Here is a 144,179-nt window from a genome sequence, read left to right as displayed (position 1 = left end):
GGATGCGCTCAGCCCGAAGTTGTAGGGAAGAAGAAAGAAAAGGATAATAAATTTGAATGCATTGCTAGGGATGAAAAGAGAGGAGGAGGTGGAGAGTATCTTAAATGTATCTATTTTAATGCTAGGAGCATTGTAAGAAAGGTGGATGAGCTTAAAGTGTGGATTGATACCTGGAATTATGATGTTGTAGCTATTAGTGAAACATGGTTGCAGGAAGGGTGTGATTGGCAACTAAATATTCCTGGATTTAGTTGCTTCAGGTGTGATAGAGTAGGAGGGGCCAGAGGAGGAGGTGTTGTATTGCTTGTCCGAGAAAATCTTATGGCGGTGCTTTGGAAGGATAGATTACAGAGCTCCTCTAGGGAGGCTATTTGGGTGGAATTGAGGAATGGGAAAGGTGTAGTAACACTGATAGGAGTGTATTATAGGCCACCTAATGGGGAGCGTGAGTTGGAAGAGCAAATGTGTAAGGAGTTAGCAGATATTTGTAGTAAACACAGGGTGGTGATTGTGGGAGATTTTAATTTTCCACACATAGATTGGGAAGCTTATTCTGTAAAAGGGCTGGATGGTTTAGAGTTTGTGAAATGTGTGCAGGATAGCTTTTTGCAACAATACATAGAAGTACCGACTAGAGATGGGGCAGTGTTGGATCTCCTGTTAGGGAATGCGATAGGTCAGCTGACAGATGTATGTGTTGGGGAGCACTTCGGGTCCAGTGATCACAATAGCATTAGCTTCAATATAATTATGGAGAAGGACAGGACTGGACCTAGAGTTGAGATTTTTGATTGGAGAAAGGCTAACTTTGAGGAGATGCGCAGGGATTTAGAGAGAGTGGAATGGGTCAAGTTGTTTTATGGGAAGGATGTAATAGAGAAATGGAGGTCATTTAAGGGTGAAATTATGAGGGTACAGAATCTTTATGTTCCTGTTCGGTTGAAAGGAAAGGTTAAAGGTTTGAAAGCGCCATGGTTTTCAAGGGATATTAGAAACTTGGTTCGAAAAAAGAGGGATGTCTACAATAGATATAGGCAGCATGGAGTAAAGGAATTGCTCGAGGAATATAAAGAATGTAAAAGGAAACTTAAGAAAGAGATTAGAAAAGCTAAAAGAAGTTACGAGTTTGGTTTGGCAAATAAGGTGGAAGTAAATCCGAAAGGCTTCTACAGTTATATTAAAAGCAAGAGGATAGTGAGGGATAAAATTGGTCCCTTAGAGAATCAGGGTGGTCAGCTATGTGTGGAGCCGAGGGAGATGGGAGAGATTTTGAACGATTTCTTCTCTTCGGTATTCACTAAGGAGAAGGATATTGAATGGTGTAAGGTGTGGGAAACAAGTAAGGAAGTTATGGAACCTATGACAATTAAAGAGGTGGAAGTACTGGCGCTTTTAAGAAATTTAAAAGTGGATAAATCTCCGGGTCCTGACCGGATATTCCCCAGGACCTTGAGGGAAGTTTGTGTAGAGATAGCAGGAGCTCTGACGGAGATCTTTCAGATGTCATTAGAAACAGGGATTGTGCCGGAGGATTGGCGTATTGCTCATGTGGTTCCATTGTTTAAAAAGGGTTCTAGAAGTAAGCCTGGCAATTATAGACCTGTCAGTTTGACATCAGTGGTGGGTAAATTAATGGAAAGTATTCTTAGAGATAGTATTTATAATTATCTGGATAGACAGGATCTGATTAGGAGTAGCCAGCATGGATTTGTGCGTGGAAGGTCATGTTTGACAAACCTTATTGAATTTTTTGAAGTAGTTACGAGGAATGTTGACGAGGGTAAGGCAGTGGATGTAGTCTATATGGACTTCAGCAAGGCCTTTGACAAAGTTCCACATGGAAGGTTAGTTAAGAAGGTTCAGTCGTTAGGTATTAATGCTGGAGTAATAAAATGGATTCAACAGTGGCTAGATGGGAGATGCCAGAGAGTAGTGGTGGATAATTGTTTATCGGGATGGAGGCCGGTGACTAGCGGGGTGCCTCAGGGATCTGTTTTGGGCCCAATGTTGTTTGTAATATACATAATGATCTGGTTGATGGGGTGGTAAATTGGATTAGTAAGTATGCTGATGATACTAAGGTAGGAGGTGTTGTGGATAATGAGGTGGGTTTTCAAAGCTTGCAGGGAGATTTATGTCGGTTAGAAGAATGGGCTGAACGTTGGCAGATGGAGTTTAATGCTGAGAAGTGTGAGGTTCTACATTTTGGCAGGAATAATCCAAATAGAACATACAGGGTAAATGGTAGGGCATTGAGGAATGCAGTGGAACAGAGAGATCTAGGAATAACAGTGCATAGTTCCCTGAAGGTGGAGTCTCATGTAGATAGGGTGGTGAAGAAGGCTTTTGGAACGCTGGCCTTTATAAATCAGAGCATTGAGTACAGAAGTTGGGATGTAATGTTAAAAGTCTACAAGGCATTGGTAAGGCCAAATTTGGAATATTGTGTACAGTTCTGGTCACCGAATTATAGGAAAGATATCAATAAATTAGAGAGAGTGCAGAGACGATTTACTAGGATGTTACCTGGGTTTCAGCACTTAAGTTACAGAGAAAGGTTGAACAAGTTAGGTCTCTATTCATTGGAGCGTAGAAGGTTGAGGGGGGATTTGATCGAGGTATTTAAAATGTTGAGAGGGATAGATAGAGTTGACGTGAATAGGCTGTTTCCTTTGAGAGTAGGGGAGATTCAAACGAGAGGACATGATTTGAGAGTTAGGGGGCAAAAGTTTAAGGGAAACACGAGGGGGTATTTCTTTACTCAGAGAGTGATAGCTGTGTGGAATGAGCTTCCTGTAGAAGTAGTAGAGGCCAGTTCAGTTGTGTCATTTAAGGTAAAATTGGATAGGTATATGGATAGGAAAGGAGTGGAGGGTTATGGGCTGAGTGCGGGTAGGTGGGACTAGGTGAGATTAAGAGTTCGGCACGGACTAGGAGGGCCGGAATGGCCTGTTTCCGTGCTGTGATTGTTATATGGTTATATGGTTATATGGTTATATGGTTATAGTTACTAATATATTGAATCTGTTTATATCATCATTGTTGCAAATTATATTTTCTATTTGCTACGTGTACCTTCCTTTCCAGAATGGTTGTCTATCAGTTTCTAGCTGTGTGTCAATAATTTTCTCATATTTGTGCCAATTTACAGACAAGACACGCATCCGTGGAGAGCCGACTGCCGGGGTTATGAGATATACTTCCAATCTGTTTTTGTATCGCTGCTCTGACGGTCTGCAAACAAACGGTTAAATGCAGCTGTCATTCCATAGAACCTAATTAAGGCAGTGTCCATCGGGATTGTTGACGTCACCGCGGAGGTGTGGCTGCTTGTTACCTGTTCTATTAATATGTATCCCTTACAACGACAGGTTTAGTGAGAGCTGCAACTATCCGCTATCAGAGACCAGCGGGCTCCAGACAGAGAGAGGACAGAGGCTGGATCGGGAACAGCAACCTGGATGTTACCAGCAATGGATCGTTATCTGGGCAATGAATCGCGCAATGCTGCAGGAATTGCGAAGACTGTTTTCTGGGCGTATCAAATTCTTGTTAAACATTATGAAACGCTGGAACTGGATTATCGAATCATATATGTTCTGAAGACTTTCCAACTGGTTTACTACCCTGTACTGGCCATTGTAACTGTTCCTAGTAAGTGTATCGTCTCTTCCTCTAGTTTAACGTTGGAAAAATATGTCAGCCAATATTTTTCATGATTCGGATAAGTCTAAATCATAGAATTAATGAAGCTGCTCCATTATGACATCTGTCATAGTGAGGAGATATATCCGACGAAAAACGACATCGCTTATCCATAGTCATATGAGCTCTCTGTACTACCTTAAACTGCATGACGGAATGACGAGCACATAACGATGAAGTATTAACCAGTTTCAAAAAATCATTCCATGTTTTCTCAGATATTGATGTCCGTAAATCTTGTTCCCAGAGATTTTTAATTTTGTCAAAAGGAACATTCCTCTTCTCCAGCAACATACCGTCAATATTATGTAAAACCATTATGAAAAGTTTTCAGACTAAAAAATTACATCTAGTAGGTTCTCTTCTGAGCTTATAGGAAATATACGTAATTGAGATCTTAAAAATTCTCTGAATTGTAACTATCTAAAATAGTGAGTTTTGTGTAAGCTATATTTACCTGACAATTGCTTAAATGAAAAAAAGTGGCTTCCTCCAGCAAACAGTTCACAAAACACTTAATACCCAATCTGTCGCATTCTTTAAAGACTAAACCTGTCATGGAGTGCTTATTGTATTCTGTATTCTTCTATGTAGAAACTAATAGAAATATTGGAAACGGACAATAGTTCTCACTCTCTCTCTCTCTCTCTCTCTCTCTCTCTCTCTCTCTCTCTCTCTCTCTCTCTCTCTCTCTCTCTCTCTCTCTCTCTCTCTCTCTCTCTCTCTCTCTCTCTCTCTCTCTCTCTGTATATATATATATATAATGATCTGAAAAAACAGGGTGTGATTAAGAATAATCAGCCTGGATTTTTGCGTGGAAGGTCATGTTTGAGAAATCTTTTTAAATTTTTTGAAGAGGTTACGAGAAAGGTTGACGAGGGTAAAGCGGTGGATGTTGTATGTTGTCTGTATGGACTTCAGTAAGGCCTTTGACAAGGTTCCGCACGGAAGGATCAATCGTTATGTATTAATATTGAACTGGTAAAATCGGTTCAACGTGGCTGTATGGGAGATGCCAGAGCGCAGTGGTGGATAACTGTTTGTGGGTTTGGAGGCAGGACTAGTGGTGTGCCTCAGTGATCTGTACTGGGTCCAATGTTGTTTGTCATATACATTAATAATCTCGATGATGGGGTGGTATATCGGATTAATAAGTGTGCAGATGATACTAAGGTAGGTGGCGTTGTGGATACTGAAGTAGGTTTTCAAAGCTTGATAAGATATTTAGGCCAGTTAGAAGAGTGGGCTGAATGATTGTAGATGGAGTTTAATGCTCATAAGTGTGAGGTGTTACCTTTTGTTATGAATAATCCAAATAGTACATGCATGGTAAATGGTAGGGCATTAAAGAATGCAGAATAACAGAATGATCTGGGAATAATGGAGCATTGTTCCTTGAAGGTGGAATATCATTTGGATAGGGTGGTGAAGAAAGGTTTTGTAATGCTGGCCTTTATAAATCAGAACATTGAGTATAGGAGTTGGGATGAAATGTTAAAATTGTACAAGGCATTGGTAAGGCAGAATTTGGAGTGTTGTGTACAGTTCTGATCAACGAGGTATAGGAAAGATGTCAACAAAATAGAGAGAGTACAGAGAAGATTTAGTAGAATTTTACCTGGGTTTCAGCACTTAAGTTACAGGGAAATGTTGAACAAGTTAGGTTTTTATTCTTTGGAGCGTAGAAGTTTGAGGAGGGGTCTTGATAGAGGCATTTAAAATCATGAGGGGGATAGGTAGAGTTGACGTGGGCAGGCTTTTTTTTCCATTGAGAGTAGGGGATATTCAAACAAGAGCACATGAGTTGAGAGTTAAGGGGCAAAAGTTTAAGGGTAACACGAGGGTTGATTTCTTTACTCAGAGAGTGGTAGCTGTGTGGAACGAGCTTCCAGTAGAAGTGGTAGAGGCAGTTTCGGTATTGTCATTTAAAGTAAAATTGAATAGGTATATGGACAGGAAAGGAATGGAGGGTTATGGGCTGAGTGCTGGCCAGTTGGACTAGGTGTGAGTAAGCGTTCGGCACAGACTAGAAGGGCCGAAATGGCCTGTTTCCGTGCGGTAGTTGTTGTATGGTTACATGGCATTTCTGCAGCAAACATCGGTTGAATACATTTGATAAGGTGCCTGATATAAGGCTTCAGAAAGTAAGGCGCCATGGGATCCAAGGGGACATTGCATTATGAATTCAGAACTGGCTTGTCCACAGAAGGGGAAGTGTGTTTGCGGACAGGTCATATTCTGAATGGAGGTTGATGATCTTGGGATCATGGTGATCGTGTGTATAGGACACACGAAGCAACCACGCCGGTTGACAATATGGTTAATTAGGCATACGTTGCATTGACTTTCATCAAACGTGGTGTTGAGTTTCACATCCGAGAGGTAATGTTGCAGCTATATAGGACCCTTATGAGACCACATTCGCAGTACTGTGCTCAGTTCAGTTTGCCTCACTTCAGGGAGGATGTGGAAACCGTAGAAAAGGTGCAGAGGATATTTACAAAGATGTGGCCTGGATTACTGAACATGCCTTATGACAATAGGTTGAGTGAACTGGGCCTATACTCCTTAGAGTGACAGGGGTACGAGAGGTGATATGATAGCGGTGTGCAAGATGACGAGAGGAATTGATCATTTGGATCATCAGAGGCTTTTTTTCCCTCAGAGCGGACATGGCCAGCACAAAAGTTCACAGTCTTCACGTGCGTGGAAGTAGTTACAGAGGAGACGTCAAGAGTAAGTTTTGTACGCAGAGAGTGGTGAGTGCGTGAAATAGGATGCCGGCGACGGTGTTGGAGGCGGACACTATAGGTACTTTTAAGAAGCTCCTGGATAGCTACATGGAACTTAGAAAAATGCAGGGCTATGCCTAACCCTAGCTTATTTCTAAGGGAAGGACATGATTGGAAGAGCATTGTGGAACAAATGGCCTCCATTGTGGCTCAGGATATTTTTTATGAATCTATGTGCCCATGCATTGATGAAAATACCTTCCCAGCGTTCAAGAGTTCGGGATCCCAGTAAATTTTCTGTCAGGCAAATGTCATCTCTGCCTCTTTGCTTTTCAAATACTTGCAGCAGGTGTCCTTTCGTACCCATTAACTCCAAGAGAAGCAACACTGAGCACGCACAACCTCTCCTCACAGGGAATGCTCTGCAGTCCGGTCAGCACTCTGATACATTTCATCTGCACTTCCTGTTATGCTTACACGCCCTTCCTGTACAGAAGTGAACAGAACTTCTGGGCTTTATGGCCCTCATAGTGATGAGTCCAGTTGTGTCAGGGCAGGATTAATCGGCTTTGTAGTAGTTTGGTGGAGAGGGCCGCATAGCTGAAATAAATAGATAAGTATATAGTCTCACCTGTTATAGAGAATGAGGTCACGTGATCGGCATCACAGCCATGATCTATCACAGAGGCGAATAGTGCCTGTGAAGCTTGGAGCATGCAGATGGATATAAATAATTTAAGCGAATGGACTAGGTAGAGTACCGTTGGAAAATTCGAGGTCATCCTCTTGGGAATAACACAGGAAAAAAAAGTGATAAACAACTGTAGAGTGCTGCTGTGCGGAGGGACTTCGGTTGCATCACAAGGAGGTTGGTTTGCAGGTGCAGCAGGCTATCCAGAGGACAAATGGCATGTTCGACTTCGTTGTCAAATGGATAGAATTTTCGAACAGGGAGGTCATGCTGCAATTACACAAGATACTGGTGAGGCGGCGTCCAGGGTCCTGTGCATTGTTTGGTCCCTTGACTTGCGGATGGATAAACTGACTTTGTAGGAGGTTGGCCAGTTGATTCCAGCGATGAGGTGGTTCGGCTATGACGAGAAATGGAGTCGCCTGGGACTGTACTCGCTGGAATTCAGAAGAATGAGAAGAGGTCATATAGAAACATTTAAATTATGAAAGGCCGAGATAAGATGGAGAAGGAAATTTTTTCCACCGGTAGGAGCGACTAGAACCAGAGGAAAAACCCTGAAGATTCTGGCGAATAAATTTAGGACCGTGATACGTGGAACTGCTTCTCCCAGCGGGTGGGGAATCTGTGGAATGCAAGCAGTGGAGGCTACCTCATCTGATATATTTCAAACAGCCTGGGACATCTTTTTGCATAGTGGAAAGATTCAGTGTTGTAAAAAAAGGCAGGTAGGCGGCGATGAGTCCGTGGTCAAGTCAACCATGATCATCTTCATTGCCGGAGCATGGAATACCGAACAAATGGACTATTGCTGCTCCAATTGCTAATAATCTTATGTTCTCATGTTCTCATATGTTTGCAATTTAGGGGAGTTGAACTTCTGTCACCGTGATACTTGGTAAATTATTCTCTTAAAACCTCCCCTTTGCGGCTGTTTCTTCCGGTGCCAAGTATCAGGATACATTCCAGCCAGCGACTGATATCACTGCTTAGCAGCAGAAGGCTTTATCTGAATTCGGCCGTTAGTGCACCGGGCCCTCTCCGCCATTCCATTACAGCTGATTCATTATCCCTCTCAACCACATTCTGGCGCCCACTCCCCGCATCAATTGATGCCTCGACGAATCAAGAGCCTATCACTCAAAAGGTACCATTGAAACGGATAAGGTACCGTTTGCAAAAGGTACCAATGAAACGGACCCCATAGCTGTCTCTAGCGATAAATTCTACACATTCACCAGCACCTGCGTAAACAAATTTCTACCCTTCTCAGTTCCAAAGGGATGTCTTTCCTTTGTGAAATCTCGTCTTCAGGTGCAGACTCCCTCCATACAGAAGCTACCTCACCACCTCCACGATATCTCGGCCTTTCAATATTCGATAGGTTTCAATGAGATTCCCCTCATGGTAATTTCAGAATGTTTCTATCCAAATGTGTGTTAATGATCTTTATCTCCCTCCGCACAGTGAACGTGGTGACAATCGGCATCCTGTCGCGGGGAAAGTGCGGTCTCTCCAAAGGCGTCACAATGTACCTGGTTGCCATGGTAGCAGCGGATCAGCTCGTCGTTTTCTCAGATCTGGTATTGAGCAAGATTCCGGTGACTTACATGCCATCGGAGTTTTTATTCTGGTCAATACGTGTTCCCGTGTGTAATATTCACGCCTGCATACTCTACGCCGCCACGGACTGTTCTGTCTGGTTCACCGTCGCTTTCACCTTTGATCGGTTTGTCGCCATTTCTTTTCAGAACTGGAAACGAAAATACTGCACCGGGAGAGCGGCGGCTCTGGTTCTGGGAACAGTGACTCTGCTGAGCAGCGTAAAGAATATATTCTGGTACTTTTTGCTCGATGGGACATATTCGACGGGAGTTACGTCCACGCTCTGTCGGAGACGTCCCGCCTTATTTTCCCCAACTCAGGAAATAACGTTTCTACTGATTCATTCCCTCCTCACCCCAATATTCCCATTTGCCCTGATTCTCCTGCTCAACAGTTTAACCATCAGACACGTCTTAGTGGCCAGCCGAGCCCGGAGGAGACTCCATGGTTCGCGCGATGGTGAGACGCACGCCGACCCGGAGATGAATAACCGCAGGCAATCCCTCCTGTTACTGCTGGTGATGTCGGGGAATTTCATGCTGCTGTGGGCGCTGCTGACGGTGTATTCCTTATGGGATAGCATATATTATTACATTTACGTGATACCCCCGGATTCTCTGCGGGAGCTGGGCAACATGCTACAACTGTTAAGCTGCTGCACCAACACGGCCCTTTACGCCATGGTCCAGGCCAGGTTCAGGGAGCAGTTGACCGAAACCGCGCAATCGCTCTTAAGTCTCATGGCAAAGTTCACTCCGTGTTGTCAGGACAGCACTACTCGTCGTTGACGCTCCCCCCATACCACCGCAAAATATCCAATCCCGTCTGGTTTGTTAATTTGTCACTGTAAATTGAAGGGTCGCTGGGGCCGTGAAGCATTTTGCCAGCCAAGGCCGGACCTTTGTGAATCGTCTGTTTTCAGACGGACCTGTTGCTGATCCACAAGGCCGAGCTGCATGGAATAGCATGGATTCAAATGGACTGGACAGAGAGGACAGATGTCAGTTGGGAAGCGTCGCCATTCTGCATGTGGGAAATGTTGAGGATATTCTGGCGTTTAATTTGGAAAAACAAAAATGGGATGACTCATAAATATACTCGTCGGCGCCAGAAAAACGTGATGCAGTTGTGGATTTTGAGGGAGCTTGGAAAAAGTGCAGATGGGTTGAAAATGTGGTCATGAAATAATAAAAAATCTTAACGTATTACTATGGCTCGGTCTCTGTTGATTGAAAACGATAGAGAAATACGGGAATAACTTGTAGACAGGTAAGTCTACGACTATGACCCCTCTGCTGTTTGATTCGCTCTGCAAAAATATTTTTAAAAAAGTCCTTTGCATGGCGCCAGAAGGTGGCAGTCGGCAATGCAGAGATTTCAATGTTGTAACTCAGGAATCGCAATTTTATCACAAAAGAGAAGTAACAGTCCATAGGTAATGTTCGGCAGTGAGTTGTTCCGGGGTTTGTGATAGATAGACAGATAGATAGATAGATAGATAGATAGATAGATAGATAGATAGATAGATAGATAGATAGATAGATAGATAGATAGATAGATAGATAGATAGATAGATAGATAGATAGATAGATAGATAGATAGATAGATAGATAGATAGATAGGTAGATAGATAGATACTTTATTCATCCCCATGAGGAAATTCAACTTTTTTCCAATGTCCCATACACTTGTTGTAGCAAAACTAATTACATACAATACTTAACTCAGTAAAAAAAATATGATATGCATCTAAATCACTATCTCAAAAAGCATTAATAATAGCTTGTAAAAAGTTCTTAAGTCCTGGCGGTAGAATTGTAAAGCCTAATGGCATTGGGGAGTATTGACCTCTTCATCCTGTCTGAGGAGCATTGCATCGATAGTAACCTGTCGCTGAAACTGCTTCACTGTCTCTGGATGGTGCTATGTAGAGCATGTTCAGAGTTTTCCATAATTGACCGTAGCCTACTCAGCGCCCTTCGCTCAGCTACCGATGTTAAACTCTCCAGTACTTTGCCCACGACAGAGCCCGCCTTCCTTACCAGCTTCTTAAGACGTGAGGCGTCCCTCTTCTTAATGCTTCCTCCCCAACACGCCACCACAAAGAAGAGGGCGCTCTCCACAACTGACCTATAGAACATCTTCAGCATCTCACTACAGACATTGAATGACGCCAACCTTCTAAGGAAGTACAGTCGACTCTGTGCCTTCCTGCACAAGGCATCTGTGTTGGCAGTCCAGTCTAGCTTCTCGTCTAACTGTACTCCCAGATACTTGTAGGTCTTAACCTGCTCCACACATTCTCCATTAATGATCACTGGCTCCATATGAGGCCTAGATCTCCTAAAGTCCACCACCATCTCCTTGGTCTTGGTGATATTGAGACGCAGGTAGTTTGAGTTGCACCATATCACAAAGTCCTGTATCAGTTTCCTATACTCCTCCTCCTGTCCATTCCTGACACACCCCACTATGGCCGTGTCATCAGCGAACTTCTGCACATGGCAGGACTCCGAGTTATATTGGAAGTCTGATGTGTACAGGGTGAACAGAACCGGAGAGAGTACGGTTCCCTGCGGCGCTCCTGTGCTGCTGACCACCGTGTCAGACCTACAGTCTCCCAACCGCACATACTGAGGTCTATCTGTCAAGTAGTCCACTATCCAATCCACCATGTGATAGTCTACTCCCATCTCCGTTAGTTTGTGCCTTAAGATCTTGGGCTGGATGATGTTAAAGGCACTAGAGAAGTCAAGGAATGTAATCCTCACAGCACAACTTACCCCATCCATGTGAGAGATATTCATAAGTGACTCGAATGTATACAAATAAACTGACTATTAATATTGCAGACGACAGAAATAAAACATTTACTTTGAGACAAACACAAATTGACGGGGGAATCTTCGGGTGGTAATTTCAAATGAACTCTAAAGAGCAAGACCTTCACATGTAGAGTAGTGGGTGCATGGGCGGCACTTCCTGGTGCGGTGGTAGAGGCACAAAGAGGAGTGATTGATCATAACGAGAATCTGAGACAGACATGTGCTTGTGAGGAAAGTGGAAGGATATGCTGACGATGAAAGCATGGAAGATTAGTTAGCGATTATATTTCTAATGCAACTGGTTCAGAACGACTGTGGGACAACGGGACTGTTCTGGTGCTGTAATGTACCAAAGAGGAGAATGAATAACTTATACCTTGGAGACCTTTTTGTTTTCTGGATTAGAAAGCACAAATGGGAACGGAGGAGTGGGAACCTGAGGACACTTGAATGTGGACGAAAGCAAGGAAGGTGGTTCACCGGGGGGAGAAGACGAGTAAGTGAACAGCACAGAGGAGACGGGAGAGGAACCAGAAAAGCGAATGCAACAGGTGAATATAGTGAGTGGGGGCAATTAAGTCGGTGGTAGAGAATTCGATGTTCAATCACTCAGGTAGGAAACTACCTGGACAGAATATCAGCTGTTCCCCTACAATTATCATTCCAGCAGCAAAGACCGTGGCCGGACACTTTGCATAAACGTTAGCATCGGAGTTCTCGGATCACTTCCCGTGTCCTCAGTAAGGACACTCTGCACGTCAGACTCCGGCAATGAACCCGTTTTCCCCACGAGTCCCTCAACAGTCTAAAGAACTGTCCGGTAGGATAATTGGTTATTGCAAATTGTTCCCTGATTAGTTTAGGGTTAAATCGTATTATCAGATTTTTGTTGGCGGCGCTCTATCTTGTAAATATTATAAGTAGTTCAATGATAATCTCTCAGAATGGGAATGGGAAGATGGGGTAGATTTACAGACCAGAAGGCAGTTCTAAATATTGAGCAGGACGATGCCGAGAGCTTGCAGAAACGTTCCCAGAAACTCAGTCGCACCTCACTGAAGAGGTGGAGTCCGCACTGCACTTTCAACAACGGGTACAACAGGCGAAACCAGCAGACTGGCAGGTGAAGTGTCACCTCAGCAGAAAGGCCAGTTTGGGAACCGGACCGTCGGTGCAGGAAACACTGTGCGGGCCGCCGCGGAACTGGTCCCGCTTGCAGGGTTAAGCGCCATAGGAAGCTCAGCGGGGAGTCATTTAAAGCTGCTGGAGCAGCATCAGAACCCGTCCTATGGTCATCGTTATACAACCAGTTCCTGTACCGGCTGTAGAGAAAACATTCTTTTAAAATAAACTGAATGCATCCCAGTCCACAACGTGTAAAGCCCTCCTCATTATTGACTACATTTACAGGGAACGCAGTCAGCAGGGAAGCAACGTCGATCATCAGGGATCCTCACCACCCAGGCCATGCTCTCTTGCCATCTGACTGGAAGACAGTGACTGGAAGAGTCTTGCCATCTTCAGACGTTTTCTGATGACTCAGGCATAGTTGGATGCATCAGCAAGGGAGATGAGGCTGATTACAGGGCTACGGTGGGAAACTTTGTCACATGGTGCGAGCAGAATCATCTGCAGCTTAATGCGAAAATACTAAGGAATTGGTGGTGGACCAGAGGAGGGCTAAGGCACCGGTGACCCCTCTTTTCATCCAAGGGGGTCAGTGTGGACATGGTGGAGGATTAGAAATACCTGGGGATGCGAATTAACAATAAACTGGACTGGTCAAAGAACACTCAGGCTTTCTAAAAAAAGCGTCAGAACCGTCTCTATTTCCTGAGGAGACGGAGGTCCTTTAACATCTGCTGGAAGATGCTGAGAATATTCTACGAGGCTGTGGTGGCCAGTGCTATCATGTTTGCTGTTGTGTGCTGGGGCAGCAGGCTGAGGGGAGCAGACACCAACAGAATCAACAAACTCATTCGTAAGGCCAATGATGTTGTGGGGGTGGAACTGGACTCTGAAGCAGGAGTCTGAAAAGAGGATTATGTCCCATGTGCATGCCATCTTGGACAATGGCTCCCATCCAATTGCTATATTTCTTCACTGTTCCTGGTTGGTGCGGCTGTAACGAAACCCAATTTCCGCTCGGGATCAATAAAGCATGTCTGTCTGTCTGCCTGTCTGTCTGTTCACGCCGCTGCAATCTGGAGGGAGCTGCAGGGGCGTTAACACTCATACGACGGCGATCAAAACAGTTAATACTCGTCAAGAATTCGCGTTTTCTACCAGAGGCGAGAAATTCACCCAACCCCACTAACCCCGACATTGATCCGCACGCACTCATGAGGTATGGACTCAGTAGAACTATCCCGCACATCCCGCTTGAAACTACCTCCTCTCATCTTTGATGCATGCCCACTGCTCTTAGATATTTCAACACCGGGGTACAGATACTCTCTATTTACTCCATCTATGCGCCTCATAAGCTTATAAACCTCCGCTAAATCTCTCCTCAGCCTCCGGCGCTTCAGAGGAAACGACTCGTTTGTCCAGCCTCTAATCATAACACATGTCCTCTGTCCCAGGTAGCGTTCCGACAAATGTCTTCTGCATTATCTCCAAAGCTTCAGTATCCTTCCAATGGTAGGCGATCAGAACTGTGTGCAAAAATTCAGATGCGGCCTGACCAGAGTTTTTATAAGTTGTAACGTAATGTTCTGATTTGAGATCCTTGCTGCGGCTGATATAAGCAGGCATTCCAAAGCCTCTCATTCACCTTGTTGACCTGTGTAGCCACTTTCAAGGAGCTATGAACTTGGATCCCAAGATCGTTCCGCTCAGCAAAACGGTTATGGAGCTTGCCCTAGCAGTGTACTGTGCCCTTGCATTTGCTCGGCACCATGGATAAATCTCAGATTTATCTGGGTTAATTTCTCTCTATCCTGTCGCTGTTATTATCTGCAACTCGTCTGTGCCTCGCTGTTTTCTTTGCTTGTCTTCTACACTGACCACAACTCCAACAACGTTGATGTCATCCGCAAACGTACGAGCCCACCCATGTAGATTGTCATGTCCGACATTTATAGACATCACAAGGAGCAGGGATCCCAGCACAGATCACTACCGAGCATCACGAATTGCAGAACCCCATCTGGGAGAATTCCCTACAGTCATCCCACGCTCCTTTCTATGCGCAACTATGTTCGGAATCCAAAAAGCCAATTCGCCACAGATCCCTTACTCTCAAAGGTTCTGGATCAGGGTCCCTTGAGGGAGCTTATCAAACGCATGACTGAAACCATGTAGACAGCATCCACTGTTCTACCCTCATCAATCCCTTCGTCACATTGTTAAAATACTCATTCAAGTTGTAAGACAAGATCTGCCTCGAACAAAGTTATCCGAGATCTCCCAAATCTCGCTGGGTTTCCAAACTCTCGAAAATCATGTACATGCGAATTTGTACCTCCTCTTTCCGTATAACTGAAATGAGTCTCACTTATCCATATTTTCCGGGACTTTCACCGTTTCCCTTTTTTATAAAGAGATAAAACCGGCCAGTCCTACGGGAGCTCGCCTGTGACCGGTGGGGACATGAGGAAACCGATCAAGGACTCAGCAATATTCCCTCTTGCCTCTGTCAGTAACCGTGGGATACATTCCATCAGGTTCCGTGGAGCAAGCCAACATTTTGGAGGCCCAATCACTCCGCCTCCTTCACTTCAAAACGCTTTAGCGTATTTATACACTGAACACTAATCTCCTGGTCCCCCACATCCTTTTCGTTGGAAATTGTGAAACAAAGTACTCAGTTATTACTTCCCCCTCCCCGCCCCCCATTCTGCGCATCCAAGGATATCATCTCACTTTATCGGTGAGTGGTCCCACCCTCTCTTCCTCTTGAGAAGTATATGAAATGCCTTGTGATTCACCTTATTGATGACTGCCAATGACTTTTCATTGAGCCTTCCGGATTTTCCAGATTATTCCAGATGGGTCCCAGCGAAAGGTTTGCTGTTTCTTTTATTATTTCCATAGAAACTGTGCTTGGAGCTCCTCGAGTATTTGTGTGTTTTCGCCCTGGATTTCCAGCATCTGCACTGTCCTCGTGTTTGTCCTTCCTGGCTTCTTTTTACTGCCCATGTGTTTTGTTGGATCCGAACTTGCGAAGCTTTCCATAATTCACCTCATTTTCCTTGAGTAAATTCATCAAATCGCCTGACGCCTTATTTTCCCATCCCCGTCCTTCCTTCTATCAGGGACTGACCATCCCTGTACCAAGTGACATTGGCCTCACTGACACCTATCTGATGGTGAAATGACTTCACTGATAGGATGTAGTATGGTTGTTTCCTCCGGTGCCAGAGACCAAGACCAGAGGACACAGCCGCAGGATACAGTCCGTTTTAAATCGGAGATGAGGAGAGACTTATTCAAACAACAACTGGTGAAACTGTGTAATTCCTTACCACAGACAGCTGTCGAGGCCATTATGCATATTGAAGGCAAACGTTGATAGGTTCCTGATTGGTCAGGGCATGGAGAGAAACGCGGAGAAAGCAGGACCTGAGAGATTGGTGAAAAATTGTGTCAGTCATGATGAAATGGTAGAGCAGTCTCAATGGGCCAAACTGCCTAATCCTGCTCCGATACTGTACGGCCTCATAAATAGACGCATAGATGAACAGAGAGCAGAGGACGCTGAGACAAAACAGCACTATTAGACCATTAGCCAACATCACGCCTGCTACAGCTTTCCATCAAGCGTCTTTTCAATTCCATCCTTCCGTCTTCTCAACTTCCTTATTAAACTCCGCATTAAATTTACCCAACCAGTTGGGTTCCTCAGCCGTCAGGGCCAGTCAATTCCTGAGATTAGCTACTCTCTAGCTGTTGAAATTCCACCCCATATCGATCTAAATGGACCAGTATGTTCTAAGGTCGTGCCTTCTGTTCCCAGACTCCTCCACATCCACTCTATCTTGGTCCTTTTAACATTCGATAGATTTCAATGAGCTATCCCCAACTCCTGTCATTCTTGTAACCTCCACACAGCACAGGCGCAGATCCTGAATCTTTAACCTTTTAATTCGCGGATCATTATCGTGATCCTTCACTGGGCGCACTATAGCCATTCGAACTGCTTTGGAAGGAGTGGTTGTTGAAGGGAGTGACGTGGGTCGTTGTACAAAGTGCATTGCTCTGAACATTGACATAGCCTACGACAAACTGCTGGTATGATCATGAATTGTGTTAAGCCATCAGTTAAAAAATCAGAGATTTACCTGGACAGTTCCTCACAGCGATGTCGCAGATAGACCAAGATGGGTAATTGATTTAACTGCTAGCCAAATCAAAATTGGTGTCGAATCGGCATATATATCGGGGGGAGATTGAAAATCTCACTGAATAGTTCCACACAACATCCTCTCGCTCGAAGGACCTCCAGACTGATCTCAATCTATTTCATGACGTGGTTATAAGACCCTAAGACCATTCGGCCTATCGTGTCTGCTCCGAAATTTAATCACAGGCTGATCCATTTCTTCCAGTCATTCTGACTCATTGCATTCACCCCGCACCCTGGCTGATGACGAACCTCATTTTCCTGAACAGGGAATGCAGCCGAACAGCTGCCAGCCGTTCCTCATACGGGAAACCTTCCATTCCTTGAATCAATCTGCTGAATCTACTCTGTACACACTCCAATGTCAGTATATCATTTCTAAAATAAGGAGCCCAAAAAAGCACACAGTACTCCAAGCATCGTCGGATGGGTGTCAGACAGAGCCTCTACATCACATCACATAAATAATAGTGTACCCGTTTATTGCTTCCACTAAAGTGCATGACTATACACTTTCCAGCATTGAATGTCACTTGCCACTTCTTTGCCCATTCTGCTAAACTATCTCAGTCTCTCTGCGGGTTTTATGTTTCATCAACACGACACGCTGCTCAACCTCTCTTTCTGTCATCGTCAAATTGAGCTACAAATCCATTAACACCGTTGTATAAGTCATTGTCAAAAGTCAGCTGTTCCAACGCTGACCCCTGTGGAACTCCACTGTTAACCGGCAGCTGGTCTGTACTGGATCCCTTTATTCCCACTCTCTGTTTTCTGCCGATCATCGAATAATCGATATCGTACATCGTTATATGTTATGCAACTTTATAGTATGCAATCTATTTTTTCTGCCACCTCAATATTTCTAAAATCGTTCTATTGTGGCTGGATGGTGTGCAAAATAAACAGAGAGCGAGAGAGAGAGAGAGAGAGAGAGAGAGAGAGAGAGAGAGAGAGAGAGAGAGAGAGAGAGAGAGAGAGAGAGAGAGAGAGAGAGAGAGAGAAAACATCTTCACACTCTTTCACTGTGTCTCCACACCGAAGAACCGATTGCTAACTACCCCAGAACTTATCCTTTACATTATAAACGACGTAGACAATGATTAGCCGCTGGGTCTGAAAGGATTGGATGGTTTAAATATTGGGGAGAGTCAATCGGCACCTGGCGAATTTCCTTGTCCTTCCCTGGAACTAAAGTGGAAAGGGTGCCTTCTTGACAACGGCGCAGCTGGACATTACGGAATTTTTGGTGTGTGGGTGTTTTTTTTCCCCCTTGAACCAGGGACTAGATACAGGGTTCAGGATTCCTAATTCAGGTTTAGGAGCACTTGTGACACGTTGACATCAAGTTCTTGAACGAGAGTGTATAACAGCACTCACCGCATCACTGATAAAGCCTTAACCAAACATGCCCATTTCTCAATTGTTCAAAGCATTCGGCATCTTTAGATGTGCTTAGTGCTGCAGATTTCTTGAAAATTACATACGTATTTTATGTGTAGGGCTAATATTTTAATGCTTTTTTTTTGTAATGTCGGGGATGATACACGTTACAAATATTACTTTTGGGACAATGTTAACCCCGTTCATGTGTCATCCCTTTTCACTTTCCTCTTTTAATTCAGCATATGGTGGTGTTTCTTAAAGCATTGATTTCTGCATGTTATCTGTTCTCAATGGATCTATCTATTGAATAAGTTGTTGTTCTTTGTCTATCCTGTGTTATTTTACCGAGACTGGTCGTATAGATTTCCCTGTCTGAAATCACGGATCAGACTTCATTTAATTTGTAGGGATTTGGCTCTTTTAGTTGTAGTAAGGTGTTGTGCCTTTTGTATTTCTTGGTAGCTGGTGAATCCTCATTTCCGGACCATAGCCACCGTTTCAATCTTCCATCGCCTTTCACTTTCCTCTTTTATTTCAACACATTTCTGTTCTTTGTTCAGATATTGATTTCCGTATGAGCTGAGCATTCCGAAATACAAAATCTTTTAAATAAGTTGTCCCATCTGTAATTACTGCTCTGGAGTCATATGATTTGTAGGAACCTGACTCTTGTATTGATATTAATTTGTCGTGTCTTTTCTGTTTCTCAGCAGCTGGTGAAACCTCATTTACGGACATTGCCAACCACGTTCACCTCTCAGTTGCTCGGAACTTTCCGATGTAAGATATTGTGGTCTTCTAAGATTAGATGAATGAATATCCTATCACCACATCGTGACTTTCACACCGCCGCCACCTAGACCACCCCTACAAAACACACAAGGACACCGTTCAACGTCCACTTCTCCTCGGAGTCACAGAGGGAATCTTGGTGCCTGAGACCCGACCACTTTAACTGAACAATGCCAGGTGATTCTCCTGCACCCCCCCCCAAACTCCGCGACGGTATCCAAAATGTTGAGGGAGATGGCCACATATGAACTCCGCCCTGCACCCTTTAGCCGTTTCTCCTTCCAGACTGTCACACAGTCGGCTATGTCCTCTACCCTGGGTTTAATTCCCTCTCTATATGTCTTGTCCATCACCACTTCAGCCTCCCGAATGATCTGGAGCTCATCCAGTTTCAGGTCCACATCCTTAACGCGGAATATCAGAAGTTGCAGCTGAACGCAGCTCTCGCAGCTGTCGTCGTCAGGGTTATTGGAGTTCTCTATGCCTTCCCAGATCCCGCAAGAGGAGGATTCGACCATCCTGCCTGGCATCTCTCTTAATCTAGCTGATCGGATATAAAGAAGAGAAGGAAGAAAAAGTCTTAGCCAAGTGCTGTTCTTTTCTTTGCCTATTTTGACTGAAGCCTCCCTGAGCTGACAGCTCGGCGAGCAGAAACCTGAAGATCACCTGCTTGACGGTCCACTCAGACGATCGTTACGGCACTTTTCCCTGCTGTCATCTTGCAGATCAACCACAAACGCCGCCTGGCCGCTGGACAAAGCTGCTTTTGACTTTACCCGCCGTCGACTTTTATACCCGTGCTGACTAAAATCTTCTCCTCCCAAAACACCCGAAGACCCGGTTGGCCGCTGGTCAAAACTCTGCTTTTGAAAATCATTATTTTGGAATTATCTAACTCGATATAATTTTCGAATTACCTATGCAACTATATTATTAACAACTATCTATGAAATAATTATTTTGATCTGTTTAATTCATCATTTTTTTTTTTTTATTATTTGCTGCATGTGCCTTTCTTTCCGGTCCCTTTGTATATCCGTGTCTAGCTGTGTGTCAATAGGTTTCTCAATTTTGTGTCCATTTGCGCACATGGCCCAATCCGTGGACAGCCGACTAATGGGACTATTAGATGCATTTCCAATCTGCCTTTTTCTCGCTTCTCTGACGGTCTGAAAAAAAAAGCGTTAACTGCACCTGTTATTGCGTAGAATCTAATTAAAGGTGTGTCCGTGGGGATTGTCGACGTCACCGTGGAGGTGTGGCTACTCGTTGCCTGGTGTATTAATATGTGCAGTAACCCTCACAACAGCAGCTACTGTGAGAGCCGCCAGTCTGCGCTATCAGAGACCAGCGGCTGCAGACAGAGAGAAGACCGAGGCCGGACCGGGAACAGGTACTTGGATCGTAACCAGCAATGGATCATAATCTTCGAAGTACATCGCGCAATGCGACGGGAATGGCGAAGAACATGTTCGGGCACATTCAATATCTTCTTGAAAATTACAAATCGCTGACGTTGGACTCTCGAATCAGTGTGGTGCTTATGATATTCAAACTGGTTTATTACCCTGTACTCGCCATTTTAGCTACTCCTGGTAAGGGCCTGGTCTCTTCCTCATAACTACGTTGAAAAATATAAGTCGGTTTCTCTTTCATTCCTGTCCTCTAACGACATGCTAACTGCAAGGCAGGTCTTTCCAAACGGTATCGCTTCAGCAAACATCGGCTGAGTGTATTTGATAATGTACCCCATACAAGGCTTATTGTGAATGTAAGGAGGCATGTAATCCAAGGAAACATTGCTATGTGGATCCAGAAATGGCTTCCCACAGAAGTCAAAGTGTTGTTTTAGACGGCCATATTCTGCACTGAGCTCCTTGAACAGTCGTGTGCCTGAGGGATCTGTTCTTTCAGCCCTATTCTTCGTGACTTACATAAATGAACTGGATGAGCAAGTGGAGGGATGGGTTGGTAAATATGGTGATGGAAATATAGGTTGGAGGTGCTGTGGATGGTGTGGAAGGCTGTCAGAGGTTACAGAGGGAGACTGACAGGATGCAAAACTGCGCTGTGAAGCGGCAGATGATGCTGAGCACAGATGAGTGTGATGTCGTTAATTCCGGTAGGTCGAACATGATGGCAGAATAGAGGATTAAGGAAATTAAATAAACAAATCAGTAGCTCCAACGTTTACCCAGTTAGAAAGCAGGAGGTCACGTGGGGTTCATCACTGCCTTAATCTGTCGCCGACACGAAGCGTGCGGAGGAAACTGACAGCACGCAGAGGGATATTAATATGCTCAGCGAATGTACCAGCGTCAGGCAGATGGAGTGCAAAGTTAGTAAAAGCCAGGTCATCCACTTGGGAAGAGAAAATGGAAGGACAGTATATTCGTTAAGTGGTAAACGATCGCAGTATGCTGCTGTGCGGAGGGACTTTGGCGTGCTTGTGCATGAATCACAAAAGGTTGGTTTGCAGGTGCAGCAGCCTATCAGGAAGACAAATGGGATGTTCACCTTTGTTGCCAGAGGGATTGAATTTCAGAGCAGTGAGGTCATGCTGCAACTGCACAAGGTACTGGTGAGGCGGCATTTGGAGTACTGGGCAGATCTGGACTCCCGACGGGGATGGATAAACTGTCTGTGTAGGCGGTTCACCAGCTGATTCCAGAGATGAGGTGGTTCGACTATGAGGGACAATTGAGTCGACTGGGATCGTACTCGCTGGAACTCAGAAGGATGACAGGAAACCATCTAGAAACATATGTAATTAGGGAATGAATGGATTAGATAGTGGAAGGACAGTGTTTTCCACTGGCAGGTGAAACAAGAACTACGGGACATAGCCTGAGATCTCTGAGCTGTAAACTGAGCACCGTGATGAGGAGAAACTTCTTCTTTGATGGGTGCTGAATCTGTTGAATTCTCTGCTCAAAAAGCAGTGGAGGCTATCACAATAATAAAAAAAAAATATTTAAGAGTGTCTGGCAGAGTTTTTGCATAGTAGAAGGATCGAGGGCTGTGAGGAAATGGTGGGGATGCAGTGATTAGAATATCGTCAGTCGTACTTCAGTGGTTCATAAGTTGATGGAAAGTTCCTGATAGGCAGAATTAATGAAAACTTAGAAAGGTGTAAAATAGTTAGAAACAGTCAGCATGACTTTGTTAAGGGCAGTTCGTGCCTTATGAGCCTTATTGATTTTTCTGAGGATGTGACTAAACATATTCATGAAGGGAGAACAGTAGGTGTAGTGCATATGGATTTCGGCAAGGCATTTGCTAAGGTAATCCATGCAAGGTTCATTGAGAAAGTAAGGTGGAATGAGATGTCGGCTGACATTTCTCTGCGGATCCAGAACTTGCGTGCCCAGATAAAGCAAAGACTGCTTGTAGACGGGTCATACTCTGCATGGGTGCAGGTAACCAGTGAAGTGCCTCATCGATTTGGTCTGGGGCTGTTGCCCTTCGAGATAATTTTTTTTAATGAACTGGATGAAATCTGAAGGGATGGTTTCGTAAGTTTGCTGATGACACAAAGCTTGAAGGTGTTGTGGATTGTGTAGATGGCCGTCAGTGTTTACAACGAGGCAATGATAAGATGCAAAACTGGGCTGAAAAGTGCCAAATAGAGTTCAAACAAGATAGGTGTGGTGGCTTATTTTGGTAGTTCAAATATGATGATATAATATAGTATTAATTGTAAGACTGTTGGCGGTGTTTGAAAATCAGACTGATCTTGGGGTCCGAGTCTATGGGACGCTCAAAGCTGATACGAAGGTTGACTCTGTGGTTAAGAAGGCATAGTGTATGAACCTTCATCAATCGTGGAATTCCGTTTAGGAGCCGAGAGGAAATATTGAACCTTTATAGGGCACTTCTCAGACCGCACCTGGCGTACTGTGATCAAATCTGGTCGCCTCACTACAGGAAGGATGTGGAAAACATAGAAAATGTACAGAGGAGATTTACAAGGGTGATGCCTGGAATAGAGAATATGCCTTATGAAAACAGGTTGAGTGAACTCGGCCCTCTCGCCAGGGAGCGACGGAGGATGAGAGGTAACCTGATAAAGGTGCATAAGATCATGAGTGTAAATGATCATGTGGATAGTCAGAGGCTATTTCCAAGGGCTGAAATGGGTGCCAGAAGAGGACACAGGTTTAGGGTGCTTGGTAGTAGGTAACAGAGGAGAATTCAGGAGTCTTTTTGTTTATGCAGAGAGCGGCGAGTTCGTGGAATGGGCTGCAGGCAACGGTGGTGGAGGCGGATACGATACGATCTCTGAGGAGACTTTTGGATAGGTACATGGAGCTTGGAAAAATAGAGGGCGATGGGTAAGTCTGGTAATTTCTGAGGCAAGGAAATGTTCGTTATAGTTTTGCGGGCCGAAGGGCCTGTATTGTGGTGTAGGATTTCCAGGTTTCGATGTTTCTAGATCAGCCATGATCATCTTCAGTGCCAGATCATGCCAGTCCGAACAGAAGGAGTATTTCTGCTTCTATTACTAATGTTCTTATATTCCCAATTCCTCTCGTGTTTACAGTTGAGGGGAGTTGAATATCTGTCACACTGATACGTGGTATATTAATCATTTTAATATTCTCTTAACACTTGCCGGTCTCAACTCTTTCTTCTGACGCCAAAGATCAGAATATATTCCAGTCCATTGATATCCGTGCTCAGCACATAGCGTACGGCAGCTGAATTCAGCCATTTGAGCACCGAGCCTTCTCCGCCATTCCAAAATATCTGATTTATTATCCCTCTCAATCACATTCTGGCGCCCTCTCCGCGTATCCACTGCAAAAGGGACCAATGAACTGCCCCCCTCAGCTGTCTGTGGCCATAAATTCTACGCATTCACCAGTCACTGTGTAAAGAAATTTCTCCCCGTCTCTGTTCTAAAGAGATGTCTTTCTATTGCGAAAACTCGTCTTCAGGTGCAGACTCCCCAACTACAGAAGCTACTGCTCCATTTCAACGATATCTAGGAATTTCGATATTCGATAGGTTTCATTGAGATTCCCCTCATTCTCCTGAATTTTAGCAGGTACATTATAAACACTACCGATTTAGTAATGGCTCCCGATAATCTCCTCAGCAGGTACACTAATTTCATTTCATCTTAACAATCGGAAGGGCTGTCGATAAAAATAATAGTTTTCAGAGAATGTTTCCGGCAAAATGTAAGTTAATGGTTTTTATTTCTTTCCGCACAGTTAACATGACAACAATTGTCATCCTGTCGCGGGGAAAGTGCGGTCTCTCCCAAGGCGTCACAAGGTACCTGGTTGCCATGGTAGCAGCGGATCAGCTCGTGGTTCTCTTCGATCTGGTATTGAGCAAGATTCCGATGACTTACATTCCAGTAGATGTCTTCATCTTGTCGCGTCGTGTCCCTGTTTGTAACATTCACGCCCTCGTGTTCTACACCGCCACGGACTGTTCTGTCTGGTTCACTGTCACTTTCACTTTTGATCGACTTGTCGCCATTTGTTTTCAGAAGCTTCAACGAAAATACTGCACTGGGAGAGGGGCGTCTCTGGTTCTGGGGACAGTGACTGTGCTGAGCTGCGTGAAGAACATTTTCTGGTACTTCTTGCTCGATGGGTTATATTCGATGACAATTTCGCCCGTGCTCTGCATGCGTTCTTTTCGTTATTCCCCATCTCAGGAGACAACCTTCAGACTGATCCATTTCCTTCTCACCCCAATATTCCCCTTCGTACTGATTCTCCTGTTGAACAGCTTAACCATCAGGCACGTCTTAGTGGCCAGCCGAGCCCGGAGGAGACTCCGTGGTTCACGCAATAACGAGACGCCCGCCGACCCGGAGATGAAGAACCGCAGGCAATCCCTCCTGTTACTGATGGTGATGTCGGGGAATTTCATCCTGCTGTGGGCGTTGCTCACCGTGCTTTCCGTATGGGATAGCCTATTTTATTACATTAACGTGCTGCGATCGAATTCTCTGCAGGAGCTGGGCTACATGCTGCAACTGCTGAGCTGCTGCACCAACACGGCCCTTTACGCCGTGGTCCAGGCCAGGTTTAGGGTGCAGCTGAAGGAGACGTTGCAATCCCCCTTATATCTCATGGCAAAGTTCACTCGGCGTTGTCGGGACCACATTCATCCTCGATGACGCTTCTCCCATACCAACGCAAAATATCCCATTTCGTCAGTGGCACGTGCAGTCATTGGTGCTGTGAACGTCCCCGATTTTCTCCCGCCCTCCCCCACTCCATGCACGAGCACGATCGGGGACGTGTTCCCAATCTGCCTCCACTCTGTTCCTTCCAGTTTACATTCTTCACGAGTTCCCTGTAATGTCTCCTTCTGTTCCACCAAGTGGGTGATTCTACCGTTATTTATATGCGAACCTTTGACATCACCATTGCAATACGACCCTTGTGCCCTGCGAGTATTCCGTGCGGCCCGAATGCCTTCTCAGATACGCCCGGTGTAGCTCTATCTCTTTCCTCTGGCGAGAGCTTTTGGTTCCAAGTTACCCCAGCTATTGAAAGGTTCGGGAAGACTGGTAACCGTGGACAGACTGCAAATCTCCACTTGTCCGGAGTTCTTTGGAATATGTCTGTCTCCTCGATAATAATTCAGTAACCCGCACTCGTAAAACCACTCGGCCAATCGCCCTTCGTCCGTCTCAAGCAGCAACTGCCATCCCAATCCCTACTGGTAAATAAAATACATTCTTGGACGCTTTGTACAGTAGTGGACTTGTCTGTCTAATTTGATTGAGTACATATGGCGGAAGGTGATTGCTGAGGTAAAGCACCGGATGTCTATGTATTAATTGAGATTGGGCATGGAATGGGAAATGCTGTTAGAAGTATGGCTCTAGCATAAATACCATCAATTGGGCTGGATACATCAGAGCTGGATACATCTCGCAGATCCTTCAGGAACAGCATCTTGCACTGGATTGTTCCTCCTGAGATGCTCATTAAATCCAACATTTTTCCCAACAACTAAGGTCAGGCCATGTGGTCTATAATTTACTTTATGCTCCCTTCCTCCGTTCCTGAAGAGTAGAGTGACATTTACAATGTTTCAATCCCCTGGCACCATGCCAAATCCCACTGATTTTAGAATGATCAATACTAATGCCTCTGCATTCTCTTCCGCTCACTCTTTTGGAACGTGAAGGTACAATTGATCTGACCCGGGTTACCTATGCACCCTGAAGTCTTTCAGGTGCTTGAGCATCTTCTCTCTTGTAACAGTACCTGCACCCACTTCTCTTCCCTCACACAGTACGGCATCAGGCAAACGGCCAGTGTCTTCCACAGTGCAGCTGGATGCCATATACTCATTTACCTCATCTGCCATCTCCTTTTCCCCCGTTGTTATTTTGCCTACCTCATTTTCTAGCAGTCCTACATTCACCGTCATTTCGCTTTGATTTTTTTTATTCACGTAAAAACGCTTTCACGATCCATTTTGATATTGTTTGCTTTCATATTTCAGCTTTTTTCTTCTAATGATTTTATTAATAGCACTCTGAACCTTTTTAAAAGCTTACAAATCTTCCGTCTTCCCATAAATTTTACTTCCCCGTTTGCCCCGATTTTATCAATTTGTCCTTAGAGTAGTTTGTGGTTTTTAAAGTATATGTATTCTGCACGTTCCCCTCTATTGCCAGCTCACCGCATTTCCGCCCTGCAGACAATCCTGACAGCATCTTCTTCAATTTCTTTTAGCCATCACCTTTATCATACCACTGTAATTTCCTTCACTTCACTGAAATACGACAGCGTCGGACTTTAATTTCCCCTTATCATATTTTAAATTGAACACAATTATATTGTAATCACTGCCTCCTAAAGACCCGTTTACTTCAAGCTGTCTAATCATGTCTGATTCATTTCACCGCAGCCAATGCAGTATAGCTGATCCGCAAGTCGGCTTCAGGACAGTCTGCACAAACAGGCCAAACCAATCGAGCTGCACGTAGAAAAATTCCGTGGCTATCATAACATCGACTTTTATGTACACATTTCTTTCCCGTTGAAATCTGTGCTCTGTATTCCAGTTGCTGTTGGGAGGCCTGTATATGTGTCCCATGAGGGTCCATTTACCCTGACAGTTTTTTAACACAACCCACAATGATTCCACAGCTTACGATCCTATCTCACATCTTTCGAGTAAGCTGATCCTATTCTTTACCTGCATAGCCACGCTACCCACTCTGCAAACCTCCTTATCCTTCCGATGCAACATGTAGCCTTGGACAATGTTCGGAAATGCGACCAGCTTTCAGCCACGATTCAGTGATAGCCACTACATCCTACAATCTGTAACGGTGTAACAAGATAATAATTTTTATGTCGTAATCTGGAGCTGTCGGTCAGTGTCATTCGGCTCTTTACGGGAGAGCGAGGTGTTACCGCTCAGTTCCAGGTGCCAGGTAACTGTGTGATCGACAGGAGAGGGAAAAGCAATAAACAGGCAGTGCCGAACACTCTACAGTTATTCCCACCATTAAAAGTTTTATCGTTTTGGATTTTGTTGGCGGGACAACCGACCATGGGTATGCCGCAGCGGCCTGGTCTCCGGAACTGAGTCCAACGCAGTGGCTTGGAATGGAAGGAGATGAGGAGATGCAGGGGATTGCACAGTTGCTGGACCAGGCAGGTGGTTCAGTGGAGACACCTAGATGGTGGAGAAAAAGCCCAGAATATGGCGCAGCGGGATACTGACGCAATGCATAATGGGTTCGCGAAAATGACTCAACACCTTTGTCACAGTACGATCGTACCGTATAATAATATCCATCGCCTCCTGAATTTTTCCTACAGTGTATCCGTTTCCTTATCGAATACCGTTGTTAAATAATCATCAAGGATATTCCGAACAACTTGTCTCCAGGTACCCTTCTTTCCTCCCTAAAAGGCACGCCATTCTCTCGCTCCCTATTAGCTCCACATATACCTTCTCAATATCCGTTGTTTCAACATTCCCGCTTTGTTTGTTAACCTCCACATGTCTGTATCAATATAGCATGACGAAACATTAAACATCATTTGTTTTTCCTGTCCGTATCTACAATGCTTCAAAACATTTAACTTCTCGAACATTGCATTGTCTTTCTTCTAACTTAGCTTCATCTTCATAAAAAAAAAAACATGCTGTTACTAGATCGATATTATAATGTATCCAAATGTCATGTGTGGACGTAGACCCGACGGCGATTCTTAATGAACGTTCCCCAGTTCCTGCCCAATGCATTTGTATGCGGCATTCGGCCAACTGAGCGCTGTCCCGTGAAGATCATTTTAATCACAACCTATAGCAACCTTGAAAGTTCTGCGATTATGGGCACTGTCCCTAAAATGGTCCCCATTGAATTATTGATAATGTGGTTTATATAACTCCATATATTGTTGTTCCTAGCCAGACCTAGGGGCACAGCAATTGAAAGCTAATGTTCTTTATTTACGACTATAAAGCAGCAATGAGGGTTAGGAAATGACCAATGTGCTTAGCGGGTTCTTTGTATAAGTGTTTGCTGTGGAAGGCATTATCAGTATGCTGGAGTTCCGAGAGTGTCAGGGACGGGAAGTGAGTGCCATTGTTGTGCCAAATGAAAGAGTGCTCGGAAAACACAAAGGTCTTAAGGTGGATAAATCCCCTAGGAAATTGTAGGCCATTTAGCTTAATCTAACTGGGAAAGAGTTGGAGTCCATTATTAAGGCTGAGATACAAGGTTCTTTGAAACTAATGAGAAAATAAGCCAAAGTTAGAAGGGTTTCTCTGAATGGAAATCTGGCCTGACAAATCTGTTAGAGTTCTTCCAGGAAGTGACAAACAGCGGGAATAAAGGTGAGGCCGTGGATGTCATTTACCTGGATTTTCAGAAGGTGCTTGATAAGGTGCCACACATCAGGCTGCTTAACAAGGTAAAATCCTATGTAGTTACAGGAAAGATATTGGCTTTGACAGAGGAATGGATGTCAGGCAAGAGGCAACGATTGGGAATAAAGGGGTCCATTTGTGGTTGGCTGTCGGTGACTAGATGTGAGGTTCAGCTTCAGAATGTGGACATGTACTTTTAACCTTGTTTGTCCATGATTTGGATAATGGAATTCATGCCTTTCTGGTAAACTTTGCGGAAGATATGAAGATAGGTGGGGGTGGGCTAGATAGTGCTGAGGAAGCAATGAGTTTGCAGCAAGTCTTAGACAAATTGGAAGAATGGAGAGGGCGGTAGCAGATGGAATACAGTTTTGGAAAATGTACGGAAATGTATTTTGGTAAAATGAAAAAATAGGACAGATTATTACCTAAATGAGTAGAAAATGCAAATACCAGAGGTGCAGGAGGACTCAGGAGTACTCGCTTCAGATTTCCAGAAGAATAGTTTAGTGATTACATCGGTGGTAAAGAAGGGAAATGCAATGTTGATAATTATTTCAAGGGGAATGGGATATAAAAGCAAGGAACTAATGCTGACGGTTTATAAGACAATAGTCAGGCCACACTTGAGAGTATTGCAAACAGTTTGGTGTCCCATATTTCAGAAAGGATTTTTGTTGTTAATTGAAAAGAGTTCAGAGGAGGGTGATGATGACAATTCTCGGAAAAGGGTTAGCATAACAGAAGTATTTGACAGCTCTGGGCCTGTACTCGCTGGACTTTAGAATCATGGGGCTGCATCTCATTGAAACCCGCAGAATGTTGAAAGGACTAGATTGGTTCAATGTGGAGTGACTGTTTCCTATGGTGGAGGTATCATTCACTGGAGGACACAAACTCACAAATGAGGCGCGACACTTCAGAACAGGCTGCTGAGGAGTCCGTGGACGTGCAGATATTGAAGGTGAAAATCGATCGCAGCCTCATGGATCAGGGCATCAAATAATACGGCGTGAAGTTAGAGCGATATGCTTGAGTGAGTTCTGGATCTGCCATGATAGGCTAACTTAGAAGACTCGATAGCTCAATGGGCTATTTCTGCTCCTTCATCTAATGATTTTATGGAATATCTAAATATTCCATTCGCATGTCCTTTATTTACTGTTGTTTTGCTTTTCCCTTTGTCAATAATCCCAGGGCTGGCCACTCTGCCTGACTCATTTACCTTTAGAACATCCTGAAACCCTTCTGCAAATTACTTGTCGGCGGGACGACTGACGAGCACAGCCTACACGTCTTTGGTTTCCTTCAGCTTACCTCAGTGTATTCCTCCCACTGTAGTACTCGCTGCCTCGATTTCCTTCGAGCACGTGATCTTTGCATTGTACTGCATTCTCTCCTCGTGTTACATCAATCCCCACTCCATCAACAGGTTTAACGTTGAATTCCAATCTCTTGAGCTCACTCTCAATCGGGTCAATGAACACGTGGTCACGTCAAAGTCAAAGTAAGTTTATTATCAAACCGTGTTATTTCACCAAATACTACCTTGAGGTTACTTTTCTTGATGGCATCCAGAGTACAAAAGAGAAATGCAACTGAAACATTGAAGTGCCATGCCAAAACTGAGAAAATAAACAATCTGCAATAGATGACAAATTGAGCAAACAGGACATAAATAAATTACTGAACAAAGAATGGATGGATGGATAGATAGGGATACAGTTTGATGGCCAAATAAAAAAAAAATAACACTGAGAACTTGAGTTGTAAAGTCTTTGAAAATGAGTCCATAGCTTGTGGAATAATTTCGGATTTCAGGTTAGTGAGATTATCGAGGCTGGTTCATGAGCCCGATAGTTGCAGGGTAACAACTTTTCGTGAACTGGTTGTGTGGGAACTGCGACCCCCTTTCCTCCTTCCCGATAGCAGCAACCCGTTTGCTCCCTCGTGATGGCAGCATCGAGGAGAGTGTATGTCCCGGTCGGTGGAGGTCCTTTATGATCGGCGTTGCTCTCTTCACTTAACGTTCTTTGAGGATGTGCTGAATGGTGAGGTGGACTGTCCGTTTTGATGGACTGTGCCCGAGGTTTTTCCTGTTCCTGTGCATTGGTCCATAACAGGGTTTGACAGAATCAGTCGGTACTCTCAAAAGCCCATGAATAAAGGTGTGACAAACTTTTACATGCCATCCCGAATCTGCGCAAAGTTCGAAGGATGTGGATGTGCTCTCCTGCCTTCTTTGTCATGGCACTTCCGCGCTTGCCCCAGAACGGATCTTCTGAAACGATGACGGAATTTAAATATAACGACCGTTGGCACCTCTGATGTATCTCGGGATTCCTCTTCCTTTTGTCAATGATCACTTCTTCGATGTTGCTGACTTTGAGCGAGAGGTTGTTGCTGTGGGCCTATTCAGTCAGATTGTCCCACTCCCTCCGGTTTGCCGATTCGACCCCACTTTTGATTTGGCTCACAGCAGCTTCAATTACTCACCCAGCTCTATTTGTGTCGTCGCTGTGAGGAACTGGACAGGTAAATCTCAGATATTCTATCTGATGCTTTTCCCCATTTCATGGCCATTCCAGCAGATTCTCGTAGGCTGTGGCAATGCTCAGAGCAATGCAATTTGTTCATCCACCCTTCCCGCTCCATTCGGCAGCCACCCCTTCCAAAAACAGTTCAAATAGAATTGTAGTAGGCCCAGTGGAGGACACGATAGTAACCGCGGGAATTAAAGGTATAACGAATGAAGATCTGGGCCAGTACTCGCTGGAGATTAGAGGAACGAGGGAAGTTGGAGGAACCTCATTGAAATCTATGAAATATTAAAACGACCAAGATAGAGTGGATGTGGAGGAGTCTGGGAACAGGGGGCACAACCGCAGAAAAGAATGGTCCATTCAGAATAGAGATGAGATGGAATTTCAACAGCGACCGAGTGGCGATGCTAAGGAATTGACTGTACCGGGCATTCAATGTGGAGTTTCATAAAGGAATTCTGATGTCAGACGGATGGAATTGATAAGAGCCTTGTTGTAACGTCCGGTCAGTCGCGATGTTCGCGAATGGTCGAATCCTGCTGTTTTGTGTCAGCCTCCTCTGCTCTCCGTTCCTCTATGTATCCATAAGATATCGGAGTAGAATTAGGCAGTTTCACCCATCGAGTCTGCTCCACCATTTAAACATGACTGGTCCCATTTCCCACTGATCTTTCTGGTCCTGCTCTCTCCCCGTATCTCATCATGCCCTGACCAAGCAGGAACCTATCAAAGTCTGCCTTGAATATACATAAATTCCTCGACAGCTGCCTGGCGATTTGATGAATTTACTCAAGGAAAAAGGGGGAAGTATGTAAAACCTCGCAAGTTTGTGTCGAACGTGACAGAAGAGGAGTGAAAAGAAGCCAGAAATGAACTAAAGGAGGAGAAACACGAGGGAATTGCAGATGTTTGAAAAACACAGGAAATGCTGGAGGAACACAGAAGGACAGGTTGTATCTATGGAAATGAATAAACAGCAGAAGTTTTCGCTGGAGACACATCTGCAGGAAATTAGGAAAACCGGGAGGATCGATGAAAAGTAATTGGCAATCAGGACTTCCTCATAGGCACATGTCTGGCTCAGCATCTCCTCAAGGTCACTGGTACTACTGCCTCTACCACCATCCCAGGAAGTGAACCCCATGCACCCACTACTCTCTGTGTAGAGGTCTTGCTCTGTAGAGTTAATGTGAAATTACTGCCCGATGATGCTCCGTCACTTTGTGTATGTCTCAAAGCAAATGTGTTTTTTGGGTGGGGGGTCGTCTGAAAGTCAACTATTCTGCCTACATCCGAGTCAGTGAAGTATATCACAAACCCCGGAACAACTCACTGTCGAACTTGAACGAAAGATGCGCGTCGGCCTTCCGGGGAGTTTATGTACAAATCAATATCTCAGGAGGAATACTCCAATGCGATATGCTATTCCTGACGAAGCAGTGGGAAAAAGCTCTGATGTAACCAGACCAATTGAGGTATTTATCCTGGAGCCATACTTCTCACAGCATCTCACATTTTTGCCGAATCTCAATAAATAAACTGACATACTGTGTTTTTCCTCAGTAATCCCCTTCCAACCTACCTAATGTACTCAATCCAATTCTATAGTTTGGATCTGTGCTGCACAAAGTGTCCAAGAATTTATTACATTTACCAGAAGGCATTGCGATGACATTTGCTGCTTGAACCGGACGAACGGCGATTGGGCGAGCGGTTTTACGAGTGGGAGTTACTGAATTATTCTCAGGGTGAGAGACAGATTGTAACGAACCCCCGATCAAGAGCAGATTTGCAGTCTGTCCATGGTAACCAGTCTTCCGGAACTGTTCAATACCTGGGGCGCTTTGAACTAAAAGCTCTCGCCAGAGGAAACAGATTGAGCTGCACCGGGCGTACCTGAGCAGGCATTCGGGCCGCACGGAATACGGGCAGGGCACTGCGTTGGTGTTCCGATGTTGATGGCAAGGCATCTCATGCAAATATCGGTCGAATCACCCACTTGGTGGAACGGAAGCAGACATTACAGTGAGAACGTGAAGAAAGTAAACTGGAAAGAGCAAAGTGGAGGCAGATTCGGAACACGTCTCCGATTCTCTCGGGTATAGAGGAGTACGTTAGCTTATCGGGGTTGTTCACAGCCTCAGTGGAAATTCACATGCCACTGACGAAATGGGAATGCTGCCGCGGAATGGGAGAAGCGTCAGCGATGATAAATGCGGTCCTGTCAACGCCGAGTGAACTTTGTCATGAGACTTAAGGACGATTTGAGCGTCTCCTTCAGCTGCACCCTGAACCTGGCCTGGACCACGGCGTAAAGGGCCATGTTGGTGCAGCAGCTCAGCAGTTGCAGCATGCAGCCCAGCTCCCGCAGAGAATCCGGAGGTATCGAGTAAATGTAAAAATACAGACAATCCCATACGGAATACACCGTCAGCAGCGCCCACAGCAGGATGAAATTTCCCGACATCACCAGAAGTAACAGGAGGGATTGCCTGCGGTTCTTCATCTCCGGGTCGACGGGCGCCTCGCCATCGCGAGAAACACGGAGTCTCCTCCGGGCTCGGCTGGCCACTAAGACGTGCCTGATGGTTAAACTGTTGAGTATCAGAACCAGGATAAAGGGAAAGACTGGAGTGAAGAGGTGATGAATCACCTGAAATGTTGACAGCTGAAGTGGGGAAAATAAACGGTCACTACGACTGCAGAGCACGAAAGTAATTAATAATGAATATGACCCTTCGAAAAAAAAGTACCAGAAAATGTTCTTTACGCAGCTCAGTACAGTCACTGTTCCCAGAACCCGAGCCGCCGCTCTCCCGGTGCAGTATTTTCGTTTCAGCTTCTGAAAACAAATGGCGACAAATCGATCAAAGGTGAAAGAGACGGTGAACCAGACAGAACAGTCCGTGGCGGCGTAGAACACGACGGCGTGGATGTTACACACGGGAACACGTGCTAACCAGACTATACCCTCAAATGTCATGAACATCACCAGAATCTTGCTCAATACCAGATCGAAGAGAACGACGAACTGATCCGCAGCGACCATGGCAACCAGGTACATTGTGACGCCTTTGGAGAGACCGCACTTTCTCCTCGACAGGATGAGGATTGTCACCAGGTTCACTATGCGGAGGGAGATAAAGACCATTAACACGCATTTGGGTGGAAACATTCTTTAAAAACAATTATTTTAATCGATAGCACTTTCGAGAGTAGAGATGGCATGGCATGAATGTATCCTCCAAGGAGATTATCGGGAGCCATTATTAAATCGGTTGTGATAATAATGTACCTGCTGAGGTTCAGGAGAATGTGGCGGATCTCACTGAAAATCATTGAATATCGAAATTTTCAGATGTCGTGGATGTGGATTGCGTTGTTTCTGAATTGGGGGAGTCTACAACCCGAGACGAGGTTTTGCAATAGAAAAAAATCACTTTAGAACAGACGTGGGTGGAAATTTCTTTAAACCGAGACTGGTGAATGTGTGGAATTCTTTGTCACCGACGGCTGTGAGATTCAGCTCATTGGAGTCATTTGCAGGAATAGCTCTTGATTCATCAGGGCGTCTATGGATACGGGGAGTGGGCGCCAGAATATGGGTGAGAGGGATAATCAATCAGCTATCACGGAATGGCGGAGAAGGCTCGGTGTTGGAACGGGCGAATTCAGCTCCAGAGCCCGATGGACGAAAGAATGATAGCAATCGATGGCTGGAATGTGTTCTGATCTTTGGCGTCAGGAGAAAGATTTGAAAACAGGACGTGATAATGAACTGTTTAATGTACCGACTATCACAGTGACAGAAATTCAACTTCCTTAAACTGTAAACACGAGAGAACATTAGAGCAGAAGAACTGAAGAAATAGTAGCCGGATTAGTCCATCTGTTCGGACTGACACGCGCCGCCATTGAAGATGATCATGGCTGATCTGACCATGATGTTATTTCCATCTATCTGCTCCCGACCCCCAACAAAACCCTTAATACCCTACTACGCAAAAATCTATCCACACATCTCTGAAATATATTTACGGAGGTAGCCTCCAGTGCTTCATTGGGCAGAGAATTCCTCGGGTTCAACAATTGCATCATCTCGGATCACAAGACCCTGCAGCGGATAGTGAGGTCAGCTGAGAAGATCATCGGGGTCTCTCTTCCCGCCATCACGGACATTTACACTACACGCTGCATCCACAAAGGAAACAACATTATGAAGGACCCCATGCATCCCTCATACAATCTCTTCTCCCTCCTGTCGTCTGGGAAAAAAAGGCACCAAAGCATTCTGTCTCTCCAAACTATGTAACGACCAAACTATGTAACAATTTCTTCCCCCAAGCTATCAGACTCCTCAACACCCAGAGCCTGTGTTTACACCTTACTCCCCTATTGTCCTATTTATTATTTATTGTAATGCCTTCACTGCTTTGTGCACTTTACGCAGTCCTGTACACCACGGTCCTGAAAAACGTTGTCTCAGTTTTTTACTACGTACCGTACCAGCATTAAGGTCGAAATTACAATGAAAATGACTTGACTTGACTTGACTTGACCTCTTTGAAAAGCAGTTTTTCCTCATCTCCTTCCTACGTTGGCTGCCCACAAGCTTCCGTCAATGGCCCATAGTTCTAGACTTGCCTACCAATGGAAACAATTTTCCTGCCCCTGTTTTATCTATCCATTTCATAATTTTATATGTTGACAAAAAATCGTCGCTGATCCTTCTGAAATCCAGTGTGCGCAGTCCCAGGCAGTAAATTCTCTCCTGATAGTCTCGCCACCTCATGTCTGGAATCAAAATTGTGAACACTACAACGCCAGTAAATCCCTCCTCAAGTCAGGAAACCAGACCTGCACGCAATACGTCAGCTGCCGCCTCACCAGTAACTTGTGAGGTTGCATTATAACCTCCCAGCTCTTAAATTCACCCCTGTAGCAAAGAAGGCCAATATCCCATTTGCCTTCTTGTTAGCCTGCTGCTGTTGCAAACCAACTTTTGTGATTGAAGAACAAACACTCCAAAGTATATCCACACGGCAGCATACTGCAATCGTTTACCACTTAATTGTATGCTGTTCTTCCATTTGTTCCTCCCAGGTAGGTGACTTCGCTTTAAGCAACATTGTGCTCATTCCGCTTGGACGCTAGAACTTTCGCATAAACAGTCGATATCCATCTGCAGGCTCACAAATTCCAATGCACTGTTTGTGTAGGCGGTAGATCATGGCAGTAATGATGACCACGTGACCTCATTCTCTTTATCAGGTGGGGCTTTCTAGTACTTATTATATATTACCTGTCTGTCTATCTATCTATCTATCTATCTATCTATCTATCTATCTATCTATCTATCTATCTATCTATCTATCTATCTATCTATCTATCTATCTATCTATCTATTCCTTCATTCATTCCTTCCTTCCTTCCCTCGATGCAGTCCCCTCCAACAAACTGCGAGAAAGTTAAATTATCCCACCACGTCCCAAATGGACTGTGGAACATAAAGCACCGGAAACATGTGTATTCATCACAAAAGGTGCAGATGTAATTTGCCGGAATACTGCCTAGATTGGAGGGTGCGCACTGTGCGGGGAGGTTGGGGGAGCTCGAACTTGCTTCTCTGGGAGTGAATCTGCATGAGAGGTCACTAGGTGGCAGTGTTTGCGAGGAAAAGAGACACAGATAACGTATGCCTGACAGAGAAGTAACCGGGATGCTGACAACCCCAAAGCTGGAGAGCGAACATCCGTAATTCACTCAGCCGGTGTTGCTGAAGCGGTACCGGTTTGAGAGACCTGCCATGCAATTAGCACGTCGTTAGAAGACAGGTAGGAAAGAGAAGCTGACTCATACTTTTCAACGTTAATCACGAGGAATAGACGAGACTCTTACCAGGGACAGCTACAATGGTGAGTACAGGATAGTAAACCATTTTGACGGTCTGAAGCGCCTGATGGATTCGAAAGTCCAACGGAATTCCATTATTTGTTTTAACCATATATGGATACGCCCGGAAAATATTATTTACAGATGCCGCAGTGTTCCGCGATGCATTTTGTAGGTCCATTGCTGGAATAATCCAGATTTCTGCTCCCGATCCAGCCTCTGTCCCCTCTCCCTCTCTCTGAAGCTCTCTGATGTCTGATAGCGTAGATTGACGGCTCTGACGGAGACTGTCGTTGAGAGGGAGACATATTAATAGAACAATTCACCAGCAGCCACACCTCCGCGGTGACGTCGAAAATTCCCACGGACACTTACTTAATTAAGTACTGCGGAATTACTCGTGTAGTTAACTGTTTATTTGCAGACCCTCAGAGAAGCAATACAAATGTAGTTTGGAAAATTTATCTAATAATCCCGGCAGTCGGCTGTCCACCGATGCGTGTCGTGTCAGTAAGTGGACACAAAATTACGAAACTTACTTATTTACACACAGTCAGACACTGGCATACAACTAGTCTGGAAAGGAAGGTACAGGCAGCAAATAATGAACAAAACAAAACAATAATAATGATATTAGCAGATTAAAATAATTACTGCATCGATATTAAATTATAGTTCCATTTTTTTGTGAGTGGTCCGACATGTCCTTCTCACAGCGCACTATTTTTCGTCTTTTTTTGTTTTTTGGCGAGGCCAGGTTGTGAGATCGACCCTCAACCCAGCAGCTGTAGAAATCCTGCCCGGGAACGGATTGACTGGATTCGAACACGGGACCCTTCGTTCCCGTGTCCGGCGCTGATGCCACTGCGCCACAAGCCGGCCTTGTAGATTGTAGATAGGTAGATTGAAAATAAAATCGTGCTAGATAATTTCGTAACAATAATTTTGAGAAAAAGAGCGTTGACCAGCGGCCAATAGGGACGTCGGGTGATTTGGGAGGAGAGGACTTCAATCAGCCGTTGTATTGAAGGCAACACCGGGTCCTTACAGTGAACAAAGATCTTTGGCCAGCGACCAGGCGACGTTTGCGGTTGATTAGCAAGAGGAAGGCAGGGGCAAACGCAATACCCACGTATGAATGGACCGTCAATCATGTGGTCTTCATGCATTTGCTCGCCGATGCCTCAGCTCATGGAGTCTTTAGTCAAAGGAGGCAATGAAAAGAAAAACATTTGGTTAAGATTGTTTTCAATCTCTTCCTTATATCTGTTCAGATAGGATAGCAGAGATACCAGGAAGGATAGTTGAATGCTCCTATTGCGAGATCTGGGAAGGCATAAAGAACTCCAGTAACCCTGACGACGTCATCTGCGAGAGCTGCATTCAGCTGCAGCTTCTGACAATCCGAGTTAAGGTGGTGGAACTGGAAATGGACGAGCTCCAGATCACTCGAGAGGCTGAAGTGGTGATGGACAAGGATATACAGAGAGGGAGTTACACCCAGGGCTGGCAGGGCACAGGAGACTGTGTGACAGTCAGGAAGGGCAAACGGCTGAAAGGGCCAGGGCAGAGTTTCCCTGTGGCCATCTCCTTCAACATTTAGGATAGTGTTGTGGTGATTCGGGGCGGCGGAATGACCTAACAGTCACAGTGACCGCGTCTCGGGCACTCAGTTGACCTCTGTAACTCAGAAGAGAAGCCGGTGGTGGGTGGTGTGATTAGGAGTGCTGAGGTGGCGGGAAAAGGCAGGCTATATTGGTAGTATCCAGTCCTCAGCATTCCTAACTGGGAGGATGAACAACGAGAAATTATGGACTACGTAGGTACCGATGACAGGAGTACGATGAGTGACGATGTACTGCACAGGCGGTTCGGAGAAGCAAGAGCTCAGTTAAAGGCCGGAATCTCCAGGGTTGTGATCTTAAGTTTGCTACCAGTGCCACGGGCTTGTAACGAAGCGAGGAAGGAGTATACAGTTTAAAACGTAGCTAAGGTGTTGCTTTTCTATACGCAGTTCCCTGAATATAAATGGGAACATGCATTTGGCTTCCACAACACGAACTCAAACTGCAGATTTTTCTGCAGGGAATCTTTCCAATTGCTCTTCAGCTGTGATTTTTCAATTCAATTCTTCTTGGATTTTTTTCATTTCAGTCGGTATTCCAATATACGGGATAGTCCACGCCTTTATTCCCTCTGCCAAAGTGTGAGATTACGCAATTCCCTATATTATTTTCCTTCTGCAAATTCTGTGCCTATTCCTGCAGTCCGTCTCACTCCTTCTGCAAACACCGTGGTTGCTCAGTTCCACCTGCACTTCCCTCTGCCTCCGCATGATCCACAAGCCCTCCCATAAAGCAAACATATTTGTCATTCAAATCATTGACGAACAGCGCGATGAGAAGCGGTCCCAGACACCGATTGCTGCGGAACTCCACTGATGACCGCCGTCCAATCAGAAAAATACCTACGCAGTAATCTTTATGGACATCCCCAGAAGGCTACAATATTAAGCAGCACCAGAATAGTCTGAAAGTTCCGAGCAAATGAGAAATAAGCGTGATTGGCTGTGTCCGGACATGAGTTTTTCATCAGCTACCGAGAAGCAGAAAGGACACAACAACTTACTGTAAATACCAAGTCAGATTCCGTCTGTTTATACGGTACGATCAGTAATTACATGACCGTTCCGATATAATAATACAAGATAGAGAAGCAACAACTTATTTAATAGATGCAGTCATTCCTAACACATCTTACTTTCATTATTCAATGCTTAAAATATGCCGCAATATGCTGAATTAAAAGAGGAAAGTGAAAGGAGATGGAACATGAATAAGGTAAATATCGTCACGATACTGTTTGCAACAACTATCATCATAGTCATTACAAATCAGCATTACAATATTAGCCCTGCAGGTAAAATATTGATATCAATCTCTAAATTGCTAAATACCTCTCGAGTAGTCTGAAAGCTCCGAACAGTTGACAAGTGGAGGTGGCTGGTTCTGGTGTTATCCGTGTTGGTGTGAGTGAAGTTCCTCAGTCTCGTTCAGATTATCCACTCTCATTCATCTGGAAACTGCTCCTGAAACTGAATTAAGAATCTCGGATCCTCAATCAAGTTTCTGGTTGAAAGAAAAACAAAAGCTCAAAAACAATAAGACATCAGCCAAGTCCAGCTGCGCCGCAGACAAGAAACCACCCGCACTTCTTCAGTTCCTGAGAGGGACAAAGGAATTGCCTGTTAACTCTCCCCGATATTTAAAACCGCCTTCCCTTCCATTACCAGCGGCTAATTATTGACTAAGCCGTTTATCACATTGCAGTCCTCTTCTCTGGTTAATTGGCAATCTGTTGATCAGTGACGCACAGGGAAACAGTGTCAGGATGATCTCCGCCCCCCTACTCCCTCCCCCCCCCCCTCTCTCTCTCTCTCTCTCTCTCTCTCTCTCGCCAAACAGCCAGCGTAACATTTTTCTTAAATATATTAAGACCACAGGAAATGAATCCCGATTGCATAACCTAACTTTATAGAGAATACAATCACGTGATGAAGAAGATTGAAGTCACTCTGGATGTCCTTTTGTTTAAAGCGGAGGCTGCAGGGATGTCAATTACAAAGGGTTTCGAAAGATATGGGCAGAAGGGAAGCGAACGGGGTTAAGAAGGCGAATTAAATCAGTTGTGATGGAATGGCGGATTAGAATCGGTGGAATGGCCAAATTGTACTCCTACGACCTGTTATTTATGCTTCTATTCTTTCTGTATTCTTCACGGTCAAAACGTTCAGATTTCGTCTGAAACTGCATCGATCTTCAACCGGCCGTTTGCATATGAATTCCAATTTCCTCTGGCCTTGTTTGAGCCGGTCTGAATATGTGATAACGCCATTGATGGCATAAACTCAACAGCCACTTTATTTGGTACACCCGTACACCTGCTCGTTCATGGAAGTATCTAATGAGCCGTGGATGTGGCAGCAGCACATGGTAGAAAAGTCTATTCAGGCATGCTCGAGAGGATCAGTTATTTCCCATCAAATGTCGGAATGGGTTTTGACAGCAGAACGATGGTTGGTGGCCGACGGGGTGATATGATTTTCTCTGAAATAAGTTTTTTTTTCAGTCACAGTACTCCCCAGAGATTAAAGAGAATGTCGCGAGATAATTAAAACAAAATCTTTCAGTGACCGGCAGTTCGATGGCTGAAAACGTTAAAAACAGAGATCAGTTGTGATTAGTGCTTTTACTCTTCCGGTTGAAAGCCTCAGCACCTGCGGTCTTTCATGTCTCTTTTATGGTCGTTATCTCCATTATTGATTTATTGAGTACCCCAGCAAGAAAATGAATCTCGTGGTATACGGAGACGTATATGTACTGAAACCCCCGGTCTCCAGGGCTGTTTAGGTCTATGGAAACCACTCACATGTCCCGCCAACCTCGTGAGATTGAAACGGCTCTCCCGCCTCTGACCCCCGGTTTATATGCATGCTGTGTAATTTACTACACTGTAACAAATTAGTGCCACGAATTAATAGACAGCACAATGCATTCGATTAAATTACATTTAGAATCTTAACATACAAGGGTTAGAAAATAAAAGCAAAGAGAAGAAGGGAGATTTAAATTTAACAGTCAGATGTGCACCAGATGGAGATCAAATTGCACTTCCTTGTCACTCGCGGGCTGGTCCGCGGTCAATGGGAAAGCACGCACCACCTTCCGAACGTCGCTCCCAATCCACCTCGAACAAACGGGTCTCCCACCGGATTGTATCCTTCGACAGTGCATCACATGTTGAGAGCCATCGATCGTGTGGATATTCAGAGGCTTTTTCCCAGGGCTGAAATGGCTAGCACAGGAGGGCACAGTTTTAAGGTGCTTAGAAATCGGTACAGAGGGGATGTCAGGGATAAGTGTTTTACGCAAAGAGTGGAGAGTGCGTAGATTTGGCCGCCGGCGACAGTAGTGCATGCGGATAGAATAGGGTCTTTAAAGAAACTCCTGGATAGGTTAATGGAGCTTAGACGAATAGAGGACCATCGTTACCCATAGGTAATTTCTAAGGTAAGGACTTGTTCTGCATAACTTTGTGGGCCAAAGGGCAGTATTGTGCTATAGGGTTTCTATGTTTCTATGATCGGCTCTCCCAGCATCTTCCTTCCTAATCTGTAGGTAGAACTGAGGAATCAATGAGATTGCAGCAAAACTTAAACAAATTGGCAGGATGGGGGGAAAGTCGCAGATGGAATAAAGTTTTGGAAAATATATAATAATGGATTTTGATACAAGGAAAAAAAGGGTAGACTATTATCTAAATGGGAAGAAGATTCAAACATCGGAGGTGCAGAAGGTGCAAACTCGGGATTCCTCGTGCAAGACTCCCAGAAGGATAATTTACAGGTAGCATCTATGGTAAAGCAGAAAATGCAATGTCGACATTTATTTCAAGGAAATGGAAACAAAAGTAAGGAGATAACGCTGACGGTTTATAAGACGCTAGTCAAGCCACACTTGAGAGTATTGCCAAAAGTTTTGTGCCCCATATTTCAGAAAGTATTTATTTTATTGGACATTTCAGAAGAGGTCCACGACAATGATTCGGTGAATAAAGGTGTTAACATATGGGGAGTGTTTGATAGCGTTGGGCCTGTAATCGCCCGATTTTAGAAGAATGCGGGGGGATCTCACTGAAACCCACAGAATATAGTAAGGATTTGATGGGGTCGAAGTGGAGAGAATGTTTCGTCTGGTGGAGGTATCCATCACTGCAGGACACAATCTCACAAATGAGGTGCGACCCTTTAGAGAATATTGCTGTGCAGCCCAGGTCCGTGTAGATAGATGTGCAAGGTGGAAATCAATCGCACCCTGATCGATCAGGGCATCAAATGATACAGCTTGACAGCTTGATGGTGGATCTATGTGTTTGAGTGAGCTCTGGAATCAGCCATGATAGAATGCCGTAGAAGACTCGACAGCCCAATGGCCTATTTCTGCCCCTCTGTCTAATGGTTTTATGGACTCGCTGAATATTTTATTCGCATATCACTTTTTTTTTACTGTTGTTTTAATTTCCATTTGTCATTCATCCCACGATTTAATTTGAGGACGTGATTTACCCATTACACTGCATATATCAAAGCTCAGTCTATCAACACGGTCTCCGGAGAATGAATGAATGAATGATCTTTATTGTCATTATACAGAGATACAATGAAACTCTGTTCGGCTTCCTCTCAGGCAATTAAACAATGCGGTAGATAACAACAATACAGTAATATAAAAACAGTATTCAATAGATAACTAGCAGAAAATAAGTTGCATCAGTACTAGAATATCACAGTAATGCACAAAGTGCCGATAGTGCAAGTATTTGAGTCCGTGTATGTGCATGTGTGTGCTCACGGTTTCAGTCATTGTTTTGTGGGAGTGGTGTGATGGAGGCCAGAGCTTTGAGGTAGAAGCTGTTCCTCAGTCTATTTTTTTCCGGCTTTTAATGTCCTGAACCTTTTTCTGGACGGCAGCGGTTCAAACAGGATGTGGCCGGGGAGCGTGGTGTCTCTGGTTATGCTGACTGCTTTCCTCCTGAGTCTGCTGGAACAGATGGTGTCCCGTCCTGGGAGCTCCATCCTGACAATTCGCTGCCAAGCCTGACAATTTCAAACTCTCCAGCTCTCTGTCCATCGTGTCAATTTGTGAAGACGCTGTAAGGAACCGGCCAGATATTCATCGAATATTCTATCTGATGCTTTTCTACATTTCATGGCCATTCCAGCAGATTGTCGTAGGCTGTGACAATGTACAGAGCAAAACACTTTGTACAACCACCCACCCCACTCCCTTCAACACCCATGCCTGCCAAAATAAAGATTACATGGCGTTGTATTGGGCCCGGTGCAGGATCGCGATAATGACTATGGAAATAAAAGTGATAACAAATGTCGATCTGAACTTGTACTCGCTGGAGATTAGAGGAATGAGGGGAGTTGGGGAAATCACACTGAAATCTATCCAATGTTAAAAGGACCAAGGCAAATTGGATGTGCAGGAGTCTGGGATCAGAGGGCTGAACCTCAGAACAGACCGGTCGAAGTGGAGCGGAGCTGAGATGAAATTTAAACTGCCAGTGTCTGGCTAATCTAAGGAATTGACTGTCCCGGACGGCTATGGAGACCACGTGTTTGGGGGTATTCAATGTGTAGATTCATAAGGAAGTTGAAGAGGCAGACGGATAGAATTGAAAAGACCCTTAGTAGAACGTGCGATCAGGCGCGATGGTCGCGAATGATCGAATTCTGCAGTTTTGCCTCAGATTTCTCTGCTCTCTGGTTATCCATACGTCCATACGATATCGGAGCAGAATTAGGCAGTTTCACCCATGGAGACTTCTCCGCCATTTCATCATGACTGAGCCAATTTTCCACTAATCGCTCAGGTCCTCCTTTCTCCCCGTATCTCCTCATACATAATGACCTCGACAGCTGCCTGATGAATTTTGATGAATTTACTCAGGGAGAAAAAGGAGGAAATGTGTAAAGCTCCGCAAGTTCGGGTCGAACGAGACGCATGAGGAGAGAAAGGAAGCCAAAAAAGAACTAAAGGAGGAGAAACACAAGGAAATTGCAGATGCTGGAAATCCAAGGCAAAACACACAAAATACTGGAGGAACTCAGAAGGACTGGCTGTAGCCATGGAAATGAATAAACAACAGGCGGTTTCACTGGTGACAGATCTGCAGGGAGTTAGGAAATCTGGGAGGATATAGGAAAATTAATAATTGGCAATCATCAAAATGATGGATCACCAGGCACTGTGTAGATTCACCAGGACGAAGAAGTGCCAGGTCCTCTCATCAATAAAGGGGGAAGATGTCCTTGCAGGCGCAGATTGCGCGGGGGTACTGACAGAGTCCTTTGATTCAGTATTTTCCAAGCAAACGGATATGGGGAAAATCTGAGCTGCACTGCCCTGTGTATAAATCCGTTGCAACTTCTTGAAGTCAAGGAAGAGCAGGGGCTGAGACTCCAAAAATGTTGGCCAACTCCGCGGAACCTGACGGAATTCATCCCATGGTTATTGGAAGCGGGAACAAGGTCTTTTGCTGCGGCTTTGATTGTTTTCTTCATGCCCCATCCAACCACACGCGAGTTCACGCAGGACTGGTCAGTGGTAATGTTTTATCTCTTTTTAAAAAGAGAAAATGTTAAAATCCAGGAAACTATCTATAAGTGAGACTCATTTCAGTTATTAGGTGGAAACGATTCTCATATGCAGGATTTACGAGAGTTGGCAAACCCAACCAGATTAGGGAGAGCTAGCATGGCTCTGTTCAGGGCAGATCTTGTCTTACAACTTGATTGGGTATTTTAACAAGCTGACGAAAGGGATTGATGAGGGTTGGGCAGTATATGTTGTTGACATTTTTTTCAGTCAGGCCTTTTACAACCTGTAAAAAGAGAAACAAAGTGATCGAAATTGCATACAAATGAAAACGCAGAACCATTGATAGCATCGGTATTCACCCCCTGAAGTATAACACACCAAATCATCAGTGAGGCAGCTAATTGTTTTAGAAGTCACATAATCCATGCAAGGTGGTCACATTGATACTGCTGGTGAGTCAGTATCCTTGCAAAAACGACATCACTGAGACAAATGTACACGCCAACCAGTTCTGCGAAATTGTTATTGGCAAGCACAAGTCAGGAGATGGGTACAAGACATTTTCAACGTCACTGCTGGAGTACATTTAAGTCAATCATCAAGAAATGGCAAGAATATGGCACAGCTGTAAGTCTACGCCGAACAGGCCGCCCGCAAACAGTGAGTGAGCGTGCAAGTAAGGGACGAATGAGGGAGGCCACTAAGAGACCTACAACAACGCTGGAGAAGATACAGGTTTCAGTGTTGGAGATGGCAAAGACTGTGCATGCTATAACTGTAATCCTGGTGCTTCAGCAGCCGCAGTATTATGGGGGATGGCAAAGAGAAAGCCACTGTGGAAAGAAACACTCACATGAAACTTTAGCTACAGTTAGCCAGAAGGCATGTGGGAGAATCGGAAGTCAGCTGGAAGAAGTTTCTGCGGTCTGATGAAACAAAATTGATAATGTTGGCTTATGGGAAACACAGCTAAATGCTATGTCTCACATAAGGCAAACACCGCTTCGCATCAGAAAGACACCGTCCTGACCGTGAAGCATGGTGAGAGGAAAATCTCGGAGCACTATATAGATTAGGGTGTTTTTCATGCAGCTGTTTTAGATAGGTTCTCTGTAAGTAAAGCAACGATCAAGTTATACTTGGAACAGGTAGCATTAGAAAAGCTTAGAACAGAATCTGAATGAAAGCAGAAACAATTGGAAGCTAACTTGGAACTAAGTCGGTTAGAAACGGAACATAAAGAGGGAAATTTAACTTGTGATGCCGGAATTCTGGGCTGGTGATCAGTCCTCGGGTTCTAGAAAAAAGTTTGTTGTTAGTCAAGAAATTAAATTGGATCCTCCCGTTTGTGAAACAGATGTACAGAAATATTTTCAACATTTTGAAATTGCTGCTCTGATTTCAGACAGGCCGAAGTAGAAATGTCCAGTGATGTTACAGAGTATCATTAAAGGCAAGGCACAACGAGTTTATACGGCTTTATCTGCTGAGCAAACTCTTGATTACGGCATTGTGAAGCTGCATATACTGAAATCTATGAACTGGATCCGGAAACATAGAGAGAAAGGTTCAGATATTTGAAGAAATCCTTGGAAATAGCTTACGTGGAATTTGCTTACGATAAATCTGTGCATGTTGAGAGTTGGGAGTCTTCTAAAAATGTAAGGGGGACTATAATAAATTCAAAGAGTTAATTTAAAATGAGAAAATTAAAAGAAACATCCCTTTCGAGATAAGGACATTCTCAAATGAGAGGGACACTGCTACCTTGCAGGAGTCTGCTAAATGAGCTGGTGAGTAGGGTTTCATCCTGTTACATACGCCATGGGAGTCTAGTGACTGTCTTATGACCATGACGTATTTCAGTATCTACTGAGCATGTGGGAATGGTCCTGTGATGGTCGGTTGATGTAATTCCCCGCCAGTGTGAGGTCACATTATGTAATCTTCCAGCTAATGGTTATGTGATGGCCTGTTTCAACAGTTATAAAACGGGAAAGACTTGCTGTGACACTGGTGAGATCGTGGTTTCATTTGTCAGTTACTTGTCTATGCTGCGTATTCGTCTCATGATGCAGTGTAGTTCAAATGTGGTGTTTGTACTTCTATATTAAGTTTCAATGGTTATTGCCGGCAGTTTCGCCAGAACGCTGCCATTTTCAGTCCGGTCTTTTGTTTTATTGGTTTGTTGGTGGTATTCGGCAACAATGAATATCGACGACGTTATCGCATCGCTAGAGTTATTAGCCAAGGCGAAAAAGACTGCTGTACCTGAGATTGATACCAGGCTGGAACTTAAGAGTATTTCGACGGCCACAACCAAGCCTGTAACAGAGAGGAGGGTCGTGGAACACTATGTAAATTACGGCATTTTTGATGCAGTTGTGTTAGAGAGGTTCCCTGCAAGTAAGAAGTGATGCAATTCCACTTAGAACAGCTAGTGTTAGAAAAGCTTAGAAGAGAATCTGAATTAAAAGAGAAACAATTGGAAGCTAACTTGGAACTAAGTCGGTGAGAAGCTGAAAGTAAAAAAAAAATGCGGGAATTTAGACTTGCGATGGCTGAATTAATGTCTGGTGATCAGCCGTCTGATTTTCGAAAAAAAAAGTTGAACATTTGCTCTGACGAAGGAGAAATGGCCAGTAAATTTATAGAGTGTAATTAAAGACAAGGCACAACCTGTGTATACATCTTTAACTGCTGAGTAAGAACTTGATTATGATATTGTGAAGCTGGTTATACTGAAACCTATGAACGGGTTCTGGCAGCGTATAGACAAAGATGCAGAAATTCGCAGAAATCAGTGGGAAAAAAAACAGCTTACGTGGATTTTGCTTACGATAAAGCTGTGTGTTTGAGAGATGGGGTTCTTCTAAAATGTAAAGGGGTCTATAACAAATTGAAAGAGTTGATTTTAAGGGAGGAATGTAAACGGAACATCCTTGTCGAAGAAAGGACGTTGTCAAATGAGAGGGACACTGCTACCTTACAGGACACTGATGGATTCGCTGATGAGTCTGCTTTCATCCTGTTACATACCCCGTGGGTGTCCTGTGACTGTCTTTTGACCATGATGTAATTGAGTACCTGGTGAGCATGATGTTGTGCTGGTGAAGGTTGATGGATGTAATTCCCGGCCAGTGTGAGTTCACATGATGTAATTATCCCGCCTAGAGGTCAAGTGTTGGCCTGTTCCAACAGATGTGAAATGGGAAGGCCTTGCTGAGACGCTGATCAGTTACACGGTTATTCTGCGTATTCGTCTCATGATAAAGTTTTGTATTAAAGTGTAGTTTTTCTTTCTATCTTAAGTTTCAAATATTATTGCCGGCAGTTTCGCCACAACGCTGCCAGTTTTAGTCCTGTCGGAGAGTTAAGAATTGACTGAATTACGAAAAACCGAAGGATCGCGTAAAAGTTGGGGTCGTCGGCGGTAATACAGGGCTGACCTTATTGCTTCGTCGTTCAAAGAGATAGTAACATGCATTCGAGATAATCTCTGCTAGAAGAGCAGAAGGGATTGGGCAATATCATTCGCCAAGGAGAAAATTCAATTCCTTTAAGACGGTTTTAACTTTCTTCCTCTAAATCCATCGGTTAAGACATATTTCTGCTGGGATCAGCAGCAACGTCACGTCGTCGAGGAATGCGTTACTCCAGGGAAGGCTCTGCTAACTGGCTTGTCTAAATCACATGGAGTTTTACATTAATTGCTTTAAGACATGGTGCGGATTTAGCGCTTTCAGAACTGTTGGACTTGCAGTATAGCAGTTAACTTCCGGTTAAGTTAGTCGTTTGCTTACTTTTCGATTGTTGTGGAACTGAGTTTAAATAAATGTTTCTTTGTTAATAAAAATAGAATCTGTCTCAGATCTATATTCAATGTTGCCGTATCATAACAATTGGGGGCTCGCGGGATATGATCAAATTTGTGCTTAAATGCTTGTTTATTTAGTGCTCTGATTTGCAAAAATGGAAATACCCGATTTTTTTGTTGTCAGGTTTCTGGTTGGTATTCGGCAACGATGAATATTGACGACTTTCTCGCATCACCAGACTTAGTAGCCAAGGTGAAAATGTGTGATGTATCTGAGATTGCCAGCAGAACTTACGGGTACTTCGACGGCTACAACGAAGCCTGTAGTTCAGAGGATATCGCGGTGCACTATAAATAGTAGGGTATTTTTGATGCAGCTGTGTTAGATAGGTTCTTTGTAAGTAAAACAGCGATGTCGTTCCACCTGGAACATGTAGCGTTAGAGAAGCTTAGAGCAGAATCTGACTTAAAATAGCAACAATTGGAAGTTAACATGGAACTAGGATGGTTAGAAAATGAAAGTAAAAAGAGGGAATTTGAACTCGCGATAGCGGAATTAAGGTCTGGTGATCAGTCCTCTGGTTCTAGAAAAAAGATTGTTGTTAGTTAGGAAATTAAATTGGATCCTGCATTTAGTCAAACAGATCCAGTGCAATATTTTTAACATTTTGAAGCTTTTGATCTGATTTCATAGTGACCGAAGGAGAAATAGACAGTAATGTTACAGAGCGTAATGAAAGGCGAGCCACAACGAATTTATAAAGCTTTAACTGCTGAGCAGGAACCTGATAATGATATTGTGAAGCTGGATATACTGAACTCTATGAACTGGTTCCGGAGGCATATAGTCAAAGATACAGAAATTTGAAGAAATCCGTGGAAAAATAACTTACGTGGAATTTGCTTACAATAAAGCTGTGTGTTTTGAGAGATGAGATTCTTCTAAAAAATGTAAAAGGTTACTGTAAGAAATTGAAAGGTTTTTAACGGAGGAATTTAAACGGAACATCCTTGTAGAGGTATGGACATTGTCAAACGAGATGGACACTGCTAACTTGCAGGAGACTCATGAATTCGCTAATGAGTATGCTTTCATCCAGTTACATACCCCGTGGACGTCCTGTGACGGAGTGACTGTGACATTGTGATAATGATGTGATTGAGTACCTGGTGAGCATGATGTAATGGTCCTGTGATGGTGGGTTTGTTTTATTTGTCATTTTCCCAGTATATGCTGCGACTCTCCTAACTGGTTTGTCTAAATCACTTGGACTTTTACATTTATCGTTTTAAGACTGTGTTCGCTTTTATCGCTTTCAGAACTGTTGGACTTCCAGGATAGCAGTTAACTTCCGGTAAAGTTAGTCGTTTGTTTACTTTTATTTTTTTGCTGAACTGAGCTAAATAATTGTTTCTTTGTTTATAAAAAAAAGAACCTGTCTCAGTTCAATATTTATTGTTGCCGTATCATAACAATTGGGGACTCTCGGGATATTTTCGGTTTTGTGTGAATTGCTTCTTTACTTGGTAGTGTGACTTGCAAAAAAGTAAATACCATAGTCTTTTCTTATAGAGGATTCTGGGTGGTATTCGGCAAAAATAACTATTGACGACTTTCCAGCATCACCAGATTTAGTAGCCAAGGTGAAAAAGAGTGATGTATCTGAGATTGCCAGCAGGATGGAAATTATTGGTATTTCGACGGCTACAACAAAGCCAGTAGTTCAGAGGAAAATCGCGGAACACTAGAAAGATTGCGGTATTTTTGATGTAGCTGTCTTAGATAGTTTACCTGTAAGTAAAACAGAGAACCGGTTCCACCTAGAACAGGTGTCGTTAGAAAAGCCTAAAATAGAATCTGACTTATAACGGAAACAAATTGAAGCTACCTTGGAGCTAAGTCGGTTGTAAGCTGAAAATATAAAAAGAAGGAATTTGATCTCGGGATGGCGGAATTAATTTCTGCCGATCAGTTCTCCGGTTCTAGACTAAAGTTTGTTGCTGGTCAGGAAAATCAATTGGATACTCCGTTTAGTGAAACAGATGTACAGAACTATTTTCAACATTTTGAAACTTTTTCTCTGATTTCATAGTGACCGAAGGAGAAATGTCCAGTAATATTACAGTGTATAATTAAAGCAAGACACAACGAGTGTATACAGTTTTAACTGCTGAGAAATAACTTGATTATGATATTGCGAAGCTGCATATTCTGAAATCTATGAACTGGTTCCTCGTTCAAAGAGATAGTAATATGCATTCGAGATAATCCTTGCTCTAAGAGCAGAGTGGATTGGGGCAGTATCATTCGCCAAAGAAAATTTTCAGTTCCTTTAAGCCGTTTTTACATCCTTCGCCGTCAATCCAGCGGGCAAGGCATATTTCTGCTGTGATCAGCAGTAACGTCACGTCGTCGAGGAATACGTTACTCCAGGGAAGTTTCGCCCAACTGGCTTGTCTGAATCACTTGGAATTTTACATTTATCGTTTTAAGACTGTGTTCGCTTTTATCGCTTTCAAACTGTTGGGCTTCCAAGATAGCAGTTAACTTCCGGTGAAGTCAGTCGTTTGTTTACTTTTATATTGTTGTTGAACTGAGTTTAAATAATCGTTTCTTTGTTAATAAAAAAAAGAACCTGTCTCAGTTCTATTCATTGTTGTCGTACCATAACAATTGAGGGCTCTCGGGATATTTTCAGTTTTTGTAGTGAAATGCTTGTTTACAGTGTGATTTGAAAAAAAAAATATATAGCTGATTCTTTTGTTTGATTGGTTTGTGGTAGGTATTCGGCAACAATGGATATTGACGACTTTCTCGCATCACCAGAGTTATTAGCGAATGAGAAAAAGGGTGATGTATCCGAGATTGCTAGCAGGTTGGAACTTACGGTTATTTCCACGGCTGCACCAAAGCCTGTAGTTCAGAGGAAAATCGCGGAGCTCTATAAATATTGGGGTGTTTTTGATGCAGCTGTGTTAGATAGGTTTCCGGTAAGTAAAACAGATATCCAGTTCCACCTAGAACAGAGAGCGTTAGAAAAGCCGAGAATAGAATCTGACTTAAAAGAGAAACAATTGGAAGCTAACGTGGAACTAAGTCGGTGAGAAGCTGAAAATAATTAGCATGAATTTAAATTCGCGATGGCGAAATTATTTTCTGCCGATCAGTTTTCTGGATCAAGAAAAAAGTTTATGGTAGTCAGGAAATTAAATTGGATCCCTCGTTTAGTGAAACAGATGCAGAACAATATTTTCAACATTTTGAAACATTTGGTCTGATTTCATAGTGACCGAAGGAGAAATAGACAGTAATGTTACATAGCGTAATTAAAGGCGAGCCACAACGAGTTTATATAGATTTAACTGCTCAGCAAGCACCTGATTATGATATTGTGAAGCTGCATATACTGAAATCTATGAACTGGTTCCGGAAGCATATAGACAAAGATTCAGAAATTTGAAAAAATCCGTGGAAAAAGAACTTACGTGGAATTTGCTTACGATAAAGCTGTGTGTTTTCAGAGATGGGATTCTTCTATAAATGTAATTGTGGACTATAATAAATTGAAAGAGCTAATTTTAATGGAGGAATATAAACGAAACATCCTTGTCCAATTAAGGACATTCTCAATGAGAGTGACACTGCTACCTTGCAGGAGTCTGCACACTTAGCTGATGAGTATGCTTTGATCCTGTTAAGTACCCTGTGGGTACCCTGAGACTGTCTTATGACAATGATGTAATTCAGTGCCTGGTAGGCATGATGTTATGGTCCTGTGATGGTGTGGTGATGTAATTCCCCGCCAGTGTAAGAAACATATGATGTAACTTTCCCGCTAGTGTCATGTGATATCTGTTCCAACAGACCTGAGAAGTCGGCCAGATCGTCGTTTAATTCGTCAGTTACTCGGTTATACTTGCTTGCAGATTGCTTACTGCTTGTAGTTTAGCCAGGGAAAAATTAAAATCGGTTCAGGAGAAAACGAAAACCTGGTATAATAAGGAAGCTGGAATTAGGCGATTCCAGTCTGGAGATAAGGTATTGGCTCTTTTCACGGTGCACACAAACCATTTGCAAACTAAATTGTGCAGTCCTTTTCAGATTATGTCTCAAGTTAGTGATGTGGATTATGTGAGAAACTCTTCAGATCGAAGAATGTCAATACAGCTTTATCATATAAAACTATATTATGAGAAACTGTCCGATACTGTTGCGGTTAAGAAGAATGAGAGTGACCCACTGGGAAGTTAATGGATGACTCATGTGACACTCATTTTAAAACCAATATCATTTCTGTCAGTCTACCAAACTCAACAATTCTGGAAAATATAGATGGGAAATTAGCTTTTTTACAGCCAGAGCAGAGGTAGCATATGAAGCTGTTGCTTTTTAAATTTAGAGATTTATTTCCAGACGTTCCAAATAGAACCACTGTTGGTTCACATGATGTCGATGTTGGAGATGCCAGCCCTATACAGCAACATCAATATCGGATGAACATGTACAAATGTGAGCAATAATATGTTAGTAGCAAACAATATTATTAGACCTTCTAATTCGAGTTGGAGTTCACCTAGTCTTATGGTGAATACGTCAGGTGATGGCTATCGGTTTTTTACTGATTAAAGGAAGCTGAACGCTGAAACAAAAACAGACGGGTATCCAATCCCTAGAGTGAATGATTGTGTGGACAAAGTCGGACAAGCAAAGTTCCTTAAAACGATTGATTTGGAAAAAGGGTATTGGTGCGTTCCACTGATGGATAGAGGTAGAGAGATTTCTGCATTTCTCACGCGATCTGGGTTATATAAGTATGATGTTCTTCGTTTTGCGATGAAGAATGACCCAGGTACTTTCCAGTAAATGATTAATTACAGGATTCATGGGTCTAAAGATACAGGTGCCTATATTGATGATTTAGTTACAGGAAATTATACTTGGGAAGCATATATTATTGCAGTGGAGATCTATGTGAAAGGCTTTGAAGAGCAAACTCGACTATTAACTTAGCTAAAAGTAAATTTGGTCATGACACTGTGACCTACTTTGTTTATGTTGCAGGCCCAGGATTCGTGCAGTAAAACGGTTAAGGAAATAAATCAAACTCCAGTTAAGCAACAAAGTTTGATGTTACAGGAGTATAATATTATGATAACTCATACAAAAATGCCAATATAATGTGTTTGCTGATTGCCTATCTAAATGCTAAATGTACAATGTATATTTTTATGGAGTGGTATTTTAACATAAGTAACATTTCAGCTGTATATTGGTTTGTAATTCATCAGTGTCTTCGGAAAATTTGTTGCAGTATAGAATCTCCTTATTGACGGTATAAAACACTTGGACTTTGGAATTTACCACTTTAAGACGGTGTTTGAATTTATGAATTTAAGGACTATCCCACAGTTTGATTGTTTGTTAAATTGCCGCTAAGCAGTTAATTTTGCGATTAAGTTAGTCATTTGTTTACTTTTCACTTCTTTTTCAACAATGTTTATGTTTGTTTATAAAATCTGATTCAATTCTATGTTCGTTGTTACCTGATACAGTATTTAAAACTGGGGGCTCGCCCGGGATAGAACAACTGGCCACTATGATTGTTTACTTATCAATCTGATTTGGAAACGTGAAATTCACGATGATTTTTTTTTTTTCCATTCGCGTGTGTTTGATATTTCGCAGCAATAGATAATGATAAATTTCTGGGAGAGCCAGATACGGAGTTATTAGCAAAGACAAAATAGGGTGATGCATCCGAGATTGGTAGAAGGTTGGACTTTAAAGGAATTTCGAAGGTTACAACAAAGGCAGAAATTCAGGAAAAACGCGTCACAGTATGTAGAGTTCGATGATTTTGTTGAAGAAGTGTTCGATATATTTCCAATAATTAATTTAGAGGTCTTGCTACATATGGAACAAATGAAGTTTGAACTATGTAAAGCTGACACGGAATGATGTCGATTAGAAGATCAAAATAAAAGGAGAGAATTTCACGCTAGGAAATCAGATAGAAAGAGGGAATTAGAGCTAACAATAGAGAAATTGGGGTCCGAGGATAAGGCGTCTTGTTCTAAGAAGCAATTTGTTGCGAGTAGGAAGGTTATATAGGCTAGTCCATTCAAAGAGTCATAAACTGATAAATATTTCAGCATTTTTAAATGGTAGCTCTGATTTCACAGTGGCCGAAAGATAAATAGTCAGTGATGTTCTAAAGTGTAATTAAATGTTAAGCACCACAAGTCTATACAGTTTTAACTGCTGAGCCAGCACTGGATCATAATATTGTGAATCAGCATATACTGAAAGCGTACGAACTGATTCCAAAATCTTATAAAGAAAGATTCAGAAATCTGAAGAATACCGTGGAATCTGCCAACGATAAATCTGTGTGTTTTGACAGATGGGTTTCCTCTAAAAATGTGAATGGGAAATATGAACACTTGAAAGAGTTGGGTTTAATGAATGAGTTTTAAAAGGTGCATCCCTGTTGAGGTAAGAGCATACTTAATGAGACGTTCACTGCTACATTTCCGAAGACTGCTAAATTAGCAGTTGTGTATGCTTTAATCCATAACAACAAATTTGCTCAGGGTAGAACGTTTAAAAGGAAAAATAGCACAGAGAATCAAAGTAAATCAGAAATTAAATCAGAAGTTAGGGATAAAGGTAAGGATGAAGGGAAACATGTGAAGGCAAGGCAATTTGGTCTTATTCGTAATTATAGTAAGAAACCTGCCCATGTAATAGCGAACAGTTTCCGATAGAAGAGGAAGGAGAACCTGGCAGTCCCAAATGCTTGCGTGCAAATATTGAAAAACCTGTAAATTCCCGGAGTTCGAGAAATACAATTGAAGCTTTGTCTGAATCTGACAAAGTTAAGAGTGGATATGATCTTTTTATAACGGAAGGATTTGTATTCTTGAAAGATGATCCACTCCGGTGACAATAAAAACCCTTAGGGATACTGGAGCTTTTCAGACACCTATGTTAGAGAGTGTTCTAAACCTTCGCGAATAAGCTGACTCTGATGAGGTAAACTATAAATGATGTTTTGGGAGTGCCCTTATGCCTGTGCATTTGTATAGAGTAAATTTAAGGTCAAGGTTAGTTAAAGAACATATTAAAGAAGGACTACAACCCGGTTTATCCGTCAATGATATTTCTCTATTTTTAGGGAATGACTTAGCAGATGGATTTTCTGTAGTGCTTCTGACGATTACGCCCAACACTGATGAATCAAAAATAGGTTTTAACATGGATCAACCTGTGCTGACACCCGAGCTTTGGCCAAAAATATGGATGAGGAGGATGGGTTGAAGCCGGATGGGTCTGCTACCCATAACTTTTCAACTCGGGATTCGAACTTTGAGGATGAGTCAGAAACTGTCTTAACTTCATTATTTGATCAAATCTCTTGCAGTAAAGCTGTGCATAAAGATTTGTCACTATCTTGGAAGGGGATTATAGCAGAGCAGAGTAGAGACCCTGAGATCATCACATTAAAAGAGCAAGTCTTACAGATAGTGAAATTGAAAAGGTGTCCGTACAATATAATTTAAAGAGTGGAGTCTTTATGAGATACTAGAGATCATCTACAATTCCTGCAACTGAGAAATGGGAAGTTATTGACTAGGTAGTAGTTTCTAACGTTTATCAGAAAGAGATTTTAACTTTGACTTATTGTATGCCCTTGGGTGGACATCAAAGTGTGAAGAAAACTGTGAACAGGGATTCTAAACATTTTTACTGTCCTGGTTTGAGAAAGGATATGGTGACATTTTCCCGAACTTGTTATACTTGTCAGCTTGTGTGTAAAGCTAATCGAGTTATTCCAATAGCCCCACTGCAACCTATTCCTAAATTCAATTAAACGTTCTCCAAAATTATTGCAGATTGTGTAGGCCCATTGTCAAAAACTAAAACTGGCCATCAGTATTTGCTGATCCTTATGTGCACAGCGTCTAGATTTCCAGAGGAAATACCATTGAAGAATACAACGAGTAAAACTGTAATACATGCTCTTATAACAATTTCTAATTATTTATGTTGCCGGAGGAAATACAATCTGAACATGATAGTATTTTTGTATGGCTGGATTATTCCAGCAGGTAGTTTACAAACTGGGAGCTACAGAGTTTACCTCGTCTGCATAACATGCAGAATCGCAAGGAGCCTTGGTGAAGTTCCATTCTACCCTTAAAACCATGATTAGGACGTATTCCGTGGAAAGTGAAAAGGATTCGGATGAGTGTATACATTTACATTTATTTGCAGTATTGGAGTCAGTGCAGAATTCCTTAGGTTTTAGTCATTTGCACTTGTCTTTGTGTATAGAGTTATGGGGACTTTGACCTTCTTAAAAAAATGGATTAGAGAAGAGGTGCAAACAAATCTGCTGGATTATGTTTTGAACTAGAAGGATAAATTGCACAAAGCTTGTAGCTGAGGCAGGGAAAATTTAAAATCGGCTCAGGAGAAAATGTAAACCTGGTATGATAAGAAAGCTAAATATGAGGTCATTTCATCGTGGAGATAAGGTGTTAATTCTTTTCCCAGTGCAAAGGAAGCATTTCCAAACGAAATGTCATGGTCTTTATTAGAGTATATCTAATATTAATGATGTGGAGTATGTGATAAGAACTCCAGAACGAAGAAAGTCAACAAAGCTTTGTCATATAAATATGATAAAACTGTATTATGAGAAACAGTCCGCGATAGTGACTGCTGCGGTTAAGAATGAAAACACAAAAATGCAACTGCAGATGCTGTGGATCAAAGAATACGTACACAACGCAGGAAGAACTCAGCAGTTCAGGCAGCATCGGTGAGAGAAGAGCAGCCAACTTTTCGGGCCGAGCCCCTTCATCAGGAATGGGAGGCGGAAAGAGGGCCGAAGCCCAGCAATAGAGGTAGGGGAGGGGGAAGGGCTCGAGGCGCCAGGTGGAAAACCAATCAGAGGAAAGATAAAGGGGAGAGGGGATAAGCATGAAAGAACTGTAGAGATAAAGGAGCAGAAAGTTGAAAGGGGAGAGAGGCAGAGAGGGACCTGGGATAAGGGGAGGGAATTACCGGAAATTGGTCTGATCGCACTGGGATGTTAACGGACGATTCATTTGAAACTGATTTTGAACCCAATAACTATTTCTGTCACATTACCAAACTCAATAATTCTCGAAAATATTGTTGAGAAATTAGCTCATTCACAGTCAGAGCAGAGGCAGCAGATTAAGTAGTTACTTTCAAAGTATAAGGATTTTTTCGGGACGTTCCTAAAAGATCCACAGTAGCTTCACCTGATGTAGATGTTGCAGAAGCCAAACCCATAAAAACATATCCATATCGGATGAACAGGGCAAAATGTGAACTTGCTGAGGAAGAAATTAAATATAGGCTGAAGAATAATATTATTAGACCATCTAATTCGAGTTGTAGTTCAGCTTGTCTTACGTTGCTTATGTAAGGCAGTAGTAATCAGTTTTGCACTGATTACAGGAAGGTGAATGCTGTAACAGAAACACATGAGTATCCTATCCCTGGAGTGGTTAATTGTGTGGACAAAGTCGGACAAGTAAAGTTCCTTACAAAGATTGATTTGCTGAAATGTTATTGGTGAGTTCCATTGACGGATAGAGGTAGAGAGATTTCTGCATTTTTACCTCATCTGGATTAACTGAATATAATATTCTTCCTTTTGGGATAAAGGATGTCCCATGTACTTTCCAGCGGATGATTTATTATATGATTTATGGGTTAAAAGTTACAGATGTCTTTATTATTGTTTAGTTAAAGCAAATTATACTTGGGAAGCACATATTACTGCGGTGGAGCATTTGAAAGAAATTTGAAAGGCTTTCAAAAGCTAAACAAACTATTAACTTGTGAATTAAAAGTGAATTTGATCATGCCACTGTGACCTACCTTGGTTGTGTTGAAGCTCCGGGCTTGGTTAAGGAAAATTGTTAAGGAATTTAATCAAACTCAACTTCAGCAACAGATATTCATGGTACAGGAGTAAAATATTTTGATAACTCACATTAATGGAAAAGGCAATGTGACTGCTGACTGTCTATCTAGATGTTAAATATACAATTTCTTTACGGAGTGACATTTTAAAAAAAAAATGCTGCATTCCTAATATATATTGGTTAGTAATGGGCCGTATGAAAAATCAATGTATATTGAGTATGTTGCAGATTTTATACCTTTGTAATTTTTAAAAAATAAAATCTGACTGAATTCTATATTCATTGCTGCAGGCCACATAATATAAATTGGGGGCTCGTCCGGGATGTTGTATTTTTGTATAAGTGATTGTGCAATTAATAACATGATTTGGAAAAATGAAATGTCAGATTTATTTTCTTTTATTAGTCTTTTGGTGCTATTTGACAGCAAATAATATTGACAACTTTCTGACATATCCATCCCGGAGATATTTGCGGAGTCAAAATAGGATGATTCATTCGAGAATGATAGACGGTTCGACCTTAAAGGAATTTCGAAGGTTATAACAATGGCAGTAATTCAGGGTAAAACGCTTCACACTATGCAGAGTCGTGTGGTTTGGGTGTAAAAAAAGTTCAATAGGTTTCCAATAGGTAAGCTGGAGATGCTGTTACATATCGAACTAATGATGTCAGAGCAATGTAAATCGGACACGGAATGATGTCGATTAGAAAATGAATGTACAAGGAGAGAATTTGAAGCTAGAGAACAGATAGAAAGAGTGAGTTTGAGTAACGATAGAGAAATGGAGTTACGAACATAAGGCGACTGGTTCTAGGAAACAGTTTGTTGCTAGTCGGGAGGTTACATTGGCTCGTGCATTCAATGAGGCATAAATAGATGAATATTTTCAGCTTTTTCAAACTGTTACTCAGATTACACAGTGGCCGAAAGATACATGGCGAGTGATGTTATGAAGTGTAATTAAATGTAAAGCACAACAAGTCTGTACAGGTTTAACTGCTGAGCAACACTGAATTATGATATTGTGAAGTAATATATACTGATTGCGTACGAACTGATTCCAGAAGCTTTTAATGAAAAATTCAGAAATTTGAAGAATTCCGTTTAAAAATTTTGGTGGAATCTGCCTACGATAAATCTGTGTGTTTTGCCAGATGGGTTTCCTCTAAAAATGTGAATGGGAAATATGAAAAATTAAAAGAGTTGATTTTAATGAAGGAATTTAAAAGCTGCATTCCTGTTGAAGTAAGAACATACTTAATAAGAGGGTCACTGCTTCATTTCAGGAGTCGGGTAAATTAGCAGATGAGTATGGTTTAATCCATTAGTGTAAATTTGCTCAGGGTAGAACATTTAACATGAAAAATAGCACACAGTATCAAGATAAACTTGAAATTAAATCAGAAGTTAGGGAGAAAGATAACGAAGATGGGAAACATGTGACGGCAAGAAAATTTGGTCTTATTTGTATTTTAGTAAGAAACCTGCCGACGTAATAGCTAACTGTTTCCGACTGAAGAAAAAGGAGAAGTTGGCAGTCCCAGCTGCTTGCGTTCAAATATTGAAAAACCTGTAAATGCACAGTGTTCGAGAAATACAAATGAAGCTTTCTCAATGTCTGATAAAGTTAAGAGGGGATATGATCTTTTTTATAACCGAAGGATTTGTATCCTTAAAAGAGGGTCCACTCCGGTGCCAATAAAAATCCTTAGAGATACTAGAAATTCTTGGACACTTACGTTGGACTTTGTTCTAAAATTTAGTGATGAGGCTAACACTAATAAGGTAACCTATATACCAGGTATTGGGAGTGTACACTGTGCATTTGAATAGTGTAAATTAAAGGTCAGGGTTAGTTACAGGACCCATTAAAGTATGACTACAAACCAGTTCACCGGTGAACGATGTTTCTCTATTCTGAGGGAATGAATTAGCAGAGGGACAAGTTTTCTCTTGAACTGATTTTGACGATTCAGCCTATCTCCGATGAAGCAAAGATAGGTTCAACATGGCTTCCTCCTATGTTGCAACCCGAGCTATGGAAAGAAAAGATGGCTCAGGAGGATGGATCTGCTAACCATAACCGTTCAACTCGGAATTCGGATTTTGAGGATGAGTCACAAAAATGCTTAAGTTCATTGTTTGATCAAAACTCTTGTAATCAGTCAGACCAGGAAGATCTGTCTCTGTCGCGGAAGGAGATGATAGCAGAGCAGAGTAGAGAACCTGAGATTATCACATTAAAAGAACAACTCGTGCAGATAGCGAAATTCATAATGTGCTAGTGGGATAGCATTTTAAGAGTGGAGTGTTAATGAGGAACTGGAGATCACCTGCAATTCCTGGAACTGAGGATTGGGAAGTTATTTAACAGGTGTTACGTATTCAGGCAACAATAAATATATGAGTTAGGCAAGGGTTTTTATAACAAATAACACGTTTATTAAACACTGAAAACAAACCCCCCCAAAAGTAAACAAACACTAACGTAACCGGAAATCAGCTGCTGTGCGGCAGCTTAACAGTTCTTAAAGCGATGCAGCTCAAACAGTTTGTAACGTTCTCGCTCGGCTGTAACGCAACGCCGAAGTAAACGTCGAGATAAACCGGAGTCAATGAAAACAAGGTAACAAGGTCGCAGTAAGATTAACCATTTACTGTTCACTCTTCACATTAACGCATGGTGAAAACTGTTGATAAAACAATACAAGACTGGTACAGTGTTTGTTTCCTTCTAAATATCGCATTTACATTGTGAATACTTGCAAAGGTAAAACTACAATAACTACATTACATTAAAGTGCAGCATACAGTCAGAATCTAGCTGCTCCATTGACTGCTTTAAATACACTTCAATACAAACTATCCCGACTCTTAAACTAACGAAAACATAAACCTTATCGACCGTCGTTACTTTTAACAGAATCGGCGTTAACATTTTAACTCAACATATCGATTATCTAATGACTTACAGCGTTGCTTTCACTGTGTCTTTGGTGCGTAGAGAAAACTTAACCAGCGCTGTGGCGCCACATGTGATCGACCCCCACCCTTGCGTTTATCCCAAACCGGTATTTTCCCACAAGACGCGGCGAACCCGGATGTGACGTCATCGCAGCCGCGATGTATTACAGACAAATAAATTGACTTCAACAATCCTAACTTTAACTAAAAATGCTAACAAATTACTAAGCGAAAATATTATAAACTAAATAAATGCCCTAAAGGCAGCACACTCCCCGCTTGACCTTCGTAAGGTCACAATGAACATAATACAAACTTCAGTCTCTAAATCAGTCATTAGGTAGAAGTAGAATGACTTCTGTAACTGGCCTTTGGTAAATTTTCACATCACCTTGGTCGGTAGGTTTCAACTCGACTTTCCTGACATGTCCATCCCTACCAGGGAATGTGGCAGTGATTCTGGCCATTGGCCAGCAGTTGCGGGCGATTTGCTTGTCCCTGAGCAAGACTAAATCTCCAACTTGAAAGTTCCTTCTCCATTGCTTTGTGTACAGACCCTTATCAGAGAAGTCCCCTGGTGGAGGGGCAGCTCCTGCCGTCTGCGTAAGGAGCATTGATGGCGAGAGTATGAAGGGGTTTTCCGGGTCAGGAGTCACGGGTAGGAGTGGTCGTGCATTTATAATGGCTGTGACCTCTGCCATTAGTGTGCACAGTACCTCGTGGGTCAATCGGGTGCGTTGCTGCATCTCAGGTTTCCTTTTCATGGTTTTTTGCAAGGACGTGAAACGCTTGACTGCCTGCTCTTTGTTGTTTGGCAAGCACTGACGTGGTTCTCTGAAAGGTAGTGGGGCGACCCCACTATTTGCTTTGTCTCTGAAGACCTTGGTGTCCTCTGCTTTTAAGTTGATGGCGTCTTGAGCCGATGGAGCAAGTTTATTATCATGCTCCTTTTGAGCGAAGACTGACTGACCCGGCGTCTCGTCAGTTACTTTGCGCTTGTTAAAGCCTTGTTGTGCTTCCTGGATGCACATGGAACTTGTGCCGTGTTGAAGAATCATATGGCGGCTACTCTCTAGCACATTGGTCTTGAGTGTGTTAACCGTTGATTTGTGTTCGTTGCCAGGGCACACCTCTCCTATCACCACCCAGCCCAGATCCAGGCGTTGCGCAAAGGGGGCGTCGTGTGGTCCATTGACCTGCTGCCTAACCTTGTGTGCCCGGAGAACATCTCTTCCTAATAGCAGGAGTATTTCTGCTTCTGGATCCAGCTCTGGGATGTGTTTGGCGATGTGGTGGAGATGTGGCTGGTGTAGCACCGCACTTGGCGTCGGGATCTCAGTGCGGTTATTCAAGATTTCATCGCACTCTAAGAGTGAGGACTTTACCATCCAGGGACTCGATCTGGAAGCCTTCAGCCCTCCTTCCGTAAGTTTTCTGGTTGCCTGAGCATGTTCTAAGGTAATATGGAAACTGCTCACTCTCGATGTTGAACAAGTTAAAGAACTCTGGACTGACTAGCGAGCGATTGCTCTGATCATCCAGAATTACGTAGGCTTTGATGGCCTTGTCTTTGGCTCCCTTATGGTACACCTTAGTGAGACAGATCTTTGAACAAGAACGGCTTGCCTGAGCTTGGCCGCAAACTTCTGTACAGCTCGAACTGACAACGGTTGTCCTGGAGTGAGCTTCTTCCTCCCCGCCGTCCTGTTGTGGGAGTGAAGGAGCGTTGTCGGTTCGCGGTAACGGGCCGGGATGCCTGGCCCCGTCGTGATTAGTGCTATTACATTCCGGGCACTTCACGGCGATCGTACACTCTCTAGCACGGTGAGCGGTCGAGGAACAGCATTTAAAAAATATTCTTTTCTCCTTGAGAAGGGCCTCCCTCTCTTCAAGGGGTTTTTCCCTAAACGTTCTGCATTTCTTGAGGGGATGGGGTTTATTATGCAATGGACAATTCTTGCTCGGGTCGTTGTTAGTTGTAAAGACTTCAGTTTTAAGCGCTGAGACTGGTTTAGTAATGTTGGGATTATTCGAAGAGGATTTATCTGGCTTGGTGTAAATTGTACTGCTTCCTGGACCTATGAGGCTAGGATCATTTCGCTTCTTCGCCTCCTTGCACACAAACCTAGTGAAATACTCGAAGTGAGGAAATCGACCTTCGTGTTCTTCCTTGTACTCTGAGGCAACGGACAACCACCTGTCCTGTAGCCCAAATGGAAGTTTGTCCACGAGTTGTCTAATCCCGTTTGGAGTGTCTAGGTATACTAGACCAGCTGAGTAGCCATCTTCTTTGGCGCCTTGAATCTCCATGAGTAAATCTCCGAATTCTCTTTGCTTGGTGTGGTCCTTGGCTGACACCTTAGGAAAATCTCCCAAACGTTGGCATAGCGCCGCCTCAATAATTTCGGGGGCTCCATAGCCCTCCTGAAGTCTCTCCCATGCTTTCTTCAATGCTAGCTCGGGTTTGTTGATGTACACTGAACGTATGCGTCTCACCTGTTCACATGATTCTTTTCCCAGCCATTTTGCCATAAGATCCAACTCCTGGGTTGCTCTGAGCTGGACTCCGTCGATAGCGTTGGTGAATGTGGAGTGCCATACACGGTAATTTTCAGGTTTATCGTCGAACTGGTATAGTCCTGAAGTGACGAGATCCCGTCGTGCGAAATACTGTGCTACGGGTTCGTCTGCAAGTGGCGTGTGGGCTGAGGGAACATGTCCGCAGGTACACGACTGAGGGCGTACATCTGTTATGGAATTTGCTGGTGTGGACTCGGTCTTTGCCTCTCTTCTCCCCAAATCTGGTAAGTTCGGTGTCGAGAAGTACTTGTCGTGAGCCCTTGCATTCTTGGATTCATCGCGGAGTTGCGAGGGTAAATTGTCTTCCTTGGATGGATGTGGCGCGGTCGGGCCTCTCTGAGGCTCCTCGGGAAGTTGGACGTTAACTAATGAGTGTGGAGCGAAAGAACGAATCTTCCAGCTTGTTTGAGTTTGGACATAGTCTCTTGTGCGTTCCAACCTGATCTTTTCTGAAGTAGATTTTCCGTCAACCGGATCATGCATTTCTTCAGCATCTTCTATTAACCCTGCTTCCACCCTGGCAGCAGCTGCTTCTCGTTCTAGCTTCAGCACTTCTAACTCTGTCTCTACCCTTTTTCTTTACAACTCGTTTTCGGCTTCTCTGGCAGACTCTTCCTTCTGATTATCAGCTTCTCTGGCAGCCTCTTCCTTCTGGTTTTCGGCTTCTCTGGCAGCCGCTTTCATTTTTACTTCTAATTCTTGTTTGGCAAAGCACGCTCGCACATCGGCGAGTTCTGCTTTAGCTCTTGCTTGGGTGGCCTTACCTGATGCCCTACTGCACCTGTCGCAGGATGGCAACGACTTTGGCGACGGCTTGATGCTGGACCGAGTTGACATCGCTGCACTTTAAACACCTGATAATGCCGCTTTTTCACTGTAACATTCTCGCGCGGGTGTAACGTAACGCCGAGGTAAACGTCGAGATAAACCGGAGTCAATGAAAACAAGGTCGCAGTAAGATTAACCATTTACTGTTCACTCTTCATATTAACGTATGGTGAAAACTGTTGATAAAACAATACAAGATTGGTACAGTCTTTGTTTCCTTCTAAATATCACATTTACATTGTGAATACTTGCAAAGGTAAAACTACATTACATTAAAGTGCAGCATACAGTCAGAATCTAGCTGCTCCATTGACTGCTTTAAATACACTTCAATACAAACCATCCCGACTCTTTAACTAACGAAAACATAAAACTTATCGACGGTCGTTACTTTTAACAGAATCGGCGTTAACATTTTAACTCAACATATCGATTATCTAATGACTTACAGCGTTGCTTTCAGTGTGTCTTTGGTGAGTAGAGAAAACTTAACCAGCGCTGTTGCGCCACATGTGAGCGAGCCCCACCCTTGCGTTTATCCCAAACCGGTATTTTCCCACAAGACGCGGCGAACCCGGATGTGACGTCATCGCAGCCGCGATGTATTACAGACAAATAAATTGACTTAAACAATCCTAACTTTAACTAAAAAATGCTAACAAATTACTAAGCGAAAATATTATAAACTAAATAACTGCCCTAAAGGCAGCACACAGTTCTTCAAGCGATGTTGCAAAAACCGTTCTTTAAAGTGGTATTGCCAAAAGTTCAAAATGCTCACAGTCCATTTAAAAGGAGAGACTTTTTAAGGCGATTTAAATTCTCTTCCACGTCGTTTTTCTACAGTTTCCAAAGTCGAACTCTTCCCACGAAGAATTTTATGAAATTTAACGGCTTAAAGGCACTGACCTTTTGTTCCACACTATTCTCAAATCCTCTCTGGTCATCCCAGGGATTAACACAAGAATAGTCAACGAAATCCTTCCGAATGAGGATCACACAAGGTCGAAACTGTTTCACCGTCGAAATTCCATTCTCCTCGATCTTTAACCTTCGAACTCCGATCTTCACTCTCCACCGATTCTTAACCAACAGTATTGTAAAGAAACTGCTGGCAATTACCTTTTAAACTTTAGGCATTAGATAAAACTTCATTTTTCAACTAAACTGGGTCATAACATTAAATCTCGCAGTGGCATGTAGTCAACATGGCAAATCCAGCCACGAAGTGACCCACCTCATAGGGTGTGGTCTTCCTTTTATAACCTGTTAAAAAAACCTGTCACATGATCTCTACTGGCGGGAAAATGACATCACTCCACCATCACAAGACCATTACCTCAAGTCCAGTATAGCTTCAACCCCAGTCATGTGACAAGGGTACCACCGTCATGTCACGAGTACGTGACACCTCCCTCCGAAAACAAAACATTTTTGGTCTGACAAGAACAAAAATGTTTAACAATTAATTAAAAGAAAAACAAAAGTGTAAATATTATAACACAAAATATGCAATACCATGATATAACATCTTACAACTCACAATGCAGTAGGAGTGTTACAATAAAAAAAAACACTCCATAAAAAAAATTACATTGCACATTCAACATCGAGATAGACAATCAGCAACCACATTATCTTTACCTTTAATATGAGTTATCACAATATTGTACTCTTGTAACATCAAACTCCAATTTAATAATCTTCTGTTTTTGTTTTTCATGTTGCTCAGAAAAACTAACGTATTAGGATCAGTGTAAACAATAAATGGTTTTTGAGTTGTACCAACATATACCTCAAAATATTCTAAAGCTAAAACAAGAGATAACAATTCTTTCTCTATTGTTGAATACTTTCTTTGATGCTTATTAAATTTCTTAGAAAAGTAAGCTACTGGATAATCAACCTCATCACCCTCATTCCTTTGCATTAATACTGCTCCCGCAGCCTCATAACCAGCATCTACAGCTAATGAAAAAGATCTTTCAAAGTCAGGTGACTTGAGCACAGGTTGGTGACATATCATTGTTTTCAATTTTTCAAATGCTTCTTGACAAGGCACTGTCAACACAAACTTCACATTCTTCTGCAGAAGGTTAGTTAATGGAAGGGCAAAATGAGCAAAATTATTACAAAATTTTCGATAATATCCTACCATTCCCAAGAATCTTTTGAGAGTTTTTTTTCCCTATTGGAGTGGGAATCTCTAACATTGCCCGAACTTTTGCCTGAACAGGAGCTACCTTACCTTGAGCCACAACATAACCAAGGTAAGTCACAGTGGCATGTCCAAATTCACCCTTAGCTAAATTAATAGTTAAGTTAGCTTTTGAAAGCCTTTCAAACAATTTCTCCACCGCAATAATGTGTACTTCCCTAGTATCATTTCCTGTCACTAAATCATCAATATAAGCATCAGTATCTTTCAAACCCTGAATCACAGAGTTAATTATCCTCTGGAAAGTACCTGGGGCATTCTTCATCCCAAATGGAAGAACATTATACTCATATAACCCAGATGGAGTTACAAATGCAGAAATCTCTCCACCTCTGTCCGTTAATGGAACACACCAATACCCTTTCAATAACTCAATCTTTGTAAGGAACTTTGCTTTTCCAACTTTTTCTACACAATCATCTACTCTAGGAATTGGATATGCATCTGTTTTCGTTACAACATTCACCTTCCTATAGTCCGTACAAACCCTAATACTACCATGTGGTTTTGGCACCATAACACATGGCGAACTCCAATTCGAGTTAGAATGTCTAATAATATCAATCTTTAACATGTATTCAATTTCTTTCTCAGCAAGTTCACATTTTTCCATGTTCATCCTATATGGATGTTGTTTGGTAGGTTTGGCATCTCCAACATCTACATCATGTGAAGCTATAGTAGTCCTTCTCGGAGCATCTGGAAACAAATCCTTATACTTAAAAATCAATTCCTTCATCTGTTGTTTCTGCTCTAGCTGTAAATGTGCTAATTTCTCATCCATATTTTCCAGAATGGTTGAATTTGGTAACCGAACAGAAACAATGTTGGATTTAGAATGAAAGTCAGATGAATCATCTATCATGTTCCTAGTTAAATCAAACTCATTCTCACTAACCACAACAGTCACAATATCAGATTGTTTCTCATAATACGGTTTAATCATATTTATATGGCAAAGTTGTGTTGACCTTCTACGATCTGGAGTTTTAATTACGTAATCCACATCATTGATTTTAGACACAATTTCATAAGGGCCATGAAATCTAGCTTGTAAAGGATTTGTCTGCACTGGGAAAAGAACCAACTCCTTATCTCCAGGCTTGAACATCCTCATCCTAGCTTCTTTATCATACCAAGTTTTCATTTTCTCCTGAGCCAACTTTAAATTTTCCTTGGCTAAGCTACAAGCTTTATGTAACCTGTCCTTAAATTTCAAAACATAGTTCAACAAATTAGTGTGTACTTCCTTACTAATCCACTGTTCTTTCAATAAAGCTAAAGGTCCTCTAACTGTATGCCTAAACACAAGTTCAAATGGACTAAAAACTAAAGATCCTGTTCCGATTCCCTTACTGCAAACAAAAGTAAGTTTAAACCCTCATCCCAATCACTTTCATTTTCCACACAATATGTCCTAATCATATTCTTGTGGGTAGAATGAAACCTCTCCAAGGCAGCTTGCGACTCTGGATGGTATGCAGACGAAGTGATTTGCTTAGCTCCCAATTTATAAACTATCTGTTGAAACAATCCAGACATAAAATTACTGCCTTGATTAGTTTGTATCTCCTTAGGTAATCAAAAATAAGTAAAGAATTTTATAAGAGCCTTTGTCACAGTTTTAGCTGTTATATTCCTAAGTGGTACTGCCTCTGGAAACCTGGACGAAGTACCCATGATAGTCAACAAATACTGATAACCAATTTTTGTCTTTGGTAATGGACCAACACAATCTACAATAACTTTAGAAAACGCTTCACCAAATGCTGGAATAAGTTGTAATGGAGCAACTGGTGTAACTTGATTTGGTTTACCCACAATTTGACAAGTATGGCACGTTTATCAAAGCATCGCCATATCTTTTCTTAGACCAGGCCAGTAAAAATGTTTTAAAATCTTGTCCACAGTTTTCCTTACCCCTTGATGTCCACCTAAAAGCACACTATGAGCTAAAGTCAAAATCTCATTTCGATAAACTTTCGGAACAACTAACTGGTAAACAACATTCTATTCCTCACTTGCAGGAATTGTAGGTGACCTACACTTCCTCATCAATACTCCGTTTTCCAAGCAATATCCTACTGGCACCTTCTCAATTTCACTATCTAGTAAAGCTTGTTCTTTCAATTTTATAATCTCAGGGTCTCTATTCTGTTCAGCTATCAGCTCTTTCCGAGACAGAGATAAATCTTCAGAGTCAGACTTACTCCCAGAATCTTGTTCAAACAACGAAGGTAAGAAAGTCTCTGACACATCCTCAAAACTGGAATCCTGAGTTGAACAGTCATGAGTAACAACCTCATTCTGCACATCAATCCTTTTAGCCATAGCTCTAGTCACAACACAAGAAGTATCTGTGATAGAATTAATCTCTGATTCCTTAGACTCCATTGTCAAATGCACTTCAGGAAAAACTTGTCCACCTGCCAAGTCATTACCTAACAATAAAGAAATACCATTCACAGTTAAACTATGCTGTAATCCTACTTTAACAAATCCTGTAACTAACCCTGACTTTAAATTTACTTCATGTAAATGTACAGGCATAAAATCACTCCCAACACCTCTTACGTAATTTACCTCACCAGTATCAGACTCTTCATTAAACTTCAACACACTGTCTAACATCAGTGATTGAGAAGCTCCAGTATCCCTAAGGATTTTTATTGGCACCAGAGTAGATCCTTCTTTCAAGGATACAAACCCTTCAATTATAAAATGATCATATCCCTTTCTAACTTGGTCAGACTCTAACAAAACCTCATTTGTGTTTATCAAACTCTGTAATTTTACAGGTGCTTCCGTATGTTGCACACAAGCATCTGCAACTGCTTCCTTCTCTTTCTTTTTCAATTTGAAACAGTTAGCTAATACATGGCCAGGCTTCTTACAATAGTTACAAATAAGACCAAACTGTCTTTCCTTCACAGGTTTTCCTTCCTCCTTACCTTTCTCATTAACCTCTGATTTAATTTCTGATTTACCTTGAGTCTCCATGTTATTTTTCCTCTTAAAAATTCTGCCCTGAGGAAATTTATTCTTATGGATTAAAACATACTCATCAGCTAATCTAGCACAGTCCTGCAATTTATCAGTATCACTCTCATTTAAGTAGGTCCTTACTTCAACAGGAATGCTTCTTTTAAATTCCTCCTTTAAAATCAGCTCTCACAATGTATCATAGTCCCATCTCTCAAAACACATAGCTTTATCATAGGCAAATTCCACATAAGTCTTTTCCACAGACTTCTTCAAACTTCTGAATCTTTCCTTATATGCCTCTGGGACTAATTCGTACGCGTTCAGATTATGCATTTTCACAATATCATAATCTAATGCTTGCGCAGCAGATAAAGCTGTGTAAACTTGTTGTGCTTTGACTTTAATTACACTCTGTAACAACACTGACCATTTATCTCACGGCCACTCTGACATCCGAGCAATAGTTTCAAAATGTTGAAAATATCTGTTCACTTCTGTTTCACTAAATGGAGGGACCAATTTAATTTCTTGACTAGCAACAAACGGTTTTCTAGAACCAGAAGTCTTTTTCCCAGACCTTAATTCCTCCATTGCATATTCAAATTCTCTCTGTTATTGTTCAGCCTCTAATTTACAACGCTCTAACATCATTTGTTCGATTAGCAACTGAATCTCCAGATTGATTATTGGAAACGACTATAAAACCGAATAATCAAAAACACCCGAATCCACATAGTGAGACGCGATTTTTCTCTGTTAAACAGCTTTTGATGTAGTCGTCAAAATACCTTTAAGTTGCAATCTACTAGCTATCTAAGACACCTCAGTCTTTTTCGCCTTCGCTAACAACTCCGCGCCTGGCGAATCCAGAAACTCATCAATATTCATCGTAGCCGAATACCACTCACAAGCCAATCAAACAAAAGAATCGAGTAATCCCCGTTTCCAAAACACCGACTCAAAAGTTAACAAGCATTTAAACTCAACTGATCCAATCCGGACGCAGCCCCCATATTTATGTTACGTATTCAGGCAACAATAAAAATATGAGTTAGGCAAGGGTTTTTATAACAAATAACACGTTTATTAAACACTGAAAACAAACCCCCCAAAAGTAAACAAACACTAATGTAACCGGAAATCAGCTGCTGTGCGTCAATTAACAGTTCTTAAAGCGATGCAGCTCAAGCAGTTCATAAAGCGATGTTGCAAAAACAGTTCTTTAAAGTAGTATTGCCAAAAGTTCAAAATGCTCACAGTCCATTTAAAAGGTGAGACATTTTAAGGAGATTTAAATTCTCTTCCACGTCGTTTTTCTTCAGTTTCCAATGTCGAACTCTTCCTACGAAGAATTTTATGAAACGTAACGGCTTAAAGGCACTGACCTTTCGTTCCACACTATTCTCAAATCCTTTCTGGTCATCCCAGGGATTAACACAAGAATAGTCAACGAAATCCTTCCGAATGAGGATCACACAAGGTCGACCCTGTTTCACCGTCGAAATTCCATTCTCCTCGATCTTTAACCTCCGAACTCCGATCTTCACTCTCCACCGATTCTTAACCAACAGTATTGTAAAGAAACTGCTGGCAATGACCTTTTAAACTTTAGGCATTAGATAAAACTTCATTTTTCAACTAAACTGCGTCATAACATTAAATCTCGCAGTGGCATGTAGTCAACATGGCAAATCCAGCCACGAAGTGACCCACCTCATAGGGTGGGGTCTTCCTTTTATAACCTGTTAAAAAAGCCTGTCACATGATCTCTACTGGCGGGAAAATGACATCACTCCACCATCACAAGACCATCACCTCAAGTCCAGTATAGCTTCAACCCCAGTCATGTGGCAAGGGTACCACTGTCATGTCACGAGTACGTAACACAGGTAATATTTATTAAAGTTTATCGGAATCAGATTTTAAATTCGGCTCATAGTATGCCCTTGGGTGGACATCAAGGTGTGAAGAAAACTGTGAACAAGGTTTCTAAACATTTTTTCTAGACTCGTTTGAGAAGAGATGTGGCGACATTTTGCCGGACATGTCATACTTGACGGATTGTGTGCAAACATAAACAAGCTATTCCAGTGTCCCCACTGCAACGTATTCCTGCATTTAGTGAACCATTTTCCAAAATTATTGTAGATAGTGTAGGCCCATTGCCAAAAAACTAAAACTGGCCATCAATATTTGCTGACCCTCACGTGCACAGCGTCTGGGATTCCAGCGGCAATACCACTCAGGAATATAACGGCTAAAACTGTAATAAAGTCTCTTATTTTTTCTTCTACTTATTTTGTGTTGCCGACGGAAATACAATCTGATCAAGGAAGTAATTTTATGGCTGGATTGTTCCCAGCAGATAGTATCTAAACCGGGAGCTAAACAGTTTACCTCGCCTTCATAACATCCAGAATGGCAAGGAACATTGGAGAGGTTCCAACCTACCCTCCGAACCATGATTAGGATGCATTGTGTGTAAAATGAAAAGGATTGGGATGAGGGCGTATATTTACTTTTATTTGCAGAACGGGAGTCAGTTCAAGATTCCTTGGGTTTTAGTCCTTTTGAACGTGTTTGTGAATAGAGTTAGAGGATCTTTGGCCTTATTAAAAGAAAAATGGATTCAGAAAGTGGTACAGACTAATTTGCTGGGTTTTGTTTTGAAATGTAAGGATAAATTGCGTAAAGCTTGTAGTTTAGCCAGGGAGAATTTAAAATCGGCTCAGGCGAAAATTCAAAACCTGGAGTGATAAGGAAGCTAGAATGAGGTCATTTCGTTCTGGAGATAAGGTGTTGGTTCTTTTGCCGGTGCAAATGAAACACTTACAAGCTGAATTTCATGGTCCTTTTCAGATTATATCTGACATTAGTGATGTGCATTATGTGACAAAAACTCCAGATCGAAGAAAATAAACACAGCTTTGTCATATATATGTGATAAAACCATATTAGGATAAAACAGTGCGATACTGTGACTGTTGAGCTTAATAAGAGTGAGTCCAAACCCACTGGGAAGTTAATGGATGATTCATCTGAAACTAAGTTTTAAATCCAATGTTATTTCTGCCAGATTACCAGACTGAACAACTCTGGAAAATATTGATGGGTTAAAAGATACAGGTGCTTTTGTTACAGGGAACGATAGTTGGGAATCAAATATTACTGCGGTGGAGAAACTAGGTGAAAGGCTTTCAAAATCTACCTTACCTGTTAACTTAGCTAAAAGTGAATTGGTCATACCACTGTCTCTCACCTTGGTTATGTTGTAGGTCCGGGCTTGGTTAAGGAATATGATTAACGAGATAGATCAAACTCCATTTCAGCTACATAGTTTGATGTTACAGGAGTATAGTATTTTGATAACTCATATCAAAGGAAAAGATGAAATGATTGCTGACTGTCTATCCAGATGTTGAATGCACAATGTAATTTTTTTACGGAGTAGTATTTTTACATTTGTAACATTCCTACTGTATATTAGTTTGCAAGTTGTCGTATGAAAATTCTATGTTATAGATAATATAAATTTGTATTTTATTTTTAATCAGTAGTTAAAATGTTGTTCATAAAAGAGCAAAGATTTCCTTTTTTTGCAGGGAGGTGCTACATACACCGTGGGTATTTTTGACTGTGTTATGACCATTATGTAATTGAGAATTCTGTGAACATGATGTGATTGTCTTGTGATGGTTGTTGATGTGATTTTCCCGTCAGTGTTAGGTCACATGATGTAATTTTCCCGCAAGTGGGTGGTCACATGATATTATTATCCAACAGGTAAATTAGTGGAAACCCCTGCTGTAACGCAGTTAGTTCGGGGTAGATCGTTAGTTATTTTTGCCGCGTATTCGTCTCCGGACACAGTTTCGTTATTAATGTGGAGGTTTTGCTTTCTATTTTAAGGAAAAACCATTGTGTCGGCAGTTTCGCCAATTGCTGCCGGTTGTAGATTGTTGCATCTTTGATTTAAGTTGGTGTCTTTCGGCGGTTTTATGAAGGATCGACCTTAAGGATTTTTCGTTCAGAAATAGCGATCTGCAGCTGACATAGCCCCTGCAAGATCAGGAAGATTTGTGCAGTGTTCACTTTCCAGCAGCGAAAAGGTCATTTCGTTTAAACCGTTTTATTTACTTCGCCGTGAATCCTTTGGACAAGGCATCTGCCGACTATTTAATAGACTCGCAGTTTCTTCGGAGAAATTGTTGCAGTAAAATCTGTACTTACTGACTGTATAAATCACTTGGACTTGGACTTTCGAATTTACCATTTGTTTGAATTTAAGTCTTAAAGAAATAATCCACAGTCTGGTTGTTTGTTAAATTGCCATATAGCAGTTAATTACCATTCAAGTTAGTCGTTTGTGTACTTTCCAATATGTTGAGCAGAGTTTATTTAATGTTTATGTTTGTTGATAACAGCTGATTCAATTTTCTATTCATTGTCGCCGGCCACAAATTAAAAATGGGGGCTCGTCCGGGATATCTTCTTTATGCGTTTAAGAGATTGTTTAATTATCAACCTGAATGGCAAAAGTGAAGCACCCGATTTGTTTTGTCTCACTGTTCAGTTCATTGGTATCTGAGGCTGGCCCAGATGCTTGTGTGCAAATATTGAAAGACCTGTAAATCCACTAGTTCAAGAAATTTAAACGAAGCTTTGTCAAAGCCTGACAAAATTAAGAGGGGATATCGTCATTTTATAACCGAAGCATTTGTATCCTTTAAAGAGGGATCTACTCAGTTACCAGAAAAAAAATCCTTAGTGATACTGCAGCTTCTGAATCACTTATGTTAGACAGTGTACTAAAATTTAGTGATGAGGCTGACACTGGTGAGGTAAACTATATACGAGTTGTTGGGAGTGCCCTCATGCCTACAAATTTGCATAGTGCAAATTAAAGGTCAGGGTTAGTTACAGGACCTATTAAACTAGGACTACGACCCGGTTTGCCAGCCCGTTTAGTTTTTTGCTGTGTAATTTGCAAACACGTTACAAATTAGTTCCATGAAATAACAGACAGCAAACGGTTAGAAGGATTATATTTATGAATCTTAACTTAACTAAGGGGTTAGAAATGAGGAACAAAAAGAAGAAAGCCCATTTTAATTAAACAGTCAAATATGAAAAAGTTGGAGCTAATCTTGAACTTTCTTATCACTCGCGTGCTGGTCCATTGGACAATGTGAAAGCAAACACCACCCCACGAACGTCGCTCGCAATCCATCTCGAACAAACTGGTCTCCCACTCGAATAGATGCTATGATCTGTTCTCCCGGCGTCTTCTTTCCTTATCTCCAACCGTCTTCCTTCCTCATCTCCCGCCGAACCGAAAGAAAACAACCTTGGTGTCCCCCGCTAAGAAAAGCTGTCCCGAAATTTCCCGTACCAATTCGATCACACGCGTTCATTATCTTCAACTGCAACCCAAACAGGTTGCCAGCAGAACAGAATGCTTGACCGATCTGCTAAATGAAATACCTAAAAAATGTCAGTAAATGTATGAGGCAGGGAATTGGAGTACTTGATCATCATTGTGCTTTCAATTTTGAACTTAGAACAGAATCACACACAAAATGCCTGCAAATCTTCAGATCAGACAGCATCTCTTGACATGAATAAGGGCTCGACTTTGCGGGCCGAAACGATTCATTCAGACTTCGCAGCAGCAATGTACGTTTTCTCTCTGCTTATTTTCAATCAGATCCCTGCACCTCAACGGCACTTGTAACTAATCAACGTGGTACTGAGCCTAAGCAAAATCGTATTAAATAAGTCCGTACCTCTCACCGTTTTAAGACCACTGGGACATAGGACCATACCTTATAGGACCAGAATTAGGTCATTTGGCCCATTGTGTCTGCTCAACCATGGCTGATCCTTTATTTCGCTTCCTCACCGCCCATCACCGGCGTTCTCCCCGTAAGGTTTAATGCTGACTCCAATCAACAACTTGTATCTGCCTTCCTCGACTCCATTTTGTCAGCCATATTTCAGTTCCTCCACACCTGCATCCAGGATACATCCCATGCGCTCCACTTATTCAATAACTTCCAGTTCCCCGGTCTCGACCGCTTCATTTTCACTATGGATGTCCAATGTTTATACACTTCCATTCCCCATCAAGAAGCCATCCGCTACTTTCTGGGCAATAGACCTCACCAGTTCTACAGCACCACCACACTCCACCGGTTGGCGGAACTGGTACTCACACTTAATATCTACCCTTTTGCCTCTTCCCACTTTCTTCAGACCAATTGTGCAGCTATGCGCAATCGCATGGGCCCCAGCTATGCCTGCCTCTTCGTGGGTTATGTGGAACCGTCTATATTCCAAATCTATACTGACACTGCTCCCAAACTTTTCCTTCGCTACATTGACGACTGCATTGTTGCTGCTTCCTGCAGCCATGCTGAGCTCGTCAATTTCATCGACTTTGCCTCTAACTTTCACCCAGACGTCAAATTCACTTGGTCCATCTCGGACACTTCTCTCCCCTTTCTCGATATCTCGGTCTCCACCTCTGGAGACAGACTGTCTACTGACATCTTATATAAACTCACTGACTCTCATAACTATCTCGACTACACCTCTTCCCAACCTGCCAAAAGGAGAAATGCTATTCCCTATTCGCAATTCCTCCGTCTCCAACGCATCTGCTCCAGGGATGAGGCTTTCGGATCCAGACATCTCAAATGTCCACTTTCTTTAAGGATCGTGGTTTCCCTTCTGCCGTCATCAATGATGCCCTCACCCGCATCTCCTCCATTTCTCTAACTTCGGCCCTTACCCCATCCTCCCGTCACTACAACAGGGACCGTGTTCTCCTTGTCCTCACCTACCACCCCAACAGCCTCGGGATCCAGCATATTATCCTCCGCAACTTCCGCCACCGTCAACAGGACCCCGCCACTAAGCACATCTTTCCATCTCTACCCCTCTCAGCTTTTCACAGGGATCGTTCCCTCCGCGACTCTCTGGTCCACACGTCCCTCCCAGAGATCTCCCACCTGGTACTTATCGCTGAAAGCGTAAATGGTATACCTCCTCTCTTACACCATTCAGGGCCCCAAACAGTCATTCCAGGAGAGGCATCACTTTGCTTGTGAGTCTGTTGGGGTCATCTATTGCATCCTGTGCTCCCGGTGAGGTCTCCTCTAATCGGCGAGACCCAAGGCGGTTTGTGGGATCGCTTCTTCGAGCACATCCACTCCGTCCGAAACAACAGACAGGATCTCCCGGTTGCCACCCATTTCAACTCTGCTTCACACTCTCCTTCGGATATGTCCATACATGGCCTCCTCTAACGCCATGATGAGATCAAATTCAGATTAGAGGAGCAACACCTCATATACCGTCTGGGTAGTCTCCAGCCCCTTGGCATGAACATCGAATTCTCCAACTTCCGGTAATTTCCTCCCTCATCCTTCACCCATCCCAGATTCATTCTGCCTCCTCTTCCAGCTGCCTATCACCTTTCTTATGATTCTGACTTCTGCTACCACACATTGCTTTCCCCTTACATTCCTTCTTCACCTTTCCTGCCTACCGCCACCCTGCATCACCTACAAACTCTTAGATCTTTCCTCTGATAGGTCTTTCAACTGGCACCAACCAACCTTCTCCTTCCCACCCCTCCCCCCACCTTCTCTTTAGGGCCCTTGCCCCTTCCCTCTTCAGTCCTGACGGAGGGGCTCGGCCCAAAACGTTGATTGCTCGTTTCCACGGATGCTGTCCGATCTGCTGAGTTTGTGCAGCTTGTTGTACGTGTTGCTTTAACCAGAGCTTCTGCAGTGTACTGTGTGTTTACCAATAAATCTCAGCCTTAAATAACCCCAGGGACATGGCCTCCACAGCAGTATGGGGTAAACAATTCCACAAATTCACCACCCTCTGGCGAGAGAAAGTTCTCCGCTTCTTTGTTTTAAATGGACGCCTTTCTATTCTGAGAATCAGCTCTCTTGTCTCAGACACAGAAACCTGGGGAAAGATCCTTTCCACATCCACTCTGCCTAGGCTTTTCAACACACGAAAGGATGAAATGAGATCGCACCTCATTTTCTGAAGCTCCAGCGAGCACTGACCCATAACCCTCAAACAGTACTAATATGTAACCCTTTCATCCCTGGAATCGTGTTTGTGATTCCTCTGGGCCTTCTCCAATGCCAGCACGTATTTGTTCGACGAAGATCCGAAAACTGTTCACAATTCTCACGCTGGAGCTTCAGCACCGACTTGTAAATCTTCAGCATCGCATCACTGTTCTTGTGTCCTAGACCTCTTGAAATGAATGTCACCATTACAATTTTCTTCCTTAACTCCGACTCTACCTGCATGTTTACAATTTCGGTGTTCTCACAAGTACTCCGAATTCCCTTTGCACCACAAATTGGTGAATGTTCTCCAAGATTAGCAAATAATCAGCATAGTTCTTTCCACTACCGAAGCGTATGCACATGCATTTACCGTTGTACTTTCAGTTACCACTTTCTTGCCAATTCTCCTAATCTGCCTGAGGTCCTCTGCAAAATATGTCTTTGCTCAACAGTACCTGCCCCTGCACCAGTATTTGGTATATCTGCAAACTTGGAGCATCTATATCATTGGCATAGTGCAAAAAGGTTGTCCATACACTACTCCTCACAGGCAGCCAACTAGAAACGGATCCTTTTACTTCCACTCGATTGCTCCTACCGTTCAATCAATGATCATGGTATTTCTTGTAATACCATGGACTTTTAATATGGTACGCAACCTCATGTGTGGCACCTTGTCAAACATGATTTGAACTTCGAAATACACAACATCTACTGTACCCCCTTTATCTATTCTACGTGTATTCTCCTCAAGGAAATCCAGCAGTTTCGTCACGCAAGACTTTAACATTTTTCTGAGATAGCTAAGTGCCTTGGGCTTGATGATATCTGCGTAAGACATTGAGAGAGGCAGCAGATGAACCTGCTCTCTCCTCGCTTGTCCTCTGTTAGCTTATTCTGAACAATTGAATCCAACATCTTCCGAAACGCGAAGTTCAGTCTACCAGGTATATAACTCCGTTTCTGTTATCTTCCTCCTTTCCTAAAGAGTGGAGAGATTTTTTTCTGTCCTCTGGCATCATGCGAAAATCCAATGATTTTAAAAAGATCATTGCTAATGCCTCCACAATCTCTACCGCTCAGTCTTTAAGAACCCTAATATGGAGTTCATCTGGTCCGGCTGACTTATGTAGTCTTTGGTCTTTCAGCCTTTTGAACACCATCTCTCTGGTGAGAATAACCGCACCCACCTCTGTTCCTTTACACACTACAACATCAGACAAACTGCCAGTATCTTCCACAGTGACAACTGTTGCAAAATACTCATTTCGTTTAACTGCCATCTTCATGTCCCGCGTTTTTATTTGTCCGGCCTCATTTTCTAGCGGTCCTATCTACACCTCGTTTCTATTTGATTTTCCTGTACTTGAAAACGATTTCACGACCCACTTTGATATTCCTCACTAATTGATTCCATATTTTACCCTTTCCATTCTAATGATTCTGTTAGTTGCTCTTTGTACATTTTTTTCAAATTTCCCATCAGTTTTTTTTTCATGTGCCTTCTCTTTTGCTTTTGCGTTTTGCCTCAATTGTGCTAATTTGTCATTGGAGTATTTATCTGCTCATAGAAAAAATAAATATTTAAATAAGTAAACAAACAAACAGATAGATGGATAAATAAATAAATGAGTGAGCGAATAAGTAAGTAAGTAAATACATAAATAAATGGATAAATAAATAAATAAATTCTTTTCGAAAGCATGTATTATGTACGTCCCCCTGTTTTACCAGAATCCTGCCGCATATCTGCCCTGCAGACAATTCTGACAGTGTGCCCTTCAAGGCCTTTGGCCAAGACCTAGCACATACTACTATGACTTCCTTTACTCCACTGAACTACTGCTGCGTCAGAGTTTAATATTCCCAAGCTTATTTGAAATTGAACTCAACTATATTGTGACCACTACATCCTAAAGGTCGGAACGGATGAGGGAGCATATGGTAAAGGTTCCCTGATCACTTCCGATTCAGTGCAGAACACCCAATCCAGTAAAGCAGTTCCGAAGTCGGTTTAAGGAATAACTGTAAGTAGAATACAACCCCCTCGAGCTACATGTAGAACAATCCCATGTCTGTCGAAATATCGATTCTTATGCAGATATATTTCACGATGAAATCTGCGGTCTGGATTCCAGCAACTTTCGGGAGGCCTGCAATAGCCAATCTGGCATTTCAGTTTAACAAAAGAGACTGTTCAGTAACCAAACACTCAGGGACAGTATGGAACATATCACGGACGAGCCCCCAATTGTTACGATGGGGCAACAATGAATACAGAATAAACCAGGAAATCTGCAGATGCTGGAAATTCAACCAATACACAAAATATGCTACCTGCCCTGCTGCGTACCACCAGCATGTTTTGTGTAATATAGAACAGAGGCAGGTTTCCTAAACAAAGAACCATTTATTAAACATTTTTCAAGAGAGGAAAAAAACGAAAAGTAAACAAACGACCGACTTAACCGGAAGTTAACTGCACGGCAAATCGAACAGTTGTTAAAGCGATAAATGCGAACACACTTTTAAAAAGCTAAATGCAAAATTCCAAGTCATTTAGAAAGCCAATTAGGAGAGACTTTCTTGAAGTAACGAATTCCTCGACGACCTGAAGTTACTGCTGTTCCTAGCCGAAGGATTTACGACGGAGGAAATAAAAAAGGCTTAAAGGAACTGACCTTTTCCTTGGCGAATAACACTGTCCGAATCCATTCTGCACTTATAGCAGGGATTACCTCGGATGCAGGTTACTGATTCCTTGAAAGAAGATTCAGTAAGATCGATCCTGCATTACAGCCGACGACACCAATTTTACTCGAGACATCGGGTTCCCTTACTTCGGCAAATCTTCACTCTCTGATAAATAGACTTTAAAATAAAATAAAGTAAAACTCCTCATGAAAACGAAACTGCGTCCTGAGACTAAAACGCAGCATTACGGTTAAACTGACGAATTAAACAACGAACTAACCTTCACAAGAGCAAGGCTTACCCGTTTAAAACCTGTTGCAACAGGTTATCACATGACCTCTCACTGCCCGGAGAATTACGTCATGTGATCGCACACTGGCAGGAAATATCAGCACCCCACCATAACAAGACAATTGCATCAGCTCACCACATGCTCAATAACGTAATGGTCGTAAGGCAGTCACAAGATACCCGCGGGGTATGTAACACTTGAATCTCTGTGCCAATTTTACTTTTATAGTTCTACCCTGAGGAAATTTAATCTTTTGGATTAAAGCATCCTCATCTACTAATTTAGCAGACTACTGCAATGTAGCAGTGTACCTCTCATTTAAGCATGTTCTGACTTCAACAGGGATGCTCCTTTTAAATTCCTCAATTAATATCAACTCTTTTCGTTTATTATAGTCCCCATTCGCATTTTTAGAGGAATGCCATTTGTCAAAACAGACAGCTTTATCGCAGGAAACTTCCACGTAAATTTTATTTTTCCACCGACTTTTTCAAATTTTGAATCTTTCTCTATAAACTTTTGGAACCAGTTCATACGCTTTCAGTACATGCTGCTTCACAATATCATAATCCAGTGCTTGCTCAGCAGTTAAAGTTGTATAAACACGTTGTGTCTTGCCTTTTTTTTTTACACTCTGTAACTGCGCTGGCCATTTCACTTTCGGCCACTCTGAAATCAGAGCTACAGTTTCAAAATGTTGAAAATCTTTCTCTGCTTCTGTTCAAGTCGTGCCTTACGGGCCAGATTGAATTTTCTGAGGATGTGACGAAACACAATGATGAAGGAAGTGCAGGAAATGTAGAGCATATGGATTTCAGGAAGGCATTTGATAAGGTAACCCATGCAAGGCTTATTGAGCAAGTAAGGCATGGGGTCAAAGGGGACATTGCTATGTAGCTCCAGAACTAGCTTCCCACTAAAGGCAAAGAACGGTTACAGACGTGTGATATTCCGCATGGACGTCGATGACCAGTAGTGTGCCTCAGTGCCGGTTCTGATAATCTTATTCTTCGTGATTTTTATAAATGACCTACATGAGGAATTGGAGGGGCTGTGAGCAGTTCTGCTGGTGACGCAAAGTTTGGAGTTGTTGTGCAGTGTTTGAAGGGCTGTCTGAGGTTACAGCGAGATATTGATATGAGGCAAAACTGGGCAGGGAAGTGGCAGATGGAGTTGAACCCAGATCAGTCAAAAGTTGCTCATTTTGGTCGATCAAATGTGATGGCAGAATAAAGTATTAACGGTCAGACTCTTGGCAGTGTGGAGGATCAGAGGGATCTTGGGTTCCGAGTCCATAGGACGCTCAAAGCATCTGCACAATTTGACTTTGTGGGAAAGAAGGCATGCGGTGTTTTGGCCGTCATTAATAATTGTATTGAATTTATGAGCCGAGAGGTAATGTTGCAGCTTTATAGGACCCTGGTCTGACCCTACTTGGAGAACTGTGCTTATTTCTGGTCGCCTCGGTACAGAAAGAAAGTAGCATAGAAAGGGTGCATAGGAGATTTAGAAGAATGTTGCTTGGATTGGGGAACATGCCTTACGAAAACACATTTAATGAACTCGGCCTTCTCTCCTTGAAGCAACGAAGGATGAGAGGTGACATGATAGAGGTGTATCAGATGATGATACTTATGGATCGTGTGGATAGTCAGAGGGTTTTTCCAAATACTGAAGTGGTTGCCGTAAGAGGACAAAGGTTTAAGGTGCTGGGAAGCAGGCACAAAGGAGATGTCATAGACATTTTTTATGCAGACTGTTGTGAGTGTGTTGAATGGGCTGCCGGCAACGGTGGTGGAGGCGGGTACGAGAGGATCCTCTAAGAGTCTTTTGGATAGGTACTTGGAGGTTAGAAAAATAGAGGGCTGTGGATAAGCGTAGTCATTCCTAATGTGGAGACATGTTCGGCAAAACTTTGTGGGCCGAAGGGCCATTATTGTGCTGTAGGCTTTCTATGTTTCCAGATCAGCCATGATCCCTCTCATTGCCAGATGATGCCAGTATGAACAGATGCACTATTCCTGCTCCGATTGCTGATGTTCTTATGTTCACATTTTCTCTCGTGTTTACAGTTGAGGGGATTTGAATATCTGTCGCCGTGATTCAGACAGACAGACAGACAGACAGACAGACAGACATCCTTTACTGACCCAGAGGGAAATTGGGTTTCGTTACAGCCGCACCAACCAAGAGTAGCGAAGAAATATAGAAATATAAAACCATAAATAATTAAATAATAACAGTTTCATCGTGCCGTGGAAATAAGTCCAGGACCAGACAATTGCCTCAGGTTGTCTGACGCTCCGAGGGAGGAGTTGTAAAGTTTGATGGCCACAGTTAGGAATGACTTGCTATGACGCTCAGTGTTACATCTCGGTGGAATGAGTCTCTGGCTGATTGTACTCCTGTGCCGCACCAGTACATGACGGAGTGGCTGGGAGTCATTGTCCACGATGGCATGCAACTTGGACAGCATCCTCTTTTCAGACGCCACCGTCAGAGAGTCCAGCTCCACCCCCACAATATCACTGGCCTTACGAATGAGTTTGTTGATTCTGTTGGTGTCTGGTACCCTCAGCCTGCTGCCCCAGCACACAACCGCAAACATGATAGCACTGTCCAGCACTGACTCGTAGAACATCCTCCGCATCGTGCTGCAGATGTTAAACGACCTCAGTCTTTTCAGGAAATAGAGAACGGCTTTGACCCTTCTTGTAGACAGCCTCAGTGTTCTTTGACCAGTCAAGTTTATAGTCCATGCGTATCCCCAGGTATCTGTAATCCTCCACCATGTCTACACTGACCTCTTGGATGGAAAGAGGGGTCACCGATGCCTTAGCACTCCTCCGGTCCACCAGCAGCTCCTTAGTCTTTTTCACATTAGGCTGCAGATGATTCTGCTCACACCATGTGACAAGGTTTCCCACTGTAGCCCTGTACTCAGGCATATTCAGGCATATTAATCAGATTATTATTCTCTAAAACTTCCCGGTCTCAACTTCTTCTTCGAACGCCAAAAATCAGAATACATTCCGGCCATCCATTGATATCCCTGCTTAGCCCACAGGGCACGGCTGCTGAATTCAGCCATTCTGGCGACCACTCCCCGTATCCATTGACATCCCAACGAACCAAGTGCCTATTACTCTCCGTGGCAAACGGTTCCAATGAACTAGCACCCATAGCCGCCGGTGGCGAAAAATTCCACGCATTTACCAGCCTTTGTGGAGAGAAATTGCTCCCCATCTCTGCTCCAAAGCGATTGCTTTACTATTGTGAAAACTCGTCTTCAGGTGCAGACTCCCCAACTACAGAAGATACTTCTCCACTTCCACAATATCTCGAACGTTTAATATTCGATAGGTTTCAATGAGAATCCCCTCAATGTCCTGAACTTCAGCAGGTACATTATAATCACTGCGGATTTAGTAATGGCTCCCGATAATGTCCTTAGCAGATTCATTAATTCCATATTCAACTCTGCTCTCGAAAGTGTTGCCGATTAAAATAATAGTTTACAGACAATGTTTCCATCAAAATGTGTGTTAATGGTCTTTATTTCCCTCCACACAGTGAACGTGGTGACATTAGTCATCCTGTCACGGAGCAAGTGCGGTCTCTCCAAAGGCGTCACAAGGTACCTGGTTACCATGGTAGCAGCAGATCAGCTGGTCATTCTCTTCGATCTGGTATTGAGCAAGATTCCTGTGACTTACATGGCAATTGAGATTTTCGCCTGGTCGGCTCGTGTCCCCGTGTGTAATATCCACGCCGTCGTGTTCTACACCGTCACAGACTGTTCTGTCTGGTTCACGGTCACTTTCACTTTTGATCGGTTTGTAGCCATTCATTTTCAGAAGCTGAAACTAAAATACTGCACCGGGAGAGCGGCAGCTCTGGTTCTGGGGACAGTGACTGTGCTGAGCTGCGTAAAGAATATCTTCTGGTACTTTTTGCTGCAAGGGTCATATTCGTTAGCAAGTGCGTCCGTGCTCTGTTACAGCAGACACAGTTTATCTACCCGACTTCAGCTGTCAGCATTTCAAGTCTTTCATTTCCTCGTCACCCCAATAATCCCCTTTGTCCTGATTCTGCTGCTTAACTGTTTAACCATCAGGCACGTCTTAGTGGCCAGTCGAGCTCGGAGGAGACTCCGTCGTTCGCGCGATGGCGAGACGCCCGCCGACCCGGAGATGAAGAACCGCAAGCAATCCCTCCTGTTACTGCTGGTGATGTCGGGGAATTTCATCCTGCTGTGGGCGCTGCTGACGGTGCATTCCGTCTGCGAAAGCATCCAGATTTACGTTCCCGTGTTTCCCCCGGGATCTCTGCGGGAGCTGGGCTACATGCTGCAACTGCTGAGCTGCTGCACGAACACGGCCCTTTACGCCGTGGTCCAGGCCAGGTTCTGGGTGCAGCTGAAGGAGACCGTGAAATCGCCCTTAAAACTCATGGCAAAGTTCACTCGGTGTTGTCGGGACGGCATTAATCCTCGTTGACGCATCTCCCATGCCGCGAAAAACATCCCATTTCGTCAGTGGCATGTGAAGTTCCAGAGGGGTGTGAACGGCCTCGACTAGCTCCTGCCCTCCACCCCTCCATGCGCAAGCTCGATCGGGGATATGATCCCAATCTGCCTCCACCGTGCTCCTTCCAGCTTACTTTCTTCACGACTTCGCTGTAATGTCTATTTCAGTTCCAGCAATTGGGAGTTTCTACAGTTGTTTGCACGTGTGGCTTTGACATCAGCATCGCACTGCGACCATTTTGTCCCGCTGATACGCCCGGAGTAACTCCGTTTCTTTCCTCTGGCGAGTGATTTTGGTTCCAAGAGCCCCAACCATTGAACAGTTCGGGAAGGCAAACACGAGGAAATCTGCAGATGCTGGAAATTCAAGCAACACACACACACAAAATGCTGGTGAAACGCAGCAGGCCAGGCAGCATCTAAAGGGAGAAGCGCTGTCGACGTTTCTGGCCGAGACCCTGACGAAGGACCTTCATCCTGCTGTGGGCGCTGCTGACGGCTGTGACAGCGCTCCTCCCTATAGATGCTGCCTGGCCTGCTGCGTTCCAACAATTCGGGATGACTGGTTACCGTGGACAGTCTGCAAATCTCCACTTGATCCGGAGTTCATTTGAATCTGTCTATCAGCTCGAGAATGTCAGTAACTCGCGCTCGTAAAACTACTCGTCCAGTCGTCGATCGTACGTCTCAAGCACAAATTGCAATCGCAGTGCCTTCTGGGAAATAAAATAATTTCATGGACACTTTGTGCAGTGGACGTTCAATCTGCTCAATTGGATTGAATACATTGGGACATAGGGTATGTGGGGAAGGTGATTACTGAAGAAAGGGCACCGGATGTCCATGCATTTGCAGAGTTACACACACACACACACACACACACACACACACACACACACACACACACACACACACACACACACACACACCACACAGACACACACACACACACACACACACACACACACACACACACACACACACACACACACGTCTGCACTCAACTGAACAGGACCTCACTCCCTTTGCAATTGTTAGCCATTTCTTTTTAAATACTTGCTAAAAGATTGTTTACATTGTTTACATTAAAATTTATAATTATAGCGTTTATTATTATGTTGTAATTTGTCCTTTACTGTGCCTATTGTCTTTTTTATTAATTATTATACTGTCTTGCACTGTATTGTACTTTTGTGTCATTTCATATAGTACCATGGTCCTGGAGGATCGTTGTTTCGTTTTTACTGTGCACTGTCCCAGCAGTTATGGTTGAAATGACAATAAAAGCGACTTGATGACTGAACCTGAGATTTGGCACGGAATGCGAGATGCTGTCAGACGTATGGCTCCAGCACAATCACTCTCAATTGGTACAAATACATGTGTGAAATTTCCCGCTGACCCTTCAGGCATAGCATCTATTACTGAGGTATTTCCCCTGAGATGCTGATTGGAGCTCTCTGAAACGCTGATGCGCATCTTTACTAGGCCCTTTGTAATTTGGCCCTTTTCCTTCTCCGTTTGACTATTCAACGTTGTGTTCAGTTCCCGCCGATGCCCGTAAAGGGTGACCACCTGGGTTTCCCCGGGGTGCTCCTATTTCCTCCCACAGTCCAAACATTGAGTCAGGTTAATTGGTCATTGAAAATTGCCCCGTGAGTGGAGTCGCTGGGACCGTGAAGCATAGCGCCACCTGAGGCCCGACCGTTGGGAATGGACTGTAAGACAGACTTTTGAAAAAGGACCCTTTTCCGATTCGGTTGATACAGAACAAGAAGCTTCAGGGCACAGCACCCAGTCAAATTTGGTCCAAAGATTGCAGACAGGGGGTAGCGGAAGAGGGCAACGATTCTGCCTTTGCCATGTGTTGGAGATTCTCTGGCGTTTGCCTTGGATGGAAATGTAGAGTATCAGTAGTAATAGTAGCAATTGGAAGTTGTTTGCTGCCTTGGAGCATAGACTGCGCCACTTGGACCGATCAGCAGCAGTGCGTTCGAGATTGCGGGGCGAGAGTTGGGATCACTTAAGTTTTGACTTGAGGTTGTCCCTGTACCTCTTCCTTGGGCGACCTTGGGCACGGTTGCCCTGCTCCAGTTCTCCGTAAAACAACTGGCGCAGCATTCTGGACTCATCCATGCGGATCACATGGCCGGTCCATCTGAGCTGAGCTTTCAAACCCTTGGCTTCAATGCTTGTAGAATTGGCTCGGTCCAGGAATGTCATGTTGGAGATACGGTCTTGCCAGCGGATTTGTATGATTGATCGCAGATCGCGATGGTAGGATTTTTCAAGCTGTTTGACATGTCTTCGATACAGTGTCCTGGTTTCACAGCCATATGGAAGTGATGAGAGCATGACAGCACTGTAAATCTTCAGTTTAGAGGACAGGCTAATGTCTTTGTGCTGCAGAACTTTGATCTGGAGCCTTCCGAGTGCCCGGCTTGCTTTCTGGAACCTTGACGTGATTTCTTTATCAAGGGCACCGTGGCCGGAGATGGCACTCCCCAGTTATTTGAAGTTGTCAACGTTCAGTAGAAGTGTGTCATCGATGGTGATGCATGGCTGTGGGTGGAGGGGTGTCTCTATTAGATGCAGGCTGCAGGAGGACCTCTATGTTACCGTGGCTCATTGTCAAGCCGAACAATTTAGATGCGCGGAGAATCTGTTGACCATTGTATGTAGGTGGTCCTCTTTGTGCACCAGGAGAGGGCAGCCATCTGCCATGAGCGCTTCTGTGAAAAGCTTTCGGAGTGTCTTTGTGTGTGCTGCAAGACGATTTAGTTCAAAGAGTGACCCGTCCAGGCGCTATTTGATACAAATGCTCAGGTTTAGGTCTTTGACGGCATGCATTAGTTACTTGAATGAAGAAAAGGTTGAAAAGTACTGGTGCGGATTGTTAGAAATTGCAGATGAAGGCAGCTCTCGCAGTTGTAATCATTAGGGCCGCTAGAGATCTCCAGGCTTTCCCAGATCCCGCAAGAGGAGCATTCAGCTATCTTGCCTGGCATCTCTGTTATCCCAACTGATCAGATATGAAGAATAGACTGAAAAAGAAGGCCAAGTGTTTTTCCTTTCTTTTGCCTACATTGACTGAAGTCACCCTGAGCTGACGCCTCGGCGAACAGAAGCCTGAAGATCACCTGCGTCACGGTCCATTCAGACGATGGCTTCTGCATTTGACCCTGCCTTCCTCTTGCTGATCAAACGTAAATGCCACATGGACTCTGGTCGAAGCTGCTTTTCAAAGTAAGGAAGCGCTGTCGCTTTTTATACCCGGGCTGATTAAAGTCCTCTCTTCCTGAATCACCCGACGTCGCAACTGGCCTCTGGTCAAAACCCTTTATCTGATAATTATGATTGCGAAATTATTTAACTCGGTTGTATTCATAATGTACCTATGCAACTAAAATTTTAAGAACTATCTTTGCAATAAATATTGTATGTGTTTATTTCGTCATTATTGCTTGTTATTTTTTTTCATTTGCTGCGTGCACCTTCATTTACAGACTGGTTCTATGTCAGTGTCTGGCTGCGAGTCTCAATTTTATGTCTGTTTACAGACACAGCACACGTCTGTGGCAGCCATTTGCCGGGAATATTGGATACACTTCCAGTCTGCGAATGTATTGCTTCGCTGAAGGACTGCAAATAAAGGGTTAACTGCACCTGTCATTTCGGAGAACTTAATTAATTGAATGTCCGTGGGGATTGTCGACGTCACCGCGGAGCTGTGGCTGTTCGTTACCTGTTCTATTAATATGTATCCACTACCACGACAGTTTCAGTCAGTGCCGTTACTCTCTGCTATCAGAGACCTGCGGGATTCAGATAGAGCGAGGACGGAGGCTGGATCGGGAACAGGTAGCTGGAGTATCCCAGCAATGGATCATAATCTGCGAAATGCAGCCCTGAACGCCGCGGGAATTGCGAAGTCCTTTTCCTGGGAATTGGATATTCGAATCGCACGAGCGCTATGGAATTTCCAACTGGTTTACTACCCCGTACTCGCAATTGTAGCTGTCCCTGGTAAGTGTATAGTCTCTTCCTCTTGACTTACGTTGAAAAAAATATAAGCCAGTTTCTCTTTCATACTTGTCCTCAAACGACACGCTAATCGCTAGGCAGGTCTCTCAAATGGGTATCGCTTCAGCAAATATCGGCTGAATGCATTTGATAAGGTGCTCCATGCAAGGCTTATTGAGAAAATAAAGAGACATGGGATGAAAGAGGACACTGCTTTGTGGATCTACAACTGGCTTGCCCACAGAAGTGAAAGTGTGGTTGCTGACGGGTCGTACGGCCTTACCGATGTCTTGTAAAATTTTAACTTTACATCCCAAATCCTGTACTCAATGCTCTGATTTATAAAGCTCAGCATACCAAAAGCATTCTTCACCACTGTATCCACTTGAGATTCCACCTTCATGGAATTATGCACCATTATTCGTAGTTCACTCTGTTCTACTGCATTCCTCAATGCCACCATGTATGTCCGATTTGGATTATTCCTTCCAAAATGTAGCAACTCATACTTATCAGCTTTAAACTCCATCTGCCATTGTTCAGCCCACTCTTCTAACTGGCCTAATTCTTTCTGCAAACTTTGAAAATCTATTTCATTATCCAGAATAACACCTACCTTAGTACCTTAGTACATCAAACTTATACCACCCCATCATCCAGATCTTTAATGTATATGACAAACTCCATTGGTCCCAATACAGACACCAGAGGCACACCACCAGTCACGGGCCTCCGATCTGACAAACAATTATCCACCTCTGTACTCTGTCAGCTCCCATCCAGCCACTGGTGAATCCATTTTACTACTTCAATATTAATAACTAACGATTGAACCTTCCTAACTAACCTTCCGTGCGGAACCTTGTCAATGGCCTAACTGAAGTCCATATAGACAACATCCACTGCTTTACCCTCGTCAACTTTCCTCATAACCTCTTCAAAAAAATCAATAAGATTTGTCCAATATGAACTTCCACGCACAAATCCATGCTGACTATTCCTAATCACAGACCATGTCTATGCAGATAATTATATATACCATCTCTAAGAATACTTTCCATCAATATACCCAACACTGATGTCAAACTCACAGGCCTATAATTGCTAGCTTTACACTTGGAACCCATTTTCAACAATGGAACCACATGAGCAATACCCCTATCCTCCGGCACCATCCCCGTTCCCAATGACATTTGCAAAATTTCTGTCAAAGCCCCTGCTATTTCTACACCAAATTCACTGACAGTCCGAGGGAATATCCTGTCAGGATCCGGAGATTTATCCACTTTGATATTCCTTAAAAGCGCCAGTACTTCCTCCTCTTTAATTGTCATAGTTTCCATAACTTCCCTAATTGTTTACCTTACCTTACACAAGTCAATATCCTTCTCCTTAATGAATAGCGAAGAAACGGCAGTTTCAGTGAAGCCGCCAGTCTACGCTATCGGATATCAGCGGGCTCCAGATAGAGAGAGGACAGAGGCTGAATCGGGAACAGGAACCTGAACTATCCCAGCAATGAATCATAATCTGCGAAATATATCACGGAATGATGCGGGAATTCCGAAGAATATTTTCTGGGCCTATGATGATCTTTCTTTAAATTATGAAAAGCTGTCGTTGGATTTACGTATCACTTATGCACTTATGACCATCCAGCCGATTTATTACCCTGTCCTCGCCATTGTAGCTGTTCCTGGTAAATGCTTGGCCCCTTCCTCGTGATTAACATTGAAGAGGAAAAATCAGCTTCTCTTTAATGCCTGTCGTCTGATTGCATGGCAGGTCTCTGAAACCGGTTACGCTTTAGCAAACATCGGCTGATTGCATTACAGGCGTTCCCTCTCTAGCTTTGGGGTTGTCGGCGTCCGGGTTACTTCTCAGTCAGGCAAACGTTATCTTTGCCTCTTCGCCTCTCAAACACTGCCACCCAGTGACCTGACATGCAAATTCACTCCCGGAGAAGCAAGTCCAAGCTCTCACAGCCTCTCCTTATAGTCAGTGCCTTGCAATCTCGGCAGTATTCTGGCAAATTACATCAGAACCCTTTGAGAAGCATACACATGCTTCCGGTGATTTATGTTCCTCAGTGCATTTGGGACATGGGAGGATAATTCAGCTATCTCGAAGCTTGCTGGAGGGAACTGCATCCCTGGAATGAATGAATGAATAAATGATGAATGAATGAATAAATTAATGAATTAATATATAAGTAAATACCTCAAAGCCCCAGCTGTGAAAAAGAATGAGGTCACGTGGCCATCATTACTGCCACGATCTTCCGCCTGCACAAATAGTGCAGTGGAATCTAGGAGCCTACAGAAGGATGTCGATTGTTTAAGAGGAAATATTGGCGTCTAGGCGGACGGAAGACAATGTTGCTAAAGGCAAGGTCATCTACCTGGGAAGGACAAATGGAAGAACAGAATATTATTAAGTGGTAAACGATTGCAGTGTGCTGCCGTATTGAGGGACTTTAGAGTGCTTTTCAATCACAAAAGTTTAGTTTGCAGCAGCAGCGGGCTAACAATAGGTAAATGGGATATTGGTCTTCATTGCAACAGTGGTGAATTTAAGAGTAAGTAGATTATGCTTCAACTGCACAAGTCACTGGTGAGGAGGTCGCTGACGTACTGCGTGTGTGTCTGGTCTCCTAACTGGAGGAGGGATTTACTGGCGTTGTAGTCGGTTCATCATTTTGATTCCAGAGATGAGGTGGCGAGACTATGAGACGAGTCTGAGTTGCGTTGGACGGTGAACACTGGAATTCAGAAGCATCAGAGACGATCATTTGGCAACATATAAAATTACGAGAGGGACAGATAAGACGGGGTAGGAAGCTGTTTCCAGTGGAAGTTGAGACTGGAACTAGAGGACATACGCAGACGCTTCCGAAGAGTGAACTTAAGACGTAGATGGTAAACAACTGCATTTACCAGAGGCTGGTGACCCTGTGGAATTATCTGCCCAGTGCATCAGTGGATAAATTATTGCGTAGTGGGGGTATTACAGTATTTGCTGGAAAAGGCCGTGGATGGAGGTAAGTCTATAGTCAGGTCAGCCATGATCATCTGCAATGGCGGAGCTTGCCAGTCCGAACAGATGGACTATTCTGGCTCCTTCTTCTTCGGTTCCTCTGCTCTAATTTTCTCTCGTGTTAACAGTTGAGTGAAGTTGATTTCTGTAAACAGTGATGCTTGGCACATTTATCAGTTAATTATCGCATCCCTTTTTCAAATCCTTCTTCTGACACCAAAGATCAGAATACATTCCAGCCATCGATTGATATCACTACTTAGTCCATAGGGCTCGGGAGCTGACTTCTCCATTCGAGCACCGAGCCCTATCTGCCATTCCATCATAGCTGATTTATTAACACTATCAACTACATTCTGGCGCCCACTCCCCATGTCAATTGACGCCCCAACGAATGAAGAGCCTATCACTCTCTGCAGCAATGGTTCCAATGCACTGACCCCATAGCAGTCTGTCGCGTGTAATTCCACAAATGCACCAGACTCGATCGAAAGGAAGTTCTATTCTAAAGTGATATCTTTCACCTCTATTATACCTGTATTTCACCTCTATAATATCTATTTACCTCTATTCTAAAGTAATATCTTTATCTCGTGAAACCTCGTCTTCTATTTTTAGACTGTCCCACTACAGAAGCTACCCTCTCAACGTCCACGATATCTCGGCCTTTCAATATTAGAAATGTTACAATGAGATTCCCTTCATTCTCCTGAACTTCAACAGGCACATTATAATCACTAAATATTTAATAATGGCTCCCGATAATCTCTTTAGTAGATAATTTAATTCCAAGTTCATCTCCACACTCGGAGGTCCAGTCGATTGAAATAATTGTTTTCAGAGAAAGCTGCGAACCAAATGTGTGTTAATAGCATTTATTTCTCTCCGCACAGTGAACGTGGTGACAGTCTTAGTCCTGTCGCGGGGAAAGTGCGGTCTCTCCAAAGGCGTCACAAGGTACCTGGTTGCCATGGTAGCAGCGGATCAGCTCGTCATTCTGTTCGATCTGCTATTGAGCAAGATACCAGGGACCCACATGCCATTTGAGGTTTTCGGCTGGTCGTTACGTGTGCCCGTGTGTAATATCCACGCCGTCCTGCTCTACGCCGCCACGGACTGTTCTGTCTGGTTCACCGTCACTTTCACCTTTGATCGGTTTGTCTCCATTTGTTTTCAGAAGCTGAAACGAAAATACTGCACAGGGAGAGCGGCGGCTCTGGTGCTGGGGACTGTGACTCAGCTGAGCTGCCTAAAAAACATTTTCTGGTACTTTTTGCTCGATGGGCCATATTCGATGTTAAAGTTGTCCGTGCTCTGTATGCGTTCTTTTCGTTTTTCCCTATCTCAGGAGACAGCGTTTCTGCTGATTCATTCCTTCCTCACCCCAGTATTCCCCTTTCTTTTGATTCTCCTGTTAAACACTTTAACCATCAGGCACGTCTTAATTGCCAGCCGAGCCCGGAGGAGACTCCGTGGTTCGCGCGAAGGCGAGAGGCCCGCCGACCCGGAGATGAAAAACCGCAGGCAATCGCTCCTGTTACTGCTGGTGATGTCGGGGAATTTCATCCTGCTGTGGGCGCTGCTGACGGTGTTTTCCCTATGGGAGATCGTGGATTTTTACGTTGACCCTTCTCCTCCGTATAGTCTGCGGGTGCTGGGCTACATGCTTCAACTCCTGAGCTGCTGCACCAACACGGCTCTTTACGCCGTGGCCCAGACCAGGTTCAGGCTGCAGTTCAAGGAGATGGTGAAATCCCCCTTCCGTCTAATGGCAAAGTTCACTCGGCGTTGTCAGGAGAGCATTAATCTTAAGTGACGCCCCAAAATCTCCCATTTCGTCAGTAACATGTGCAGTTCCATTGGGCTGTGGACGTCCCTGAGTAGCTCCCGCTCTCCGACCCTCCGTGCACCAACATGATAAGGAGTATCCCCAGTCTGCCTCCACTCTGCTCCTTCCAGTTTACTTTCTTCACGGGTTCCATGTAATGTCTCCTTAAGTTCAAGATCTCGATTCTACACTTAATTGCATGCGATGCCTTGACATCACCATCGCAATACGATCGTGGTGCCCTGCCGGTATACCGTGCGGCCCTAATGCTTGCTCAGGTTCACCCGATGTAGCTCGATCTCTTTCCTCTGGCGAGGGCTATTGTTTCCAGGAGCCCCTGCCTTCGAGCCCTTCAGGAAGACTGGTTACCGTGGACAGACTCAAGTCTCCGCTTGCATCGGAGTTCTTTGGAGATCTGTCGTGCGTCCCTAGCAGCAATCCACATCGCAAAGCCTCTGGGAAATTAAAGAAATTCTTGGACACTTTCTGTAGTTGCGGTCCTACCTGTCTAATTGGATTGAGTACTTTCGGTATGTGGGGAAGGTGATTGCGGAGGAAATGGCATGTGATGTCGATTTATTTATTGATTGATTCCCTCGTAGCTTGGCCTCTCTCCTTCTCCGGTTGATTATCCGCCGTTCTACTCATTTCCCCCCCGCTGTCTGTGAAGCATGACCGCCTGGGTGTACTCGGCGTAGTCCTGATTCCTTCCACAGACCAAACACCTATGTGTTCATATGTATACTGGTCATTGTAAATTGTCCCATTAGCAGGGACAGTCGAACCGTGAAGACATTTGGTATTTGACAGGAAGTAAGACTTTTGAGAAGGACTCGTTCCGGTAGGCTGAGGCATGAGACTGAGTTGCATTGGATAACATTGCTTTAAGTAGAGTCCAGAGGGAAGTGGTGGAGGGGAGCCATTCGACTTGACACAATTGTTGGAAATGTTCTGGCGTTTGACTTGGATGAAAGTCGGCGTGACTGATAAATACTCTTGCAGACGACACAAAGGGGATAGAGTTGTCGATGTTGAGGGAGCCTGGTAATAGTCCAATTAGAAATGTGGCAGAAAAATGACAACTTTGTCATAGTAATACGAGAGTTCGGTCTCGAACGATAGAGAAATTCGAGAAAAGGAAAATGTTAAAGAATATAGAGAAAATGGAGAGAGCAAAAGATGGTTTATGCTGAGGTATTAGAAGACTGTTGAGCTTGGTCGTGTTACGCACCTGCAACACTGGAAAATATCTCTAACGTGCACGCAACCCTGGGGAACGTATCTCCTACGTGCACACAACATTATAAAAGTTTCAGCAGCAATAGAACACACCCGGAGTCTGGTTTTGCTGTTAACAATCACTATTTTATTAGTAACTACGTAATATATTACCTTAAACCAGGTAAGCCAAGGGTTCAGCATATATAGTTGTGTAAAAAATAAAGTTACCAAACCCATTCAAGCTCAGCTCTCAGGAGTTACATTCTTACTATGGTATGTAAGAAATTTCTGTTCAACTGAAATGTACAGAATTTGAAGTGAAAGAGACGTGTTTTAAATCCAAACAAGGAGGTGCCGTCGATCTTCCCGTTGTCCTCTGAATCCTGACACGAAATATCACTAACAGCAGCTTAACACAAGGGGGAACATCGACAAGTGAACCACCACACATGCAATAGTCGACACACCGGTTGATTCAACAATGTTACCCCAAACACACAACGTGATAACCACTTATCCAGTTCCACGACATACGAAATAACAGTGATTTGCCACAGGGCTACACTCCTTCAGTGAAGTACCAAACGCAGAGAAAGGGTGAACATACACGTGGTACTCACAGAAGAGTTCCCCTCACCAAGACAGACAGACAGACAGACATACTTTATTGATCCCGAAAAAAATGGGGTTTCGCTTCCACTCCTGTGGATTAACAAAGGGACAATCAGCCTTTCCTAGCCGTATGGAAACAAACTCACCCTCACGGGCTACTTACAGAGAGAGTTCAAACAGTCATCTCCTTGGCACTAGGTTTCTTCTGTTTCAAATCCATCTCTCCTCTCTTTATTTCCTGCAAACTTGCTCAAGTTGCAGAAGGCTTGTGGGAGTCATTTATCAATACTCAGGGTCGATCTCAACTCACCCCGTTTGGGCTACTGAAAGTTTAAACCAGGGACAGACTGTCATTGAGCGAATCCATCTTGCCTCTAACTGTGTCTGTCTCTGTGTACTTGCATATTTAAAACATGTTGCAGAGAAACCAAAACATCGATTTTACATCACATAACTTCACCCCTCTCTGTCTCTCTCTCTCTCTCTCTCTCTCTCTCTCTCTCTCTCTCTCTCTCTCTCTCTCTCTCTCTCTCTCTCCCCCCCCCCTCGGAAACAGGCGGCCTACGCTGTCTCTCACGATTTAGACACGGTTCTACAAGTCACAGATTCCATCACAAACACCTAGGATTCCATCTCAAAGTTAAGATTCATAAATATGACATCTTTAATCATATGCTGTCCGTTATTTCATGGCACTATTTATTTAACAGGGTTGCAAATTACACAGCAGAAAAACCATCCGGGATTTGGTTTGGACTCGAGCCATCTCAATCTCAGTAGTTTTGGGGGGACTGGAGAGTACTTTGCCTGGACTTAGGCAGCCAAAGAAACCGTGTGGCGGGATCAGTATATATACGTTTCTAAACACCACGAGATGCATTCTCTTGCAAGCAAACTCAATAAATCCAAAATAGAAAAATAACCACGATAGAATCGACGAAAGACAGCACCCACAGTCGTTCAAACAGTCAGAGTAAGAAGATCACTCTATCTGAGCTCTCTCCTCAACAAGACGCCTTCGGGAAGGGCGCTCACTGGAAGTTTTTCTTGATATCATGACTGATTTATTGTTCTTCTTAACCCCATTGTCTTGCCTTCTCCCCGGAACATTTGAAAACCTTTGCCATTGGCAGCCTTGCTGTCCCCGCTTTAAACAAAATGTCATGCGGACTGATTTCAATCTGTTTCACCACGTGATTATATTCTATGTAACAGTATCGTGCACAATCTCGGTTTGTTTTATAAGAGGTTGAAAGACATCCCAGAACCATCCTCAATGGTGAGCTGAAAGATGAACCGATACTCGTTCCAGCTGACATTCCATAACCCTCACCCTCACATCAATTTACACGCAGCCCTCCCAAGCTGAGTGAGGTGGATGAGGCAGTGAAGATGGCAAGGTCGGTATCAGCGCCAGGCCCTAACGCTGTTCCATATTGTGTCTACTAATAAATCCCGGATGTTCTGAAATTTCACTGGTGAAACATGAGGGCTGCGTGGGATTAGCAAGCGATCCCCAAAGCCTGGAGAAGAGCGGGTGGAATTCTGATCCGAAAAGAAAAGTATTCGTCCACCATATAACAGTTGCGCTAAATAAACATTCTGATCATAGAAGGCGAGATCTTTTTCTGCATTATGGCGCAAGGACTTACAAAGTGTCTGAAACAAGCAAATTTCATTGATACGTCAATCCAAAAGGCTGGCATAGCAACTTCTCGGGACACCTTGAACATACCAGCGTCATATGACATCAAATCCACATGGTTAAGAAAGAAGGAAAGGATCTGCATGTCTTGTTCCTCGACCGGGACAACGCCTGTGGAGAAGTTCCTCATTCCCTACTGTGGACTGCTTTTGAATTCTTTCAGATGCCTGCAATAGTAACAAATCTGGTAAAACACTGCTTCTGGGAATTGCAAGTTTGTCTCACAACATCAGATTTCGCCACAGCTTGGCAACCAGTGAAAGTAGGCAGCATGGCGGGGTGCACCATCTCCCCACTGGCCTGCACTGAAGCAATCGAGCTCATTATCGAAGCATCAAAATGGGATACAGGAGGAAAACGACTACAGTTTGATCAAGGGTTACCACCGATATGAACCTATAATGACGATATAACAATACTGACGAAACTGTCCCCTGGAAAAGCTTCCTCAAAACATCACATGGGCGGGGATGAAGATCAAGCCCAGCAAGTGAGAAGCATCTCCATTGTCAAAGGTCAAGTCACGGATCAAAGAATTCATATTGACGGAACACCTGTCCCAACTGTTTCAGAAATGCCAGTGAAAAGCTTGGGTCGATGGTATGATGTTAAGCTCAAGGACACAGAGCAGTTTAAACAACTCAAAAAGGATACTATCATCTACATAGCTCGCGTCCAGAGGACCTGGCTGCCAGGAAAACTCAAGCTGTGGTGTTTCCAGTTCAGCGGACTCTTAAGACTCATGTGGCCTTTCGCAGTGTATGAAATTCCCATAACAAGGTGGAAAAGCTCGAAAGAGTGATCAGCACACATTTGAAGCAGTGGCTTGGACTTCCACGATGCTTAAGTCCTATTGGACTGTACGGGAATGGCAGATTCGAATTACCAATTGCAAGTCTTGTGGAAGAATTTAAATGCACCAAAGCAAGGATGGTCATGACCCTCACTGAATCTGAAGATATTGTTATTCGATCGCCTGCTCGCCGTGTGGCTACTGGGAGGATGTGGACTCCCATCTGAAGCCGTTCAGAGTGCTATGTCTGCTCTTCGCTTCAGGGACGTGGGTGGCCAAGTCCGGCTTTGGAGAGCCGGACTTGGGCTCGTCCCAGAGTATCCTTAATAGAACAGGGCAACATCAGTTTAGAAGAGACGACTCGTGGTTGAGGAATGAGAAGGCAGGGGCAGGCAGAGCGACATGCCAGGACACTCTAAGTGGCCAAGCAGGACCGATGCTCTAATTGAGAGATCCTGGAAAACAGGAAATTTAGCTTGCGTAGCATCTGGGAGATGGAGGAATTTAGGCTAAGTTTTGTTATCAGAGCAAATTATAACCTCCTACTCACACCCCAGAACCTGAACCAGGTGGGGGATTCGTGGCTACATCTACGACCAGTCTATTGAAGAAGATGGGGGTGAGGGGTTATTTACCCCAACAAGCAATCAAGTCCCTGCCAGATGCAGCTGGAGAAAGCAGTGACTGGATTTGGATTAAAAGGAAAGACAACAACTGGGCTGCAAGATAAAGACAGGTGGGTATGGAACCGAGGGGTGTTTACCTGGGACGCCAGGTAGCAACTTTGCACCCTCTGGAGACGTCGTGGGCTTATCAAAGGAACGTCGAAGGAGGAGTGTGCCCACATGATTACTACGCTGAGGTACCTACCCTCCTTGTCTGCACTCCAAGCCCATTGCCCACTTTCAGATTGCCGACTTATCATTGGGATTGAAATATCAGGTCCTATTAGCTCTATCAGCTGGGTGGCCTGCGAAATAGAGACAGAGAGAGAAAAACATCTTCACACTGTTTCACTGTGTCTCGACACCAATGAACCGATTGCCAATGACCCAGAGAAAGTATCGCATTCGGCCAACGTATACAAATTATACTCTGTTCATGTTTAATGCTCTTTCACTTTCCTCTTTTAATTCAGCATATAATGGTGTTTGTCAAACAATGATTTCTGTATGTTATCTGAGTTCACAATGGCTTTATCTATTGAATAATTTGTTGTTCTTTGTCTGTCCTGTGTTACTATATCCGGACGCTTATTATGTATTGTCCCTTCTGGAGTAACTGATCAATTGGCATATAATTTGTAGGAATCTGACACTTGTATTTATGATAAGTTATTGTGTCTTCTGTGCTTCTCAGCAGCTGGTGAACCCTCATGTCCGAACAAAGACAAGCGGGCTCTTCTCATTTGTTTAGAACTTTCAGACTGTCCTGGTAGTGTTTAAAATTGTGGCCTCTGGAGATGTCCATAAACATTACTGTGTAGGTCCTTTTCGGATTGGACGGCGGAGATTAGAGAAGTTCCGCAGTAATCAATGTTGAGACCGTTTCTTATCGCGTTATACATCAATGATTTGGGTGAAGGATTTGATTGCTTTTTGACAGGGTTTCAGACCCAGGCGAAGGTACATGGAATGGCATGTAGAGCTGAGGATGCAGGGTTCTTGCAGAAGGAATTAGACAGACTGGAGAAGAGACATAGAATTATGAAGGAATTTAATATAGAGAAGTGCCCAGTGTTACCCTTTGAAAGAGGGAATAAATTCGTGGACTATTTCGTAAATGGGAAGAACATTTGAATTGAAAATCAGATTGGCAGAGCCACAGGAAAATCTCCAGATTGAGTCAGTGGTGAGGAGCTAAAATGCATGCTCCAATCCATTTTTAGTAGACTAGTATATGAATGCGTGCAGGGTTGCGGGCCGGCAGCGTGTTGGCCGCGCTGTGGTGATCGGATACTCCCTGTGGTAGCCGGACTATTATAGAAAACGGGAGAATATTGAAAGAAGCGGAAGTGCAGAGCATTTTGGTAAGATTCCCCACAGGAAGATTTGCAGAAAGTTGAGGAAGCCAAATGCAACGTTAGTATCCATTTCCAGACGACTGGGATATAAAAACAACTCTTTAGCAACCTATTAATCTGTATACTCTTCCAGCTTCCTGCCTCACAAGCACGTAGCACGGGCAGCAAATCCAGGAGGGTCCTGCCTTTTCACTTCTCTCTTAACTCGCTGAAATGGTAGAGCAGTATTTCATCACTCATCGCATCCATGTCATTGATAACTCAAAGGATCACGATTTCGAGCTGTTCACACTCCCAGTTGAGAATCCAGAGGACTCGTTCGCAGATATCCCCGACATTGTCGCCAACAGAAGCACCTGTCCGCACCACTAACGAATATCCTATCACGACAACGTGACACGAACCCTGCCGCCCCGTCCACCCCACACGTACAGACACCGCTAAACTCCTACTTCCCTTCTGAGTCACAGATGCAAACGAAGTGCCTGAGACCCTAACACTGTGACTGAACACTGTTAGGTGATTCTTCCGCGCCTCCCCCCACCAAACTCCGCGACGGTATCGAAAACGTTGAAGGAGATCGTCACATGGGAACTCTTTCCTGGCTCCTTCAGCTATTTCTCCTTCCTGGCTGTCACACTATCTCCTCTGCCTTGCGCCCTGGGTGTAACTCCCTCTCTATATGCCTTGTCTATCATTACTTCAGCCTCCCGAATGATCTGGAGCTCGTCCAGTTCAGCCTTTACCTCCTTAACGCGGATTGTCAGAAGCTGAGCTGAACGCAGCTCTCACCTTCTCTGTGCCTTCCCTGATCCCGCAATGGGAGCATTCAACTATCCTGCCGGCCTCCGTTCTTATCTTATCTGATCGGACATAAAGAAAGGAAAGGAAAAAAGTTCTTGGCCAAGTGATTTTCTTTTCTTTGCCTACTTTGACTGAAGCCTCCCAGAGCTGACGCCTCGGCGAGCAGAAGCCTGAAGATCACCTGCTTGACTGCCCATTCAGACGATGGTTACTGCAGTTCACCCTGGCTTCCTCCTGCTGATCAAACGGAAACGCAGCCTGGATCCTTATCAAAGCTATTTTTCACTGTAACGATCCTCTGTCGCCTTTTTATACCCGTGCTAGGTGAAGTCCTCTCCTCCAAGATCACCCGATGTCCAGATTGGCGGCTGGTTCTACGCTCTCTTATGGAAAATCATTATTTTGCAAATATCGAACTCGACATCATTGTCAATCTACCTGTGCAACTGTAATTTCTAAGAACTATCAATGCAATAATCATGTTTAATCTGTTTATATCATGTTATTGTTTATTTGTTTGTTTTTATTTGCTCCGTGTACCTTATAATGTTATAATGGTTGACTTCAATCTACATATAGATTGGGTGAACCAAACTGGTAAGCGTGTTGAGGAAGAGGGTTTCATGGAACGTATCGGGATGGTTTTCTGAACCAACATGTCGAGGAACCAACTAGAGAGCAGGCCATTCTAGATTGGGTATTGCGCAAAGAGGAAGGGTTAGTTAGCAATCTTGTCGTGCGAGGCCCCTTGGGTAGGAGTGACCATAATATGGTGGAATTCTTCATTAAGTTGGAGAGTGACATAGTTAATTCAGAAACAAAGGTTCTGAACATAAAGAAGGATAACTTTGAAGGTATGAGACGTGAATTAGCTAAGATAGACAGGCAAATTATACGTAAAGGGTTGACGGTGGATATGCAATGGCAAGCATTTAAAGATCGCATGGATAAACTACAACAATTGTTCATCACAGTTTGGCAAAAGATTAAACCAGGGAAGGTAGTGAACCCGTGGCTGACAAAGGAAATATGGGATAGTATCAAGTCCAAAGAAGAAACAAATAAATTAGCAAAAAAAAAGCGTCACACCTGAGGACTGGGATAAATTCAGAGACCAGCAGAGGAGGACAAAGGGCTTAATTATGAAATGGTAAAAAAGATTATGAGAGAAAGCTGGCAGAGAACATAAAAGCTGACTGTAAAAGCTTTCATAGATACGTGAAAAGAAAAAGATTGGTCAGGACAAATGTAGGTCCTTTACAGTCAGAAACAGGTGAATTGATCATAGGGAACAAAGACACGGCATACCAATTAAATAACTGCATTGGTTCTGTCTTCATTAAGGAGGACATAAATAATCTTCCGGAAAAAGTAAGGGACCGAGGGTCTAGTGAGATTGAGGAACTGAGAGAAATACATGTTAGTAGTGAAGTGGTGTTGGGTAAATTGAAGGGATTAAAGGAAGATAAATCCCCAGGGCCAGATGGTCTGCATCCCAGAGTGCTTAAGGAAGTAGCCAAAGAAATAGTGGATGCATTAGTGATATTTTTTCAAAACTCCTTAGATTCTGGTTTAGATCATGAGGATTGGAGGGTGCCAGATATAACCCCACATTTTAAAAAAGGAGGGAGAGAGAAAACGAGGAATTATAGACCAGTCAGTCTGACATCGGTGGTGGGGAAAACGCTAGAGTCGATAATCAAAGATGGGATAACAGCACATTTGGAAATAGGTGAAATCATCGGACAAAGTCAGTATGCATTTGTGAAAGGAAAATCATGTCTGACGAATCTTATAAAATTTTTTGAAGATGTAACTAGTAGAGTGGATAGGGGAGAGCCAGTAGATGTAGTATATTTCGATTTTCAAAAGGCTTTTGACAAGGTCCCACACAGGAGATTAGTGTGCAAACTTAAATCACACGTTATTGGATGTATGGTATTGATGTGAATAGAGAATTGGTTGCAGACAGGAAGCAAAGAGTGGGAGTAAACGGGAGCTTTTCAGAATGGCAGGCAGTGACAAGTGGGGTAACGCAAGGCTCAGTGCTAAGACCCCAGTTGTTTACAATATATATTAATGATTTAGACGAGGGAATTAAATGCAGTTTAAGTCTGTGGATGACACGAAGCTGGGCGGCGGTGTTAGCTGTGAGGAGGATGCTAACAGGATGAAGTGTGATTTGGATAGGTTAGGTGAGTGGGCAAATTCAGGGCAGATGCAATTTAATGTGGATAAATGTGAGGTTATCCACTTTGGTTGCAAGAACAGGAAAGCAGATTATTATCTGAACGGTGGCCGATTAGGAAAAGGGGACTTGCAACGAGACCTGGGTGCCATTGTACACCAGTCATTGAAGGTGGACATGCAGGTACAGCAGGCGGTGAAAAAGGCAAATGGTATGTTGGCATTCATAGCTAAAGGATTTGAGTACAGGAGCTGGGAGGTTCTACTGCAGTTGTACAAGGCCTTGGTGAGACCGCACCTAAAATATTGTGTGCAGTTTTGGTCCCCTAATCTGAGGAAAGACATTCTTTCCATAGATGGAGTACAGGGACGGTTCAACAGATTTATTTCTGGGATGGCAGGACTTTCATATGAAGAAAGTCTTGGTCGACTCGGCTTATACTCTCTGGAATTTATTGAAACGTATAAAATTCTAAAGGTATTGGACAGGCTAGATGAAGGAAGATTGTTTCCGATGTTGGGGCTGTCCAGAACGAGGGGTCACAGTTTAAGGATAAAGGGGAAGCCTTTTAGGACCGACATGAGGAAAAAACTTCTTCAGACAGAGAGTGGTGAATATGTGGAATTCTCTGCCACAGGATACAGGCCGGTTCATTGGTTATATTTCAGAGGAAGTTAGATATGGCCCTTGTGGCTAAAGGGCTCAGGGGCAATGGAGAGAAAGCAGGTATAGGGTTCTGAGTTGGATGATCAGCCATGATCATACTGAATGGCGGTGCAGCATCGAAGGGCCGAATGCACCTATTTTCTATGTTTCTATGTTTCCTTTCCAGATTGGTTGTATATCAATGTCCAGCTGTCTGTCAATAAGTTTCTCAATTTTGTGCCAAGTTACAGACACGACACGCATCCGTGGAGAGCAGATTTCTGGGATTATTAGGTACACGACAAATCTGTTTTTGAATCGCTTATCTGACTGTCTGCAAATAAAGGGTTAACTGCACCTGTCATTCCGTAGAACCTAATTAAGCGAGAGTCCATGGTGATTGTCGACGTCACCGCGGGGGTGTGGCTGCTGCCTAACTGTTCTATTGATATGTCCCCCTCTCAACGCCAGTCTGAGTCAGAGACGCCAGTCTACGCTATCAGAGACAAGCGGGCTCCAGGTAGAGAGAGGACAGAGGCTGGATCGGGAACAGGATCTGGAGTCTTCCCGCAATGGATCAGCAAAATACATCACGTAACGCTGCGGCATCTTTAAGGAATATTGACCTGGCGTATCCATATCTGGATAAAAATCCTAAAGGAATACCATTGGATTTTCGAATCTATCAGGCGCTTAGGACCGTCAAAATGATTTATTATCCTATACTCGCCATTGTAGCTGTCCCTGGTAAGAGTCTCGTCTCTTCCTCGTGAATAGCGTTGAAAAATATAAGTAAGCTTCTCTTTCATACCTGTTCTCTAACGACGCGCTAATTGCATGGCAGGAATCTCAAACCGGTACCGCTTCAGCAACACTGGCTGAGTGAATTACGGAAGTTCTCTCTCCAGCTTTGGGGCTGTCAGCGTCCCGGTTACATTTCTGTCTGGCAAACGTTATCTGTGTCTCTTTTCCTGTCAAACACTGCCACCAAGTGGCCTCTTATGCACCTTCACTCACGGAGAAGCAAGTTCGAGCGCACACAACCTCTCCGCACAGTGCGGCCAGTATTCAGGTAAATTACATCTGCATCCTCTGTGAAACATACACATGCTTCCGGTATTTTATGCTGGTTTGCAGCAGCAACAGCAGCAGCAGGCTAACAAGAAGGCAAATGGGATATTGGCCGTCATTGCCAGATGCGGGAATTTAAGAACAGGTTGCACAAGGTACTGGTGAGGCAGCAGCTGGAGTACTGGGTCCGGGACTCGTCTCCGGAATTGAGAAGCAATTTACTGGCGTTGTAGTCGTTTCCGCATTTTGATTCCAGACATGAGGTGGCGAGACTATAAGGAAAGTTTGAGTCGCCTCTGACTGCACACAGTGGAATTCAGAAGGATCAGAGACGATCTTTTTAGCAACATGTAAAAATACTAAAGGGATAGATAAGACAAGGACAGGAAGGTCGTTTCCACGGGTAGGTGAGACTAGATCTAGTGAACATAGACTGCAGTTTCTGGGGAGTGAATTTCGTACGGAGATGAATTCGCACATTCGGCTACTAATTCTTCTGCTCTAATGTTCTCTCGTGTTTACAGATGAAGGAAGTTGAATTTCTGTTGCCGTGATACTTGGCACTTAATCACTAATCCTACTCCTGACGCCAAAGATCAGAATACATTCCAGCCATCCATTGATATCACTGCGTAGCCCATAGGGCTCGGGAGTTGAATTCGGACATTCGAGCACCGAGGCCTCTCCGCCATTCCAACACAGCTGATTTATTGCCCCTCTCAACCACCTTCTGGCGGCCATTCTCCATATCCATTGACGTCCCGACGAATCAGGGGTATATCACTCCCTGCTACAAAATTTGGCAGCGAACTGACTCCCATAGCGGTCTGTGCCGAGAAAGTCCACATATTCAGCAGATTCTGTCTAAACAAATTTCCATCTACCTCTGTTCTAAAGTGATGTCGTTCTATTGGGAAAATTCATCCTCCAGTTGAAGACTCCACATCTACAGAAGCTATCGTCTCCACGTCCATGAAATCCGACCTTGCAAAATTCGATAGGTTTCAATGAGATTCCACTCATTGCTCTGAACTTCCTCACTACCCATTTAATAATAGCTCTCCATAATCTCCTTAGTAGAAGCATTGCTTCAATGTCCACCTCCGTTGTCGGAAATGCAATCGATTAAAATAGTTGATTTCAGAGAATCTTTCCATCCAAGTCTGTGTTAATGGTTTTATTTCCCTCCGCATAGTGAACGTGGTGACAATCGTCATCCTGTCGCGGGGAAAGTGCGGTCTCTCCAAAGGCGTCACAAGGTACCTGGTTGCCATGGTAACAGCGGATCTACTGGTCGTTCTTTTCGATCTGGTATTGAACAAGATTCCGTTGAGTTACATGCCAGTGGAGGTTTTCCTCTGGTCGGATCGTGTTCCCGTGTGTAATATCCACGCAGTCATGCTCTACGCCGCCACGGACTGTTCTGTCTGGTTCACCGTCACTTTCACCTTTGATCGATTTGTCGCCATTTGTTTTCAGAAGCTGAAACGAAAGTACTGCACCGGGAGAGCAGTGGCTCTGATTCTGGGGACAGTGACTGTGCTGAGCTGCATAAAGAACATTTCCTGGTACTTTTTGCTCGATGGGTCATATTCCATGTCACTTTGGTTCATGCTCTGTTTACGTTCATTCCGTTTACTCCTATCTCTGGAGACAACATTTCTGCTGATTCATTCCCTCCTCACCCCAATATTCCCCTTTCTCTTGATTCTCCTGTTAAACAGTTTAACTATCAGACACGTCTTAGTGGCCAGCCGAGCCCGGAGGAGACTCCGTGGTTCGCGCGATGGCGAGACGCCCGCCGACCCGGAGATGAAGAACCGCAGGCAATCGCTCCTGTTAATGCTGGTGATGTCGGGGAATTTCATCCTGCTGTGGGCGCTGCTGACTGTGTATTCCGTATATGATAACCTGTTTCTTTACATTAACGTTTCTCCCCCGGATAGTCCGCGTGAACTGGGTTACATGCTTCAACTCCTGAGCTGCTGTACCAACACGGCACTTTACGCCGTGGCCCAGACCAGGTTCAGGGTACAGTTCAAGGAGACGGTGAAATCACCCTACTATCTCATGATAAAGTTCACTCGGCGTTGTCAGGAGAGCATTAATCCTCAGTGACGCCTCCAAATACGCCACGTGCAGTCCACTGGGGCTGTGGCCGGCCGCGATTAGCTCCCGCACTTCATCCCTCCATGCAACAACAGGAAAAAGCATTGTCCCAGGCTGCCTGCACTCTGCTCCTCCCAGATTAATTTCTTCATGGGTTCCCTGTAATGTCTCCCTCAGTTCCAGTTCAAGTGGGTGATTCTACCCTTATTTGCATGCGACGCCTTAACATCACCATAGCGATACGACTGTTGTGCCCTGCCATTTTCCATTAGGCCGAATATCTGCTCAGGTCCGCCGGATGCAGCTCCTTCTCTTTCCACTAACGAGGAATGTTGGTTCCAAGAGCTCCTGCCTTCGAAGCGTTCAGGAAGACTGGTTATCCTGAACAGAGTTGAAGTCTCCGCTTTCAGCAATAGAACACACCTGGAGTCTGATTTTGCTGTTAACAATCACTATTTTGTTAGTAACTATTTAATACAGTAATTTGAACCAGGTAAACCGAGGGTTAGCAGTATTATGCATAATTAGGTGCGTAAAAAAATAAAGTTCCCAAACATTCAAAACTCAAGTGGCAAGTGTTAGTCTTATGATGGTATGTAAGAAATTTCTGTTCAATTTAAATGCACATAAATTGAAGTGAGGGAGAGATATTTGTAATCCAAACAAACAGGTGTCATCGATATTCTCGTTGTTCTCTGAATGCTCAGACGAAACATCGCTTACAGTAGCTTATCACAAGTCTGACGTCTTCAAGGGTTCCACCATCCAGGCAAGGGTGGACACGCCGTTATATTCCACAAGGTTACCACAATCACACTCGTGATAGCTACATACCCGTATCCACGACCTACGAAATATCTCCAGCAGTGATTTTCCAGAGGGGTGCCTTACTTCAGTGAACTACCACACCCAGTCAAAGTGTAAACACACACGTGGTATTCACAAAGCTTTTCCCCTCACCAGTAAACCCACTCCTGGGGATTAACTCTGTGACAACCACACTTTCGTATCCGAATGGAAACGAACTCATCCTCACTGGCTGCTTGGAGACAGAGTACAAATAGTGATCTCTTTGTCACAAGGTTTCTACTCTTTGAAACCTTCCCCTCCTCTCCTCTCTGCAACCTTCTTCTACTTCCAGCGACTTGTGAGTGTCATTCAATAATACTCTGGATCGATCTCAACTCAACCATTTCGGCTACTGAATGTTTACACCAGCGGCGTACTCACTGGTGTCTCCCATTGAACAAATTCATCTTGACTCTGGCAGTCTGCTCTATGTCCTTGTATATGCGAAAACAAGGCACAGGAAAATGTAAACATTCATGGTCCACCAAATGACGCCACCACACTCACCATTGCAATGTAGCAAATTTTGGAGTCTGCAGAAATCCGGCAGTATCTCAACGTCAATCTTAATTCTCTCGGCCTTTTTGAAGTGACAGTCCACAGGAAGAATGAGCCCTGGGGGTATATAACAGTCAAAACACCTGCCCGTGCACAGGTAATTCAGTAACTCTGCTGTGTGGGTCAATCATCTGCAGAAATACAAACGTAGATTTGTATGCCGCCAGCAGGTGGCAGATTCTGATGGAGAGATTTTATGTTGTAACTCAGGAATCTCATTTTCATCACAACGCATAAAGAACAGTCCATAGTTAATGTCCGACAGTGAATCCTCTGGGATTTGTGATATGTAAAAAACAGATTAGGATGTCTGCAAATAGGGAAATTAATAATCTTGCAGATGACACAAAACTATTTATTTGCAACCATATATAAAGCGTCTGGCAATGTTCATGTGGTAGGTTCAAACGCCCTCTAAAGGGCAAGACGTTTACACAGAGAGTCGTGGGTACATGGGATGCACTTCATGTTGTGGTGTTCGAGGCATAAGGACAAGTGGCCTTTAAAAGATGCCGAAGCAGACAGAGGTCGTTGGGGAAAATGGAAGGATATGCTCATTTTAAAAGCAGAAATGATTAGTTAGCAATTATAGAAACACAGAAAATCTACAACAAATTACAGGAACTTCGGACCACAATTTTTTTCCCGAGCTTTACTTTATTAATTTATTATTTACTTTATTAATTAGCTAGTGTTACCAATAAGCTTCTTTTTTAAGCTACATGTGCCTATCCAGGAGTATCTTAAAAACCCTATCGTATCTGCCTTCACCACCGTCGCCGGCAGGTCATTACACGTAAGCACCAATCTCTGCGTGGAAAGTGTAACCTGACATCTCCACTACCACCTACCAGCAGCTTAAAACTGTGCCCTCTCCTGATAGCCATTTAAACACTTGGATAAAGTCTCTGACTATCCACATGTTCAATGTATTTCATCATCTTATACAGCTCTATAAGGTCAACACTCATCCTCCGTCACTCCAAGGAGAAAAGATCTATTCTCGTACGGCATGCTACCCAATTCATGCAACATACATGTAAATCTGCTCTACACCCTATCTATGTTTTCCACATCCTTCTTGTTTTGAGGCGACTAAATCTGAGCACAGTACTGCTAGTGGGGTTGACCAGGGTCCAGTATAGCTGCAACGAAACCTCTCGCCTCTTAAACACAATCCCACGACTGATAAATGCGAAAGCTCCATACGCCTTCTTAACCACAGAGTCAACGTGCACAGATACTTTGAGCGTCCTATGGACTCGGACCACAGGATCCTTCTGAATTTGAAACTGCCAAGAACCTTGCCAATAATACTATATTCTGCCATTATATTTGAGCTACCAAAACGAACCACTTCACACTTATCTGGGTTGAACTCCATCTGCCACTACTCTGCCCAGGTTTCCATCCAATCAATGTCCCGCTGGAACTTCTGACAGCCCTCCACACTATCCACTATACTCCAACCTTTGTGTCATCAGCAGGTTTACTAACCAGTTCACCGACATGCGCGCAGTATATGACCCGTCTAAAAACTGTCTTTGCCTTCGGTGTGCACTCCGATGCAGCAGTGTTTCAGTGGAGTGCAGGATATTACTGTGTTACGAGAAAGGTATTGGCCAAATAAAAATTGAAGGAGACGCTGTCAGGATTTCAATGGGGAATATATGTGTATAAAGGTCGATGTTATGATAGCCATGGGATTGTTCTACATTCATCTTGATTGGATTGCCTTTCTTTTTACATTCTGTCCTTAAGCCGATTTGTGGATCAGCTGTACTGGATTGGGTGTTAAAAAAACCGAATCGGACATGATTAGGGAGCTTAAGTTACACCATATACCCATATAACCATATAACAATTACAGCACGGAAACAGGCCATCTCGGCCCTTCTAGTCCATGCCGAACGCTTACTTTCACCTAATCCCACGTACCCACATTCAGCGCATAATTCCTTTCCTGTCCATATACCTATCCAATTTTTATTTAAAGGACAATACCGAACCTGCCTCTACCAATTCTACTGGAAGCTCATTCCACACAGCTGCCACACTCTGAGTAAAGAAATTCCCCCTCATGTTACCCTTAAACGTTTGCCCCCTAAGTCTCAACTCATGTCCTCTTGTTTGAATCTCCCCTATTCTCAATGGAAAAAAAGCCTATCCACGTCAACTCTATCTATTCACTCATAATTTTAAATACCTCTAATTTTAAAGTCTCCCCTCAACCGTCTACGCTCCAAAGAATAAATATCTTACTTGTTCAATCTTTCCCTGTAACTTAGGTGCTGAAACATAGGTAACATTCTAGTATTATGCCACATTATGGCAGGTATTCTTGGGAATAATGCACAAGGTGCAAAATCAGTTCATCCCCCAGAGAAGGAAGGATTCAAAGGGGGGAAAGGGGCCACAGTGATTGACAAAGGAAGTCAGAGATTGCATAGCATTAAAAAAAGGAAATATGACAGAGCTAAGGTGAGTGGGAGGACAGATGATTAGGAAGTTTTTAAGGAACAACAGAACTTAACTAAAAAGACAATACGGGGAGAAAAAATGAGGTACGAACGCGAGCTAGCCAGGAATATAAAGGAAGATAACAAAAGCTTTTTTAGGTATGTGAAGAGAAAGAAGATAGTTAAGAACAATGTTGGCCCCTTGAAGAATGAATTGGGCGAAATTGTTATGGGAAACAGAGAAATGGCAGAAGAATTTAATGAGTACTTTATATCTGTTTTCACTAAGGAAGACACAAGCAGTCTCCCAGATGTATGGATGGGCCAAGGACGTAGGGTAACAGAGTAAATGAAACAGATTGACATTCGGAAGAAAACGGTGATGAGAAGACTGATGGGACTGAAGGCTGATAAATCCCCGGGTCCAGATGGTCTGCACCCTAGGGTAATAAAGGAGGAGGCCATGGAAATTGCGGATGCATTGATAATCATTTTCAAATGTTCCTTAGATTCAAGATCAGTTCCTCAGGATTGGAGAATGGCTAATGTTATCCCACTTTTTAAGAAAGGAGCGAGGGAGAAAACAGAGAACTATCGACCTATCAGCCTGACATCGGTGGTGGGAAAGATGCTAGAGTCCATTATTAATGATGAAATAGTGGCATATCTAGATATCAGTGATAGGATTGGGCCGAGCCAGCATGGATTTACCAAGAGTAAATCATGTTTGACTAATCTGTTGGAGTTTTTCGAGGATGTAACCAGGAAGTTAGACGGGGGATATCCAGTGGATGTAGTGTACCTCGATTTCCAGAAGGCATTTGATAAGGTCCCACATAGAAGATTGGTGGGTAAAATCAAAGCTCAGGGCATCGGGGAGAAGGCATTGACATGGATCGAAAACTGGCTGACAGATAGAAAGCAAAGGGTAGCGGTGACTGGGTGTTCCTTGGAATGGCAGGTGGTGACTGGTGGGGTGCCACAGGGCTCGGTATTGGGACCACAGCTGTTTAACATTCACGTTAACGATTTGGATGAAGGCATAGAAAATAACATCAGCAAATTTGCTGATGATACTAAGCTGGGTGGAAGTGTGACATGTGATCAGGATGTTAGGAGAATTCAGGGTGACTTGGATAGGCTGGGTGAGTGGGCAGATACTTGGCAGATGGGGTTTAATGTGAATAAGTGTGAGGTTATTCACTTTGGGAGTAAGAACAGGAAGGGAGATTATTATCTGAACGGTGTAGAGTTGGGTAAGGGAGAAATACAAAGAGATCTCGGAGTCCTTGTTCATCAGTCACTGAAGGTGAATGAGCAAGTGCAGCAGGCAGTGAAGACGGCTGATGGAATTTTGGCATTTGTTACAAAGGGAATTGAGTACAAGAGCAAGGAAATCCTCTTGCATTTGTACAGAGCCCTGGTGAGACCACACCTGGAGTATTGTGTACAGCTTTGGTCTCCAGGGTTAAGGAAGGACATCCTGGCTGTAGAGGAAGTGCAGCGTAGATTCACGAGGTTAATTCCTGGGATGTCTGGACTGTCTTACGCAGAGAGGTTAGAGAGACTGGGCTTGTACAAGCTGGAATTAAGTAGATTGAGAGGGGATCAGATTGAAACATATAAGATTATTAAGGGATTGGGCAAGATAGAGGCAGGAAATATGTTTCAGATGCTGGGAGAGTCCAGTACCAGAGGGCATGGTTTGAGAATAAGGGGTAGGTCATTTAGGACAGAGTTAAAGAAAAACTTCTTCTCCCAGAGAGTTGTGTGGGTCTGGAATGCACTGCCTCGGAAGGTAGTGGAGGCCAATTCTCTGGATGCTTTCAAGAAGCAGCTAGATATGTATCTTATGAATAGGGGAATCAAGGGATATGGGGACAAGGCAGAAACCGGGTATTGATAGTAGTTGATCAGCCATGATCTCAAAATGGCGGTGCAGGCTCGAAGGGCCAAATGGTCCACATCTGCACCTATTTTCTATTGTCTATTGTCTATAGAATCCTGGTGAATCTCCTCAGAACCCTTTCCACTATTCAGCTTTCTTCCTGTAGTGCGGTGACCATAACTCTCTGCAAATCTCAAAAAGCAGACTGATGAGATTTCTCTCAATTTGCAATATAACATCTTGACGTTTGAAGTCAGTGCCTTGACTAATAAACACAGGCACTCCATAATGCTTCTTAACCATCATATAGACCTGCACAGCCACTTCCAAGGAGCTATGAGCTTGTACCCCAGGATCTCCCTGTTAAAAGACATTTGTTAGGGTGATATTCTTTTTGCATTTGCCCTACCAAAGTAAAACACCTCACTTTTTTTTCTGGAATAAGCACCATCTGCAATTTATCTGCTCATAACTGCAACTGATCCGCATCGCGCAATATTACTTTCCAGTTTTCTACACCATCAACAGTTCCATCCAACTCGGGACGATACAGAAATTTAATGCCCCACCCATCTATATTTACATCCGGGACGTTTATATACGTCACCGACAGCAGAGGCCCCACCGCAGATCCCTGTGGAACATCACTGATTACAGGCCTCCAGTTCGAATAAGTCCCTTCAACCACTCCCCTCATTCTACTCCGCACAAGCCAGTTCTGAAACCAAAAAGCCATATCATCGCGGATCCCATGCATATTAATTTGCTAGATTAACGTCCCATGAGGGACTTGGTCAAACGTCTCTCTAAAATCCAGGTAGACAACATTCACTGCCCTGCTCTCACCAATCTCTCTCGTCAACTTGGCAAGAAACCTCAAATCAAGCTGGTAAGGCACGACCTGCCACGTTCAAAGCCATGTCGGCTCACCCTGATCTGGCCACGGGTTTCCAAATGCTCACACATCCTATCCCTAAGAATTTTCTGCACCAATTTCCCATAGTCAGAGGAGTAGGCACGATATTCCGTGGAACTGAAGAGACACCCGGACGGTATGTTATTCCCAGGATCCATGGTCAGGGATGTCTCGGGTCGGGCCCACGACACTCTGGGTGAGGAGCCAGAAATCTTGGTATATGTTGGCACCACCGACATAGTCGGGAAAGTGAGGACATCTCCTGACATCTCCTCTGTACCTACTTGCAAACACTTTAAAACTGTGCCGTCATTGTATTACCCAATTTAGCTCTGGGAAAAGAAAACCTCCGACTAGCCATGCAATCAATAACTCTCATCATGTTATACTCCTCTATCAGGTCACCTCCCAAATACGTCGCACCAAGGAGTAAAAGCCGAGTTCACTCAACCTATTCTCATAAGGCATGCTCTCCAATGCAGGTAACATCCTTGTTCATCCCTTCTGCAACCGTACTATGGTTTCCACGCCCTTCCTGTAGTGAGGCGACCAGAACTGAGCACAGTCCTCCGAGTGGGGTCTGACCAGGGTCCTATATATCTGCAACATTACCTCTTGGCTGTTAAACTCAATCCCACGATTGGTGAAGGCCTTCTTAAGCACAGAGTTAACCTGCACAGCACCTTTGAGAGTCCTCTGGACTCGGACCCCAAGACCTCTCTGATCCTCAGAGGGATGAGGAAGTTTTGTATGGGCCCCCAAATCCTAACAACTTTCTACAGGGGCACAATTAACAGCATGCTGACTGGCGAACCTCTTCTGAACCCTTTTCCCTCTTCCGATTTCTTCCTGTACTGGGGCGATCAGAACTCTCTGTAGTTCTCAAAAAGCTGTCTGGCGAGGTTTCTGTAAAGCTGCAATACATCCTCTTGACCTTTGAACTCAGTGCCTTAACTAATAATGTTATGAGTGCTGGACAGACCTGATGGAAATGGGGCGAAGAGTTAACCATTTCACCATCCCCCCCCCCCCCCCACCTTGAGAACAATGAACTTTGCTGCCACTGAGAGAGAGAGATGAGGCACAGAGGCAGGGACATCTGCTACAGATAAGAGAAAGAGAGAAACATTTAATTTATGCATTATGGCTTTTTCCTGGATTGTTTACCTTTCGCCGCAAGGACGTTACTTTGCTCGTTAACATTCCTAAGGAGACAGCAGGAGTGGCCTGATTTGAAGGACATGGTCTTTTTGAGTTGATGGATGGCTGATACCACGTCAGTGGGGATAAAATACAGGTATGGGGAGGCACTCCTCAGAAGCACCAGTGGACACTGACCGAGTGTTGTGCACCCACAGGAAGGTGGGGGCTTCGAGGACCGAATAAGGAGATCTGTCAATAAAGCTCAGAGTGTGACGGCAGGGCCGGTGGGGACTTGTGTGTGTGCCCACTCATGCCAGATTTTACGAGTCCATCACAGAAGAACGGTCTGGCCGAGAACGGAGGGGTCATAACCGAGTGACCACAACGGTACGACGGAATCAGAATACAACAGAAGGTTTGCTGGCTGCAACTGCTCAATCTCTATTTCGCTCTTTCTCTCTCCAACGATTGCAACACAACCATAACTACCTCAGCACACATGAACTGAACTGAACTTTATATTCTTCTATGACAATTCATTTACCCCGAGACATTGATAGAGCTTGTATATTATGATTGATTATTCCTACACTTCTATGTTTATTATTGCTAACTGTATGTCTATTTGCATTTTTGATACTGTATTGTGTAGTTTACTAATAAACACCCCTAGTTTTCAGTACCACCAGACTCCAACGGATTCTTCTATTTCTACTGGTCTGTAAACCTAGTTACGGTGTATGTAATAAATTGGGGCCTCGTCTTTGGATTTGATTACCAAATTGGGGGGCCGGTGAATCGGGATAGAAGACCCTTATCTGATCTGGTTGTGTGCATAACCAGACGGGAAAGCAGCAGAGATGGATAGTGACAATTTTTTAAAGGAACCAAAAAAGGGGGCATTAGAGGATTCCAGAAAGGTGGAATTGTGTGTTGCGAAATGATTGAATCTCTCGGCGGTGAGACCGGCGATGAGAAAGTTGGAAATACAGAGAGCAATAGCTGTGTATTATTTATCCCAATGTGTGTACCCGTCGGGGGCATTGGAACTGTTCCCTGAGTGGAAACCAACCGAGAGTAAGCTTCAGTTACAGATGGAAAAATTAAGGTTGGCTGAGGAGGAAAAGAAGAGGGAGCATGAACTCCGGATAAGGCAACTGGAGGCAGAGAGAGAAAGGGAGAAGGAAGAGGCTGAAAGGCAGAGAGAGGAAAGGCATGAGGATAAGAAGTGGGTGAAGAGGGTGCATGAGCTTCGAGTAAGGAAGCTGCAGCTGGAGGCAGAGAAGGAACGGGAAGAGAGGCGGTTTGAGCTGAAAAAGAGAAGTTAAAGGCATTGCAGTGACGAGGCCAGGCAGTAGACTCAAACAAGGGGTTCAGGATTGGTCAAGAGACTAAGCAGGTACTCCCATTCGAAGAGATGGATGTCGATAGGTACTTCCCCCATTTTGAGAAAGTGGCTTTGAATCAGAACTGAGCTAATGGGAAATGGGCTGTTCGGTTACTGAGTGCACTTAGGGGGAAGGCTCAGCAAGCCTATTCGGCATTGTCTATGGATGAGTCTGAAGTTTATGATGAAGTAAAAAGGGCTGTATTGAGGAGTTACGAGTTGGTGCCTGAAGCATATCTGCAGAAGTTCCGGAATTTGAGAAAGCCGTGGAACCACACGTATTTAGAGTTTGCCCGTGAGATGCAAATGTATTGTGAGCGTTGGTGCGCCTCAAAAGGGGTCATTGGAGATAATGCCAAACTGCCGCAGCTCATTCTGATTGAGCAGTTCAAAGGTTGTATCCCAGGAGGTATGAAGACGTACTTGGACGAGAAGGAGACAGAGACTCTTTCTGCGACTGACAAGTCAGCAGACGAGTATGCCTTAACCCACAAGACAAAATTTCCCCCAAATAAGAGCTACCAGAGAGGCATTAGGGACGGTAGAGAGAGCCCGCCGGCTAAATCTGAGAAGCCGGGGACTAAAGGAAAAGGCAAGGATGAGAAAAGGAAGGCTGGCAAGAAGGTTCCCAGCTTTACGTGTGATGATTGTGGGATATCTGGCCACACAGCATCTCAGTGCTTTGCCCCGAAGAAGGAAACAGGAAATGGAAAGACGGCAAATCTTACTGGTTGCATTGAGCCGGTCAACAGACAGATGAGGAAGGCAGGGTTAGATAGAGCCCAAGAGGGACGTGAGGGGTTTATTTCGGAATGGATGTTATCTGTGAAGGAGGGAGAAACCCCATTTCCAGTGCGGATCTGGAGAGATACTACGGATGTGTAATCAGCAGTGAAGTTGACAAGCAAGCTTGTAAGTGCTGTGGACCCGCCCATAGATTCCAAGATCTATCCCGCATGCGCAATAACTCGAAGCATGTCTAGAAAGGCGCCTGAGACAGGAACCAGTTTAAATTAGTCCAGTGTTGATCTAGCCGAGACGTTTTTACCGATCCTGTACCAGGAGGGTTTAGAGGATGGTAAAAGGGGGGATAGTGGAGCTAAGGAAAGTAAGGGAGACGAAGCAGATTTAGTGTTGTCAAGGCACGGAATTTTGAATCTTGCCCATAAGATTCACCTAGGTGGACATTTTGGAGTGAGGAAGGAGGTTATGGAGGCACAAAGCCAAGGTGAGAAACAGATGTGGCAGTTAGAATGTCCAGGGTTGGACACTGGTGATTTATGTAGCTTGAAAGATCTAGTTGTAGTTGAAGAAGTTGCGTGTGTTCTCGATGATATAAGGGCAGTCCGAGATGAAAAGGATGCCGCTACCTTGAGGGGCTCTGCTGGGTTAGCAGACGAGGTTGTCTTAACCCGCAAGGTTGAGTTTACTCCGAAGGGGAGTTGCCCAGAGAGTAACTGGGAGGATCAGGGAAATTTAGATTTTGAAAAGGGGACTGGTATTCAAAGCCTAGGAGAGGCAGATGTCCCGTTTGCTTGTGTTCAGGATGTGAAGGATGTGGATGCACCAGGTACTGAACCTAGTGTCGAAGCTCAGGAAAAGTCTGAGAGGTCTGACTTAGTTGAAAAAGAATGCAAACATTTTGGGTCAGATGGACTTGGTTCAGTGAAGAAAGGGCTAACCTTGGCACCAGTGGAAAGTGAGGATTCGCAGTCACTTGTGTTAGAAGGTTTGTTAAAAATAGTGATGAGATGAAAGCTGGTGAGATGAATATCATTGAAGGAAAAGGGAAAAGTATTGTCCCTAGACTTTTGAAGAAAGAAAATTTAAAGCCTGGATTGGTTTTAGAAGCAGTGACCATGCTGAAGAAGCAATGGCTTTTTAACAAGGTGCCTGCGAGTCAATTACAGTTTGTTTTGGAATTTAAGGATAAACAATTTAGTGATGTTGTTCAAGGATGTGATTTGGGGAGACAGAATTTGAAGTATTGTTTTGATCAAGAGGGATCACCTGCAGATGTTAAACTGGAAGCTAATAGAATTGAAGATCCTGAAGATAAAATTAATGACCTGCTTAAAATTAATGAGTGGTGTGGAAGTTCAGCAAATGGGCTTAGTTTGGAAAACATTAGTGATAAAGTAGCTCCTGTGAAAAGTGTCTGTGAAGGCCTAATCCTGACTGGTCAGTCAGCTAACCACATGACAGTTAAGTGGACAAGAGGCACGGGTTGACCAAATGCCACTTTGAATAACAGGATCTGGTTTTGCGGGAATTTGACTTTTTTGACGAAGCATGTGAAAGATAAAGACAATATCATAGTAGATTGTCTGAATGTTAAGTTTAAAAGTAAAAAAGAGATTAGCATTTGCACAAACTTCTGTAATGTGCTACATTATAATCAGACATGCATTGGTTCACACTTTGTAATGTGCACCTAAGCTAAGAACACAATCCCTTGGTATTTTTGGCAAGCATGATGGATAAAAATAGACGGTTATTAAGTTGGAGTCTGTTGTTACAAGAATTCGATATTAAAATGCAACATTTAAAGGGGAGTGACAATGTAATTGCAGATTGTTTATCCAGGTGTTAATTTGAAAGTATATTTGTATTATCCTTGTAGTTGAAGACCACTTCTGTATAATATTAGATTTTGTAGTGTGCTTTACTGGTTAATTTTCACCCTGGTGAAAATTCCTTGATGGATGGGGGTGTTATGAGTGCTGAACAGACCTGATGGAAATGGGGCGATGAGTTAACCATTTCACCATCCCCACCCCCCCCCCCCGAGAACTCTGACCTATGATGCTACTGAGAGAGAGAGAGAGATGAAGCACAGAGGCAGGGACATCTGCTACAGATAAGAGAGAGGGAGAGAAAGAGAGAAATTTGTTTTATGTATTATTATGATTTTTTTCCTGGATTTGTTACCTTTCGCCGCAAGGACGTTACTTTGCTCGTTAACATTCCTAAGGAGACAGCAGGAGTGGCCTGATTTGATAGACATGATCATTTTGAGTTGATGGATGGCTGAACCCCATCAGTGGGGATAAAAACCAGGTGTGTGGAGACACCCCTCAGACACACGAGTGGACACAAACCGAGTGTTGTGCACCCACAGGAAGGTGGGGGCTTCGAGGACCAAATCATGAGATCGGTCAACAAAGCTTACATTGTGTTGGCAGGGCCGGTGGGGACTTGTGTGTGTGTCCACTCATGCCAGAGTGACGAGTACGCCACAGAAGAACGGTCTGGCCGAAAACGGAGGGTCATACCCAAGTGACCACAACGGTACAACGGAATCAGAATACAACAGAAGGTTTGCTGGCTGCAGCTGCTCAATCTCTTGTTCGCTCTCTCTCTCTCTCTCTCCAACGATTGCAACACAACCATAACTACCTCAGCACACATGAACTGAACTGAACAGTATATTCTCTTATGACAATTCATTTACCCCAGACATTGATACAGCTTGTTTATTATTGTCGATTATTATTCCTACATTTCTATGTTTATTATTCCTGACCTGTTTTATATGTATATTTGCATTTTTGATATTGTATTGTTTAGTTTACTAATAAACACCTTTAGTTTTCGGTACCACCAAACTCCAACGGATTGTTTTATTTCTGCAGGTCTGTAAACCCAGTTACGGGGTACGTAACAGTGTAATGAAATCCTCCCTCGTGTTACCCCTATTCTTTTGCACTGTAACTCTCAACTCATGTTCTGTTGTTTGAAATTCCACAACTGTCAGTGGAAAAAGCCGATCGATGTCAACTCCGTCTATCCCCCGCATAATTTTAAATACCTCTATCAATCCTCCCTCAACTCTGTACTCTCTCTATATTGTTGATATCTTTCTGATAATTCGGTGACCAGAACTGTACACAATACTCCAAATTTGGCCTTACCAATTCCCTGTACAATTTTAACATTACATCCCTTGTCCTCTTCTCAATGATCTGATTTATAAAGGCCAGCATACCAAAGCTTTCTGCACTAACCTCTCCACATGAGATTCCACCTTCAGGAAACTATGCACCATTATTCCAAGATCACACTGTTCTACCGCATTCTTCAATGTCCTACTAATTACCATGTCTGTCCTATTTGGACTATTGCTACCAAAATGTAGCACCTCACTCTTATCAGCATTAAAATCCATCTGTCATCTTTCAGCCCACTCTTCTAACTGGCCTAACTCTCTCTGCAAGCTTTGAAACCCTACCTCATTATCTACAACGCCACCTATCTTCGCATCATCTGCATACTTACTAATCCAAATTACCACCCAATCATCCAGATCATTAATTGATATGGCAAACAAAATTGGTCCCAGTACAGATCCCTGAGGCACTGGACTAGTCACCGGCCTCCAGTCGGACAAACAGTTATCCACCAGTACTCTCTGGCATCTCCCATCCAGCCACTGTTGAATATCGATTGACAGCTCCCGAGAGGAAGGGTTCAGATGCTGTGGAGTTTGTTAGGTGTGTTCATGAAGGTTTCGTGACAAAATATGTAGGTAAGCCTACAAGTGGGGAGACGGTACTGGAGATGGTATTGGGAAATAAACCAGGGTGTCGGGTGTAAGATCTCTCAGTGGTAGAGCAGTTTGGAGATAGTGATCATAATCCATCTCCTTTAAAATAGCATTGAAGAGAGATAGAAACAGACAAGAGAGGAAAGCGTTTAATTGTAGTGACTGGAATAGTGAGGCTATCTGGGAGGAAATTGTAAGCTTAAATTGGGAACAGATGTTCTCAAGACAATGTTCGGAAGAAATGTGGAAAAAATTCATGGTCAATTTGTCTGGAGTTCTGCATAGGTACATTCCAAAGAGACAGGGAAGTTACGGTAGGGTACAGGTATTCTGATATACAAAAGCCGTAATAAATCTATTCAAGTAGAAAAGAAAGCTTTACAAGTGTTCCAATGAGCTTGGTGATGTTAGAGATCTAAAGGGTTATAAGGTTGACAGAAAGGAACTTTATTAGGAGAGCCAGATGGGGCTACGTGAGGACTTTGGTGGGCAGGATGAAGGAAAAACCCAAGGCACTCTGCAAGCATGTGAAGAGCAAGAGGATAAGCCGTAAAATAATAGGACCTATCACGTGTGACAGTGGGAAAGTGTGTATGGAGCCAGAAGAAATAGTCGTGGTACGAACTGAATACTTCAGTATTCACTATGGAAAAGGATCTGGGTGTTTGTAGTAATGACTTGCAGCCAACTAAAAAACTTGAGCATGTAGATATTAAGAAAGAGAATGTTCTGGAGTTTCTGGAAAGCATCGACCTGGTTATGTCGCTGGGACTGGACGAGATGTAACCTAGGCAACTGTGGGAGGTGAGGGAATAGATTGCTGAGCCGCTGCCGATGTTTTTTTGCATCATCAGCTGCGACGCGAGAAGTTCCGGAGGATTGGCGGTTTGCAAATGCTGTTCCTTTATTCAGGAAAGGGAGTAGAGATAGCACAGGAAATTATAGACTATTGAGTCTTAAGTTTGTGGTTGGTACGTTGATGCAGAAGATCCTGCGAGGCAGAACTTATGGACATTTGGAGAGGTATAGTATGAATAGGAATTGTCAGCATGACTATGTCAAGGGCACTTCATGCCTTTCGAGTCTGATTGAATGTTTAGAGGATGTGACTATACACGTAGGTGAAGGAAGAGAAGTACATATAGTATATATGGATTTCAGCAAGGCTTTTAATAAGGTGCACCATGCAAGCGTTATTGAGAAAGTAAGGAGGCTTGTGATCCAAGGGGACACTGCTTTGTGTATCCAGAGCTGGTTTCCCAGCAGAAAGCAAATAGTCGTTGTAGACGGGCCAAATTCTGCACGCTTGTTGGTGACCAGTGTTGAGCCTCAGCGTCTGTTATGGGACTCTTCGTGATTTTTATAAATGCCCTGGATGGTGAAGTGGAGGGATGAGTTAGTAAATTTGGTGATGACACAATGTTTGGAGGTGGTGTGGATAGTGTGGAGGGCTGTCAGAACTGGGCAGAAAAGTGGCAGATAGATTTCAACCCATTTAAATGTGAAGTGGTTCATTTTGGTAGGTGAAATATTAATGCAGAATCTAGCTCATTTCTGGTCGCCCCTCTAGAGAAAAAATGCGGAAATTATAGAAAGGGTGTAGAAGAGATTTACAAATATGCTGCCTGGATTGGGGAGTGTGCCATACCAGAATAGGCCTGTTCTCCTTGGAGCGACGGAGGATTAGCGGTGACCTTATAGAGCTGTATAAGATGATGAGAGGCATTGATCATCTGGATAGCCAGATGTTTTATCCCGGGGTTGAAATGGCTGTCACGAGAGGGTACTGATTTAAGCTGCTGGAGGTCGGCACAGAGGAGATGTCTGGTTACGTTTTACATGAGAAGATTGGCGAGTTCGTTGAATGGGCTGCCGGTGACGGTTGTGAAGGCGGGTACGATAGGGTCTTTTAAGAGACTCCTGGATAAGCATATGGAGCTTAAAAAGAAGAGGCCAATCGGTAGCGAGATAATTTGTAAAGTAAGTCGATGCTCAGAACAGCATTGTAGTCCGAAGTTCCTGTATTGTGTTGTAAATATTCTATGTCTCAATTATGGCTAACTAATCTTTTCAGCTTGTAAAATGAGCATATCCTTCCATTTTCCTCAAAGCCACAAGCCTGTCTCGGCAACCCAGGGAAGGACTCACTGTCGGTCATTAATTATGGACTGTTCTTTACGTGTTGTAATTAAAATGCGATTCCCGGGTTATAACATAAAATCTCTGCATCACAATCTTCCACCGGCTGGTGGCATACAAATCTACGTGTTTTTTTTTTAAATTTTATTTTTACCGATTAATGAATCGAACAGCAGAGTTACTGAACTACCTGTCCACGAGCATATGTTTTTACCAAGCCAAACATTTTTATAAACCGTCTTTTTTTTCTCTCCATTTCCTCCATATTCCTAAAAATATTTCCTCTGCTAGAATTTCTCTATCGTTCGAGACTGAACTGTCGTATTACTATGACAGAGTTGCCATTTTTCCGGCGGGATTTCCAAATGGGATTTTAACAGGCTCCCTCAACGTTGACAATTCCATGACATTTGTGTCGTCTGCAGGAGTATTTATGTCAAGCCCATTTTCATCCAAGTCAAATGCCAGAACATTTCCAACAAATTGCCACATGCAGAATGGCTGTTCTCCACCACTGCCCTCTGTATTCTATTTGTAGCCGTGTCATAAAATGCCACTCAGTCCCATGTCTCAGCCTACCGGAACGGGTCATTTTCAAAATAATTACTTCCAGTTTAATTCCAACGTTCGGCCTTGGCTGGCGCAATGCTTCACGGAACAACGATCCTGCTAATGGGACAATTTCCAAAGACCGATTGAACTATCAATGCATAGGGCTCTGTTCTGTGGGAGGAATCAGGAGTACGATGAGAACACACAGGTGGTCACGCTTTATGACAGCGGCAGGAAATGGGTCGAACGGCTGATAATCAACCAGAGAAGGAGAAAGGCCAAGCTACGAGGGAATCAATCAATAAATAGACATCATGTGCCCTTTCCTCAGCAATCAGCTTCCCCACATACCGAATGTACTCAAACCAATTCGACAGAGACGACCACCGCAACACAAAGTGGCCAATATTTTTTTTTGAAATTCCAGAGGCTTTCCGATGGGAATTGTTGCTGGGGACGGATGATTGGATGAGTCGTTTTACGAGTGCAAGTAAGTAAATTATTCTCGAGGTGGCAGACAGAACTCTGAAGAACTCCGTTCCAGATAAGTAGACTTGCTGTCTGTCCACGGTAACCATTCTTCCTGAACGGCTCAAAGGCAGGGGCTGTTAGAACCAATAGTCATCGACAGAGGAAAGAGATGGAGCTACATCGGGCATACTCAGGCTGGGATTCGCACGGAACACAAGCTGGGCACAACGGTCGTATTGCGATGGTGATGGCAAAGCATCGCATGCAAATAAGGTTAGAACAACCCACTTGGTGGTACTGAGGGGGACATTTCAGGGAACTCGTGAAGAAAGTAACCTGGAAGTGGCAGAGTGGAGGCAGAAAGGGGATACTCCCAGATCCTGTTGGTGCATAGAGGGGTGGAGGGCGGGAGATATACAGGGACGTCCACAGCGCCAATGGAACTACACATGCCACTGACGGAATAGGATATTTTAGGGCGTCACTGAGGACTAATGCTCTCCTGACAACGCCGAATGAAATTTGTCATTATACGGAAGGGAAATGTCACCGTCTCCTTCAGCTGAACCCTGAACCTCGCCTGGACCACGGCGTAAAGGGCGGTGTTGGTGCAGCAGCACAGCGTTTGCAGCATGTAGCCCAGATCCCGAAGAGATTTCGGGGGATTCAAGGGAACGGAAACACTGAGACTCTCCCATACGGAAGACACCGTCAGTAGCGCCCATAGCAGGATGAAATTCCCTGACATCACCAGCAGTAAAAGCAGAGATTGTCTGCGGTTCTTCATCTCCGGGTCGGCGTGCGTCTCACCATCGCGCGAAACACGGAGTCTCCTCCGGGCTCGGCTGGCCACGAAGACCTGACTGATGGTTAAACTGTTGAGCAGCAGAATCACGAGAAAGGGTAATATTGGGGTGAAGACGAAATGAATCATCAGAAATGTTGCGAGCTTAGGTGGGGAAAATAAACGTTCACTGCTTTTACACAGCACGGACGTTCTTAATATCGAATATGACCCATCGAGCAAAAAGTACCAAAAAATGTTTTTTATGCAGCTCAGCAGAGTCACTGTCCCCAGAACCTGAGCCGCCGCTCTCCCGGTGCAGTATTTTCGTTTCAGCTTCTGTGAACAAATGGCGACAAATCGATCAAAGGTGAAAGTGACGGTGAACCAGACAGAACAGTCCGTGGCGGCGTAGAACAGGACGGCGTGGATATTACACACAGGAACACGACGCGAGCAGAGGAAAACCTCTCCTGGAATGAAAGTAATCGGAATCTTGCTCAATACCAGATCGAAGAGAACGACCAACTGATCCGCTGCTACCATGGCGACCAGGTACCTTGTGACGCCTTTGGAGAGACCGCACTTTCCCCGCGACAGGATGACTAACGTCACCATGTTCACTGTGCGGAGAGAAATAAAGGACATTAACACATATTTTGAAGAAAACATTCCCTACAAACTATTATTTTAATCGACAACACTTCCGAGAACACAGATGAATATGGGAACCATTACTAATTCGGTAGTGAGTATAGTGTACTTGCTGAATTTCAGAATATTGCGGGGATTCTCAGTGAAACCTATCGAATTGTGAACGTCCGAGATATTGTGGACGTGGATAGGTAGCTACTGAGAACGAATTTTCACAAAAGTAAACCAATCTCGTTGAACCTTCTGCATGAACGAATTCCTCATGAAATCTCCTCTGTACCTGCATCCCAGCAGGTTAAACCTGTGTCCTCTTATGGCAGCCATTTCAGCACTTGGAGAAAACCTCTGGCTATCCACACGATCAATAACTCTCATCATCTGATACACCTCTATCGGGTCACCTCTCATCCTTCGTCGCTCGAGGAGAATAGGCCGTGTTCACGCAACCTGATTTCATAAGGCATGTTCCCCAATCCAGGCAACATCCTTGTAAATCTCCTCTACACCCTTTCTATGGCTTCCACGTCCTTCCTGTAGTGAGGCGACCAGAACTGAGCACAGTATCCCAAGTGGGGTCTGACCAGGGCCCCATATAGCTGCAACATTACCTCCGGGCTCCTAAACTCGATCCCACGATTGATGAAGGCCAATGCACCGTACACCTTCTGAACCACAGAGTCAACCTGCACAGTTGCTTTGAGTGTCCTATGGACTCGGACCCCAAGATCCCTCTGATCCTCCACAATGCCAAGAGTCTTACCATTAATATTATATTCTGCCGTCGTAGTTGACCTACCAAAATGAACCACCTCACATTTATGAGTTAAAATCCATCTGCCTCACACCTATCTGAGTTAACCTCCATCTGCCAGTTAGAATTTGTCTTTTGGAGAGACAGACGGATTGTAAATTCAAAATGGTGAGTGAGATATAGATTGGAGATTGTCTAGTGCGAGAGAGATTGGGGATTGAGACTAGTTGGAGAGGGGCAGATTGGGGAGTGGCATGATCATTACAATAGGAACAGGAATATTCCATCTGTTCAGACTGGCATGATCTGGCAATGAAAGTGATGATGGCTGATCTAGAAACATAGAAAACCAACAGTACAATGCAGGCCCTTCGGCCCACAAATTTGTGCCTAACATGTCCCAACCTTAGGAATGACCAGACTTACCCACAGCCCTCTATTTACCTACACTCCAAGTACCTCTCCAAAAGTCTCTTAAAAGACCCTCTCGTATCCGCCTCCACCACTGTTGCCAGCAGAACATTTAACACACTCACGACTCTCTGCTTAAAATAATTCCCCATGACATCTCCTCTATACCTGCATCGCCTCACGTTAAACCTGTGTCCTCTTATGGCAGCCATTTCAGCACTTGGAGAAAACCTCTGACTATCCACACGATTAATACCTCTCATCATCTGATACACCTCTATCAGGTCAGCTCTCATCCTTCGTCGCTTCGAGGAGAATAGGCCGTGTTCACTCAACCTGTTTTTATAAGGCACGTTCCCCAACCCATCCTGTCAACATTTTTGCAAATCTCTTCTGAACCTTTACTATGGTTTCCACATCCTTCCTGTAGTGAGGTGACTAGAATTGGGCGGAGTACTCAACGTAGGGTCAATTTATTGTCATATTTCGCTGCAACATTACCTCTCGGCTCCTAAATTCAATTCAACCATTAATGGCGGCCATATACCTTCTCAATCACAAAATCAACCTGCGTAGTTGCTTTGAGTGTCCTATGGACTCGGACCCCGAGAACCGTCTGATCCTCCACACTGCCAAGAGTCTTACCACTAATACTATATTCGGCCATCATGTTTGATCTGCTAAAGTGAGCCACTTTGGACGAATCTGCGTTGAACTCTATCTGCCACTTCTCTCCCAGTATTGCATCTTATCAATGTCTCGCTGTAATCTCTGACAGCCTTCCACACTATCCACAATAGCTCCAACCTTTGTGTCACCAGCACATTTACTAACACATACCTCCACTTCCTCATCCAGGCCGTCTTATAAAAATCAGGAAGATTAAGGTTAGCACTATGATCACTGAAGCACTCTAATGGTCACCGACCTCCTTGCAGAATATGACAAGTCTACATCCTCTCTTTGCCTTCAGTGGGAAGCGAGTTCTGGAGCCACAAATCAAAGTCCCTTTGGACAGCATGCCTCCTTACTTGCTCAATATGCCTTGCATGGGGTACCGTGTCAAATACACTCAGACCATGTTTGCTGAAGCGATACCGGTTGGAAAGACCTGACTTGCAATTAGTTAGCCGTTAGAGGACAGGTATGAAAGAGAAGCTGACATATATTTTTCAACAACATCATGGGAAAGAGACGAGACACTTACCAGGAAGAGCTACAATGGCGAGTACAGGGTAGTAAACGTCTTGGAATGTCAAAAGCGCCACAGCGATTCCATAGTCCCACACCAGCACATTAGTGAAATATTGATACGTCCAGAAAACATTCTTCGCAATTGCCGCAGCATTGCGCGATGTATTTTGAAGATTGTGATCCATTGCCGGGATAGTCCAGACTCCTGTTCGCGATCCAGACTCTGTCTTCTCTCTGTCTACAGCCGCTTGTCTCTGATAGCGCAAGCTGGCGGCTCTCACTGAAACTGTCGTCGTGAGGGATAACGTACATATTAATAGACCAGGCAACCAGCAGCCACACCGCCTCTGTGACGTCGACAATCTCCACGGACACTTCTGTAATTAGGTTCTAAGGAATGAGAGCTGCAGTTAACCCTTTGTTTGCAGACCGACAGAGAAGCGATACAAAAGCAGATTGAATGTGTGTCCAATAATCCCAGCAGTCCGCTGTTCACGGATATGTGCCGTTTCTGTAAATGGACACAAATTGGAGAAAATTATTGGCATACAGTTAGACACTGAAATGCAACAAGTCTGGAAATGAAGTTACACGAAGGAAATAAAAACATAAATAAAACAAACAATAATGAAGATATAAACAAATATAAAAATATAATTGCATAGGTAATTTGAAAATGGCGTTTGGCTTTAGGTAATTCCAAAATAATGATTTTCAGAAAAAATGTGTTTTGACGAGCGCGATCTCTGGACGTCGGGTGATTTAGGAAGAGAGGACTTCACTCAGCACGGGTAGAAAAAGCGATAGGTGATTCTTACAGTGAAAACAGCGTTGCCAGCGACCAGACGGCGTTTGTCATTGATCATCAAGAGGAAAGCAGGGGCAAATGCAGTAGCCATCAAGCAGGTGATCTTCAGGTTTCTGCTTGCCGAGGCGTCAGCTCAGGGAGGCTTCAGTCAAGGTAGACAAAGAAAAGAAACACACTTGGCGAAGTGTTTATTTTTTCCTTAGCTTCGTTATATCTGATCATATAGCATAACAGAGAAGCCAGGCAGGATAGTTGAATGCTCCTCTTGCGGGATCTGAGAAGGCATAGAGAACTCCAGTATCCCTGAAAACGACTGCTATCATAGCTACGTTTAGCTGCAACTTCTGACCGTTCGCGTTATGGAGATGGAGCTGGAACTGGAACTGGACGAGCTACAGATCATTCAGGAGGCTGAAGTGGTGATAGACAAGACATACAGCGAGGGAGTTACACCCAGGGCTCAGGGCACAAGAGACTGCGTAACAGTCTGGAATGAGAAACGGCTGAAGGGGCCAGAGCAGAGTTCCCCCGTGGCCATCTGCCTCAACATTTGGAAGTTTGGGGGGCACGGCAATATGCACTAGCGGTGCTCAGTCACAGAGATCGTCTCTCAAGCAGTTATTTTGCCTCTGTGACTGAGAAGAGCAGTGGGTTTTGGGTGGTGTCTGTGTGTATGGGGTTGGGGGACGCGGAAGTGTGAGAGTCACGCTGTGGTGATAGGATATTCGTTAGTGGTGCGGACAAGTGGTTCTGACGGCGACAACATCAGGGATAGCTCGGATCGAGTGCTCAGCATTCTTACCTGGCAGAGTTAACAGCTCAACATTGTGGCCCATTGAGGTACCAATGACATGGGTGCGTTGAGTGAGGATTTACTGCACTACCAGTTCCGGGAGTTCAGAGTGAAATTAAAAGACAGGACCTCCATCATCTGCTGCCCTTCGTACGGGCTTGTGAGGCCACAACCAGGAAGAATATACAGATCGACAGGTTGCTCAGAAGCTGCTTTTATATCCCCGTCGTTTGGAAATGGATGCTAATCTATGGTTCTCAGTAATATTCACTGTTAAGGCTAATAAAATGGCTTCCCTGTAGTGTTGTAATCAAATGGCTTCTCTGTAATATTATCTGATGCGGTAATGGTTTCTGTAGCTGTGATGTTTGGTTTATAACTGCAGATAACGGGGAACTAACCAATGAGGGACCTGTTATGCTATCTTGTATGGTGGGAACCGAGGGAGAGTTCGCGGTCTTTTCGGCGAGGCGAGTGAAGAGGGAGGACGAGTGCGGGAGCGTTCGGCGATCCCAGGACGGTGGATACCGGAATTCGCAGTAATGTTTATGGACATCTACAGAAGGCCAGAATAGTAAGCACCAATAAAATAGTCTAAAAGTTCCGAGCAGATGAGAAATGAGCGTGATTGGTCGTGTCCGGACATGAGGTTTCACCAGATGCTGAGAAACAGAAAGGGCACAGTAACGTACTTTAAATACAATAATCAGATTCCTACAAATTATCTGATGACCGATCAGTGATTACAGACAGGAGAATACATCATAACCGTCCGGATAAAAACAACACAGGGTAGGCAAAGAACAGCAAATTATTCAATCGATAAATCCATTACGAACTCAGATAACATACAGAAATCAATGCTTGGAATACGCCAACAGATGCTGAATTAAAAGAGGAAAATGACAGAGCATGGCACATGAACAGGTCATTACACAAAAGCATTAAAAATAGCCAGACAGACAAAATATGTTTGTAATTCTCCAGAACGCTAAAACATTAAACATCTCTTGAAAACTCCAAGCTCCGAGTCATTAAGCAATAAGGGTGTTTGGTTCAGGTTGTTTCACTGTAGGGGTGAGTGAAGCTAGCCATTCCTGTTCATGAACCTGATGCTTGTGATGTCACAACTGCTCCTAAACCAGAATCCCTGTAGGACAGAAATCAGATTGGACTCCAATTTCTCTCAATTGATCATCAAAGGGCTCGGAAGCAAGACAGATGGAAGAGTTTGGTGTTATCGACAGACCATGGCCACTCTCCGATTAACCCGGAGATTCGCACTGTTGTACGTCGTGCAATGAGCGTGATGTACGATCCTTACCCGATGACCATGATCTAATGGTGGGTCAGACTCGATGGGCTGAATCGCCTAACTCAACTCATCTCTCTCTCTCTCTCTCTCTCTCTCTCTCTCTCTCTCTCTCTCTCTCTCTCTCTCTCTCTCTCTCTCTCTCTCTCTCTCTCTCTCTCTCTCTCTCTCTCTCTCTCTCTCTCTCTCTCTCTCTATCTATCTATCTATCTATCTCTCTCTTACTCTATTTTGCAGGCCACTCTGCCAAGATATTACGTTTTCTAAAGATATCGTTCACAGAAAATAAATCTAAATGCTAGGTTAGACTGTTCCACAGAATATAACCTTTGAAATCGATAGAGATCAGTCTGCATGTCGTTATGTTTAAAGCAGAGGTTGGAAGGACCTTATGTTATAGCAAAGGTTGACCATCCCTTCATTACAGAAGGTTTCAATAGTTACGGGTAGAGGGCAAGTGAATGTGGTTAAGAAGGATTATATATCAGTCATGAAGCCGGAAAAAACTTTCAGTGAGCGCCATTTTAGTCCGAAAGCGTCTTGTTAAAGAGAGAGCTCAGAAGAGACTGGTCTTGTTACTCTTTTCGGCTGAAGGCCTCAGTGGTTGTGGTCTTTCATCGATTCTGTCATAGTCATTATTCTATTTAGAATTTATTGAGTATCCTAGCACGGAAAAATAATCTCGTGGTATATAGAAACGTATATACACTGACGATCCCCCCCACCCCCAACCCCGGGGTTTCCTTCGCTGCTTAAGTCCGAAAAAAGTATTATCCGTTCCCCCCAAACAAGTGAGATTGAGATGGCTCGATTCCAAACCATACCCCGTCGGTTTTGCTGCTGTGAAATTTGCAACCCTGTTACAAATGAGTGCCCTGTAATCACAGACAGCATCCGGTTGAAGGGATTATATTTATGAATCTGAACTAAGTGCTTGGTAAAGAGGAACAAAATAGCAAAGTCCATTCTAATTAACAGTTAAATATACACAAATTGGAGCTAATCTTGAACTTCCCTGGCACTCGCTGCTGGTCCCTCGGTCACAGTGAAAGCACACAAGACCTTACGAACGTCGCTCGAAATCCATCTCGAACAAACGGCTCTCACACCCGATTTAATCCAACGATCTGTTCTTCCGGCGTCTTCATCCCACTTCTCCTGCCGCGCCAAAAAAAAGAAAAACAAGACCAACCTTGGTGTCCCTCGGCCATAAAAGCTCCCCCGAAATCCACCATACCAATTCGACAGCGCGCATTCGTTATCTTCAACAGTAACTCAGACAGGTTGACAGCACAACAGACTGCTCTGACCGCACTGCTGAATGAAATACCTAAAACATCCCAGTAAATGTATGAGCATTGGCATTACTTTGATAATACTTTGAATTTTGAACTTGGAACAGAGTCACACAGAAAATGCTTGCGAAACTCATCAGGTCAGACAGCATTTCTTGACATAAATAAGCGCTCGACGTCGCGGGCCGAGCGCATTCATTCGGACCTGACAGCTGCAATCCACGTTTTCTTCCTATATAGTTTCGGTCAGTTCCCTCACATCACCGGCATTTGCAACTAATCAACGTGGTACGGAGCGTAAGCAAAAACTGATTTAAAAAATGTCCGTAACTCTCACGGATTTCAGACCACAGGAGCATCAGTCCATAGTAAATAGGATGAGAATTAGGCCCATCGTGTCTGCTCAATCACGGCTGATCATTTACTTCACTACACGCCGCCATTTTCCGGCCTTCTCCCCGTAACGTTTAATGCTGTGTCCAATCATCAACCAATAAATCTCTGCATTAAATAAACCTAAGGACATGGCCTCCGCTGAATATGGAAACAAATTCCCCAAATTCCCCACCCTCTGGCGAAAGAAAATTCACTGCCTCGCTGCTTTAAATGGACGCCTCTGTATTCTGAGCCTCTGCCCTCTTGATTCAGACACCCCAACACTGGGAAGCATCCTTTCCACATCCACTCTGCCTCGGCTTTTCCAAATTGGAAACTTTGAAATGAGGTCCCACCTCATCCTTCTGAATTTCCGGCAAGTACCGACCCAAAGAACACAAACACTACAAATATGATAACCCTTTCATTCCTGGGATCGTGCTTGTGATTTCTCGGTGCCCTCTCCAATGCCAGTAAATCTTTTGTTAGATGAGGATCCGAAAACTGTTCACAATCCTCGCGCTGAGGCTTCAGCACTGTCTTGTGAAGCTTTAGCATCGCATAACTGTTCCTGTCTACTAGACCTCTTGAAATGAATGTTAATATTAAAGTTTCATCCCTTACCTCCGAATCCACCTGCATTTTAACCCTTCAGGTGCTGGCCACAAGGACTCCTAATTCCCATTGCACCGCAATTTAGTGGATTTTAAACACGATTAGCGAATAATCTGCAAATTTATTTCCACTAGCAAAGTGCATGGTTATGCACTTACCAACACTGCATTTTTCACTTGTCACTTTCTTGCCAATTCCCCTAATCTGACCGAGTTTCTCTGCCAGCTACGCCTTTCCTCAGCATCGCCTCCCCCGACACCAATACTTGGACCATCTGCAAACTTGGCAACGAATTAATCTACTCGATATAATCTACGCTATCATTGATATCGAGCTAAAAAGAAAGGTGGTCCATGCACCGACACGTTCGGAACACCACTTGTCACCAGAAGCCAACCAGAAACGGATCCTTTTATTTCCGCTCGCTTGTTCCTAACGATATTTCTTGAAAGACCATCGTCTCTTAATTTGGTAAGCAGCCTCATGTGTGGCACCTTGTAAAAGTTTTTTTTTCAATTTCCAAATACACAACATCAACTATGCCCGCTTTATCTATCCTACAGGCAATTTCCTCAAGGAAATCCAGCAGGTTGGTCAGGCAAGATTTTAACAATTTTCTGAGATAGGCGAGTCCCTTGGGCATGACGGTATCTGCGCAGGACACTGAGAGAAACAGAAAAGGAACGTGCTTTCTCCTGCCTGGTCCTCTGTTACCTCATCCTTAACAACTGAATCCAAAATCATCCAATCATTAAGGTCACGCTACCCCGTATATAACTCCCTTTCTGCTCTCTTCCTCGTTTCTTCAAGAGTGAAGTGGCATTTGCAATTTTTCTGACCTCTGGCACCATGCGAGAAGTCAATGGTTTTGGAAAGATAATTACTGATGTTTCCACAGTCTCTGCCTGTCACTCTTTAAGAACCCTAATGTGGAGTTCGTTTGGCCCGGGTGACTTAGGTGCTCTTTGGTCTTTCGGCTTTTTGAGCACCTTCTCTCTGCACCCATTTCTGTTCCTTCACACACTACACCACCAAACAAACTGCTAGTATCTTCCACAGTGACGACTGATACAAAATACTCATTTATTTTATTGCCATCTCCTTGTCCCCCGCTTTATTATTTCTCCTGCCTTATTTTCTCGCGGTCCCATATCCACGCTCAATTATTTAGATTTTTCTGCGCGTGAAATCGATTTCGCTACACACTTTGATATTCTTCATTAGCTTGCTTTCATATTTCATCTTTTCCCATCGAATGATTCTGTTAGGTGCTCTGTAGGTTTTTAAAAGCTTCCCAATGTGCAGTTTTGGCAGCAGTTTTTGCTTTGTTATATGCCTTCTCCTTTCCTTTTACGTTTTGCCACGATTCTGCTAATTTGTCATTTGAGTATTTATTTGCTTTTAGAATGCATATATTCTTCACGTTCCTCTGTTTTACCAGAAACTCGCTGCATTTCGGCCCTGCTGACAATGCTGACAGCGTCTCCTTCAATTTTCATTTGGCCAATACTTTTCTCATAACACTGTAACTTCCTTTACTCCACTGAAATATTGCTGCGTCAGACCTTAATATTCCCCATCATATTTGAAATTGAACCCAACTATATTTTGATCACTGCCTCCTAAAGGTTCGTTTACCTTAAGCTCCCTAGTCATTTGCGATTCATTTCATAGTACCCGATCATGTATAGCTGATCCTGAAGTCGACTTATGGACAAACTGGTAAAACAAGCCAACCCAGTCGAGCTGCATGTTGAACAATCCCATGGCTATCATAGCATTGCCCTTTAGTCACACATTTTTCCATTTGAAATCTCTTGTCTGTATTCCAGCTACTGGCGGGAGGCCTGCATATACCATCAATGAGCATCTTTTTACCCCGTCAGTTTCGTAACACAACTTACGATCCTGCGTCACATCTTTTTACTGAGTTGATGCCATTCTTTACGTGCAGAGCCACGCCATCCAATCTAAAGACCTTCCAATTCCTCCGATACAACGTGTAGCCTGGGTCATTCATATCAGAAATGCGACCAAACTTTAGCCACGATTCAGTGATGGCCGCAACATCCTACAATCTGACAGTCCGCAACGGTGACGTAGGTTTGCCTGTGCTAATTGCGGAAAGGAGGTATGCGTGTGAGACTGGTTTTCTGTTGTCGGTGTCAGATGTTGGAGGTCTTGGAGACTCCCAGCCTCGCGGACGGCCATATCTGGACCGGTGTGTCGAGCTGCAGCTCGATGAATTTCAGGAGGTCATGGAGAGCGAGGAGCCGATAGGAAGAGTTCGTCACTCTGGGGCCACAGAAGTCAGACAAGTGGGTCACAGTCAGGAAAGGGAAAGGGAAGGCTAAGGTACTAGTGAATGCTCCTATTATGGTACCTCTTGGCAATAAGTACTCCTATTTAAGTACTGTTGGGTTGGGGGACAGACGGGAATTTGACAGAAAGGAAGTTGAGAAGCTTGACCGTGAAGGTAATAAACTTGGCATTATTGCCTCAGCCGCGCGACAGTGAGTGTAGGAATAGAATGATGTAGAGATTAAATGCGTGGCTAAGGGACTGGTGCAGGGGACGGGGATTCATATTTCTGGATCATTGGGGCATCTTTTGTGGCAGGTGTTGACTGTACAAAGGTGCGGGCCAAGCTTGAATCACAGGGGGACCAATATCCTGGTGGGGCGGTTTGCTCAGGCTACTGGGGAGAGTTTCAACTAGAATTGTGGGGCGTCGGAACCGAACTGAAGAGACTGGAGAAGATGAGTTTGTCTCACAAATAGAGAAAGCTTGCAGACAGTGCGAGAGGGAGGATAGGCTGGTGATATGGAAGGGACGCGCTCAGACTGACGGTCTGAGATATGTCTATTATAACAGAAGGAGTACTGTGAACAAAGCGGATGAGCATAGAGCGTGGATCAGTTCTTGGAGCTATCATGTGGTGGCCATTACAGGGACATGAATGGTTCAGGGACAGGGAAGGAGGCAAAACAGGAGGTGGCATGGCACTGCTGATAAAAACGATTTTCGCGGCTGCCGAAAAGGTGGACGTCGTGGTGGAATTGTCTACGGAGTCTCTGTGGGTGGAAGTTAGGAGCATGAAGGGTCAATAATCTCACTGGGTGTTTTTATGGGCCGCCCAATGGTAACAGGGATATCGAGGCGCAAATAGGGGAAGAGATACTGGATAGATGAAATTATAGCAGAGTTGTCCTAATGTGAAGATATAATTTTTCAAATATTGATTGGCATTTCCCTAGAACAAGACGTTATTTGGGTTGGAGCTTGTTAGGTGTGTTCATAAAGGTTTCTTGACAAAATACGTACATGAGCCTACAAGACACTGTACTTGATTTGGAATTGTGAAATGAACCTGGTCCAGTGTCAGATCTCTCAGTGGGAGAGCATTTCGTAGATAGTGATCATATCTCTGTCTCCACAACATTAGCATTGGAGGGAGATAGGAACAGAGAACTTAGAAAAGCATTTATTTCCAGTAATATTAATTGTGAGGCTCTCTTGAGGGAAATTGTAAGCTTAAGTTGGAACGGATTTTCTCAGGGAAATGTATGGAAGAAATGTAACAAATGTTCAGTGTATATGTGTGTGGAGTTCTGCATAGGCACGTTCCAATGCTCCAGAGAAGTTGTGATAGTGTACAGGAACCTTGGCGTACAAAGGCTGTAATAAATCTAGTCAAGAAGGAAAGAAAAAAAACTTACAAATATTTCAGAGAGCTAGGTAATGTTAGAGATCTGGAAGATTATTAGGCAAAGAGGAAGGAGCTTAAGAAGGAAATTAGGAGGGCTAGAAAGGGACATGTGAAGCCCTTGGCGGGCAAGATTAAGGAAAACCCCAAGGCATTCTATAAGTATATGAAGAGCAAAAGAATAAGCCGAGAAAGGAAATGACCTATCACGAGTGACAGTGGGACAGTGCGCATGGAACCGGGAAAAAACTGAGGTACCTAAAGAATTCTTAACTTCAGTATTCACTATTGGAAATGATTTTCGCGGTTGTGGTGATAACTTGCAGCAATCGGAAAATATTGAGCATGCAGACATTAAGAAAGAGGATGTTCAGGAGCTTTTGGAAAGCATCAAGTTCGATAAGTCGCGAGGAGCGGATGCGGTGTACCCCAGACTACTGTGGGAATCGAGGGAGGAGATTGCCGAGCCTCTGTCGATGATCTTTGCATCATCAATGGGGACGGGAGAGGTTCCGCAGGAATGGCGGGTTACGGATGTTGTTCCTTTATTCAAGAAAGGGAGCAGAGATAGCTCAGGAAATTAAAGGATAGTGAGTCTTAGCTCAGCGGTTGGTGATTTGATATAGTGGATCCTGAGAGACAGCATTTAGGAACATTTGGAGATTTATAACAGGATTAGGAACAGTCAGCATGGCTTTGTCAAAGGTGGATCGTGCCCGACGAGTCTGATTGATTTTTTTTTCAGGATGTGACTAAACATGTAGAATGAGAATAGGGCTTTTCTCCTCGAGCTAAGGAGGATGAGAGGTGACACTATAGAGCTGAACAAGATGATGACAGGCACTGATAGTATGGATAGACAGTGGCTTTATCCCGGGTTGAAATGGCTATAATGCGAGCGCACTGCGTTAAGCTGCTGGAAGGAGGGACAGAGGAGACGTCAGGTTATATTTTCCACACAGAGATTGGTGAGTGCGTGGAATGGGCTGCCGGTGACGGTGGTGAAGGCGGATACGATAGGGTCTTTTAAGAAACGGCTGTATAGGCAGCTGGAGCTTAAAAAATAGACGCCTATCGGTAAGACTAGGTAATTAATAAAGTAAGTCAATGCTCGGCACAGCAATTGTGGTCCGAAATTCCTGTAATGTGCTGTAGATTTACAATGCTTCTATAATCGCTAACTAATGTTTTCTGCTTGTACAATGAGCATATCCTTCCATTTTCCTCATTGATACATGTTTGTCTCGGCTTCTCTTAAAGGCCACTTACCCTTGTGTCTCGACCAGCACACCCGGAAGTGCATTCCATGTACCGACTACTCTCTGTGTAAACGTCTTGCCCTTTAGAGTGAATTTGATGATGCCGCATGAAAATTGTCCCGCACTTTGTGTATACTTGTTAATAAATGTTTTTGTGTCATCTGCAAGTTTATTAATCAGCCTATTTGCAGACATCCGATTCAGTTATATATATCACAAACCCCAGAAGCAATCACTGTCGGACATTAACTGTGGACTGTTCCTTATGAGTTGTGATTAAAATGTGATTCCTGGCTTACAACATAAAATCTCTGCATCACAATCTGCCACCTGCTGGCGGCATACAAATCTGCCTTTTTTTTTATTCTTGCAGGTGAGTGAATCAGACAGCACAGTCACTGAATTACCTGCCCACGAACAGGTGTTTCGACTATTATATACCCCCTGGGTTCATCTTTCGGTGGACTGTCACTTTAAAACGCCGGGAGAAAGAGACTGACTTTAAATACTGTGGGATTTCTGCTGACTTTGAAAATTCCTCTGCTGCTGTGGTGAGAGAGGTGGCGTTATTAGTTGGACAATGAATGATCACTTTTCTTTTTTTCTGCGGCTTGTTTTTGAATACACAAGGACACAGAGACACACAGTCAAAGTCAAGATGGATTCGGTCAATGTAAGACACCAGTGTATCGGCCGCTGCGTTAAAATTTCAGTCGCCCAAATGTGTGATTTGAGCTCGATCCAGAGTATTGCTGAATGACTCTCATAAGTTGTTGCAACTAGAATAAGTTTACGGAGAGGAGGGGAGGGGAAAGTTTGAAACAGAAGAAACCTAGTGACAAAGAGATCACTGTTTGGACTCTGTGTTCAAGCGGCCTGTGAAGGTGAGTATATTTTCATTCGGAATCGAAAGTGTGGTTGCAAGAGTGGGTTCACGTGAGGGGAAAAGCTTTGTGAATATCACGTGTGTGTTTACCCCTTGTTTGGGTCTGGTAGATCACTGAAGAAAGGCACCCCTGTGGCAAATCGCTGCTGGAGTTTTTTCGTAGGTCGTGGAACTGGATAAGTGGCAATCATGTTCTGTGTGATTGGGGTAACCTTGTGGAATCTACCGGTGTGTCGACTATTGCCTGTGTGGTGGTTCACTTGACGATGTTCGCCCTTGTGATTAGCTACTGTTAGTGGTGTTTCGTGTCAGGATTCAGAGAACAACGGGAAGATCGACGACACCTCCTTGTTTGAATTTAAAACATGTCTCTTTCACTTCATATTCTGTACATTTGAGCTGAACAAAAATTTCTTACCTACCTTCGTAAGAATGTAACCCCTGCCAGCTAGCTTGAATAGGTTTGATAACATTATTTTTTACCCACCTATATATGCATAACCCTTGGCCTACTTGGTTTAAGTTACTATATTACGTAGTTACCAATAAAATAGTGATAGTCAACAGCAAAACCAGGCTCCAGGTGTGTTCTATTGCAGCTGAAACTTTTCCAGTGTTGCGTGCACGTAGGAGGTATTTTCCCCAGGGTTGCGTGCACGTTAGAGATATATGCATCACCCTTGGCCTACTTGGTTTAAGTTTCTATATTACATAGTTACTAATAAAACAGTGATAGTTAACAGCAAAACCAGACTCCGTGTGTGTTGTTTTGCTGCTTAAACTTTTACAGTGCTGCGTGCACGTTAGAGGTATTTTCCCCAGGTTTGCGTGCACGTTAGAGATATATGCATCACCCCTGGCCTACTTGGTTTAAGTTTCTATATTACGTAGTTACTAATAAAACAGTGATAGTTAACAGCAAAACCAGACTCCGTGTGTGTTGTTTTGCTGCTTAAACTTTTACAGTGTTGCGTGCACGTTAGAGGTATATTTCCAGTGTTGCCGTTGCGTAACACGACCAAGCTCAACAGTCCTCTAATACCTCAGCATAAACCATCTTTTGCTCTCTCCATTTTCTCTATATTCTTTCAAAAAAATTCCTATTCTCGAATTTCTCTTTCGTTCGAGACCGAACTGTCGTATTACTTTAACAAAGTTGTCATTTTTCCTGCCACAGTTCTAACTGGACTTTTACCAAGCTCCCACAACTTCGACAATTCCATCACATTTGTGTCGTCTGCAAGAGTATTTATGAGTCACGCCGACTTTCATCCAAGTCAAATGCCAGAACATTTCCAACAATTGTGTCAAGTAGAATGGCTGCCTTCCAGCACTGCCCTCTGGACTCTACTTAAAGCAATGTTATCCAATGCAACTCAGTCTCATGCTCAGCCCACCGGAACGAGTCCTTCTCAAAAGTCTTACTTCCAGTCAAATCCCAAATGTCTTCACGGTTCGACTGTCCCTACTAATGGGACAATTTACAATGACCAATATACATATGAACACATAGGTGTTTGGTCTGTGGGAGGAATTAGGAGTACGCCGAATACACACAGGCGGTCACGCTGTACAGTCAGCGGCGGGAAATGAGTAGAACGGCGGATAATCAACCGGAGGAGAGAGGCCAAGCTAAGAGGGAATCAATAAATAAATAGACATCATGTGCCATTTCCTCTACAATCACCATCCCCACATACCGAAAGTACTCAATCCAATTAGACAGGTAGGACCACTACTACAGAAAGTGTCCAAGAATTTCCTTAATTTCCCAGAGGCTCTGCGATGTGGATTGCTGCTAGGGACGCACGACAGATCTCCAAAGAACTCCGCTGCAAGCGGAGACTTGTGTCTGTCCACGGTAACCAGTCTTCCTGAAGGGCTCGAAGGCAGGGGCTCTTAGAACGAAAATAGGATAGAAATCGACCTACATCGGGCGAACCTGAGCAAGCATTAGGGCCGCACGGTATACCGGCAGGTCACCACGATCGTATTGCGATGGTGATGTCAAGGCATCGCATGCAATTAATTGTAGAATCGACATCTTGAACTTAAGGAGACATTACAGGGAACCAGTGAAGAAAGTAAACTGGAAGAGGCGGAGTGGAGACAGACTGGGACACTCCCTGATCATGTTGGTGCATGGAGGGGCGGAGAGCGGGAGCTACTCAGGGAGGTCCACAGCCCCAATGGAACTGCACATGCCACTGACGAAATGGGATATTTTGGGGCGTCACTGAGGATTAATGCTCTCCTGACAACACCGAGTGAACTTTGTCATGGGACGGAAGGGAGATTTCACCATGTCCTTGAACTGTAGCCTGAACCTGCTTTGGACAACGGCGTAAAGAGCCGTGTTGGTGCAGCAGCTCAGGAGTTGAAGCATGCAGCCCAAAGTCAGCAGACTATATGGAGGAGAAGTTTCAACGTAAAAATCCACGATCTCCCATACGGAAAACACCGTCAGCAGCGCCCACAGCAGGATGAAATTCCCCGACATCACTAGCAGTAACAGGAGCGAATGCCTGCGGTTCTTCATCTCCGGGTCGGCGGGTCTCTCGCCTTCGCGCGAACCACGGAGTCTCCTCCGGGCTCGGCTGGCCACTAAGACATGCCTGATGGTTAAAGTATTTAACAGGAGAATCAAAAGAAAGGGGAATACTGGGGTGAGGAAGGAATGAATCAGCAGAAACGCTGACTCGTGAGATAGGGAAAAACGGAATGAACGCATACAGACCACGGACAACGTTAACATCGAATATGACCCATCGAGCAAAAAGTACCAGGAAATGTTCTTTACGCAGCTCAGCAGAGTCACTGACCACAGAACCAGAGCCGCCGCTCTCCCGGTGCAGTATTTTCGTTTAAGCTTCTGAAAACAAATGGCGACAAACCGATCAAAGGTGAAAGTGACGGTGTACCAGACAGAACAGTCCGTGGCAGCGTAGAGTAGGACAGCGTGGATGTTACATACGGGAACACGTAACGACCAGACGAAAACCTCAAGTGGCTTGTAGGTCCCCGGAATCTTGCTCAATAGCAGATCGAAGAGAACGACGAGCTGATCCGCTGCTACCATGGCAACCAGGTACCTTGTGACGCCTTTGGAGAGACCGCACTTTGCCCGCGACAGGACTAAGACTGTCACCAAGTTCACTGTGCGGAGGGAAATAAATACGATTGACACACATTTGGTTCGCAGCATTCTCTGAAAACAATTATTTCAATCGACTGGGCCTCCGAGTGTGGAGATGAACATGGAATTAAATTATCTACTAAAGAGATTATCGGAAGACATTATTAAATCGTTAGTAATTATAATGTGCCTGTTGAAGTTCAGGAGAATGAAAGGAATCTCATTGTAACATTTCTAATATTGAAAGGCCGAGATATCGTGGACGTTGAGAGGGTAGCTTCTGCAGTGGGACAGTCTAAAAATTGAAGACGAGGTTTCACGATATAAATATATCACTTTAGAATAGAGGTAAATAGATATTATAGAAGTGAAATAGAGGTATAAGAGAGGTGAAAGATATCACTTTAGAATAGAACTTTCTTTCGATCGATTCTAGTGAATTTGTGGAATTACACGCGACAGACTGCTATGGGGTCAGTGCATTGGTACCATTGCTGCAGAGAGTGATAGGCTCTTGATTCGTCGGGGCGTCAATTGACATGGGGAGTGGGCGCCAGAATGTAGTTGAGAGTGATAATAAATCAGCTATGATGGAATGGCAGATATGGCTCGGTGCTCGAATGGCCGAAGTCAACTCCCGAGCCCTGAGGACTAAGCAGTGATATCAATCGATGGCTGGAATGTATTCTGATCTTTG

The sequence above is a fragment of the Hemitrygon akajei genome, unplaced genomic scaffold (assembly GCF_048418815.1).
Source record: "Hemitrygon akajei unplaced genomic scaffold, sHemAka1.3 Scf000051, whole genome shotgun sequence".
Classification (NCBI taxonomy): domain Eukaryota; kingdom Metazoa; phylum Chordata; class Chondrichthyes; order Myliobatiformes; family Dasyatidae; genus Hemitrygon; species Hemitrygon akajei.
Note: the sequence above shows the minus strand (reverse complement) of the source record.